Genomic DNA, 144,179 nt, shown 5'->3' on the forward strand with positions numbered 1-144,179 from the left:
GAAATAGGAAGTTAAGTAAAAATCTGGAAAGCTGTAGTTTAACTCCTAGCTAATCAGTGGTGGCTGTGAGGCAGTAAAGCCTACGGTTGCGTTAAAAGGTGTAGGAGGGTAGTCAATGTACTACATTCTCCTCTACTTTGGGATGAAGTGGGGATAATTTTATTCCGTTTTCTGCAAAATTTCCGGGGGCCTCAGTAACGGCTGGTGGATATGATGTTTTACCAGCTCTCAGAAAAGTTCTCCTATCTCTTTTATCCTCGGAGGCCACCCCCCGCCCCACTTCGCCTCCCTACACAGCGCCCCAGCATCACACGGAGCGCATCCCCTGGCTTGAGCAGCGAGGCCGCAGGTGACAGCGGAACGGGGCCCAGGGTTCTGGACTCGCCTGCTCCGCCCCATGCATCACGTGCGCGAGGATAACTCCCCCTCCTCCTGCTCTTGCTTCCCCGCCGCCTCCCAGCCTCCTCCTCCTGCGGGTGCGGGTGTGCGAGGCAGACGACGCGAGGGGGAGCGAGCGGGCGGGCGCTGCCGCAGCCTGCAGCCCTGGCGCCCGTCGCCGCCCGGAGCCCCGCAATATGCCGCGGCGGCCCGCTGGCTCTCGGCCATGGCGAGGCTCTGCCGGCGCGTCCCGTGCACCCTGCTCCTTGGCCTGGCAGCTGTGCTGCTGAAGGCGCGGCTCCTTTCCGCCGCTGCCAGAGCCGAGCTCAGCCGTTCGGATCTCAGCCTCATCCAGCAGCAGCAGCAGCAGCAGCAGCAACGGCAGCGGGAGGAGGCTGAGGAGGAGAGGCCAGAGGTGCCGGGGGCATCCTCCGCCGTCACTGCTCCAGGTGGGTCCTGGCAGGCCGGCCCTGCCTTACCCTCTCGGCGGGCGAGCTCATCTGGCGTCGCTGGCTGTCTCGCCCCTTCCTTACAGGATAGCTTCCCATGGCCTTTCCCTACCCATCCCAATCTCCCTGCCCAGGACTAGGGCTCTGCTTTGGGTTCGGGAATCTGCCCAGTGGCTTTAGAGCTTCTGGGAAGCAAAGAGCTCTGCAGTGGGGTGGGGAAGGGGCGGGTGGGGTGGGGGTGAGTGCCTCCATTGATCTTTTTCTCCTTCCCTTCTTTCTGAATTCTTTCCTCTGCCTGGACTGTACGAACACACACACGGCTCGCAGACCCCTTTAGTAATCTGTTCTTTATCCTTTTCTCTCCTAGAGACCGGGAAATTTTTGTAATAGACACCCACACACCCCTTTTCACCATCTCGCCCCGCCTGCCTGCTATATTTAAATTTAGACGTGGAGAAAGAAATCTTGATTTGTTTTATTTATTTCGATCTCTTCTTATCCCGGAAAGGGCTTAAGGCAGTTTGCAAGAATGCCTTCAGTATTTGTAAAAAACCAAAATGAAATAGCAGTTTGTAATGGGAGAGGGGGACAGATAAGATGAAGTAGTGATGTTAGTACAGCAAAGCCTGCCCCCAGAGAGGGGAATCTCCTTACCTGTTAGTGGAACTTAATGAGGCAGATTCTTGACACTGTTCAGTGAGGGCGAGGACATAGGCTACAGTATACGTGCTTGTAAAGGTCCCTCAGTTCCTGCTTCATCCTACCCCATTAAATCCCCACGCTAAGCAAATAGCTGCATTATCCCTTTTAATAGCCTCTCCCCACCCCCACCCCAGTTCCATTCCCTACTATAGATGTTGCCTGCTATTTGGGAAGCAAAAAAACCATCATTTTGTTGGTAAGGGGACTGAGGTTTTTGCAAAACCAGAGTGAATGATAACATTTGTTTTTATTTTACAATTCTGACTAGTAACATACAAGATGCTGAAAATGAGATTTTAAAGAGTGGAATCAGCATCTTACTTTGTACTGCTTGTTCATCATCAAAGAGCAATATTCAAGCATGCCAGCTGTGATTCATGACACAGCCCGGATGATTTAATTTATCAGCATGCTCTGAGCGAAGAATGAAATCACCAAAGTGTGCAGGAAAGCATGTGTTTCTAACACTCTCTTAAAGCAATTAATGTTCAAGTGTCGTTAAAAGTCCCGAAAGTCTGTAGTGTATGGTGGTTTTCCTACCTAGGTGGTTTTTTAAACATTTATTTTTTTAACTGAATTTATTGGGATGACATAGGTTAATAAAATTGTATATTTTCAGGTGTGCAGTTCTATAATACATCATCAGTATCTTGTGAGTTCACCACCTGAAGTCAAGTCCCCTTCCATCACCATTTATCCTCACTTTACCCTCTTCTACCTCCCTGTACCCCCTTTCCCTCAGGTAATCACCAAATTGTGGTTTGTGTCTATGAGGGTGTTTTTTTTTTTTTAAGCATAATTCCTTCTTTTTTACCCAGCCCCCCCAAACTTCCTTCCTCTGATGGTTCCCAGTCTGTTTGCTGTACTTATGGGTGTACTTCTATTTTGTGTGTTAGTTTATTTTGTTCATTAGATGGCACAGATAAATGAAATAATATGGTACTTGTCTTTTTCTGGCTGGCTTATTTCACTTAGCATAATACTCTCCAGGACCATCCATGCTGTCGTAAAGGGTAAGATTTCCTTCCTTTTTACGGCTGAGAAGTATTCCATTGTGTGTATGTACCGCAGCTTTTTTAATCTACTCATCTACTGATGGGCACTTGGGCTGCTTCCAAATCTTGGCTATTGTAGGTAACTCTGTAATGAACATAGGGATGCATATATTCTTTCAAATCAGTGTTTCAGTTTTCTTTGGATATATTCACAAAAGTGGAATGTCTGGCTCATATGATAGTTTCATTTTTAATTTTTTGAGGAGATTCCATACTGCTTTCCACAGTGGCTGTACCTATCTACCTAGGTTTTTAGAACTGAATGTGCTAACAGCATGGCTGGGGCAAGGCTGCTTTAGTATTTGCTGAACTTAAGGAAATCAGAGGTGGGAGAGTGATTGAAAAGCTGTCTCATTATGATGAATTTCATTAATTAACTGCTAGAAAAGTCAGAGAATGTTGATGGATTTTATGGTTTGCATTATATCTTTATTTTGATTTATCTTTCAGGAATGTTAAATGGTTTTGACTACTACAATATAGATACATGTGATGAGGGTTTTGGTTAGCTGCAGTAATATGAAATCTTCTATAAATAGTGTGCACATTAAAATATTTGTGAGGGAATATTTTTGAAAACAGTGAATGTTTGGGAAACTAGCAGTTTTTGTCTTATTTACCTATTAGATTACATGGAATAAAGGAACCAAAATCCAATAGATCAGTGTAGAGCCTGAAAAGTAACATATGACGGCTCTTGCTTTCCCTCAAAAACTCTAGCTCCAAGTCAGTGGCAAACAAGAGAACAATCAGTTGATTACTGTTTTAGTTTTTGGAGTATCAAGCGGTGTAATGAAACAAGACGTACAAACAAATGAAGTTAAAATATTCCTCTGAGTGCATTGTGATCTCTAGGTTGAACTGGTCTTCCTGCTTTAGCCTTTGTTCATCCACTGTCCGTTCTCCTCGCACAGAATGATCTTTTTAAAACATTAAATAAGATCATTTCTGCTCACAGTCGTACAGTGGCTTCCCATCTTTCTCACACTAACGCTCAGATCCCGCCTGCCCCTCCCCCTCCCTCCTCTCACAGCGCTGACCTGCCCCCCCACCTCTTCCCCATACGGTGGCCACACTGGCTTGCTTCCTTGGTTTGCCAGTGGTCTCTGATATGGGGCCTTTGCATCTGCCATTTTCTCTGCCTTGAATTCTGGTACTTCACAGCTTTCAGGTTTGCTCAAGTGTCGCTATAACAAGGAAGCCTTTCCTGACCAGCTATGTGAAATTAGTCATCTGTGTGCCCTTTCATAATGACTCTCCTCCATTGCACTTAGTGCCCTCTTCAGCCTTTCTGGGAAGCCAGTCTCCCCTTACTAGAATGTAAGCATGAATGTTGCTTTGTTCACTCTTATATTGTTATTATGTGTTTCTAATACCTAGAAGGAGTACCTGGTATGCTTAGGCAAGCAGAGGCCTGTTGAATGAATGAATGAATGAATGAATGAACAAATGAACAAAAATGCTGGCATCAGGATCACTTTCTCTGAATCTTTGATGTAACATCTTGTGAAATTCTTCATTGGAATTTAGCAGGGGATATATACAAAGTAAAAAAATGTTAGGTGGAAATGTGTAAGAAGGGGTTATAAAATACATAAATTTTGGATTTTTAATATTAGCTAACTTGAGTGTTTATCTTATGCTGACCATAGAGAACTGATTGATACCATTACCTGAGTCCTATTGCTAGGTTCCGTCAAGAAGATTTCTTTACCCAAGTGTACTTCTAATCCTCTTATGGCCTAGGAGGGTATTAACATATCTTAAAATAGCAGTGATTGAGCTGGAGTTTATTCTTTGCCTCTGTATGGTGCTTCTGATTTTTTGGACATGTTATGTGAAAAACTAAAGGACTTTTCTCAGGCAAAATCTAGAAAACTAATAAGGTGCATGCAGTTACTGTTCTGTGCTGAGTCTACTATCAGTCTATAGTAGAGAAACTAACCATTGACCATGGTTAGTAGTCTCTGGATTTTATTATTCTGAAAATTCATGTCTCTCTCTACTGCTGAGAAATAAGAACATGAAGTTAAAAAAAATTGAACATGAGATTTCATTTTATTTTTGAATATGAGATTTTAAAAATCTGGATTTAAAAACAGTAAACTCATATTTTCTCATTAACTTTTAAAACACTATTTTTAGAGAGTCGTGAGAATGAAGACTGAAGTGGAGATCTATGAAATCAGTTGTTTTCTCAAGAGTATTGCAGCAACTCTGAGTCCTCCATCTGTAACAGTATTTGTTAGAAATAAATATTTGAGGGGCCAGGGAAGAATTAATTTGGGAGCTGGTGGTCGCTGAGAGGAGCATATCATATGCACTCCGCTGGCCCATTAGATGGGAGGCATGTTGGGGATGGGGAGCAAGGGGAGCGGCAGAAATAATGAGCTTCATTTCAAATTCTCCGTGTGAAGCACGGACACAGGAGGCTTCCATGGATTCCAATAAATGCCCTCTGCATAGAGCGGAGGTTTTAGAGAGGTATATTTTTTTGTGGTGTAAAAATTTTTGCTTGTGCATTTAGCATATATATTTAAAAAATTTTTATTTTGGAAAATGTTAGCTATATAGACAGTAAATAAAATAGTACTTAAAAAGCCATACCCATCACCTAGCTTTAACAAAGATTAAATTCTGCTGTAATTTTTTTTTTTTAATCCACACCTCCACCCATTTCCACTCTGCAGGCTTCTATTTTTTTTTTCTTTGAGGTAAACAATACATTGAAATGTGCACACCTCAACTGTACTATTTTGACAAATGGATATAAACATGTAACCATAACCACAATCAAGATACAGAACTTTTATATCACCCTAGAGAGTTCCCTCATGTCCCCTTCCCAGGCAATTCCTGCCCCTTACCCAGAGACAACTATTTGATTATTTTCATAATAGATTAATTTTGAATTTTCTAATTCATAAAATGCAATCATATAGCATGTACTCTTTTGTGTTTAGCTTCTTTAGCTCAGTCTGATTTCCATAGGTTGGTACATGTGCAGTAATTTAGTCCTTTCTACTGCTGAGTAGTATTTCACTGTGTGAATTACTACTGTTTGGTTTATCACTCCTGTTGATGGCTAGTTGGGTTGCTTCCAGTTTTAGGTACTGTAAATGGGGCTGCTCTATTCCTGAATAGATCTTCTTGTGGCCATGTCTTCCTGAATGCAATTGGAGTTGCTTTTTGAAGTAGGATTGCTGGCCCCAGTGGTAAACCTTTAGAGCTGAAAAATTATTTTTCATATTCTATATAGGTGGAACCTACATCACTTAATGAAATGGAATTTAAAATAATGAAATTTGATATAGATTATTACTGCATACTTTTTATTGAAACCACATAACTTGATTTAAACAAGCCTGATTGAAATGCCTCATCCATGAAAGCATTTATTTGCTTTTATTTTTTTTTTCTTTTTGTGGGGTCAAGGAATTTGAAAATCAACAGGAAAAGCAGGATTAGAAATCAGTTGTTCTATCTAAAGTATTCATGTTTTAAAGGCCATATTCCCAGATGGGGTAATTATGATTTCTTTCCAGGATTTTAATAACCAAAGGGAGCTATTTCTTGATGTTGATTACAGGTTGAAAAACACATGCCATTGTGTTGAATTTCAGTCCTGTTTGTTTCAGTGGTAGTTTTTCCATGTTCTAAATGTGACTGAACAGAAACTACCAAAGATTTCTCTGAAATAAAACTCTTCCTCCAAAGTATATAAATATTGAACTTGATTTTCTTTCAGCGTTCTATCTGACTAGGTTAGCGGTAGTATTGTTGCCATTCATACACTTGGCTTAGTGTAATGTGTTTTAAAACTTCCTCTTGTCCAAATTACTTTAGCTAGGAAATGGATATAATATTTTCCTTCTATTATTGGTAAAAAGTGTGCTTTGGAGTAGTTACCTGGAAAATTCTAAAACTATGAAAGATAACATGTTGTCATGAAATACAACATAAGCTTAATTCTGTTTGCTCTGCCAATTCTGTTTGGGGATGTCTCTTTAATTGGCCTTTTGTGTGAGCACAATCTTTCTGTACAAAACATATCAGATTCTGTACCTAAGTTCTTTTTCTTTCATGGTTGTCTGCTGTCAGGACTAGGCAGTATTCTTAAATATATGGTGATGATGTCTGTGAGTATAGGGGCCAGTACACTGGGCCTGAAATGAGTGAGTAATTCCGAGTGCCATTTCACGGAGTGTTGAGGGTGTCGAGGAAATGGTAATTGCTACTAACATGTCAAACCCGCCTCAGTGACCTAGTGAACCGAGACTGGAAGCCTCAGTGATATATTACAAGTCTCTGGAACCTTGCATTGATAATGCCCGTTAAGCTTTCCAAAAGGTTCTCTGTCTTATGCAGAAATTAAGACTTAAAATTAATTTCATTTATATGTGAGATTTAAGTTTCTATTTAATGTGTTTTTCCTCTAGTATGTTTCTATGTTGTAACAATTTAGGGAATAATTAAAAATGAAACACTTGTCAGTATTTTCAGCTCTTGTACTTTATTTTTGCCTTGGTTCAGTATAGAAATATTATTTATAAACTATGTGGTTTTAATGCACTTGTTAGTTTTGCTGAAATTTAGAACCTTTGGATAACTAAGCCAATAGCAGTTTGTATTTGTGGACATAAATGCTAGCTGGGCTCTAGGTGACTGGGGGAAGCTGGGAGAAACGTCCAGCCTCAATCCTGGGCTTACGCTGTGAGCCCCTGGCTTATCCCTGGTCTAAGTGCTCCAGGGATGTTACAGAATTCCATGTTCTTTGGCCTTCCTAAAATAAAATAAAACCAGTGTCCATGGTTTTATTTTCCTACTTTCTTATTCCTTTGCTTTCTTTTTTATAAGGAATGTGACAAACAGAAGCAGGATGGGTAGATAGATGATTTCTTTTATTCTTACTGGGTTAACTATAAACAGGAGTTAAATAGCAGCTTCAAAAGTTCTGGATTTTGTGACTGTATTTTAATACCGATTCCACTCTTGCCTGTTCCCCCATGTTTTTGGAAAGAATAGAAATTAAGGTGACAGTCCATTTACTGTAAAAATCAGAGGGAGGCTGCACCTTTTGAATAAGGGGAAAAGTGTCACCAAGAATAATCGGTATGGTAGGGTTTGTTTAACTATTTTCCTAAGTAAAATGAACCATGCGTGGATCAATAAAAGTGTCATGAAACATGGATTATGATAATTCAATTACTGTACCTGAAGTTAGAAAGATTATTTATATTTAAATAATTGGTGTTATTCCAGATATTTGCATTTAAAGGCAAATAACTTACCTTCATAAAATAAATACTTCCCAAAGTCTAGTTTATAATATAGTTGTGCCATGAGCTGGACCTTTAGCAGAAAAGCTATTATTTAATACTTCTATAAGATTTCAGAGTTTCTTTATATTAATCCAAGTTTAACTCATTCATAATCATATGTAATAAAGATATTTTATAGTAATGTATTAAACAACTAATCTGATCTTTTAATTCTATTTATAATGACGCAATGACTAATATCTATTAAAATATGTAATGATTAAAAAACAAGTTTTCACACCACAGAATATAATAAGCCTTTTTGGAATCACAGACTCTTGGAACTAGAATGAAGTAGAGGTGACCTTTTCCTAAGTGCTTTGCTCTGGTGCTGTTTGAAGAGTGTATGACATACCCACATCATAAAAGAAATGTGGTACCACCTTGCACTTACAGAGTTTGATAAAACTATTAAGTAAGGATACTTTGATGATTTTCTTCATAGCAAATTTAATGATGAAGAGCGAGCTTTTTTTAATAACTGAAGCTTTCCATACTGATTCAAGTTTGTCTGTCAATCAGAAGAGTGAAAAGAAAGTATATTTTTAAACTGCTTCTGTATCATAGTATTTCTAATAGGGAAAAATCCTTGAGAATCAATGAACTTAGTAATAACTGCAGGTTGTGTAGATTTAGGAGGTGAAGGGTTTGGAGGTTCTTGAGAAAAGAAGAGAGAATTATGATAGTTCACGGACAAGTGTCAGAGTGGGTTAAGTAAGTTCATGGCGAGGGAGGAAAGTACTCACAAATGGTAGGTCTTTTTCTCCTCCTGTATGTGTAAGGGACTCCTCATCCCTTATACCTTATACAGCAGAGATTCTAGGAAGCCAGTGGAAGGGTGTAGGGGAGTTCATGAACACCTGAAATTAGTTATGCAGCTTGCAATTATTTTGTGTTCAGAGCATGTGTAAGAGTCTCAGAAGAATCCCGTAACAGTTAATAAAATCTGCTTGGTTAATTAGGCTTTTGTAAGTGGACTCAATAAGAAAAGACCAAAGGTATTCAAACTCGAATAATGTTTTTGTGTTTTAACATGTGAAGTTTTTCTGTTTTGTGCATGTGTGATGGGTAAAATTAGTAAGCATGGCAGTAATATAACCAGTCTTGCCAAAAGGCAGCCCTTAAAAGAACTGATTGCTTAGTATGCACCTTGGCCAATTCTTTCATCCTTTGGCTTTTTTCATTCTGTTTGTAGAATGGCCACCAGTGCACAACCAGTGTCTTTTGATAAATCGTGTGACTTTGAATTGGTTTATATCCAGCTTTCATTATATAACACACTGGGGGGGATACCTTATACCTGAAAAAACCTTCTGTTCAGAAATTTTGGCAGTCAACCCAGAAACCACATCTTGGCTCCTTGCTATTCCACTGAAGGATAGAGTCACTGAGATTAAGTTAATAACATTAATAAGGGCTCTCATGACTCTGTGAGTCATCTAATCCCCCCAGGTCTGATCATAAACCTCAGGCGATCTTAGCAGATAAGGGCCTACCCTGGTTATTATTAATTTCCAAAGAAGGCATGTATAAAAACCTAAACCATCCCACACCTGCTGAAACAAGTCTTAATCTTGTTTTGGGGTCAAAATAGTAATTTCAGACTGCAGCATCTTAAATCTGCCTTTGAACTTGTTATTTTCATCACCAGTGCTGTTCCAGGCTTTCAGAATTAATAATATCACCTCTGAACTCGGTGAAACCCGTATTTCCCTCACCCTTTTGATCTCTACCTCTCCTGGTTTCATTAATGACTGATTACATTGGAAGAGCAAATAACAGAGTGAAGAATTTCTTTGTTTGGGGAACTAGCTTTATCCTGCAGAATTCTTTCTTTCATTGGAAAGTCCCAATGGAGATATTTGTATTTCAACACACTCTGATGTTCCAAAGATAAATAATAGCATGTGTTGAGACTTGGAAAGCCTTAGCCTCGGAGAACAGCATGGGGCACAAAACTGGAGGTAGGAAACATTTAGGCATCCTTGACAAATCCAAGTCTTACTGTGCCCATTGTCCTGTTTGTAAGGACTGGCTCACAGACGGGAAGTCTATGCAGTGACTGTATGCCGGACCCGTCACGGATCCAGCAACTCAGAGACAGGTACGACAAAGGCAGATGAAAATACGGTGACTAAATTTACGGCCCTTTTTTTCCTGTTAGTATTCCTTATCAATAATACAGTATCAAGCCTATAAGTTTTGAGTAATGTGCTTTATAATAATATTTAAAACTTAATATTACAACCATGAAATGTTTGATAGTATAATTTATAGGTTATTACTATAATATATAGGTTATTAAAATATCTCTATATCCTAAAACTTAAAAGTAAAAAAAAAAGGCGGTTTATTTTTCCCTTTTCTTTAATATTCTCTGACTCCTCTCACTCCCCTCTCACAAGGCAATCCCATTCAGTCTGGTTGCTTTAAATACCGTCTATGTGTTAAGACTCCCCGGAGCTTGCTCCGGAATATATCGACCAGTTATTTTGACATCTTTATGATGGCTTTATCACAGGTATCTCAGTTTAAAACGTCTAAAACTCGAGCCTTGATTTCTCACCACCCTTCCAGTATAAAAAACAAACAAACAAACTTCTTTATTGTTATTACCAACCAAAAAAGTGCCCCACTGGCCAAGAAAGGGAAGTCGAGGGTGCAGTCCTTGCCGCTCCCTCTGGCTTCCTCTCCATCTGTTCAGGCGTCAGACCACAGCAAGCCTTCCTCCTGAGTATTGCTCATCTGTTACTTTTCTCCACCTTCAGTGCCCCTGCTCTAGCTCACATTACTTGTGTGCTTAGTTCAGGCTATCAGTGTTAACTCTAAAATCCAAATCCCCCAGAGCAACGATGTGGATTTTCCACCTCTCCCTAGAGCGATTATTTTATTTTCAGGTACAAACCTGATCAGGCTTCCCATGACACGGAGAACAAAATTGAAGGTCTTAAGAGGACCTGTAATATTTTCCGTGATTTGCCACCCCAGTCTCAGTTCCAGCTACTCCCCTTCATCCCTGTGCACCATTTCTCTTACCTTGAATGTGACAGGCTTTATACCTGAGAGCCTTTACCCAGATTTCTTTGCTTGTAATACTGCCGTGATCCAACACACACACACACACACACACACACACACACACACACACACTCCCCCCCCCCATCACATGGTTAACTGCATTCAAACTTCAGATATTAGCATAAACGCCACCTCTTTTATGCAAGTTGTCTTTGACTTTCCAATCTATGCTACATTTTTCTTTTATATACTCTCATAAGCACCTTTTATTTGCTCAAGGTCTGTAACTGATCTGTAGATAGGCACTTGTTTCATATTTCCGTGTTTATCTTCTCTAGATAAGAAGCTGGATGAGGCCAGGTACAATAATTGATTTGCTTGGGGATGAATTCCTATATAAGTAGTTATTGAATAAATAAATGTACGGCTCTGTATAGATAAATGTTTGTGCAATTGAATATCTTTCATTCCAAACTTGATCTGGCTTCTCTAGAGAGTGCATATTTGAAAAGGATATTATGTAGGGAAAAGGCTGTAAGACTTTTGGAGTAAAGTGGCCAAAGTATACAGGTTTTGGATCAAGAACGATGCCTGTTATAGGCAGGAAAGAGGAACTGTTATTTATTCAAATTCAACACAACATATGTTAGTCTATATATGGAGCTGAAGATAACATACAAGAATCCTACAGTGGCTGATTTCATTAATTTTTGTCTTTTTTTAAACAAAACTTGTTGGGTATTATTTGCCAGGCACTTTATCATCAGTGATTGCAGAGAACAAACACTCAGTGTGGACATAAACAAAGAGACCAAAGATGATAGCAGAGTGGGGTAAGTGCTATATTAGAGGGGTGTATCGGATACTGTGGAAACATGGCTTTGGAGGAAAGTGATTTGGCCTTTTTCCTGGAAGAAAGCATACTGAAAGTGAGGAATATGGAAAAGCAGGATAGAATTTTTCCTATTTTTGATCTAGATCAACTTTTTCCCATTTATTTCTGTGATAACAATATATTCTATTCCCCTTTAACTTAAGTATTCTCTAGAATTCCATACATTTCTTACTTTTATGGTTCATCATTCCATATTGTTAGAAATGAAAAAAATATGTAGTTTCCACATGCTCACATTTCTTGAAGACCCTCCTTTCTTAAATGAAGCAATTGAATTCATTATTCAAACACAAGCCCCAGTTTCTATCAATTTAGAGCAAATAAGTTAGCAATTGTTACTTTTTGTCCTTACATGCAGCAGAAATACTTTCCTGTGCCATTAAACCTATGTGATACCGCCACGGCAACCAAACTGTGCTGTTTTCTTACCAGTCCTCAACATGAAGACGACACAGACCAGTTGTGTCTTGATGTCTCTTGTAACCTCTCTCCCCCACCATCTGTGCCAATCTGCAGGCCATTTCCTCAGAAACAACTTGTCTTCTCTTCCTTCCCCTTCAGCGACCCCAGATTTCACTTCCACACCTCACCACATGGAAGTGAGTGATTTAAAATATATTTTGTTAACGATTGTGGTTGCACCATCTGCATTGAGACTTCCAAAAAATGTAATGGCACATAGCAGTTGCCTGGTTTTCTGCTAAATCAGAAAGTTTATGAAAATGAATAGACAGAAATGTTATGTAGTTATGAGGTTTTTCTCTATTAAGGTTAATCTAGAGATGTACTCAGAGCAAGAGGGCATTTAACTGAAAATGACCAGAACATGAGGAAAGGTGTCACCTTTATTTGAGCTATCTACATTGATGTACTTTTATGGATACAGTCAAAATTTGTTTTTTCCCTTTCAAGCACCCTGCCATGGAGTTTATGTACTTTTTTAAATGTCTGAAATTCTGTACATCTTCCAGGCTAGAGGAACTGAGACACTGGAACAGGTGGCTTCGCAGGGGGACCATATGGGCTGACTGGCTGTTCTCCCTCGGGCTCTAGCCCCAGTGTGTGTCACCTCTCAGGGTACTTGTGTGGTGAGTTGTCTTTTAGGCTTTCAAAGACTGAGGAGGATATTAAACCACATACGCCACCATGCACAATGCGAACCGTATTTACATGGGAGAGGCAGTACCTAAATCTATTTAATGAAAGACAGTGTCTTAACAGATCTGCTCCCACTTTAGACTTTACCTATTTCTATCCTTTCTCTAATCAGCTGCCCTGGAGAACCTGCAGTCATCACTGATTCTGCCTTCTCCCTTTCCCTCACTCACCTGTCACTCACTTGGGCTTTTTAAAATATCCATCACAGTCTTTTTAATGTTCATTCCTTCTGTTTTCTTTTCACAGTTTCTTAATCCTGTCCCCCACTCCATCTGTTTGGACAGGTCTCCCTATTTTTTCCTCCCTCTACCTCAAACCATACCCTTATTGCATTTTCCTTTCTTTTCTTAAGCTTTACATTGCCATTGAAATTTGAAGTCTGTCACTCTCCAACTTTTTATAATGAATACTTATACTAAAAATTGAAGTACTATAAGGAATATTCATATATCTTATACCAAGATGCAATAGTGTTAAAATTTTGTTATATTTGCTTTATCTCTCTCACTCTTTCCTACACACAAACGGTGTTGCAGAACCAATGGAAACACAGTTGTATGCATCTTGACTTTTCATCCCTGCAAGCTTCCACAAGCCTCTCCTAAAATCTGAGTAACTTTCAGTGAGCAAGTAATGTTTTTGAGATGGTAAAACAATTATTTACAACTTTTTAATGAACTACATAAAAATGAGGAAAAGGTATAGAACTTCAAGTCTTGAATGAGCAAATGCATTTTATAGATTTATGTGGCAAATTCTTAAGATTTTACTTTTATTGGCATGTTATGTCTGTGCAAATAACATTTTATTGATGTTTGAGCAAATTAATATGTCTGCCAGGTTGTGGTAAGACTGAATTTTGTATAAAGGTAGCATTTTAGCTACATTGCTCTACATAATGGGAAGTTCTTCCAGGCTTTCTGTTTAGTTTGTTCTTTTGCCCCTTCCTACCAATCTTGGGTCATTGACCATTGGTCATCTGTTTACGTGTAACTTTTAAGGTGGACGTGTATAGAATTATTTATCTGGTACCTCTTTTCCCTTTCCTTTGTTTATGTGACCCTCATCCACCCATTTTTGATAGTGGACATGGTAAGATATAAAACATGAGGGTTGTCATTAGTCTTGTTCTGCAACCCCCTCGTGGAAAAAGCCAGTAGCCTTCGAGCAGTAAGGATGAGCCAGGGCACAGAGATGGAGTTTCTGGCCCCAGCCATTCCCGAGATCCAGTCAGACGGTTGTATTTCATGAGTTGATAAATTTCGGTGTTAGCCTCAGCAAATTCTGGTTGGAGTTCTAGTCAACCAAAAAGCCTTACCTTGCTCAATAGCTTATTTTCTAAACTAAGTCCTAATTCCAAGCAGATTTTAAATGTTCCCGACTGGAACTGTCCTACCTCTGTCTGTCCCTGTCTGTCCCTGTCTCCCCCAGAAACCAGCGCAGCCCTTCTTCTTTCTCCGTGAAGCTTTTCCAGCCCACAGTTATTTTTTTCTTACTAAATCTTACAATCTCTATTTGATGATTCAGTACTTGATAACATGTTGTTTTAAGTTAGTCTGTAATTGTTTCTGGTGTGTTTATTTTGTCTCTTTTAAGTGTCTGAATTCCTTCAGAGCCCAGATGTATTCATTCACTCATTTTACAGTCCACAATGCCTAACACTCAATAAATGCTCAATAAAACCATGTTGGTTCATAACATATTATGATTATATATATTAAAAGAATATCTAAGGAACTAAGTACCTTGTGTTATTTATGTACTTAATCTCCATGTTGATCACAGTGCTGGACACGTAATAGGTACTTCAAAATTCATGTTAATTAAAAAATGTTCTTAGATTTATGAGTTTGGGACAAATGATGATGGTATGACAAATGAATTGGAAGATGCTGCATTGACTAATGCTATATGATGCTTTAAGATGGAAAACTCTCAGTCAGTCATGATACTGATATTAATATACCAAAGTATAATTTTTAAACCTGGAGCACTTTTTAGAGTCATTTTCTTTCCCTTTTCGGCATTTCTGTTTCTTTCCATGCCTACTTTTATTTTTTGTCCCTCATTAGCACTTAGTTTTGTCACCTTTTGGTCGGTGATGATAATCTCATGCCTCTCCCTCCCACTTCCTTCCTTTTCTCACCTTCATCTTTGCTAAGTCACTGTACAGAACTGACTTAGATGCCCTTAGGATTCCACACAGGATTTTTTTTCTCCCCAAAATACTGCCCTAGGGCCTCTGATTTTTAAAAACAAATCTAAAACTACATTCCAAACAAATACATTTAATTAATCAGCCCTCAATAATTATCCAATAAAAGTTCTCTTTGCTGCAAAAAGCATAATAAATGAGGGCAGTCAAACTGTTTTCTTGGCACTTACAAAACTTGGTGACTGGCTGAATGTTAGTTCATGGTTGTGATGTTGGAGAGGAAAGGCCTTGGTGCATTAGAGACACGTACGTGGGCCAGTGTGGGTGCCCCGGAGGCGGTGCGCAGAGAGGGCCATGGGACGGCTTGTGAAGGGAGGCAGGGCCCACGCATGGCTGGCCAGGGCAGAGCCCTGGTTTCGGTTTTGGTGCACCCGCAGGGCCTCTTCTGCGGTCAGTGTCTTCACCAGGGAAGAGTCATTATAGGGCTGTGTGGTTTGGTGGCTAGAGCTTTGGCTTGGGCAACTGGAATTCAAAGTTGCTCTGTCTTTTCTTAGGTGTGCTCTTGGGCATGCTAATTACACTTCCACCGAGACAGAGAAAATGCGACTTACCTTGCAGAAGTGCTAAGTATTAGAGTTGACGTATGGGAAACATTTGGAACTTAACAGATACTTATTAATTATTGTTACTGTTAGAGATAATATTTGTATATTAAATAGTTCAGAAGTGTGAATACTGTCTTCATTTATATTCTGATATTAGGTTAGTTGAGGCTTGTTGCGTAGGCAGACAGAAAAGGTAACACTCCAGTTTTACAACTTCCTAGTAAATGAGGCTGCATTTGTTTTCATTGTTCTACTGTATTTCCTGTAAATTGATTCTAAAAGTACATAAAAGTTTATGTAGCATGACATATTAAAGCATCTTCTGGAATAAAATTACTGTTTTTCTTTTAAAACAACCTAGAAACAACATCATCTAAAGCAAGCAAGCAGGCAAACTATAGTTTAAAGCCAAAAATCAGAATGATGTATTGTGAGCTCCAGGTTTCCACCATTATATTGATTCCTTTTGTTTTGCTGAGAAGACAAATTGGCTCTAAGAAGGGCTGAATTGAAACTATAGTTTTTATTAATCTCTTTTTTTTTTGTCCAAAAAAAATCCTAACATGAGATAGAATATTCTCAGCATACAAATAAGCCAGTGAATACTGGCTCTGGTCCTTTTGGAAAACTTTGTATTGAAAAGATAGCATTTCTTTATGGAATAAACAAGAGTGTTCTGCAGCTCTCCTTCCTCTTTGCTAGGCTTGGCATTGTGCTGGTGAGAATTATTTGTCCATTAAAATGGCATGTCTCGAAACACTCTTTTTAGGAAAGAATTCTGCTGCAAAGCAGATGAAATCTTATTTATTTTTGAAAACATACCTCAAAGGAGTAGTAAATTATTTCTTTCTAGTATTTATTTCTAGTATTTATTTTTGAAAACATACCTCAAAGGAGTAGTAAATTATTTCTTTCTAAAAAAAAAGTAAATTATTTATTTCATTTCTAGTAAATGTCTCCTCTGCCACAGAGAAGGACATTCACAGCTAATGGAGGCAGTTGATTGATTAACATATTGATTAGATCTAGAAGATTGTGTTCTGCAAAATTCCAGCCCATTTGAATTTTCAAATTGGTATGGCTGGTGCATCTAAGCAGTTTAAATTTTCTAATGTTAACAGTATGTACAAGTAAAACAACACTTTAAGGAGTTTTCATTCAAAGATGGGATGAAAGAATGGACTGGAATTATAAACTACACATTAATAGAAAAATGTTCAGATATTATTTGTCATTTTTATTTCACTATATAGGAAGCAGGAGAAAGTCATGAATTATAACGGCCAGATAGAATCTATGAGATGTTAATTAAAAACTTCTCGTCATGATATAGGTTCTGTCCAAAGTAAAGGACAAACAGATGACAGTTTCAAAAGTTGGTAGGACAAAACTAAATCAGAGCAAGTAGTTTAGGAGTTATTTTTAGTCCACTTCGAATGTAACTGAAAGCAAAGGCTTCGGCCACATCAAATAGATCTTTTGCTTTATACTTTTACAGTCTGTCAAATGTCGGGAAGGCTACCTCAACTGAGACTTGTATTGGGATCGCAGTAATAGCTTCCTGAATGCTTGGATCGATGGAGAGATGTTTGCTTCTTGATTGGTTAGGAGGAATTAATTGACATTTGTGACAAAGGCTAATAAGGCAGCTGTGTCTAAATTGATGGCTGAATTAAGATTTGACTTCTATCATGAGTTCTTAACCTAAAGCAGTTTATGCTCTTCTCTCAGGCTTTGTCATAAGAGAGTCAGAAAAACTTACTTTAGAGGTGGTAATTTCTTCATCTATAAAGTTAATAACTAAAACTAAATATGTCATATTTAAATCCTAAGGTGGAAAATTATTCAAACAGTGAAATAGATATGGGCATGTATACACTTAAATTCAGTATAGCAAGTGCAGATGAATGTTTAATATACGGCGTCTCTGAATTTTTGATGGGACTTTGAAGAGCAAGTTTTTTGTTCTCAAGATACCTAATGGTTATAGGCAGAGAGAGCATAAATGTATATAAATATGAGGCAAGATAGCATAATGTGCCCGTTAGAGTTTCAGAGTGCTCTAACGTGAGATAAGGGGAGACAAGCTTTCAATTACTAAGGGGCTGATTTCTCTGCTGTTTATGGCTTAATTATCTGCTTTTTTGATTAGCACAGGTTTAGAACCTCCATAAAAGAGAGTGGCTGGAAGGGAATAAGAATTTCTTTTTTCCTAGTGTCTGTAAATGGAAGGCTAGGTGGTAGAACTGAAGGCAGGAAATAGAAATTAAGATTTTGGTTTATATTTTTATATTTACTCATGTATTTACTGTAGGAATAAAATTTCCCATTTTTATTATGTTTACATTAAACAAATTTTCATCCTAATTATGGAAGAGTCTAAACATATATAAATATAGTCTGTGTAATATACACCAAGTACTCATCAGTGAAATTAATCAAATATTAGCTTTTCTAGTTGCTTCAGATTTCTTCTTTTTTATCAAATAAAAATTAAAGATAGAATCAAACTCCACTTTCATCCCTTTCTTTCATTACCCATAAGTAATTACTATTCTGAGGTTGGTGTCAACCTTTCTGTTATAAAAAAAAAAACTGCACTAGATGTACGTATGTGCTATAATACCCTTTTGGAGTTTGGTTTTTTTCATTAAGCATCATGTCTGGGGGACTTCCTTGCTGATACATTCACATCTCATTAATTTGATTTTGTTGCTGCATAACATTCCATTGTATAAATAAGCCAAACTGATGGACAGTAAGGGGTTTATCCAGTGTTTTGCTGTTATGCAGTGTGCAGTGATCAATCCAGTAGGTGTGTCTCCTTTTTGATGTGTATAAGAATTTATCTAAGATTCATACAGAGAAGTGGAATTTCTGAGTTATATGGTGTTTACATTTTCAGTGTTTGTAGGTCTGTACAAATCACTATCAAAAATGGCTGTAGGATTTACATTTCTCTGGTTACTGATATGTGCTAAGAGGGAGCAGAATTTGCCACCCCAGAGGCCGCTCTAGAAAGTACGCAGCCATGTAATATGAAAAGTAGAGACATTTATTGGAGATGATACAAAATACAAGAAACATTATACATAGGACAAGGACGCCTCAATCCCCTTCAAAGTAGGCACCTTGGGACCTCACACAGTTTGCCCAGTTGCCATCAGCTGCCCGGTTGTACTTCCCTGAATCTTATCAACAATCTGAAATCTCTTCCCTTTCAAAGGTGATTTTAGTTTTGGGAAAAGCCAGAAATTGCAGAATGCTAAATCGGGGCTGTAGGGGGGCTGAGTCACCTGGGCGATTTGACATTTCACCAAAAAACTCTACACAAGACATGATGCATGAGCAGGTGTGTTGTTGTGATAAAGCTGCCAATCACCAGTTGCCCACAGCTGCGGCCTTTGAATAGTTTCCATGGAGGAATGTTCAAGCTTAATGCAAAATTTGATGCAAATTTAGGTGCTCTACTTGCTCAGTCATTTTGAATGTGATGGCCACACAATACACATGCTCATGACTGACTAGTACAGTGAAGTCATCATTGTTCACACACGCATAATCCAGTCCACTCTCCTTGGCTGCCAGGTTACATTGATGTTGCACATACCATTTTCATTATATTAACAATGGCTGGAGGTTTTCTGAAGAGACCTCGTATGCCTTTTGGGGTATGGGTTACTTTAAGCTGGTTACTTTCAAGAAATGTAAGACTCAGGAGAAATCTTTGACCTTTTTCTAACTGCCTAAATGAAATTAGATAGAGGACATGCTCCAGGAAGGGAACTATCATCAGAGACAAATATGGTTTAATATGGGCTAGTGTGCGATAGGGAGGAACTTAGCAAGACCCATTATCATAGGCCTCCCTGTTTCCCATTGTTTCAGGATGGTCCAAAAAATATCTTGTAAATTGCCATACTTCCCTTTGAAGCCCTAGACCCCTATTTCCCCTTCCAGAATGACATACATACCTCATTCTGCCTTACTGTCTTTAGAATTTTCATGCTTATATGAATTCCCTGCATGCACATATTAAAACATGATTTCCTCTTGTTAATCTGGCTTTTGTCATTTTGATTGAGTTGTCATTTTTTATGCATTGTCTGATTTTCCTCTGGGGTAGTTTTTATTTTCCTTATTGATTATTTAGTTCTTTATATTTTCTAAATAGTAGTCTTTGTAGTTTATATGTTTTGTAGATTCCTTTTCCAGTGTCTGGCTTGTGCTTTAAAATTGTTTCTTCAAATTTTTTTTAATATTTTAATGTAGCAAAATTTATTAATAATTACATTTATGTATCTGGTTAAAAAATCCCTCCCCTAATTGGGTGTAATTAAAAAAAGAACCCTCTGCTTTTAATTCTAAAGTGTTGTTTCTGTTCATATTTGTGTTTAATTTATATGGAATTTATTTTTGTGTAAGGTGTGAGTTAGAGGTATGAGATGATATATTTTATTTCAAATTTTTACATTCCGTATTATATTAGTTTCAGGTGTATAGCATATGGTTAAACATTTGTCTAACTTACAAAGTGATTCCCCTGGTAAGTCTAGTATCCCCCGATACCATACATAGCTATTATAATACCATTGAATATATGCTCTATGCTGTACTTTACATCCCTGGAGATAAAATAATTTAAATCTTTTAAAAAATCCTTCAAAGCCTGTGTATATTTATTCTTTTTTTTTGTTCTTAAGAAATGTTAGATACTTTAAAAAGTGCCTATACTTTTTAATCATTATTTATAGTTCTTTGTATTTGGTACATCATGATTTTTATTTAAATAGGTATTTTAATTCTCTTACTTATGAAGTAATGTTGCTTTCAAAGTATTCAAAATGAAAATGATCCACAAAGAAAATGATGTCATGCCCTGGCTGGTGTGGCTCAGTGGATTAAGTGTCTGCCTGTGAACCCAGGAGTCACCAGTTCGATTACCAGTCAGGGCACAGGCCTGGGTTGTGGGTCAGGTCCCCAGTAGGAGGTGCACGAGGGGCAACCCCACATGGATGTTTCTATCCCTCTCTTTCTTCCCCCTTCCCCTCTGTCTAAAAAGAAAGAAAGAAAAGAAAATGATATCATGTCATACCTAGCATTGGTATAAAGAATACAGTACCAGTCTTGGAAGAACATTATCAAAATTATTAATGTAAAGAATAAAGTGTTTAGTATCTGCTAAGACCCGAACCAACATGATTTTTGTCAAAGGATGAGACCGCCATTTACTATCTGAAACAAAAAGCAAAATGCTGAATTTACTGCTTCCTTGATATAGAGGCACAGTTGCCCACCACAGAGAAGCAGACGACCTTACACAGGGTTTTGGAAAAGCGTTGAGTTCCGGCATTGGAGTACTTTCAGAGCTGGTGGTGGGATGACACCGGCAGTAGCAGCTGGCTTCTTAGGGGAGGCTTGCTATTTTGTTGGCACCCAAAGGCACCATTATTGGAGTGTGACTCCATTTCCCATTGGCTGATGCTCGGGAGTGTTTGTCACTGATTGGCTGCCTTACAGAGGTGAGTTTACTGAGGCAGGTTGTCAAGGCTTGATCGACTGAACAAGTGTTAAACCAGTTTTATAGTTCCAGGGCTATAGCACTGTCATACATTGATTAAGCATGTTTAAAGCCTGTTTCTGTGGCTACCTATTCTCATAGTTACAGAACTATCTGTCATACGAGTGTGAGAACTTATTTTGTTCTTCCATGTATGATTTGTTTTCAGAGTTAAGGACTTCAGAAACTGGATCATTGTACAGCTTCTTCAGAGAAACTTGTATTCACATTTGGGGGTAGAAAAAAAGCAGTATATCTGGTTCTGTAACAAATTTGCCTATATATAGCTTTTAGCATTACTTGATACAGGGAAAAGAATTATATACAAGTCCATCCAATGTTCTGAAATCCTCTATAATGGCTAATGTCACATCATGAGATGCTCTCAGTTTTTCTTTTTGAGAAAAGTAATGTTTTCAGTTGAGCGTAATGCTGTCCTCACTACTTTTTAGCACTGAGACTTTGAGCAAGTTACTTTTTGAACCCTATTTCCTCATTTTAGTTGAGGAGAGTGGTACTTAAAATGGGTTTGTGAGACTTGAGATGAGTTAATATATACAAAACATTTTGGACAGTGTTAATTGTGTAGTTAATGTTTAACACTTAAAATTTCTCATTCGACCTAGACTTCCTTTTCTTCTAGTTTGTTCCAGGTCAAATAAAGGTTAAAATATATAATTAATATCTTTGTCTAACAGGAATAATAAAAATAAACCATTTTTTCCTAATTGGTAACTTATAAATATGGATCACTTAATCAAATTCACTCTATGAGTTTTAGTTAACATTAATTAACCTATTCCATTACATATATAATTTGTGTTTCATGCAAAAGTATTTTATTGAGGCTGTTTAGGTTCATAGAAATAAGCAGCCTTCTTATAAACTATGAGAACTTGATGTACTGAAGCAGTCTTGGCTGTCAGCTGAAGTGGTCTATTGATTTGTCTGCGGCCTGCTCTTTTCTATCCAGAGAGTAGTGGCTTTCGCAGTCTTGTTCTGTTTGGCTGACTGTCAGTGCCTGTCACCTTAATCAGCAATGATCAGGTACTCAATAAATAATCGTTAAATGAAAGAATATTAGTTCTGTTCTCCTGGTCGTTGAAGCTCAAAAATCACACATATCAAATTCCCCTCAATGCCCCATCACGCCATTTGCCAGGCCCTAAATGTTTTTGCTTGTGATCTCTGTGACACCGCCTCTGCTCTGATTTTGACTTTCTTTACTTGATCCTAAGCTATTTCTGTAGATACCTGCAGTTTCTCACTTTCCAAGTGCATTTTACAAATTTCTCCCAGAGATGCCTTTTTATACCTCTCTTAAAAAGGCTTCTCACACGTGGCTCACCCTTTCGTGACAGAGAGGATGGCATGAATCCATTCTCTCCCATTGTTCTCCGATTTTTTTCTTTCTTGTTACAACTGTCTATCACTGCCTTTATATGGAATTTATTTCCTCTTTTTATTTTTAACCTCAGTGTCCTTTCTCATATTGTCCTGAGGTGTCCTCGCCTCAACTCTGTATTTTAAAATTCATCTACTCCTGCTAATTCAGCATAATTCCTACATGAAAATATCCCACATTCCTTCATTTAGAATTCATATTTCCCTTTTCCATATACCCATAATAGTTTGTTCATGTCATTTTTGTATGCCTTTTCCACAAGAATTTGAACTACTTCAGACTTGAAACTGGGTAATATTAAATATAATAATAGCATACATAAATGTTTAACATAGCAAAGTTTCTGACACAAAGAAGGTGTTGAATCCACAGAATTTATGATATATGCTCCCACTGCACCTGGCATCTGACCTAATGCCTGGTCAGTATTTAATAAATGTTTGCTCGGGTGAGTTTAATTGATGCCAGAATTTTTGAAAATAATTGCGACATTGCCTATGAAACTTTCTTTCATACAAAATGTGTACAGCATATGCATTGTCATATCTGCTTTTGTCCTTTAAGGTTTTTCAGTTTTATTTTTTTACTAGAAACATAAATTAATGAATGATTCATTTTGCTTACACTTTCCAGGCAATCTGTTGACTAGCTGCTAACACTAGGTGCATCCCTTTCATGCTGTGGTGTATGCACTCTGTGCTAATGCTTTAGACATTCCATGTTCTAGCCCCTATTTACTGGTCAGTATTCCTTTCATATGCCTACTACAGGGAAAAAGGCTGCGTTTTACTAAGGTGTCAGAGAAGCATTGGAGAAAATGCTGAGACTTAGACTCTGCTGAAATGTAACCACTCTGCCAGCAGGGTGGGTCTTAATCTGTTTAAACGAAATGCTGACAGTGGCTTTCAATCCCCTTCTAAAAGACATGCTGAAGCATGTCTGGCAGGTTCTAAATAAGTTCTATTTTCTCTCCATTGATTTGAACGTTCTTTGCATGTAGAAAGAACAAAGAAAGAAAGCCTTCTCTAAAAGGAAAAATGGAGGTTTTATTAAGTCCTTTTAACATTATTGTTCTGTGAATAAAGTCCATGAATTCAACCATGCAATCCCAAAACAACAAAATAGTATGTATTGGGCTTTTTTGTCAGTCTATTGTTTTTGGATTTAGTGTTCTTCATAGGAGGCTCTCTCAACCTAGCATGAGGGCATGATAAAACAAAACAAAACCAAACAAACAATGGTGGGAACGAAAGGTAAAATTAAAGGAAAATAGAATGATTTCAAAATGTTGCTGTATCTATATTTTTTATATGAACTCCCTGGGGAGATAGGAGCAGTCATGTTGATATGTCTACTGTGGTAACATAAATTATGGATACTCTCTTGTTTACAGTATAAATTGGTATCACATTTGGGAAAGCATTTTAATGTAATACATACCAAGAAGCTTTAAGCAGTTTATGCCTCTGACCTATTATTTCTCCTCTCAAGGAAATAGTAACTGAGAGTTCAAATGAAGATATAAGGGTGGGGCAAAATTAGGCTTACAGTTGTGAGTACATGAAACACAGAATTTATTCTTGTATTATTATTAGTTATTGTATTTTCCACATGAACAACTGTAAACCTACTTTTGCCCCACTGGGTATGTACCTGGATTTTAAATAAAGCATTGTTTGCAAATGTGAAAAATTATAAATGACTAAACATACACTGATAGAGTAGTTAAATAGTAACAACGCATAGAATATTTTTAATAATGAAATTTGGTAATTTTGAAAAATATTTTACCATGGATACACATTCACAATATAATCTTACTGTAAAGCACAGCTTATAATATTTTTTACTGGCTTGTTCTCTTTTTTTCCTGCCTACCTACAATGCATGCTCACTGTATACATTGTACCCAGTTTCTTTTACACCTTACTTCATGTTTGTCTAAATATATATATATATATATATATATATATATACACACACACACACACACAGTTATACACATATACACAATATAATCTTAATTTTATAAATCCACTTTTTCAAAAGTACTGGATGAAATCTGCTATTTTTGAGAAACTAGGAAATACTTATTTTCTTCAATTTTTTTGTATTTTCTAAATGTTATATATAGAACATTAAAAGAACTAATGAAAAATATTGAGTGAAACCAAACCCTAAGATAACCAGGTACTTTGTATATGAGAGGGACACAGAAATAAATTACTAGAAAATGGCAGCTAATACTGATTTAAAGTTATTATTATTATTAGTTACCAAGGTCAGCTTTCTTTCCTGTCAGTATCCTCATCTCTGATCCTCTGGGTGCTTTTGCCTCCACGAGTGTGCAACGGAGGGAGCAGGGCAAGCTGTGGATCAATGCGCAGGCCCGTTTCAACCAAAGATGTGTACTTTAAATTTTTTTGTATTAAAAGAAACAGAACAGTTGAACTCCAGAGGATGACTTCAGGTCATATTTCCACTCCCTTGGGACATATTCTTTTTATCATAGGTCAGTGGTTCTCAACCTTGGCTATGCATTAAAATTATATAGGACCTTTTAGAAATGTGTGTCCCTGGACCCCATCTGCAATTGGTTTGGAATTAATTGGGCTGGAGTGAGACCTGGAAATATAACAAAAGTTCCCTCGGTGATTTTAATGTCCTCTGCAGGGTTGAGAACCTATGCCCTAGGCCAAGAGAGCTGAGCATATTGGAAAAAGTAACAGTAGTAACACATTATGCAATTTGATAATCTTGAGGTTGAGGTTTTGTAAATATTTCATTTAATATTTAATTTATTTGTTCATGTAAGTAATCAGTCATGCATTGAGAAAATAGACACTTGTGTTTACAATACTAAATATGTTTTTTTCCCCAAAGAAAAATTGTTTCCTGAAGTATTCTTGCTAAGACAATAAAGAAACCAGGCACTTTTTAGGAAGATGTACACTAAGAGTTTACATGAATCGATTCTTGCTTAACATCGTTAACCAATATAATTTAATCATATAGTTCCCTGATCCTTCAAACAATTTATACGAACTTTTCTTGGTATTATCACTCTTTCCACTTGACTTTTATATATGTGTTTGAAGGCAACTAATTTCTTTGTATTTCTCATAGTGACTAGTACAGATTTTACGTATAATAGGTGTGTAATAAAAGTACCCAAACACAGAAGTTCCCAAACTTTCTTGGTTTACAGCCCCATCAGTATATTAGTAATTTTTTGTTTGTGGCCAAACAACTTCCAGCAACTTAGTAATCATTTAAAAAATACATTTTTGCCAATTACTCAATGGTATGTGTTTGTTAGACACTGCTGAACTTCTAAGATCTTGGAATTTGGAATGAGAACAAACATTACCATGGACATGTCTGTTGGCAGAAGGTGGAGGCTGCTATTGGCCACCTGGTTGGTAGAGTTGACCCTGCCTTAAAGCCCATTCTGGAGAAGTGGGTTAACGGGGACTCCAACAATGAGCTCCCTCTTACCCAGATCCCTTGGTTTGGAGTTGTGCAGCTCAAAATGGTAATCACACTTTATAGTTATTTGCTATTTGGGGATATTACATCCTTTCTAGAAACTTGTTGGAAAATATTTGGGGGGACATTTTCAGTTTGGTACGCTCAATCCTTTTCAAGATATTAATTATATAGAGAGCAATAGCTTGATTCTCCTTTTGTCCTGGATGCCATAGTTCTCTCCAGACTCACCCGTCAATTATGCTAACTTGGGACTACTTAAGGACATCAAGCCATTAAGTGCAAAGGAGGTTAGAGTACATGGAGTCCAATTCAAGTAATACGTACTTAATTCACCTCCAAGGGGGTGTTGTACCCGGGCTAACACCTAACATGATTTCCAGAGTCAAACTCACTTGAGGGAACATTCAGTGATGGTTTTCCAAAGGTGGTCTAGTCACTCCCATGTATTGTGCCATTGCCAATATGTTTGAAGCGCCTACGGGGAAAATACACACTACTCAAAGATTGCTGATGGATTACTCCTTTAAAATGGCAATTAAGGTACCAAATTTTGTGTGCAATAGATTTTTGTAACCACTTTATATTTAAATATTTCTTTAATGTTTTCTCAGATGGGGCTTTTTCCTTTAGAGCAGTCTTTCTGTTATCGCTTATATTACTTTTTTCCATTTTTATTGCAAACTTCAATTTGATTCCTTGGTGATATACTACAGAATATTTTCCCCATTAATTATTTAAAGTTGGGTAATGACTGATAGAACTTAATCTTTATTCGTGTAATTGTGTTTCCAAGGAAAAGCAACAGAAATTGCCCTAATCCTATTTTTTGAAGGTCTTTCTCTACATCATAAGAATGAATGTATCTGTTAAATAAGTAACTGAAAGGAGTGGTAAAGAATTTGTACTTTGCTTAAAGTACATAACTCCCAAATGTTCTCTGCACACAAACGTTGGCTTACACATCTTCCCCTTGTCCCACCTTCCACTTTGGGGCTTATGTACTTCATTTTATGCATTTGCATTACCCCTGATAATTATTAAGTGATTCTGAGCCAGTGGTCTCACTTAATGGTATCAGAATAAGGAATTCATTTATTAATTCAATCAATCAAAACTACTTGTAGAGCTTGACTTTTGAGGATACAGCAGTAAGTGAAAAAGTATGACCTCATATAGCTACCATTTTAGTAAACAGAAAATGGACATAATGAGTAAATTATATAGTGTGTAAAGAATGTAGTATGGAAAAATTAAAATAGGGTGTGAAGGGAATGTTAACACAGCGGGTTTGGTTGTCCAATTGCCTGTCTCCAGCAGAGCCTGGAACTGTGATTGCCCCAGGCCAGCCCTTGGGGACATGGCCCGAGGAGTGTCCTTTATGTTAATCACGAATGACGATATTTTATATGCTCGAGCAATGAGGCATGCCATTCCAGCCTGTCAAGATTATTTAGCAAGTCATGCACTACCCCTGGTGTATCTATTCTTTGGTTGCCATGGGTGGTTACCTAACAGGAATGGGTCTACATGACCAGTGCCCCCATGCCAGCCTTGGACCTTAGACTCTGTTCACTGACCCCTCCACCCTTTTTGCAAAGAGACATTTTGTATGTGTTCCTATACCTAAGAGAGAACTTGTGTCCTGTGTATTTCCAGTGGAGGAAGAACTTGGGACCCCATGTCTGACCTGTCTGGGCCTAACAGAGGCATTTATTTTTCCTGTTTTCACTTTCATTCTTTGCTGTGATAAATCTTAGTTGTGAGTGGCATGAGGCTTTCTGGTGAATCATCAAATTTAAAAGGGATCTTGGGACCCTTGAAACTTTGGATAAGGGAGATTGGGAGGGTAGGAGTTAGGAGAAGTGTAATTTTTACAAAGACTATAAGGAGGTGAGGGAGTAAGCTACTTGAACATCTGGGGGAAGAGAAGTCTAGGCAGAAGAAACAGCCTGTGCAAAGACCCAGAGGTAGAAATCTGTCTGGCATGCTCAAGGAAGTACCAAGGGGCATTGCGGTTCAGAAGGAGTCAGGATGGAGTGAGTGTGAGCTCAGAGATGCAGTGGGCACAGCATCAGACAAGGACATTCTTCAGGGCCGATGGTGATGTCCATTAGCATGTGTTTCCTGGACGAAAAGCTACATTCCCACTTTTCCTCCTCAGAGGAGATCTGTTTCTCATGTTTTGCTAGCTCACTGGTGATTGTTTTTGGCAATCTTCACATATTCTTAACCTCGTCGTTCTTTCTTCAGTCTTCTAAAAATGTTGCTGAGTTCCCTCAAAAAATAAAATCTCACTTCTTTCAGTCTCTGTTTTTTCGTCTGTGATGCCAGGCATAACCCTGAAATGCAGAGTTGAGCTATGATGTATCGTACAAAGGAAGAGGAAAACCAGTTCCTCTTACCCTGCAGTGTACCCCGTGCCCTGGAACTGGGTGTGGTGACCCCAAAAAAGTCTCAGTGTGGAGGTGACGTCAGAGCTGAGTCTTAAGGATGAGTATCAGTGATTGAATTCCAGGTTTTAGGGGGCTGTACTAATCAGTCCTCCCCGATCCCCCTTCTTCAATACTCAGTTCTGGTTTTTACTCCACAAAGGAGCCCTCTCATCCACCTTAGTCTGAGGTAGGTGCCCAGTCCTCCCATGGCAGCCTGGACCAATGCATTTTCAAACACTTAAATTAAAAAAATGCCCCTTAACTGTCCCTCAGTAGGCTGTAGATTCTTCTGTTGCTCCGTATTTTGTGCTTACATATATAGAGTACTTAATAAATGTATGTTGAGTAAATCTGTGAGTGAGTGGAAGAATAATTACAAGGGATTATAAGGCACGATAAAAACTATGAAGAAAAGATAAAAATGAGTATGATGAATGTAGAGTGGGCTTGGACAATATGTTGTAGGAGCTTGAGTGATTTATTTCCATTGCGGAAAAGGGCCCTTTGGGTAGGCAAGAAGGAACTGAGTCCAAATACTAATGGTTTGGCTCTCATTTGTACCCTATCGACTTGCCTGCAATGTGCTCATTCTTAAGTTATAAGGACTCTTTTTATATTATTCATTTCCTTAGTTTTGGTCACTCAAGCTCATTTAGGCTTCTAGTCCTGATGGAGAAAATATATATTTTATTTGCTCTATAACAGTTTTCACCTTTGGAGAGCGTGTCCTTATTTTATCTCTGTCTTCTTAGTTTTGACATTTTCTTTGTAATGAATATTAACGTACTGCAGATAAATTTGTTTTTGTTTCAAATAGGCACAGATTTTTTTTTCCTGATAAACTGGAAAGCTAGGAAGAATTTTGAATTCAATCTGGTGCTTGAACAGTGAAAAGGAGGCTTTTCTACTTTCCTATGTTTTTCCCACTTTGGTTCAGCACCCTTTTGTTTCTTTAAAAGGAGGCTATGTGTCTGTGTTTGAAATGCTGTAGAGTTTAAACTGTTGGAGCCCTTTCCACTCTGCTGTACAGAATGTAGAATAATATGGTCCTTCTTCTCCATAAGCTCCTTTGTTGTCCTCACTCTTTTCTAAATGTTCAGCCTTCCTTCCTATTAAGTAGGAGAATGTGCTGGTACCCTAGGGGAAAGAATTGTAAAAAGACTTTATTGGTATTGTTTGGTAATAGCAAAAGTAAATTTTTAAAATTTAATCTTTGTTGTAATTCAGATGCATTGTATTTACTTTGCAAATTTTGCTACTTATGTATTCTCTAGTCAAAATCTCGCAGTTAAATATTCTTATGAAAAAGGAGGAAAAGTCATATCAACTTCCAAAAGTAAAAGGAATTTTAATGTTTATTTATTGTTGTGATGGATATAATAATTTATTTCTCACTGGCAGTTCTGGGATTAAGCTCAAAATTTCACTGAATACTGCGGCTAGAAAATTGGCTATAACTTCAAGTGGATATCCTACAGTTATCTGACAGGGTGCTTAACCACTTCTGATCTCTGTTTTCCTTTCTCTATTTCTCTCCCTTTCTTTGTTCTCTTTCTCTTCTTCTCTGACTCATCTCTTCTTCCTTCCCTTCTTCCGCTCTGCTTTTCCATTCATCTGCTATCTGCATACTAAACCCTTTACTAAATTGTAAAACACAGGCTAAGTTTGAAACAATACTGGCTATCAAGAAATATGCCTTTATGGAGAGAGGAGACATACACAGAAAAGTAAACACACACTAGCATATATGTGCCATTAGACCAGTCAGAACAGAAAAGAAGACTCCATCTGACTGGGGTAAAAGCAAATTTATTTGAAGAGAGGGCATTTGAGCTAGACTTTGAAGAATGGATTAGTATTTTGACAGGTAAAGATTGGAAAAAAGACTTTTCGGATAAAAGAAAGGAAGAAATATTATAGCAAGAAGTGGGTTGGTCTTAGATGATGACCGGTGACCCATGTATGTGCTGGTATAAAGCAGAGATCAGCAGATTTTTTTCTGTGAAATGTTAGGTAGTAAATAATTTATCTTTGCAGGCCATATGGTCTCTGATGCAAATATCAACTCTGCCATTACAGCCAAAGCAGCCATAGGCAATACATAAATAAATAATGTGGCAGTGTGCCAATAAAACTTTATTTACAAAAATAGGCAGCAGTTAGAATTGGCCGGCAGGCTATGTATCATTTGGCAATCTTGATAACAGAGTACAATTAGATAAGGCTAGAAAGGGAGGTGGTCGCCAGATCTTAGATTTTGAATGGAAAGCTAACTAGTTGGGAATTAATTGGTATTTCTTAGTGAACCCATGATTGTTATGTCTCTACTAAAGGTTTTAAATACACAGATGTTTAAATTTGGAACTAGGTGTTTTCTGTTTACATCTTAAGATATTTTGTATAGCTAGCTCTAAACTAAGATTGCTGTGATTGAATATCTCATATGAAAATGGTGGGTGAAGAGTGAACTAGGCCTCTGAATGCCCCCAGTAAAGCCTGACTTGGGTCATAGCCAGAAATTTGACAGTGTCTTTACCATCAAGTCAGATTGTGGAAAACAGGAGAGAATGAATGGGCAGGACCTTTGGAGATCTGAACTCAAAATGTTGATATTCTCCCTGTTTAAAAAATGATGGTGTGAACTGATTCTAAAGTATATTAGACCCACCGTTTTGATATGTATTTTTATTTAAACCACTTTATTGGCATATGGTTGACATGTAAAAACCTGTACATATTTAATGTACATAACATGATGAATTTGGGTATAAGTACACATGTGTAAAAGTATCATCATCACCATCAAGGTCATAGGCATATCTATCACCTTCCAAAGTTTCTTGCCCCTATTATTATTTATTTTGTGGTAAGAACAATTAAGTAAGATCTGCCCTCTTAGGGAAGTTTAAGTAGATAATACAGTATTGTTAGCAATCTGCACTATGCTCTATAGTAGGTCTTTGGTACTTACACTAAGTCTTGCATAACTGAAATGTCATACCCTTTGATCACCATCTCCCCATTTCCCCCCCTCCTGCAGCCTCTGGCAGTCACCATTCTACTCTCTGCTTGTGTTAGTTTGACTATTTTAGATTCTACATATAAGTCACATCATATGTTATTTGTCTTTTTATATCTGGCTTATGTCAGTATGATGTTCTCCAAGTATGTCCATGTTGTTGCGCATGTCAGCATTTTCTTTTTTTCAGGGCTGAATATTATCCATTGTATGCATATACCATATTTTTTTTATTCATTCACTGATGGACATTTAGGTTGTTTCCATAGCTATTTTGCTGTTGCAAATAATGCTTCAATGAACACAGGAGGGCAGGCATCTCTTTTTTGAGATTGATACTTATTATAGGAATTGTTATACATTTTGATTCTGAATTAATTTGTACTTAATTTCATGGCAGACTGTATTAGGTACTATAGAAAATTCTTGTCTGCATTTCAATATTGCTTTTTAAAAACCTCTTTATGATAGGAGCAGATAATTATATTTTTGTCATATGTTGCTTCCTCAGAATAAACGTTCTCAAGTTTATTGAGGACGTTAATAAGGCTGTGTCTTATTAATGTTTGTGTCCCCGAATACCTAGCTAGTGCAAATCTGGCCAAAAGTAGGCAGTCAGTAAACATTTGTTGGGTAAATTAATGTAGGAGAACATTTCAAATTGTTCCCAACCAGCTATTTCATTTCACTGTATATTTGTGCTCTTCATTTTTTCCCAGTTTTTGTTAGAATGCATAAACCTCAATATGGTTTTTGAATTTATTTATTTTTGAGATATTTTAGATTTTAAAAATTTGATCTGTTATATAAAGCTTTAAATACTATATTTTTGGCATATTTCTAGAGAGGAAAATATTTGTTGTACATACAATGAAACTATTGTAGATGCTTGAAACACAATGGAAAAACAGGTTAGTTTTTGTAGAGAAATCTGAAAATAAGTGGTTTCTCCATGGGCACAGCTGAAACCTATATAATGGTAGCTACATAATAAGATGATGCCAAATTCTCTTGAAAAGAGGTGAAATTGTAATTTCTCAGCTCACCCACTTCAAGCTCTAGATGTCATCCCAATAAAAAGTTAGCAGTATTTTTAAACCTTTTCTGCACTTTGAGTTACCTATCTGGATCCTATGGCAAAACTTTAATATAATGTTGGTTCTGATGCGCTTTCTCAAGAACATTTCTTTACACCTGTTTATTATTACCTTTTGAATTTTAGTCATTCTCATTAACAGCACTTAACAGCACTTGTAATTCTGTGCTAAATACTTAAATCTTTCCCAGCAACTCTAGGACCTTGCTCATTGATGCGTATTTTATTTTTACTTATTTTTCTCAGCATTTAAATTATATATTTTCTAAGGATGCAGTTGAAATCATTTGATATTGAACCATTTTAAAACCAATGGTGACATACTGAAAAGAAGATTATGTGGGCAAGACATAATGGTTATAATTAAGTGACAGAGAAAATAATATGTGCCTCCAAAGCTGAAAATACAATGGAGTAAGTAGATTATGGAGACAAAAGCACCTCTTGTTGAAAATCATGTATTTAATCACAGAATCTGTCCAATCCAATTGCCAATGTACTTTTCCTGGAGGAGAAAACTATTAAGGGGGATTGTTATGGGTGTGTGTGGCTTCTGGCTGCCGGCCTTGTTTGCCTGGTCAAACTCTTGACATCACAGAAGTCGGAAGCATCCTATTTGAAGTCTTAGGCAGGTAATTCTTTGTAACTTTTTCTTTCATTTAGAGGAAAAGAATTGTTTGTGCCCCTTTAACTGTTTTGACCAGGCTTTCAGTTGAGGTTTTGTTTTGTTTTGTTTTGTATTTATGCTGTTTTTCCTGCCGTCTAGAGGGCGGGCGGGGGCGGGGTGGTGGGCCTGTGCCTCACACACCAGGCTGAGGAAGGAGGGTGAGCAACCTGGAGGGTCCCTGAGGCAGCACCTCCTTCTCAGCACTGGCTGGGAGGCTGGAGGAGACGGGTTGGCTAGTAAATAATGATGAAAACCAAATTTCTAAGGTTTTCAATGAGAGATGTGTGGATGAAATATTTTGGACTTGGAGTCAGATGAATCTTCTCTGTTAACCCTGCTGATATCTTTCTTAACTGTGTGATTGTAACCTCAGTTTCCTTGCTCTAAATCAGGGGAAATATCTTGCACGTCTGTATTAAGAGGAACATGGACAGTTTCATGGTTGTATTGTGTAAAGTTTCTAACCCTGGATGTGATGAGTGCATCACACAAATATCAGTAGTTTTTTTCCAGCTCGAGCTAAAAAGGACGTTCCTAGTCAGGCCTTCCTTGTGTGCTAACCCTATAAGGTGCTCTAAGGTAGCGGTCCCCAGTCTTTGTGGCACCAGAGACTGGTCTTTCCGCAGAAGGTGGAGTGGGGCTGGGCAGGAGGCTGAGTCAAGTGCGCTTCCCTCATGGCCTGGTCCCTGACAGGCCGTGGACCCAGAAGGGTTGGGGCCCCGTGCTCTAAGTTGCAGATAAAGGATCTCCTTAGAGATGAAGACTGATTTTGGTAGCCAAGATTTGACCTTTGCAAATCATTTTTCCTGATCTTGAATTCATTTTCTCATCAAATTTATGATATGAATATTATTGCATGTGAAAAAAATGCATTGCAGATTAAGAAACGTTTTAGAAACCGTTTTATAAATCAAGCAGGCTTCAGGACGTCGAGAGGTTTAGTGGGTCTTATTTTGGCAATGGTACTTTTGCAAGGATGAAACAGATGGAATGTGCAGAGTTTTTTAAAAGACAAATTTAGCTTAAGATCTTACTATGCCCTGGAATTTGTCCACAAATCCAAAGGCTCTGAGAATTTTTGAAGTTAACCTATGCAGCAAATGGATTAATAAAAATTCTCTATTGCGTTCCATTCCTGAATATGCTGTTGAAGCAGCTATTTTAAGTACACTTCGTTTAAATAAGACTCATTATCAAATTTTAATAGGGAATCCTGATTCCCTTATCTTTTAGTTATGCGCAGTCTTTATCTCATATGTGCAGTTATGTGCCATTTTCATCTCATACATCATATTTTTTGGTAGATAACATTATCCTTCCTTCCTTTGCCCTCTCTTGTAAGAGAGTAGCCTAGTAAATATCCTCTATTTACAGTTGTACCCTATCATTTATGTTCTTGCTTTGGAAGAGGGCAACAGAATCTGATTCTGGCTACAAGGAGTAAAGGGACTTTTAGGAAGGCTTATGATAGAGCTCGTGGATCAGCAGGTGGGGCTGCACAGCCCAGTTTGTGGAAGGAGAAGGAGCAGGGAAATGCTGGAAGCCTAGTGGATAGGAACCCAGACTTTCTAAAATGGTTAGGCTTCACCAACAATTAGCCTCTGTGCATCTTTTTTTTTCTTTGTTATTTTTTAAATTTTCTATTAGCCTCTGTGTATCTTTAGTCACACTTCGAGCTCCTGACAGTCTACCTGACCCACATTAGTTAGAGGCTTTATACCAGTGGCTCAATAAATTTTGTCTCAGGAGTTAGGAGCAGGTGGCTGGGGCAGCTGTTTTGAATAGACTGGCAGCTACTTGACCTCTACACATATATCGTTTTCTGTAGTAAGTGGACCTACTCAGGTACAGTTGGTCTAGGAGCCCATCATGTCCTATGTGTTACAACCTTCTATTTTTTACCCAAGAGTTATATTTCCCATTGGAGTTTGAAGCCGTGGTTTGGCATCAGCGTGTGTGTACGGGTATACATTTTCCTCGCTTTTTAATTGCTGTTATCATAAAACAATTTAAGTTCTCAATGATGATTACGATCAGGTATTCCTTGAATTAATTTCAGTAGTGTGACCCCAAGACTCACTGTGACGTGGTTGTGAAGGCGGCTTCGGAGTCCCTCACAGGGACTGGCGAAGGCTGATGCCGCCTTTCGGTATCTGTGAGACTGGCAGCTGTTGGCATCACCTGTCAGAATTCTCGTTTCTTCATTGGCAAAACAACTTGATGTTCCGTATTTTAAAAAGGGACATTAGGGTTTTTGTGTGTGTGTGTGTGTGTGTGTGTGTGATAATATACATGATGTTATGTTCCTTGACACCAGGAATATATATTTATTCCCAGTCCTTTTCATATTTTGACTTTAAATGATTGCAAACATGATTTTATTTATTTTAGTGAAGTCATAGTAATGAGCCAGACTGCTGATACGATGAGAAAATAGTTAAATAATGTGAGGAATAGTTGGAATTAAGGCAAGACTTAGGTGACTCACAAATAATTTAACCTCCCTCAAGGCTGACTATTGTTAAAATTCTGAGAAAGCAGAGGTGTGGATAAACTTCAGTTATCTATGTTTTGCCTTGTCATCTATTCTGCCTACTAACATTTGAATATATACAAGATTATTGTCCTGGGAATTAACATTTTTCAGACAGACTAATGGGACCTCATTTTAAGGTACGACTGTCAAGGATATAATCCTCCCCTTTTTTTCTTTTCCCAATTAATTCTTCCCACACTCTAAACTGGGACTAGAGTTGCTTTTAAGACTGTATCAGGCAACTGTAGTACCTTGGTTTACGAGCACAAGCTTTGTGGAGAGACAGTCCCACATTTGTGCCCTGTTTCCTCCATCTACTGTGGGTTGGCCATAGCTGGTTTACACACCTCTCTCTAACCTGCACTTCAATATATAAGATGAAGAAAACGATAGTATCTTTCTGAGGGTTTACTCTTCAAAGAGTAAATGGAATGATGCTCTAAAAAAGTAACCGAATGCCTGGCTCTTTAACCCACGACACATTTCATTTCTTGTAGTTATAATTATTATCATATGTAAGAAGAAATATACTAAAATATGTTTGTGTCTGAATATACAAAGAATCATATTTGGATAACATTTAAACTCATTTTAGGTTCTTGAAAGGAACAGATCTCTTAGAACAAGAGTGTCTAAGTTGCAGGATTGTTTCTTAATAGCACTGGGCAATTGTTACAGTGGTTCTAGTTTTTGTATTTAAAATTCAATTTAAAGTCTAGTTTATTTTAACAAAGTTAAAGTAGATAAGGCATAACAGCAATTCGGTAGTGATGCTATTGTGGCTCAGTCAGTATTGACTGGGATCTTTTTTTAACCTGTTGTGTTGTTCTTACTAAAAATTATTTTGAGTAAAAATGTCTTTTGTGCAAATGTGTAGCACTATAATCAGTCCTTATAAGACAGTCCTACTGATGTACTCTAATGCTTGTGAAGCCGCCTCCAATAGTGAAGTAATAATTTTTATTATTAATAATGATATTAAATGATAACCAAACACTATGCTGAGCGCTTTATTTACATTATTTCATTTTATTTACTTTGTAATGTAGTCACTATGCTCTCAACGTTATGGAGGAGCCAATGGATTTAGAGAGGTAACTTAACAAGGTCACACATCTAGGGGGCGGCAGAGGTGGAGCTTCACTGGCTCCAAAGCCCATTTTTAGTGGAAGAGAAGACATCTTTGTCAAAGATGTTGTGATGGAGGCTTTTGCAAAGGCATTTCTGTGGTGATATAAGTTCTTTGTCAAAGTTAGATATTATCCCTGGAAAACGCATTGTCAAGATTTGTATTTGAAGAGTAAGGCAAGAGGTTTAAGTAGAAAGAGGCGTTAATGTCTCATTTTCTTTAATCTATTATGTTACTGTGTTTTCTCATATATTTGATGGATACTGCTTTTTGATTATCTAGGGAAAGATTCTTATTTTATATTTTGCATGTTTGGACCTGAAAAACACCCCCTGCTTTCCAGACAATAGAATGAAATAAAGGAGCTAGCCATGCAGTAATGAATTTGAATCGATGCCATTTTATTCTAAGAACTTGGACTGAATTCTTATTTAATGTTAAATCTCTATAACTTGATAGGATTAGATTTAGTGAGAAAAAGTAAAAATGTATTTTCCTGAGGAGACAACCTGTCTCTCCATTATTTGCTTCTTTCAATTGGCAAGAAAAAAAAATTGAGTAGTAGTTCCATGCCTTATTAATAATAAATTCAAATTTATTCAGTTTTATGAAGAAAAATGAATTTTTTGGAATATTTTTACCTCCCTCTATTGATTCACCCATACGTATGTATTTCCTATAGTATTAGCAGTTTGGTGCTGTTACTCAGTTGTGTAAAAGGCATTTTAAAGTGTAGTGACATATGTATCCTAGGATCTAACATGCTGCCATTTCTGGCCTTTTTCTCTTCCAGTGTCTGTATTTATGCTGAAAGTCCAGGTGAATGACATCATCAGTCGCCAATACCTGAGTCAAGCAGTTGTAGAAGTATTTGTAAACTACACGAAGACAAATTCCACAGTAACTAAAAACAATGGAGCTGTATTGATAAGAGTACCCTATAAACTAGGACTCAGCTTAACCATTATTGCTTACAAAGATGGCTATGTGTTGACACCTCTGCCTTGGAAGACCGGAAGAATGCCAAGTAAGCACTTAGACGGCGTTTGCCTTCACTGAGTGTACATGATTTTTTTTTCTCTTTGCTTTGGGAATTTCTTATTCTGGTCAACTGAAAATGAGAATATCCATGTGAAGTCAATATAAAGTAGGTTAGAAAGGAGTGTCAGTGTGAAGAAAACATTAGGGCCCTTTTTCCTCCTACAGAGGCTTGAAGGAAGCTCTGGTATAAAGCTTGTGTGCAAGTCTCATGCCCTAAGGATTCCTGAGAAGCAGGGGAGAGCCAGGTAAAGTGGGGACAGATGATGAAAGGATGTTCTTGAAAGGTGAGACAAACAGGTTAGATTTATGTGCTGAATGATAAGGCAGTTATTGTAGATTCATGAGTACAACGAGTGTAAGTTATTTGGAAACTGAATTTAATTAACAGTGTATATAATCAATAGGCCAACAGCAGGGTTAAAATGGATTCAGGGAGCCTGGCTACGAAGCTGTGGTTGTGCTCCTAGTGGAAATAATGGAATTTCAGCAGAGTTACTGAATCTAAAGTTAGCATTGATACAATAAATACATGTTGTTAAGTACCAGCACTAATAACTAGTTAGGACAAATAATGACGAGAAATCCTTCTTAGAACAACAAGAACAAAAAAGTGTATGAGGAAAACTTAAAAAAAAAACAACAGTGAAATAAACTGTGCGGAAAATAGAACTACCAAATGTTATGGATAGACCTAAAAAAACAAAAAAAACAAAACTAAAGACCTAGATAACTGGAAAAACATTATATTTGTTCTTAGAAATACTGAGCATTAAGATTTCAGTTCCTCACAGATTAATTTATAGATTTAATGCATTAAAAAATGTTTTTTATCCTTACCTGAGGACATTTTTTCATTGCTTTTTTTTTTTCTTGAGAGACAGAGAAACATTGATATGAGAGAGAAGCATCCATAGTTGCCTTTCATATGTGCCAGATCAAGGACCAAACCTGCACCCTAGGCATGTGCCCTTAATTGGAAATCAAACCCGCAACCTTTCGGTTACGGGACTTTGCTCCAACTAACTGAGCCACACTGTACAGGATTAGATTTAATGCATTTTAAAAAAACTCAATAAGATAATTTCTGAATGTGAGTCAGCCCAAATTTTTTTAAAAATAATATATTTTGAAGAATAAATGTGTAAAAGTTCCTGGGAAACTTGTTTCACTTTTTCCTTGCTATAATTACTCTTAATTTTTTAAATTTTGATTTTCAATTACAGTTGACATTTAATATTACTTTATATTAGCTTCAGATGTACAGCATAGTGGTAAGTAAATTGTATAATATATAAAATGATCTCTCTGATAATGCTAGTACCCATCTGGCACCATATATAATAATAAATGGGGGTACTTAACACCCCCATGACTATTTTGTAACTACAAGTTTATACTTCTTAATCTCTTCACCTTTTCCACCCAGTCCCCAATCCTTCTTCCTCCCTGATTCTCCCCCCGAATCTGGCAACCATGTTCATTTTTTGTATCTATGAGTCGGCTTCTATTTTTTTCTTCATTTCGTTCTTCAGATTCCACATTTAAGTGAAATCATTGGTAGTTGTCATTCTCTGTCTGACTTATTTCACTTAGCATAATACCCTCTAGGTCCATCCATGTTTGCTATCACAGATGGTAAGATATCATTGTATATATGTACCACATCTTTATCTACTCATGTTGGGCATCTCACTTTAAAAGAAGATTTACTAGAGGCAGTTTGTAATTCCAGATAACTAAACTATTACATAGCTATGAAGTTAAAACTAAAATATATAGCTACAAAATTAAAACTATATGATATTATACTGTGATACAAATCGGATACTTGTATGTATTAAACAAAGTAATCTCTGATAAGGTACTATTATAAATCATTGAGAAAAGGCTGAATATTCAACAAATAATATTGGGATATTTTAGTTAACTATCTGAAGTAAATTAGTTTGGATCCATATTCCAAAATATATTGCTCAGAGTTCAAATGTGGAAAACTGGATCATATTAAATACAAAAATATAGTAAATGATGTGTTTTTTATTAGGATGATATGAGTAAACTTAAAAACAATGCAAAACTTCATAAAAAGTAGATTTGACTAAATTTTTAAAAACAACTGTACATCAAAGATATAAATTAAAGGCAAATGAGAAGGTACGAAAATATAGTAAACAATAAGGGGTGATATCCTTAATATGCAAAAAACTCATATAAATTAGTAAAAAACAAAAACACCAAGACCCTGCATAAATAAGGTAAATGGACAAAATCAGTACCTATCAATTTTCAAAAGGGGAAATTCCAATGATAAGTAAGTCTGACAAAATATTTTGTCTCCTGATAGTCTAAGACTTGTACACCAAAGAAATACACATTTCTAGCCCTGGCTGCTGTGGCTCAGTGGATTCAGCACTGGCCTGTGAATCAAAGGGTTGCTCAGTTGATCCCTAGTCAGGGCACATGCCTGAGTTGAGGGCCAGGTCCCCAGTAGGGGGCCCATGAGAGGCAACCACACATTGATGTTTCTCTCCCTCATTTTCTCTCTCTCTTCTTCGCTCTCTAAAAATAAATAAAATCTTTAAAAAAAAGAAATACACATTCCTTAGATTTTTCATCTTAGAAAAGCTTTTAGAAAGACATACCCAGTACTGATGGAGGTTGGATCAGAATTCTCAAACACTGTTAGTGGGAGTACAAATCAGCAAAATTATCTGGATAGCCGTTTTGACATGTGTATGTTAATGTCTTCAAAATCTTTATAATCTTTGACCCAGTATTCCACTGTTAGTAAACTGTCCTAAAAACAGACAAAAAAAGTTGACAGATACTCATGCACAAGGATGTTGAAATATTAGTTTTATAATAATAGTGAGAATGTAAACAGTCTAAAATAAATTTACAGTATTAGTGTAGTGGTTAAGTAAATCTTTTACTTCAAGAAATGAAATATGTGACCTTGAAAATGTTATGAAAACTTTTGTTGAGGGACAGAAATGCTTATTATATTATCTGTATAGTGAAAACGCAAAAAATATTTGTATACAATATCTTGCTTCTTATTTAAAAAAAAAATCACAGGAAAATCCATAACGAGGGACGCTAATTATGACTGCTGCTTGTCTCGGTGGTGGTACTGTGAGGACCATCATTTCTTTCTTACCCTTTTCTGTATTTCTCCACTTCACACCCCTTTTATAATCAGAAATTTTTTTTTAAGTGAAAAATCTGAAAGTAAATTTTAGTGAGGTTAAGAAAGATTCCCCTCAGGCTCAATAGCCTGAAGCAGCTGTTAGAGCTGCCCCTTTTAGGCTGCCTGTGACCTAGAAAGTATCCAAATAGGAGATGGTGCCCTAATTAGATTCATCTCCAGGTCCAAGCTCCTACCTATCACTTCCTTTCCAATCTAATGAACCCATTAATCAGCCTAAATGTTAATGTATTCTGAACTGAAATTACACTTTATTTGGTAGTTAGTCCTCTTTTCCTAACTCCTCTTTTCTTCCTAAGAAGAAAAATATATTGCGTTTAATGTCCACCATACATCATTCTATACTTTTTTCTGTTTTATCTTGTCTTCCTCATTATAGCTCTTGGAAATATTTTAAAATATTAAAAATATCCCCATTCAATGTGCTTTATCATCTCTTAAGTGATTTAGGGATATTATGTAATTTTTATTAATTTTAAAAACAGGAGAGAGAGATGATGAGAATTTGTGCTTTGTGTAACTCCTCAAAACTTATTTTTCTAGTGTGAGATTGGTAAGCTTATTTGATTTGTTCTTGCTTACAAAATGATGGTCTTTTGTCCCAGCTCCTTGGTCCTGATCTTGAAATATTTACTATCTTCCTGATGATTCGCTCTTACTCATCCCACAAGTCATTTCCGGTGCCTACTCTTATAGTCTGGTTCAGCCCCATCCTGAGGTACTACTACTAGGAATCACTTTTTATGTTAAACTGTTCCCTCCTTTGCCAACTCAGAGTCTGTTTGGCAAATCATACTGTGTGAAGAAGAGCATTTACGTGGGACGTTAAAAAAGAAGTGTGGATATAGTCTCTATTTTAGAGAACCTTGAATCATGGAGCCAAGAAAAATGTTTTTAAAAATTATAAGAGGGAAGTAAGTAACAATTATATAGAGAAAAATAGCAGAAAGTTGTTCAAGTATTTAACTTAACCATAAATCTGGTGTGTGTTAGAGAGCATCATTAGTCACCTTGCTAAACTACTGTGTGAAATAGAAAAGATGAGTAAAATAAAATAGAGATCTCTAATCTTAATTTTTTGTGATCCTTTTTTTCCTTCATCATATTTTATATTCATCATTCCTTTTTTTTTTTGTCACAGTTTGTTTTTCCCCACTGATTATTGGGGCCTGCTGAAACAGAACTATATTTGTCTGTCCCTGCCCCCTACCCTACGTTTAATAAACTCTTTTAATTGTGCTATATTTCACAGTATATTCATCAATTACACTTTCACTGTTTCCGCAAAGCCAAGCAAATATATGGCTATTTGAAGACACTGTTTTAATTACTGGAAAATTAGCTGGTAAGTATAACACTTTTTGCTCAGCTAGTAAGTAAACACTTCAAGTGGTTATTGTGTAAACTGTACTTCCTCACTAATGAATCAATCTTGATTATAATGTGGGAAAAATCTAAATTGATCAGGGATGGTCAGTACTGATTATAGGTTGATCTGAACTAAGTCTTATTTCACTATTCAACTGCAGTATGTTTTTGGTGTGTAGCAGGAATCAGTCTCTCCTTTACTATTTTAGCCCCACCCAGATGACAACATTCACTAGAGTTTTAGAAATATTGGAAAGAGCTTCTGGACTTCTTTCCAAGTCATACCTCTCACTGGGCTTTAGTGGTTGGTTGAATTCGTAAAAGGGCTCAGCCCTTTGGGCTTTCCGATTTGCAGGTCACCCTCACTCCTGTCTCTGGTGTTAATCTTGCTGCTGGTTTGGGAAAGGCCCGAGACCGGGCAGCTAAGTATCTGCCCTACGTATGTGATTTGCCCATTTCCACATCCCAAGGGGAAGGATACAGGAAGCCTTATTTGGGGTCTGAGTTAAGTTGTATCCTCCAGTTTTGCTTTGACAACCATGAAGATGATAGTTTCATCTGTACCTCTTCACCTCCCTTAACTAGTCCTTAAGGGAAAACCCAACATTTTGTAATTCTTACTGCATATTATATAAAACCTCTATAACTGACAATTTTGCATTGGGGAATTCATGTTTAGGACTAAAGCATAATAGGAACAATTGGTAAAGGCAGTAAATCCTCAAAAAAGAGTTTGTAAGAGAGTCATGGTAAAGAATATTCTTTGGAATTTTGGTTCATTTTCAGAAGCTATCTTATTTATTCCTAAAGCACTAAAAAAAACCTAGTACTATTATTTGGGAAAAAATTAAACTAGGACTTGCAGTAGAATCTCTTATTCTTGAAATGCTAAGGCATTTGGCAAAATTTTGATCTCAAGTTTGCTGGTACATGGCAGAGTAGGAGGATGTGGAGTTGTGTGTAGAAAGATGAAGAGTAAGTAAGAACTACATACATGCAGAGAGAAGCTTTTGGGTTGGCCAAAAAGTTGATTTTATCCCACAAGATGGCTCTCGTAGTGTTTAGTAGTCTTTAACTTCGTTCAAAACAGTTTTGTTAGATTGTATTGTGACAGCTGCCATTATCAGTGTGCATTTAAAAATAACATCAAAATTCGTGAATTTGTGTGTAGCCATTTTAATAATGAGGGTGGAAGAAAATAAGCAACAATTTTGGTATATTATGTTTTATTATTTCAAGAAAGGTAAAAATGCAACTGGAATGCAAAAAAAGATTTGTGCGGTGTATGACGAAGGTGCTGTGATTGATTGAATGTGTTAAAAGTGGGTTGCAAAGTTTCAGACTGACGATTTCTCACTGGATGATGCAAATGATGGGGTAGACCAGTTGAAGTTGATAGTGATCAAACTGAGACATTAATTTAGAACATTCAATGTTATACCACATGGGAGATAGCTGACATACTCAAAATATCCAAATCAATAAAGTTGATGAAAATGAAAACTGTGTCTTTTATGTTATGGAAAAAACCATACAGACTTTTTGGCCAACCCAATACATTTTATGCCCCTGGGGCCTTTGTGGAATCAGATTCTCCACAGCCCCTCTTCAATGTTTTATTTGTTTGGACGCATTCCTACTCCTTAATGGCCTTCAAACCCTATTCCAGTTGTAATTTCTGCTGGTATACATGAAGTGGATCAGTTGTGAGCATGTCTGTGTGCCACTCCTTTACTGGGTACTAAGCAACGGGGAGCTCTCATTTGCCTGGATCATACTGCCCATGCCTTGGCATATCTCCATGCGAGCACTGTGAACCCTCTTGAATTCTCAGATTACTTCCTTTTACTGCCTTATTTCCCAGAGAGTTGACATATTGGTAAGGCCAAGCAGGAAAGGATGGATGTTTCTGGTGATGATCACTCATTCCTTAGAAGTTACACATCCTCACTTCCATAAAATATTTGTTTTTTTCCTTCCAAGATTTTATTGGGAAGGTGTGCAGTTTGTATAGTGAAAATGTATCAATATATTTGCAATGAAATGAGTTGGAAATGTCATGAAAGTACAAAACCTGAGAGAAGTTTAACTAGATATTTCCCTTAGTGCATACGTTTTCAGTTGTATGAAGTTCGGATGCTCAACATAATTGAAGTCACACAATGTAAGAGTAAGTCGTAGATAGTATCGGTAAGTGATCAGAAGGTATCAGATTGTACCCTCAAACAACTTAATGAAACAACAATAATATCTCATAAATGCATTGTTTGTCTTTACATCCCTTAACTATTTATTTACCAAGTATTAATATTTTTCTAGCTTCACACAGAAGTAAACTATACATTGATTTTGAGAATTATTTTACATTATTTCATTTATTACTTATTGTCATGTGACACTATAAAAACCAATACTTTTTTATCCTAATAACTTTAAGTGATCCCTTCTATCTTTATCAGAGATCTTTAAAAATTCCAAAGCAAAAGCAGATGTGTAATAATTTTTAGTTTTAATGATTGAGTTGACCCTTCAATTGTTGAGTAAGATATGTCAATTACAGAAATATCAATATTGCCACAATTTTTACTCCATAAATTATATTGGAAGATAGCCAATTCAAGGCTATTAACATGAGATAATACTTATAAAGTGCCTGGCATTTGGAAGACTTCTAATGCATGTGTAGTTATCTGATAGGAAAATCTACCCGCTTAAGTATATAACTGAACCTCAACAAAGCCACTTTCTGTTGCAAATTGCTGAAAATGCAATCCTAAACCAACTTAAACTCAAAGGAAGCACTTATTTATTATTCAAATAATTGATAGGTATAGGAGGCAGACCAGCTTTAGACATGGCTTGATCAGGGCTTCTGTTGAAATAATTGAGAACTCATTTTCTTCATTTCTCAACTGTTCATTTTTTAAATATTTTCTCAGTCTTCAAACCACCTCATTTTTGATCAAAAGATGGCTTTTGCAACTTGTGGACATATATCTTGATCATATAAAGTCCAAGGAGGAAAAAAAAAACAAGCCTTCTCTTCCCCTGAAAATCCAAGCAAAACTCACATTGGATCTCATTAATCGTGGTTGTCACAGTACCCATCACTGAACAAATCAGTGTAACCAAGAGAATAGAGATGCTTTTGATTGGGTTCATCCCCTTCTGGTATGCACCATTAGCTCTATTCCTATTAGGGAAATGAAATCTCATGTATGTGGTTTCCGAGCATGAAACCCAAAAGAGGGTGAAGAATTTCTGGGCAGCAGAATCCAGCAGTCTCTGGGATAAAGGTGCCTTGTGTGATCTAAAGAAAGGGAAATTTCTTATTTGTTCAGCTCCAAATTTAAAATAATAATTATATGAGATGTAATATTTAGAAATAACTATAACTGCTCCCCTTAGAGTAAAAGGTCCTGGCCAGTGATACTATGTTTAATATGAATTTGTTTTATCTATTTGTAATGAGGGTCTTTTTTTTTTCCCCAGATGCCAAATCTCAACCAAGTGTTCAATTTTCAAAAGCATTAATTAAACTACCAGACAACCATCACATTAGCAATGTTACAGGCTATCTTACAGTTCTACAACAATTTTTGAAAGTGGACAATTTTCTGTATACATCTGGAATTACTCTTAATAAATCAGGTATGTCTCATTTTTACATAATGTATGTATAAGAAACAGTACATAGATCTCTCATCAAATACTGTTAAAGTTATTTAGGTTGGATAGTCATTTAAGCTTGGGAGGATACATGTCACCTTTGCAACATAAATCTAATTTGTTAAAATACTTATAAGCAATGAAAGAAAGATTATACAGTAGTCTTCTTTATTCATTATCTCAAATTAATGAAAATTTAATTTACTGGATGCTTTTATCTAAAAGAGTTAAAAAAGGTATAAAATAGTAATTATACAATAGATTGTGTAACTTTGCAAATTAAAAATATTTAAAAATGGAAATTTGATTTAAAGGAATTCACAAATTCACACATAATTTGACCTTCTATTCCCTCTTATCAAATTGATCAGAAGTGCCAATAATTATTAAATATAAAACAGTTTATAGATTGGAGTAAGCAATTGTGTATTTTTTCATATATATTTGCTATGTTCTGTGAGTAAAATATAGCTACTCCATATTTAACAGCACTAGTATATTTATACAAGGCTTTCATGATCTAACAGTTATGATGGAATTTAACATTTTATTTAACAGTACACCTACGCATAACCCCCATGAGAACGCCATCTTCCCTCGGTACATCTATACTTGTTCCACCATTTTTACCATTTGTTTCAACATAACCATAACTCCACTGTTTAGAATCATCTCAGACAGTCTGTAATCTTGATGGTGTCAGGTGTGACAAAATTTTGATTCATTTCATTTGGGAAACAGTTGGAGTAATAAGGACATGTGGATGTTTTTGGTTAGATAGGTTCGTTGGTGTTTGAACCTGCTGCAGCTGACGCTCGCAGCGCCCCTGCCCGGTGACCCTGACTCCTCCGCAACCAGCCTGCGTTTCCTAGTGCACACATCCGTGATGGCCTGGGCCCTCGTGTGTGGCAGGTTCTCAACAAATGACAGAGGAGAGTACATAAATACTCCAATTTCTTTGCCTTGATTTGTTTTTTTAAGTATATTTTACTGATTATGCTATTACAGTTGTCCCATGTTTTTCCCCTTTACCCCCCTCTACCTGGTAGCCTCCTTCGTACAGCAGACCCCCCGTAGTTCATGTCCGTGGGTGGTGCATATAAGTTCTTTGGCTTCTCCATTTCCTATACTATTCTTAACAGTCCCCTGTGTATTTCATACCTACCAATTATTTCACCTTGATTCTGTCCTGAGCCCGGTTCTGACCCGTGAGACTGAGCTGGAGTTGCCACAGAGATAACCTGCTCACTAACGTGTCCTGCGCTGGCTCCCTGCCTTCTTTCTCCGCTGTTACTCCCATGCTCCCTCAGGGGTGCACAGCTCAGGGTCTGCTTCTTGAAGAAGCAAAGTGGAGACACCTGCTGAGATTTTCCAGGTGTAAATTATAGGGTGCTCAAAATGTGTTGACAAGAATGGTACAGATGAAGCTCATTTTGTACTGGATGGGTTTTATGGACAAGACTCATTAGATTCAGTGGAAGGGATCATCATGTGTTCTGCCCTCCAACATTCTGCCACCTGGTTTTGAGATTTTTCATTCAGTGTTTCAATTATCCTGAGAATGCTGACATTTTAAAAGTTCTAGAAGAGTGCTGTCAAACAGGAATGTTCTTCTGTCCAATATGGTGGCCACTGGGCACATGTGGGTATTGATCTCCTGGTATATGATTAGTGCTGAGAAACTGCACTACTAATGTCACTTAAATTTAAATTGTGGCCTGCTGTGGGTGGCTACTGCATTGGATTGCACAGTTCTAGAGTTCTGTGAAGTTTTTTTTTTTTTTTTTTAAGATTTTTATTTATTTATTTTTAGAGACAGATAGGGAGGGAGAAAGAGAGGGAGAGAAACATTAGTCTGTAGTTGCCTCTCATGCACCCCCTACTGGGGACCTGGCCTGCAACCCAGGCATGTGCCCTGACTGGGAATCAAACTAGCAACGCTTTGGTTCGCAGGCTGGTGCTCTATCCACTGAGCCACAACAGCCAGAACATTTTCTTAAATAAAAGTTTTCTCCTTATCATTGTCTTTCAGCCTCTTTTTTGCCCCTTGTGTCATTTTTCTTTCTTTGAGTTGTCCTTATCCCAAGTACTGGGCTATCTATCATCTCAGCAGTTGTAGCTGCATTTGGTAGCCAAAAGTCACTGACTGCATAGAGCAGGGGGTGGAATTAACAGCAGTCATTTCAGAAAGCCAGCCAGCTTTACAAATAATAGTTTGATATAAGAGATTATAATTACTTACCAATTACCTAATACTTCATCTGTGCTCACATTAGATTACTAAGCAGTGTACTAGTCTATAAAATTTGCATGGCGTTACTTTGCTCATCTTATGATTTGTGTTTCAGGCAGTTTGTAAGAACTAATTTTCTTATATTTAAACAGGAAGTTTTCAGTAAGCCCGTTGTTGCCTTGTCTGATATCCGCTCAACACCAGGAGACACAGTAGCAATAATGGGAACTCACGTCCATGGCCCACCTCTCTCTGCGCTCCAGCCCTGTGGCTCCCTCCCTCCCATGCCCCCTCCCTCTCTCTCTCTTCTGATTTGGGGGCTTTGCTTTCTCCCTGGGGAGCTGTTCTGTGAGGTCTTTGTGTGGGTGGCACCTTCTCGTTTGGCCAGAGCTCAAACATCCCTTCCTCAGAGAGGTGGCCTTCCTGACCACCCAATTACCTTGCATCTTCAGATTTTCCATAAAGCACTGAGAGTACCTTCTATCATGCATGAAAAGAAAACTGACAATGAGTAAAGAAAAGGGGGGGGAAGCATTTTCAGTAGTAATAAAAACTGTGGAAAAAAATGTTGCAGACAATTTGGGAGATCATGTGCTTATGGTATTTTTGGGGCCTGGAAGAGTGCATGGTCTCAGTAGGTGAGGTGAGGTAAATATTTGTTAAATGAATGAACAAAGACTCTAGCTTTTAAGCCATGGAGTCAAAAGTTAAGCCACAAAGAGCAAATATATAATAAGTATACTTTATTCAAGTATTTCTGTCTTAGTAAATTACTTGGAAAATCTAAAATTATCAAATTAGTTGTAGAACATTTACAGTTTTAACATTTATAACCACATTACTTCATTGTATTTATTGTACTTCATTGTAAATATTCTGGTGTATATTATAAGTTTGGCATTGCTAATATTTCAGAAGCAAAACAAAGACAGGCATATTTTTATTTTACTTTTCTTCCCCAATAGAAAAAGATAGAGGTAGCTCCTGATATTGAAGAAGGTATACTAAAAGTTGTGTAGTCAAATTTTTAAAACTTCAGGCAAAGCAGCGTAATGGATTCTTGTATTAATCTCCTTTCCACAGTTTTCAAGTCTGAAGTCTAAATAATATTACAATATTATTTTTAAGTCTGTAATTTCTTGAAATACAGTACTAGTAATCAAAAATATATCAAGACCTATTAGTTTTATCAGCTAACAGTATTGCATAGTGATTTTCTTTGTCAAACTTAGGTAATAAAAATTGCATTTTGAATCAATGCTTTTTACATAAGGTAACTTTGAGTACAGGCAAATCTGTTGGTTCCAGTTCTTGAAACAGATCATTTTGGGAAAAGGAGAGACCAGTGTTTACATTGATGATGTGATATGGTAGGATCTTTATTCAGGTGTACTAGTAAGATGTGTTTTTTTGGTTGCTGGTTTTGTAGGTTTTTAAAAACAATGAATTAGATTCCACTGACCTTAAATCAGTTGACTCTGAGAGAATTAGATCTCTAGGCTTATATATTTAGGGTTAGATTTGTCAATGTTAACATAAATATATCTTATATTAGTATGTGATACATTTTAAAATTACATTTTAAAAATCCTTAATGAGGATTTGGCATCTATTTGATATTAAAAAAGATAGCCCTGGGTGAACTACATGAACAAGATATGATAGGACAATATTAATTTGTTATTAATATGTAACTACATGTGTTTTACATAAGATTTTAATAAACTGTCCTTTTTTTAGGTTTTGAAAGCATTGAATTGACTCCTCTTGCTGCAATATGTGTGAAGATATATTCTGGAGGAAAAGAATTAAAGGTGAATGGATCTATTCAAGTTTCTCTCCCCCTTCTACATACAAATGATATGAGTGCAGGGGATCACATACCTGCCTGGACATTTGATATGAACACAGGTATGTGAGCGAGTTATAAATATTCTAAATATTTTTCTTTGAATGTTTGATCTTAGAAATATGTTTCTATTTTTATTTTCTCAGCTTTATTGTGCTGTAACTGACAAATGAAATTTCTTTCTTTTAATATAGAATAATTTAATATGCCTTGTTACTAAAAACATTAAAACATATCACTTATATTTGAATATTTTATTTTCAGTAGAGCATTAAATCAGTAATGTTCTAATTTTAAGTAATTTGTCCCCACTTTGATTACTGAAATACAGCTGTGGGGAAATTTATGCCAGTATAGTGCATTAATAAATAACATTATTTACTGACTGTCCTGTGTGTGTGTGTGTGTGTGTGTGTGTGTGTGTTTAATATCTCCAAATATTTTGAGCAGAAACAAATTTCTAAAATTATTTCTACTCTTATCAGTTTTTGTTTTGATAGGCAATATGAACATATATCTAAAAGCTTGGTTAAAGCAATTGCGATATGTATGCTGATTTCATGAAAATCAATAATTGTGTTATGAAGAGATATAAAGATTGGTTGTGTTTAAAGAAAAAAATTTAGGTACCAATTTTGTTCCCTGAATTTAGCCTCCTAAATGGCTGCTGGAATTACTTTTAACTCCTCTGCTTCCTTTGGTTTTGTTTTTGTATTTCAATGTAAATAAGGTGGGAGTCTTTAAATTAATGCCTCCCCCTCCCCCAAATAAACGGAAGTGATCAGCCTACAGTTTCCCAGGACTTGATTTTCCTTGTCTCATCCGGGAACCAAGAGGGCCTTGTGGTCAGCCGGTGAAATGCATGGATTTATTTAGGCTTAGGTCACAGGTGTGAGGAGGGAATGGAGCCCAAAACTAATAGTGTGGACAAAGAATAGGGAGCAGTTGATCCTCAAAGGAGGTTTGAAATGAGATCCCACTGTAACTGGAAAGGTAGATAGTGTGGGTGCAAGAGAGATTCAATGGAAAGTAACCTTAGAGGGTGATGTGATCCTAAATTCCCAGCTGGGCAGGTCTAGGTGGACAGTTACGCCCCAAGGTGTATAAAACTTCATTAGTAAAAGGCTTACTTTTCCCTTAAGCAAGCCCTGTCCATGGTTTCTGTGCATCTAGGTTACACGTGTTTGAAGTGCCCCCTTTCCTACTCCTCCTTCTAATATGTGACAACCCTTAAGAAAGTACAGAGCCCTGGCTGGATGGTTCTGTTGGGTGGAGCGTGGTTCCATACACCAAAAGGTTGCGGGTTTGATTCCCTGTCAGAGAACAATCCCCAGCTGGGGTGTGAATGGAGGGCAACCAATAGATGTTTCTTTTTCACATCGATGTTTCTCTCTCTCTCCCTTCCTCTCTCTCTAAGGTTAATAAAAAAATATCCCCAGGTGAGAATTAAAAAAAGCAGGTGATCTTATCTATCCTGTAATCCAATTCCCACCTTGCAAAAACTGGGAAAAAAAAGGGGGGTGGTTTGCCAGAGAGCTGGGAAAGAACCAAGTGGCTATCTTGGGTTTCCCATAGCCCTGACTTTTCATTTAATTTACCGGCATTGTTTACTCATACAGTATACCCTAGAAGTTTTTTCATCACTTATTTTACAATGCTTCCCATAAAATCTAACATAAAAGACAAGTCTTGAGATCCATGGGCTCTTCTGGAACAATGCAAAGTTATTCCTACATATTTTGAGATTTTAATCCTTAAAGCCTGTTTCTAATGAAAACTAAGAAGTAAGCAATTAGCGTTCTTTAGCTTGGCAGATTTATGGAGACATTTTAAATCATCTAGAAACACTTCATAGATGTCAAATTCAATGGTTAACATGGACTAACTTTTGTGAAACCCAGGCAAAGTAAAGAAAGGTTAGTTTTACATAAACCAACAAACTCAAACTAGCTTTTATGTACTGGGAATTAATCTTAGATCCCATGAACTTGAAAATCATTTTGAGTTAGTTTGTACATTTCTGAGAATTTTAGAATACCTGGTCTTTACAAGCACTTGCCTTTGAATTAATTTTAGTAATATTATCCAGAGTAGAAAGTTACTTCACATTTACAACATACATACGAGTATATAGACACACATACAAGCAGACAAAAATGGAGACCTTTCAGTCATGAGAGAGCTCACTAGATTTTTATAAAGGAATAGTTGGATCCAAATTTTGTTTTGGAGGCATTTATAGTTTATATCTGTCCTTGACAAGTCAAGTTCCAAAATGACCTTCCCTCTTTTAAAATAAGGACAGGCATTTTTAATATCCAAAAGAATTCGGTTGACATCTCCATGGCAACCCACAAGGCTGATCCACTTGTTTAAACCTTCTTTTTGTAGTGCTGAGACACGCATGAAATGTTTTCCATATGCCCTGCCTAATTTTGTGTCCTGATTTCTCAGTTGTCCTCACGAAAAATTAACTTAGAAGTATAAGGATCCTTGTCTTAGCCACCGTCCTGCATCAATGTTAGCTGGAGGCTGACTGTCGTGGGGCTTGATCGCCTTGGAGGCATGACTTTAAGTGTTCGTTTTAAGATCTGTAGAGTCCGAACAAACTTCTAGGGAAAGTTAGACTTTATATGCACATGTGCTCATCTCTAGATGGGCCAAGTGTGGTGAATGTCCCCTACAGGACTGCTTCGCTCCCTAGAGGAAATTTTTCCTCAGGTAACCTCACAAAGATTCTTAGTCACCTAAGAGTACCTGAGCGAGGGCCAGCAAGAGATCGCCGCATGCTGACAGAACCGCCCTGCTTTTCAAGGCCGGGGCCCCTCTCTCGGGGTGAACGCACTCCAGGGCACCCTGCCCCTCTCCCCGGGGCTCTGGCAGGCCTCTCCGGGATCAGCTGCGGGACCACTCTGGACGTCTCGCAGCGCCCATCTCCGTCACTCTGGATGAGGGGATCTGCAACGACTATCATCACCCCATTGGCAATTTGAATTGGAGAAGCAAACGTCCTTTCTCTTTCAGAGATAGAGTTTATTCTGTCATTTGACCAGCCTTGGTTTTGTTCAGACAGCCCATTTTTCTTCTCCTTTCTTTGGGTTATTTCAACCCTTATCCACCTTGAGGATTTTCTAAGAACAGCTCAACTAAAGTCATGGACCTGCTACTTAAAGCAAGGAGGCTCAGAATTCTCAGAGACTACTCACTCAAGTTCACTGGACTTGAAGTAGGAAGTTGGTGGGCATAATGGGCTCTTGCTTGCACCTAGCACTGGGTCCAGGTCTGCAGGGTGGTCCTGGCTGGTGGGCTCCTTGGGAATCCTGCTATACTGTGCCAGATAAATGACAACATAAGAAGTGTCCAATCCTGTAGAAAATTTTATGAGTTTATTTGAGCCAAAATAAACTATAATTGCCTGGAAGCAATATCTCAAATGCTGCAGGGAATAAGAGTTTGCAGTTTCTTTTATGCATTTGAAGTTAATGAGGGAAAATGAGGAGGAGGATTATGTGAGGGTGGGAGAAAGCATGGCAGGGATTGGATTACACTATTATGAGCTTTCCTGGGGATTTTTGTGCTTTGGAGGGATATTAACTTTTTGCATTTCAAAGTGTGTTAAATTAGAGGAGCAGAAACAACGGACAGGGTTTTCTTTAAAAACTTTCAGTAAAGAAATTATAGGCCTGGGGATGTGACTACCCACCTTACCTGCCCAGTTAGGGATTTATGGTTTATTACAATACCCCTTTTTCGTCCACAGGGAAAACCTTTTCTTTTAGTCTCAACAGTCTATTCTATGCTCAGTACTCACTCCGGGTCATGACATGTGAGGGTGTCTGTTTCTCTCGTACTGGGCAGTTCTGAAAAACCAGCCCGGTGTCTTACAGTTCGGTTCAAATACTATCTCTTTGGAGTTTGCCTCAGATCCCTTAACCTGTGGGACCATCCTTCCTCTTCAGAGCCAATCACAAGTCCAGTTTGTCACCTGTGCTTCTGACCAGCTGGCTCTAAATTGGAGGTTCCTATGACCTTCTCCTTGAGTTCAGGACTTTGCTAGATCAGCTTACAGGAAAACAGTTTACCTACTAGTTTAACCAGTTTATTATAAGAGGATCTAACCAAGGAAGAGCGAGATGGAAAAGATGCACAGGGCCAGGTGTGAGAGAAGAGGCGTGGAGCTTCCATGCCTCTCCTCTGAGTACATGGCCCTTTCAGCAGCTTGATGTGTTCACCAGTTCTGCTCTCGTTACTGTGTAGCTCAGGGATTTTCATGGAGGCTTCACAGGTAGGCCTGACAGGTTAAATTATAGACCAATGGTGACTGAACTCGGTCTCCAGCCCCTGTTCCCTCTCTGAAGGTGTGTGGGGGGCAGGGCTGAAAGGTCCAGCCCCTCTAATCACTTGTTTGTTTTCTTGGCAACCAGACCTCCCAGCCTTAGAGACTTCAAATACTACCTCATAACAAACTAAAGTGTTGTTGAAAGCAGCTTGCTGTGAGTAACAAAAGACACTCTTTTCACCTTTATGGATTTTTATCACTTAGGAAACTCCAAGGGTTGTAAGAGCTCTGTGCCAGGACTGGGGACTAAGACCAAATATATATTTATTATAAATGACAATATCACAGTAGTATACTATTGTAAATCATTGGATTAAAAGCTGTGAGACCTGGATTTCTAGCCTACTTACCAACAGTGTGATTTTTGAACAAACACCTTATTTGGACTTCAATTTCCTAATATGTTGAACAAGAGAGTTGTTTTAAAATACTTTAAAGAAGAGTATCTGCTTTGAGTCCTGATTTCTGATTGTTCCTTCTGGCAAAGGTCTTTGTCTCCAATGTACCTTCCAGTGACAATATTTTTAAGTTGATTTATCACATATGCAACATTTATATACATTTATATACACTGTATACACTGTAACTGTTTAATCAGAAGCCCAGAACAGGTGACAAATAACCACCTGTTGATAAAGTTAGATTTCATTACTCCCATCCTTTAAGATATATTTCAATAGGCACAATTTAAACATTTTTTGGATGGTCATGAGTTCCTTCAAAATGCCTACATTTCTTCTTTATAATGAAGATTATAAATCACATTATTTTATATCTTATAATATGTGCAGTATTACCATGTAATATATGATGTATATATTTTCCTGTGATAATATATTGCCACAGTTTTCATAATCTTTGAAAAAGTCCTGCAAGGTAGTCTATACATGACTATCAGCAAACTCCTATTAGCTCTACAGAGATAAAAATATAACTGCTTGGTATTTTTATTTACCTTTCTTTTTAGGTACCTGGGTAAATCATGGCCAGGGGATGGTCAAAGAATATAATAATCATTTAATTTGGACATATGATGCACCACATTTGGGCTACTGGATAGCAGCTCCACTTCCAGGAACTAGAGGTTTGTAAAAATGAAACAAGAAGTATTTTACAACCACCACAACCCAAGTAGTCATACTGGAATTGATAGCCTCAAATCTCGATGATAAGCATTGCCAGTTGCCTGCTATATGATGCCGGAAAAAGCTTCTAGTCTCTTGATCTCCGCTTTAAAGATTAGGCTCCATGAACTCTAAAGTCTTGTATAGCTACAATATCTGGTAAAGTATGAAGTTGGTTCAAATTAAGCATTTTCTTTTCTTAGTTTACTTTAAAGAAAAAAGTAAATTCTACCCAGATCAGTTAGAGCATTTGGTTGCAAGCAGCAGGAACAGATTTTGGATAATTAAAATAATGTTAGAATGTAAGGAGTTCACAGGATGCTAGGGATGGCTATAGTACCAGATTCTAAAAGGAAGGCAGAAATCCCAGGGGGCCCATTAGGAAGCCTACTGCTGCCTGACACCTGACTCCATACTGTTCCTGGCAGTCCTTTCCTCATACCGTTCCTGACTATTCTAAGGATGAAGAATTTTCTTGGCTTAGACTGGGATTATGAGCACACCCCTTGATGGAGTAAGGGCTGCTAAATAATAGTGTCCCCAGACTGCTCCCAAGATAAGACAAGTGATACCCCAAATGAAGATTGGCCTGATATATGAACAGAGGCAGACAAAACCAAGAATTGTCCACTAGGCATGATCTATTCATATTCTAGGAGAAATGAGTATCTCATTTTTCTAGATTTAACATTTGTACTTAAGGAAATGCTACATTTATCTCTGAGTTGTGTAGCATTCTTAAAATACTCAAACATTGCATGTTTTACCCATTAAATTTTCTATTTAAAAAAATCTTCTATTTTTCTGTGTTATAGACTGGTTGCACCATGGGCCTTTGGTGTGCTTGCTGGTATAAAGTGAGTTGCTTTTTGGCCTTCCAACTTTGCTAAGTCAACTTTTTGGCCTTCAGCATCTTGTTGCTCTTGTCCCTTACCTCATCTTCCTTTAATTTGTGGGTTTATAATCTACAAAACCAAACAAAGCAAAACTTTCCATGCTGGTTCAGCGAACTTTTGGGACAGTATGGAAGCTGAATGCATATGTCATCTCCAATCATATTTCAGAGAATTAATTCTTTCGGTCGAGTGTCTTGGCTCCCCGCTGAGAGGCAGCTGCGACTTGGCTGTTTCCTGCTGGTCAGGAATTGTCCCAGTGCACATACTGATCCAGGATGTGGAGGATGTTTTACAAACATTCCTCTGCAGCATTTTCTCGTCTAACTTGTTATGGCTGTCTATTAATTTGGAGACTCTTACAGTTATTCTGAAAAAAATATTTTAAATGGTTTTTAATTTTCTTTTTTTTTTTGTTCACAGAAAGATTGAATTTTAAACTGCGCATCTAATAAGACTTTTTTTGTTTTTTAAGGAAGCCAAAATTTAGTATTCCAATACAAGAAATACAAGCCATTAACCAAAAGGGATGTTTTCTCTGTGTCTGTTTTGAACTTAGTACTTACGAGATTAATTATTCAGAAACCAGAGGGTGGTTACTTTTATTCTTTATGATGCTAAATGTCATGCGGTCTTGCTAGCTGTCTGGCTTTATCCCATTCTAGATTTCCAACTATAATGAAATATTGATGAAAAAGCACAATTAATATTTAATACTTCAACTCAACTGAATCCAAGTTATTTCATTTCTAATAAAAATAGCCTAAGGAGCACTTGAGTTTTATAGAGAAGCATACCTTCCACTAAACATATTCCTGAAACAACCAATTTATATAGATGACTTTGTGAATTATGAAAGTTGAATAATTTTCTGAAATAGCTTAAAGTTTTGTTTCAGTTTATATATGGCAAAAGATTTGTGTGAACAGAGTAATAAACTAGAATTGTGGAATTCCCATGTAGTTTGAATAAATACCTCCTGGTGTTGTTTTTATTCTGCAAGCACATCACAATCGAACACTATACTAGGAATATGGATAACTTGATTGTAGCTCTGGCTTTGCCAGTAACTAACTGGGTAAGTTTGGATACTTATCCATCTTAGTATTAGTTTTCTTGTTTCTGAATTGTGGGTGTTGGATACAATGATCCCCAATATCCCAAAATATTTTAGGACGTGAATGTTACTGTAAAATCAAAATTGGTTCCATCATGGGCTAGTTACTGTGCTGGAGCTGCTTTAGTAGTAATTTGGTTAATACAGAAATCTCTTTTTAAAATACATCTTAAATAGAATTCTAGAATTCCTTGAGAAAACATTAAATACAAGAAATTAGTTTTTCATAGATTGCTCTAGGTAAGTATGTAGATGAGTATAGAGTTTAACAAACAAGTACTTATTGTTCTTAAATGTTAATTTTCACATGTATTTTGATATCAAAAATATATTGTAATTTTCTGCCTTTTTAATCCCCTCTAGGCATACACACACACATATACACACATGCAGATCCATAATTTTTTGCCCTTGTTGTACATATAGGATTTGGGACAAATCCAATAGTATCAGCTTCCTATTTCCAAAAACGAGTTTCATTGACTCCTGTGGAGTGAAAATTGCTAGCATTGCTTCTTTTGTGGAAACACTCTTATAGTCTTAGGAGCAGAAGTTGAATTTCTTCGCTCAGTTATAATCAAACTTGACTCCTTTGCAGCTCTGGATCCTGACTAAAAATCCACAGATAGAATTGTTATTCTTCTTTTTGTGTGAAGAAATTGCATGTTATGTAATGTTGTAGTTGGTTGCCTTGTAGATATACTTTATTAGTAGTAACCATATATGGAAGTGCGACCAATCTGGAGTGCCTATTCTTACATAACCGTCAAGTTATACAACCCAACTCTTACTGAGTGCTTATCATGTGCTAAGCACTGTTCTCAATATTTTATAAGTATTAATTCATTTAACCCTAAACAACCCACATGGGTTAGATGTAACAGATATGAACTGAAATACAAAGAAATGAAGACTACAGAGAAATAAATAGTGAGGCTGGAATTTCATTTCTGGCACTCTGATTCTAAAGTCTGTGTACATATCTACAATGCTGCTTCTCCAAATCCTTTACTATTACTGTTACTTTACTTTGGTTATATTAGATGATGCAAAATTTAAAGGATAACCCTCTGTCTCCTCCAGTGTCCTTGGTAAAGCTGAGAGTCTTGTTCTGGAGGTTTTCTCTTGGGAGAAATTACCAGAAAATACCTCGTCTCGCCATTCCCATCACCTTTTCATCCTGAATACATATTACAGTCTATTTGATACTGATCAGTAGAGTTATATTTTTTTTAACAAGATGATGAAGCCTTAGTGATACTGAAGAGATTACCTCAAGATTAGTTGCCCAGTCACATCGATTTTCATGCAGAGTCTTAGTAGCCTACACTTGCCATTTTGGTGTATTCGGCAGCTTTTACAGCAGCTAAGCTCGTCATGACAGCAGTATATCTATGTGCGCTCTCACAGATGGTGGGTCAGCCATGCCTCGGCCGGGCTCAGCTTACTGGGATCATGGCATCTTCTTCTACAGCCCAGGCTGAAGGAGTTGCAACTTTTAATCCTTCAAGTCTCAGAATTTTGGGATTCTCTCTAGTCCTTTCATCCCTGCTTACTTTGGCACATTCTGTTTTGACTTTATTTTCAAAATATTTTTTAATCGAATGCAGCAAGTAACAGTCCAGACTCACTACTGATATTTTATTTCAAAACCTCTTTGCACAAAGCTCAAATTAATTGGGAATATTTTCTCCCAGTTTATGCCACCAAATATTTTGCTGCTACTTCATGACTTGGGTTACCATTTTTACTGCCTAGCGAAACAATTTCCTCACTGCTCACTGCCTGGCCTGAAGCCAGTGTCACATATTTAGGGGTTTATTATAGCAGCATTTCAGCATCTTGGTACCAGTGCCTATAACAGCCATTGCAGTAGAAACAAAGAAGTCTGTCTATTTCAATGGTTAACAATGGCAAACATTTTTGTTGTTTGTTGCTCATGTTTCAAGACTGTTGCCTTCGACTTTGTTCCATTCAACATTTTTTCTCATCCCAGAACCTAGGCTGAAGGAATACTAATTCTGGGATACACTGTTCACATATTAGGGGACCTTCTGTGCTCTTCTAGGAGGGCAGGGCCATATCATGCAACCTCATTTAAGTTGCTCACTTACCACCAGGCAGAGCAAGTCAGCTGATTAAGCCCAAAGGGTAGAGAAGGTGTCCCCCACCCACAGGAAGCCTGCCTTTGGAGGGGAGCAAACAGTACACGTTTGCACACATATGCAGTCTGCTTTACCTGGGATAGGGGAGAGTTGGAAATTTGATCTAAAGTAAACATTTTTTCCTTCTTTCTTTTTGTTTGTTTATATTGAATCATTTAGGTTCAGGAATAAATGGAGACTCAAAGGACATAACTGCCTACCACACAGTGTTTCTTACAGCCATACTAGGAGGAACGATAGTCATTGTCATTGGATTTTTTGCTGTACTTCTTTGTTATTGCAGGTAAGAAAATATTAATGTATATAAATCCAATATATCAGTATGTTCTGTGTATTACAAAGTTTATTTGTAGAAATCAATAGGTTACTCTTTAAAATATGTAGATTAAAATAAGAATGGTTATATTCTAACAGCACTGCCTATCTAATATACATATTGTGGGGTGAATATTTAAATGAGCCTTGTAGATTTTAAATTGTAAACATTGTTTGCCTTTTCTTCTACTCTAGGGATAAGTGTGGTACTCCACAGAAACGAGAAAGAAATATCACTAAACTTGAAGTCCTCAAGAGAGACCAGACAACTTCAACAACACACATCAATCACATCAGTTCAGTCAAAGTTGCATTAAAAGCTGAGGACAAGTCACAGTTATTCAATGCCAAAAACTCCTCATACAGCCCACAAAAAAAGGAACCATCAAAGACAGAAGCAGAAGAAAGAGTTTCCATGGTAAAGACTCGGGACAATTTTAAAATCTACAATGAAGATGTTTCATTTCTGTCAGCCCCTCAGGCTAATTTCTCAAGAAACGCAACACAGTCTTTGGAGTCCAGTGTAGGGTCTAAGCAGCCTAAACATATTAACAACAATCTATGTTCCCTAGGTGATGCTCAAGAAGAAAAGAGGTATCTCGCAGGTAGTGAAGAGGTGTACGGGCGTTCCCACATTCCTGAACAGCTTATGCATATCTATAGCCAGCCTATTGCCATCCTTCAAACGTCTGACCTTTTCTCCGCTCCAGAGCAGTTACATACTGCCAAGTCAGCTACTTTGCCCAGAAAGGGTCAGTTAGTCTATGGCCAATTGATGGAACCAGTTAATAGAGAGAACTTTACACAGACTCTGCCCAAGATGCCAGTGCATTCTCATACACAGCCTCCAGATGCCAGGGAGGAGAGCGTCCCGCTTGAAGGTCAACAGAGCTTGCCGTCCCAAACTTCAGACTGGAGCCGGTACTCAAACAGCTTACTAGAATCGGTTTCTGTTCCCGGAACACTAAATGAAGCTGTTGTAATGACTCCCTTTTCATCAGAGCTTCAAGGAATTTCAGAACAGACCCTCCTGGAGCTGTCCAAAGGAAAGCCCTCCCCTCACCCCAGAGCCTGGTTTGTGTCTCTTGATGGAAAGCCAGTTGCACAAGTGAGGCATTCCTTTATAGACCTTAAAAAGGGCAAGAGAACCCAGAGCAATGACACAAGTCTGGACTCTGGCGTGGACATGAATGAGCTTCACTCAAGTAGAAAACTCGAGAGGGAGAAAACTTTCATCAAAAGCATGCATCAGCCTAAGATTCTTTACTTAGAAGATTTAGACCTGAGCAGTAGTGAGAGCGGAACCACTGTCTGCTCCCCTGAGGACCCAGCATTAAGGCACATCCTAGATGGAGGGAGTGGAGCTATCATGGAGCACCCTAGGGAAGAGTCCCCAGGAAGGAAAAGCACCGGTGAAGATTTTGAAGCCAATACATCCCCCACTAAGAAAAGGGGCCGACCGCCACTAGCCAAAAGAGATAGCAAAACTAATATCTGGAAGAAGCGAGAGGAACGGCCGCTGATCCCCATAAATTAACACCAAGGATGGTTGTGTCTCTGCTCTCTTGTGCTGTTTATTCTTGCTTCTTGTTGTAAATTGCAGTATGAACTTCTTAAGAACGTGAGACTGAGAGATCCAATGGTCCCTGGACATGTTTCAAGCAGAGTAAATAGTAAAATGGTAATTCAGTAATGAGAGAGAAAGATACTAAGGAATGCTTTTTCTGACCTATTCTTCTCATTTGTTTTTGGGTGCTGAATTTGAAGTATCCAGGAGTTCCAAATGTCAAATAGCTTCAAGATGTTAGTTATCTGAAAATGTTGCTCAGTCAGCCATCTCGGCACTGACTCTCTTAAGAATGACGTTGTTCAATGTGTACTCTTAACATTTCTTGCATTTAAAAGTGTAGCCTCTGCTTCGATGACTACTACCCCTGTGAAACATTTAGAAATGAAACTGTATTCTTCAGGCATCACATTCTTGTGATAGTACTATTATGTTCTCCACTGCCTATACTTGAAAATAACATGATAAATATTCTGGATTGATGTAATTCTAGAGTTTAAAGGCCAAACATTTTTTACTTTTTTGCTATAAACAGCATGTATAGGGTACCAACCCTAAAGTAAATCCCATATTCATATAAGATGGGCAAGAAGCTACTTGGTTGTTAGAGAGGGAAATTCCAGAAGTTTTGTTGTTTTTGGATATAACTTCACAGAATAAAGAGTAAGGTGATAATTTGTTATTTAGAAAACTGAGAATGCTCTGATATTAAATTTTTACTTAAAATTTTCTTTTCCCTTTCTTCAAAAGTGAAGTGAGCTTAGCTGTCAAGGAAAACTTTACACCACTCTGGGCCTTGACTGGTGTGGCTCAGTGGGTTGGTTGCGCATTGTCCCACAAACTAAAAGGTCACCATTTTGATTCCTGGTCAGGCACGTGCCTGGGTTGCAGGCCAGGGCCCTGACTGGGGGCGTGTGAGAGGCAACCAATCGGTGTTTCTCTCCCTCTCTTTCTCCATTTCTTCTCTAACAATAAATAAATCTAAAAAAAAAATCAAAAAACTTTACACCAATCTGGAAAAATAAAACAAAAACCCTTGTCTTTAGTTTAATATTCACTGATACATATAAACTAAAATCAGTTTTAAAATATGTCTTTTATTTAAAGAAAAATTTTGGCACCAAAATACTATTAAACTTGATTTAAAAAAATTCAATAAATTGGAAGTTGTTTATGAACCTTAAAAAATGAACAATATCTGGAGCTAAAGGAAGTAAACATTTCAATTTTTTCTTAAATATTGAGCTAAAAAAGAAATGCCATTTCCCTAAGACTCAAATATACCTTTAGGATATTAGGTACCTCTATAGATTTTTTTTTTCTGTTAACATTCATAAAAGATGTTTGAGAAAAACAGTTTCAACTTTATGGGAAAAGTGAAAGTTTTTCCTTAAATTACTTACAGCCTTTGCAACATCCCCCCCTCCCCCCAGTTCTGGGAGTCATATGTCCGTATCCTTTTCATCATAGCAAATAATTCAGTGTGAACACATTCGACAGCTGTTTTCAATAAGTGTCTTCCACTCTGGATTATTATTCATATGTCCTAAAAATAAATCTCTTCGTTAATTAAAATAAATTCATCTCATTTTTCTTAAAACTTCCATAAAGGCAAATGTCTGAAGCAGATTCCCCTTTCTCTTGGGGAGAAAAAAATGGGACAAAATTGCTTTCTTTCTCATCCCTACTAATCATCGTGAGAGCTACATAAAGACCCTAAGGCACATAAGTTGAAAGAACCAAAATTAGCCACATTAGCTTTAGTCAAGTTATAAATTGATGTACAATGAAAGACTACGATTCTTTTCTCCAGATAGTAGACTTCAGCCAATGTTTTCCTGTAACCACTTCTGAAGCATCTAATCTGTCAGATGATACTGCTACCTTTCTGTATTAACCCAAAGAACTTAAAGACCAAGGCAAACGTTTGCTATATTTTACCCCAGTCCATAGAAGAGATAGATAGATGTTTTGATAATACCTAGGTTTACATTAATTTTTGTGGGGGGTAGTGATAAGGCTCAAAATCAGAGAGAGCTTCTTGTTGGTCTTCTACAGAAAGATGCATTAAAAGCGGCATAAATGAAATGTCTTGGAAAAGGTTAAGGAGTTAGTGCTCTGCTGAAGTGCCTTTGATATAGACTTGCTTTATTAGAAGGATATGATAAGATCTTTCTTAAATGTGCATTTTCTTTTTGTTAGCCAAATTAAGCAGATGTGCAGTTTTCATTAAAAAATAGAGGCCTGGCGTTTCACGTTGGAACAAAGAATTTTGCATGCAAGTAGCATTTATCTCTTTCTTTTGTGTATTTAATTCCTTTTTGAATCCAGTTTATGTTGACATAGAGTGAAATGTTGTACTTCTTCAATACTTTAAATCTATATTTCTCCCACGTTTAAGTAAAAATATTTCATCTCTCGGCTTAGTAATGGAATGCACATGTTGACATGAGGGTGTGCCATTGAGGTATGCCACTTACTCATTCTTGTGTAAAAGAAATGAGAAGATGTATCCCCAAGGGCTTTTCTAGAAATACATTTTTCAGTTTCAGAATAAAACCTTATTTTTTTAGACACTGCACATTCTGTTCTCAATTGGGAAGTATAGGCAATTTATCTTTTCTAATGATTAAAAATGTGGAACTTCTCATTTCTGAGTAGTTCACAAATTTCCTGTTAAAAAGCTGAAGCCATCTACTTTTTCTTAACCCAAGTGATAAGAAACCTACAATATTTACAACTTTCTTAAATTTTTAAATTGAAAACCAACCCAGTTTTTTGCAAATGTAAACCTAGAAAATTTTGGTCACAAATTGTTAACATTTGTGGATCCTTTGTATATATTTTGCATATATCTTAAAAGCAAAATTATCCCTCAATTAACTGATGGATTCGTTTACTAAAGCACAGCTATATGTATTTTTGAATACATATTAAGACCTTGAGACTTTATAAAATCAATTTTTATGACATTTAGGCAGTTGTATAGGGATTACCCTGTTTTATAACACAGTACACCAAGAAGGTCACACGTGTTGAGGAAGAGAAGCGCTCCTTTGCTTTGGCAGTCATTTTCAGATCACTTCCTCTGTATTTGAATCCTCTGGTATCAACACATACTACAGAGTTTTAGGGAACGGTGGGTCAAATAATCTCTCTCAACACTTCCCAGAAAGGTGAAGCTCAAACTTACATATTCGTTTATGGGAATGAGTTACTTCCTATGTACTGGTTTTGTAAAGGATTTGACTGTTAATTTCTATCTCAGACATAGAGTTGACATTTTGCCCTCTGTTTCCAAGTGTTTCTATCTTTTGTATTCTTTCCTCAGAGGAATCTCACATTTCTGTGTATATTTATTGCCATTACTACTATATTTACTGCTGAAAACTGTAACAATTCAAAGATTTGTAAAATGTTAAACATAGTTCATTAAAGATAACAAAATAAATGTTAAAATGTACTGATGCATTTTTTTACTTTGGGTAAATTACAAACTAGTCCCCTCTAAATTGTCATTTAATCTAATAAATATTCAATCATTACTTTTTAATTTATTATACTCCCTATAGTAAAATAATTATTATATATTTGAATACCTTTTATTTATGTAATTGAACTTGATTTCTCTTTGCATGTCACATTCTCCAAAGTTGACATTTTTACTATTAAAGCTAAGCATAGACATATTTTCCTTCCAGAAGATGACTTCTTAACAAAGTGTGATAGAATGTAAAATAAATTGCAATTCCCAAAATACCTAAGTGAGAATAGGATACAATATCTCCTTTCCACCTTTAAAAATATTCTTTGGACTTTACACCTAAGACTAAAGGATAACAAGGCTATTTCCACATAGAACATGAGCTCTCCTTCAAGCGCCCTTCTGTTTAATTTCAGACAGTTTGTATTTGGGGCTTCAGAATATCTCTGGAATGAGTATCCTGGGAGCCATGTTTTTAGACATTTTGCATAACTTATATAAATTAATATGGTACTAGAAATACCATATTTGGTCAGTTCTAATGGGATCTGTGCTCTGACTCCACTCACAAATACAATGGCGATTATGACCACCCCGCCGCCCCACAGTGGCATCGAAGTAGGCACTTTCACGTGGATCCCTGCCAAGCGCAGGCCAGGTTGTGGCTGCCTTTGTGGCGGGGGCTGTTCTCCATCGAGGGGAGTCGGGAGTCTTCACAGGAGTGATGCAGCCTGTGGGAAAGTCATGCAGGACCCAAGCGCACATGGAACTGGGTATAATGAAAATATTTCGTAAGGCATAATCAGAAACTGAGCTGCCAAACATGAATTCACAAGCTGGTCATTACATTCTCAGAAGAAACACATGAGATGACTAATGTGTAAGAACTATAGCAAAGGTAGTTGGATGGCGTTAGATATTTTAATGATTTTATCAAAAGTGATTTACCTCTCAGTACTTTGATTATTATGATAGCTAATCAAGGACCTGTCCTTTGAACTACATGCTGGAAAAATGTTAATGCCACAGAGCTGCTTTACCTAGGCTTCATGAAATCACCTTTTGGCCTTTTTTTTTTTTTTTAAATAGGCATACTATAAATAGATACACAGTGAGGCAGCTTAATTTCATCTGTAAATTCTAAATCAATTATGGAGTTAATTTCTTTTGAGAAATCTGCCCTGTTATCTTAGATTTGGATTTGTTTGCTCCATCAAAATAAGCATTTCCTTGACTTCTTATCTTTTTCCCTTATTCTCTTTATTTTGGGACTATGGACTCTGTCCCTTGGGTTAAATGTTTTTTTCCTTTATAAAAAAATCTTCAGAGTTTCACTAAAGAAAAATCATCTAGAAGTCAATCACAATTTGTACTGTTAAATACCAAAAGTTAATAAACTCAACTATAATGGAAAACCATTTTCATTAAATATATTAAATGAACATAGGGATACATATATCTTTGCAAATAAATGTTTTCAAGTTTTTTGGGGGGGAGGGGTTGACACCCAGAAGAGGGTGCTGGATCATATGGTAACTCTATTCTTAGTTTTTTAAGGAACCACTATACTGTTTTTCATAGTGGCTGTACCAGCTTACATTCCCATTAGCAGTGAGTACCTGTTCCTTTTTCTCCACAACCTCTCCAACACTCGTTATTACTTCTCTTGTCGACAATAAACATTCTAACAGGTGTGAGGTGGTATCTCATTATAGTTTTCACAGAGGGAAGGGGGTATGGGGTGGCAGAGAGTAAAGGGGGCCAAATATATGAAGGTGGAAAATGATTTGATTATGGGCGGTGGGCACATAATGCAGTATGCAGACCATGTATCATAGAAAGGTGCACCTGAAACCTATATGACCCTATTAACCAATGTCATCCCAATAAATTTAAAGTATATATATAGCACATTTCTTAGGGAAAAAAAATTGTGATAATTATTTTCTTTCTAAAATAGCTAAGCTTAAAGATCATACACCTTTGGTGTTTCTCAAAATGCTGCAGTAATACTTTTCTCTCCTTTTTTTGCTATAGTAGGTGATATCTTCTTATTTCTGTTGGAAAGCTCATATGTTGAAAAGTACATGTTGTTTTCCATTTGTTGACAAAACCATTCCTGTTTGAACCCTGCATTTCCTGGTTTTCAAACCAATATTTTCCATGGTTGTAAATAATGTTCCACAGTCCTATAGGGATACCCCAATTTCCCAAATGATTTAGTCTTTTTATTCTTCAGGTTTACTAGGAGTTTCATAATTCATGTGTTGGCTGGTTCCAATCCTTGTAGACCTTATTAAAACACTAGACTAACAGCAGACAGTTTGATTCAAAACAAACCAGGTAATTACATTCCCAGGGGTCTTTGGGTTTATTACACTTGAATGGCTTAGTTAAAAACCTTTCCTAAATATTATATTGAAAAACATAATTGTGGCTATCAAGAAATGTGGAGTAGATATCTCAAAACAAATTTTGTTTTCTATATCCCCATATTTCGGCCTAGAAAATATATTTTTGTTTACATAGAAAGTACTTTTAAATTTTTTCAGCTTAGTAAATTTATCTCTAATATCCAGTATTCTGTAGTAGATATTTTGGAACCTTGATTTCTAGTTTAGATACCTTCTGAAAAATTTGTGTCCATTAAATACCCAAATGTTTATTAACACGTATTTTTACAGATATTTTATTCTTATTACTATTATTTTTTTTATTTTGAGAGTACATGTATTAAAGCTGGGGACGCAAAAAAGGCCTTATGTTAGATGGAGCTACAGAAGGGAGCCTATGCGGTGCTGCTTTGGCTCCCTAGAAACATTAAAGGAAAGAGGCGAGACTAGGTGGTGCTCCTTTGGCTCACTGGAAAGTCAGGGAAAAAGGGGACCTTGGAGACAGCTCTAGGGTTTAGCCCAGGACAAGTTGCTGCTGCCCATTGCTCCCCTGGTTACAAGTCTCTTGGGGACCCTTCGAGTTTAGAAGATGCATACATGAGAGGGAAGAAAGACGTGGGCATGCTCCCAGGAGAGAGAGAGTGCCTCATTACTAATTTTTCATTTAGTGTTTATTACCGATTATTGGAGTAACTAGGCAGTTGGGGGACTGGGGGAAGGCTTGAGAGACCTGTCATTTTCTTCTGGATAGTCCCAGTTATAAAGATCTGCAGGGCACCAATTGGATCAATCTTGGGATGGCGGTTAGGGTAATATCAGATGATAGATCTGATGCAGGCAGTAGAAATTTGGGGATTTCTAGATGGTTGTTTGAAGCTATGGTGGATGAGATGACCCAGAAAATATGTAGGGTGAGAAAAGATCTCTATTGATGTCATTAAATTGTTGTGTAATAAAAAATAAAAGTAAAATATCTATTCTATTTGAGTATCCAGATTTACAAATAAGCTAATATATATGTATTAAAGTTGGAAAAAAAGACTAACTTCAGTGTGTCCTTTTAAATTTCAGAAACATGACTTTCTCTTTACATTGAGTATAAATTTAATTTTTGTCAGTAGAACCTTATTTTAAAATAAGTGATGAATAATTATTTTCTGTAAATTTCCTTCCTCATTACTAATTATTTTTTCCTATAATGTATTTTCACAAAATAGATCTTTAATGAATATTTTATAAACTAGGGAACAAAAGCCACGTGACCTGGATTCAGGTCATGACACTTCACATTTCTAGTAAACTTAGTTTCCTTATATTATATGAGTCTGACAATTGTCATAGTAATACTTCTCTTACATGGCCAATGTAAGACTTAAGGTGGTATAGAGGCAAAGCACAGGCTAGGCAAATATTCTCATTCTATGACACTACATTTGATAAACTTAATTAATTTACAAGGGGTATTTTTGTAACCTTATTAACCATCGGGATTATCTCCCGTTAAAAGCTGATCATCATCACTGCAAAGGAATACCAATATCTTTGAGAGTCCATGATCAAAGTGTAGCCTCCAGATGCGAGTTCTCCTTACAGCCACTATTGTGCTTTCTCATCAGGACCATTCACTACAATTATTTAGGGGATTTAAAAAGTTGGGGTAGTACTGCTCAGCTGCTCTCATGAATAGTTCACCTCTCATATTTTATATTCAGTCTAATATAAGTCAATGACTGCTCAGCTCCCTGAAATGATTTAGCAACAATTGTTGGACAGGCATACAGAAGAGGGTTCCTATGGGCCTGCTATCCAGTGACTCGTGAATCAAAGGAAACTGGGTTATTTTATTAAACATCACCCCAATAGTTATTTTCCTAAATTTCTATTAACCTAAAGTGTAAATTATACAATTTCAAAGTAATTGTATATTTTCCTTCAGAAAAATCATTTTTAGAAAACTTATTTTCTTCTAGATCTCTTCACTGATGTTTTGAAGGTATTCTAAAACATGTAAGAGAATGGACTGAGTTTTAAGTAGGGGTTTTCCTGTTAGCCTGAAGACCTAAGTCCATAAAGAAAACAAAAACGAGAAACACAAAAGCATGTGCTTTTAGTCCAGACAACCCACGGTTATTAGGCCAAGCATCTTTCTGAAGTGTCTGCTGAGAGCCACCCTTTCAGCAGAACTGGTGCTAAACTCCACGCAACCTCCCTCCATCTCGTTGTGAGAGGAGGACTGGGAAGCAGAGAAGTGCCATACCTGTGGTGGGGGTGGTATATTTATGAAGAGAGCTATCCCATCACCTACCTCCTGGGATGGTACTGGTACTCCTCCCAGAAGCTTGGGTTGGGGGACAGGAGGGTTGCTGGTGAAGTTTTGGGGTGTCTGCAATCAGGGGACACAAATATCTCTTTGCGTGATCGGGTTGCTGCCCTGTCCTAGTGCACACGAGGAAAAAAGCCTTGCGGGGCATGGCGTAGTGATGCCAACAGATAAGGAGGGGTAAGAATTAATCCATTAGCAGAGAAGCCTCGAGTTTAAGGACTGAAAGAGAATTGAGAGCTCCTCTGATTTATGAGGAAATACAGGTTAGAGAGTGTCAGTGGCTCATCCCAAGCCACAAAGTCGGCGAGAAGCCAAAATCTGACAGGAATCCAATTTCCTTAGTTTCAGCCCACTTTATTCTTTCTTTCCCTCAGTAATTTGAACTCTTTCTATCTTGCCCTTTTACTTCAGAGATTATGTTATTCCATTTTAAAGTAGTCTTGATTATACCTGGAGGATGTTTTATGTAGTCTGTAGCAGAAAAGCAGTTTTCTCAACAAGGTAGCGGAGTTAACTTGTGTTTACAGATTTATGTTTACAGATGATATCTTCATAAATATCATCTGTAAAGAGTTGGCAAGTGAAGCCATTTTAAATGAAGTCATGGCAGCCATTCCAGAGGAACTGCATTTAATGTCATACTCCTTGAATCTTTGGAATATTTGAACTGGGCAAAATAACCTTTGGACTTGGCCAGAGCAGTGTTGTCTTCGAAATAACAGTTTGTAGAACCAACAGGGAAGCAGACATTCTATCTACAGGACTGAAATTAAGGACATTCTTTAGAATTAGCATAAGTGTGTATGGCTAAAAAAGAACTTATTTGTACCTACAGAAATGCCTTCCTTAGTTTATTAGCACCTGTAGAAATTCTTTCCTTCTAGTCATGTAGTTATTTTTCTTCCCTTTCTCATAATAACCCCTTGCCTTTACCCCAAAATCAGAACATTATTTGGGTTGTTGCCTTAATCAGTATTTTCCAAATAGCTATACTTTGATCTCAAGTAAATGCTTGTTGCCTCACTTTGGCTTTTTATTTTTAAGGTTAATACATTATATTCCATTTCCCCAGCCTTTATGGTTTTGTCAGTCCTCTTCAAACTTGGTAGCTGCTCCATGTAAGGAATTTTTAAAAATGGTTTTCAGTCTTGCTTCCAAATATTGCGAGGCGGTGGGCCCATGAATGTGTTTATTAGAAGCTACCGGCGATTTGGATGAAGAGCTAGTTTTGGAACTCTGATTATCTTTCTACTGTAAGTGGGTTCCCACTTTACATTACAGTATATCCTCGGCGCACTTTAAAATGAAGCCCCTTCAAACTTTCCAGCTGTTTCCAGCCTTGGGACGTCGCGCTTGCCCTCCCTCTTTGGGGTGCCCCTCCTGTTTCTGATCATTGTTTCCAGGTTGCTGCTGGATTCCTGGGACCTTCTTCACTCCATCTAAGTTGCTTCTGACCTCTGATCCCTTGGCACTTCCTATCTTATTATCCTGCCCTTATTTTTTCTATTTATTCTCATTATCTGAAATGATCGAGGTTGCCTACCTAACTTTCCTCCCTAGTAGATAAGCCTCTTGAGGATGAGGGCCCTCTCTGTTGCTTGGAACAGAGATTCAAAAGTATGATGAGTAAGTTAATTGGTTTTCTGAACAGTTGCCTCAAATTTAAATTGTTTCTGTAGCTTTTTATTTACTTCTTGAAACTAACGCTTTCTTGAAAGCCTAGAGTAAAGGCATCATATATACATATCTGGGAGTGATGGCAGCATCATGGCACAGTGAGAAAATCCCTTGTATCTCCCCATTCATCTACAACTAGTCAGATATCTATAACCTAGCAAAGATTCCCCTGCTGAACACACTAGGATGCCTGAGACATTCATACATGGGTACATCTGAAGGTGGGTGTGTTAGAATGTGTGGGGAGGCAGGACAGGACAAAGAACAAGGACAGCGCATGCAGATGCTGTTCCCTGGCTGCCACGGCTAAGCCCGTGGCTCCAGCACATGCAGCAGCGATGCCGGAGTCAGGGGGCAGCTGCACACATTACACCTCTCTACTGTGACATCAGAGGAGCAAATGGCACAGGTTAATGAAAACAAAATATTGGGCTATGACACCATCCCCAGGAAGAAATAATGCTAATTATTAAATTGCTGAATTGTTAAAATCAAAATGTTACCTAAAAGAAAGGTGTTCACTACCGCAAATGTGCCAGCAGTGGTATGTTAAGCACCATGAGCAAGGAAGGTAACATGGTAACACCGAAAGAAAGTGTCAGTTCTCCAGAAACCAGCCTCAAAGTCAAGGAGGATTGGGATCTAAATAATGGAGGCTTAAAAATAGCAACCATGAAAAAACTCAACGAGCTACAAGATGACACAGAAAGGCAAATGAAGATATGATACTATTGAAATGAAAAAAGACTATTTTACCTACGAGACATTTTACACAAATCTAATGTTACAATCACAAAACAGAAACTTACAGCTAGGAAATGAAATATTAAAAAAATAAAGAGAGAAAAATATAATAGAAAACCACCAAACTAAAAGACAGAAGCACAGGGGTAAAGAATCTATGGCAATACACAGCAAGCAGAAAACATAAGATAAAATGACAGTATTAAATCATCATATATCAACAATGACCCTAAATATAAATGGACTGAATTTAACAATCAAAAGGCACAGAGCAGCTGGATGGATTAATAAAGAAGACACAACTAACTGCTGTTGCCTTCCTGAGACCCATCTCAGCTCCAAAGACAAACATAGGCTCAAGTGAAGGGGTATAAGATGATACTTCAAACAAATGGTATCCAGCGAAAAGCAGGAATAGGCATACTTTGATAAAGTATCCTTCAAGTCAAGAAAAGGTAACAAGAGAAAAAGATTTGTTATGATAAAATGAACATTTTATCATAATAAATAGGACTTTCTATCAAGAAGACATTAAAAAAACAAACAAAAGAAGAAAGGAAATAAAGATAAGGGCAGAAATAAAACAGAGTCTAAAAAACAATATGAAAGATCAATGAAACCAAGAGCTGTTTATTTGAAGAGATAAACAAGCTTGATAAACATTTAACCAGATTCATCAAGAAAAAGAAAGGACCAAAATAAATACAATCAGAAATAAAAAAGAAGCAACCACTGCCACCAAAGAAAAACAAAGGACTGTAAGAAATTATTATGAACAACTACATGGGACAATCTGGACAAAATGGATAAATGGCTAGAAACATACAATTTTCCACAACTAAATCAGGAAGAATCAGAGAATCTGAATAGACAGATTACAATGAGTGAAATTGAAACAGTAATAAAAAAAACTCCCCACAAATAAAAGTCCTGGACCAGATGGCTTTACAAGCGATTCTCTTAAGACTGGGAAGAGGACAAGGATGTCCACTTTCAACACTCTTAATCAATGTTGTACTCAAAGTACTAGCCACATCAATCAGACAAGAAGAAATAAAAGGCATCCAAATTGGAAAGAATGAAGTTAAAACTGCCATTATTTGCCAATTATATGGTACTGTCTATAGAGAACCCTAAATATTCCACTAAAAACCACTAGAACTGATGAATAAATTCAGTAACGTAGCAGGACCCACAAATAAATATTCAGAAGTCAGTTGTGTTTTTATACACCAGTAATGAACTATCTGAAAGGGAAACTAAGAAAGCAATCCAATTTACAGTTGTATCAAAAAGTACAAAATACCGAGGAATAAATTTAACCAAGGATGCGAAAGACCTGTACTTGGAAAGTTGTAAGACACTGGAGAAAGAAAATGAAGATACCAATAAGTGGAAGCATATACTGTGTTCATGGCTAAGAATAATTAACATCATTAAAATGTCTATATTACCCAAAGCAATGTATAGAGTCAACTCAATTCCTATCAAGATATCAAAGGTGTATTTTACAGAATGAGAACAAATATTCCAAAAATTTATATGGAACCACAAAAGATCCTGAATAGCAACTGTGGTTGTAAGAAAGAAGGACAAAGTTGGAGAATTCACGTTACCTGATAACAAACTATGCTACAAAGTCACAGTAATCAAAACAGCATGGTACTTGCATAACAACAGTCTTACAGATCAATGGAGCAGAATAGAGAACCCAGACAAAGCCCCATGCCGTTATGGTCAATTCATATGAGACAAAGGAGGCAAGAATATACAATGGTGTAATGATAGTCTACTCAATAAATGGTGTTGAAAAATGAGACAGGTACGTGCAAAAGATGTAACTAGACTATCTTCTTAAATCACACTCAAGAATAAACTCAAAATGGATTAAAGACTTAAATTTTACACTGAAAACCACAAAAATCCTAGAAGAAAATATAGGCAGTAAAATCTCAGACATATCTCTTAGTAATATATTTTTTTAATATATCTCCTTGAGCAAGGGAAACAGAAGGAAAACAAAATAAACAGATGGGACTACATCACACTAAAAAGTTTTTTCACAGCAAAGAAAACCATCCGCAAAATTAAAAGACAATCCACTGAGTGGGAGAACATATTCACTAATGATATGTCTGGCAAGGCGTTAATATCCAAAATTTATAAAGAACTTTTAAGAGTCAATACCCAAAAAACAAGAAATCCAATTTAAAAAATGGGCAAAGGACCTGAATAGGCACTTCTCCAAAGAGAACATACAAAGGGCCCAGAGACATATGACAAGATACTCAACATCACTAATAATCAGAGAGATGTAAAGGAAAACCACAGTAAGATTTATAAAAGAAAAAAGATAATATGTGAAGCACCAAAATATATGTAACAATTATTAACAGTCCTAGAAGTTAAAAAAGGCAGCAACAGAAAAATAGTAGTAGCCTTTATAAGTAACCCCACTTATACCAATGGATAGATCATTTGAACAGGAAGTCAACAAGAAAACTTCAGTGCCTTAAGTGGCATATTAAAGCAGATGATCTTGATAGATATTTCCAGAACTTTCCACCCCAAAGTGACAAAATAAACATTCTTCTCAAGGGCACGTGAAACATTCTCAAAGATAGACCAAAACAAGTCTCAATAATTTTAACAAGACAGAAATCATGTGAAACCTCATTTTTTACCACAACCATATGAAAGTAGAAATCAGCTACAAGAACTAAAAACAAACAAACAAAACCCAACAAACAAAACCCACCCCCCCCCGCCCGGCCGACAAATAAGCAAAGATTAAACAACATGCTGATAAACAATTGACAATTGAGGAAATAAAAGAAGAAATCAAAAGATCCACAGAGACAAATGAAAATAAAATTTTAACCTCAAAGATGTTTGAGATATAGCAAAAGCATTACTAAGAAGGGAGTTTATGCAATACAGGTATACCTCAAGAAACAATAAAAATCTCAAGTAAACAACCTAACATTACACCTGTAGGAAGTATGAAAAATAAGAACAAATGAAGCCAAAACTCAGTAAAGGACGAGAATAATAAAACTTTAGAGCAGAAATAAATGAAATAGAGAATAAAAGGACAGTAGAAAAGGTTAATAAAATGAAAAGCTGGTTCTTTGAAAAGAAAATCAACAAATTTTAGCTATTAAATTGGACAACCTAGAAGTAGACAAAATTATGCAACCTTCTAAACTGAGTCACGAAGAATTAGAAAACCTGAAAAGAACGATCACTACCGAGGAAACTGAAGCAGTAATCAAAAACCTCCCCTCAAATACAGGTTCAGGGCCAGGAAGCTTCTCTGGAGAATTCTACCAAATATTCAAAGAAGATTTAGTACCCATCCTTTTGAACTCTTTCAAAATATTGAAGAGGAGGAAATACTTCCTAACCCATTTTATAAGGCCACCATTACTACTGACACCAAAACTAGGCAAGGAAAACATGATAAAAGTAAATTATAGGCCAATATTCCTGATGAACATAGATGCAAAACCCTATAGAACAAACAAACAAAAACCACAAAAAAACAAACTGTGCTCTTTCTCATCATTGGTATATCTGAATACTATTCCTTCAGTCTGCTGCTTCTTTTCTGGTCCCCTTTCATTTTACAAAATCTTACTAAACAAAGGGACAATTTTAGAAGGCACAATTTAAAAACTATTTGCTGATTTTTTAAATTGATTCTTAAAAGCTATTTTTCTAGTTGTTTTTTTAAACTGCAAAAACAATTATGACAATTAAAAGTGTTACACACATTGGCCAAAACTGTGAAAAGGCTTTCGACTCTAAATTCAGTATAAAAATTATTACTTGCAAGCATTAATAGGCAAATGGTTTTTTGTTTTACCTTTGAATACCTAGTGCAGTGCACTGTTTATGTTAGACCGATAAATATTGACAATATTTCAGCACCTCATTTATTTTATAATTGGAAAATATTAAACGTCAAAAATATTTTATAATATTTTCAGCCAGGTCAAAAACATATCATCATTTGACCCTATATTAACAGAGTATTTTGACACTAAATTTTAGAACTAATTTCATCAAATCTCTGTTAACAATAGAAAAATAAATGTAATTGTGTGTGTTCTTTAATGCAGTTTTTTAATTGACTTAGAGTTTCAATTATTACTTTAGAAAGTATAATATTTTAAAATGTTCAGTATGAATAATTGCTACTTCTGTAATACCTGCTAATTTGTGTTTTTAATATAAAATTTTCTTATTTTTATCATAAAAATTCCAATGGCAGTTTTCATAGAAATAGAACAATACTATAATTTGTATAAAACCATGAAAGATCCTGAAGCCAAAGTGATCATGAGAAAGGAAAATAAAGCTGGCAGCATCATACTTTCTTTCTTCAAACTATAACAAAGCTATACTAGTAGTTATCAAAACAGTATGGCATTGGCATAAAAGCAGACACAGATATCAATAGAACAGAATAGAGAGCCCAGAAATAAACTAAAGCAAATTCATGACAAAAGAGCCAAGAATATACCATAAGGAAAAGAATAGTTTCTTAAATAATGGTGTTGGAAAAACTAGACAGTACATCAAAAGAATGAAAGTGAATCCGTATCGTACATTATATACACAAATCAACTCAAAATATTTTAAAGACTTAAATGTTAAACTTGAAATTATAAAACTATTTTTTAAAAGATTTTATTTATTTTTAGAGAGTGAGAGGGAGAAAGAGAGGGAGAGAAACATCAATCAGTTGCCTCTCAAATGCCCCCAACTGGGGACCTGGATGTAACTCAGCCTGTAACCCAGGCATGTGCCCTGACTGGAAATTGAACTGACGACCCTTTTGGTTTTCAGGCCGGTACTTAGTCCACTGAGCCACACCAGCCAGGGCTAAAACTTCTAGAAAAAAAAACATAGGTGGTAAGCTCTTTGGTGTTAGTTTTGGCAATTATTCTTTTTGGATCTGACACCAAAAGCAAAGGAAACAGAAGCAGAAACAAGCAGGACTATGTCAAACTAAAAAGCTTTTTAACAACAAAGGAAACGATCAACAAAATTAAAAGGCGACCAAGAAGATGGGGGAAAATATTTGTAAATCATAAATCTGTAAGGGGTTAAAATCCAAAAATATAAAGAACTCACATAACTCAGTTAAAAAAAAACAAAAACAACAACCCAAACAATCCAATAAAATAATGGGCATTTTCCAAAGGAGACATAGAGATGGCCAGCAGGTACCTGAGAAGGTGCTTATCTTCACCTACCATTAGGGAAATGCAAATCAGAACCACAATGGGAGATCACTTTACACATGTTACAATAGGTAATCATCAAAAACACAAGAAGTATGGGCGAGCTATGGAGGAAAGGGAACCCTTGTGCACTTCTGGTGGGATTGTGAATTGGTGCCGTTACGGAAACCAGTAAAGAATAACATGTTATGGTGACTGCAGTTGTTAACATTATTAGTAATTAGAATTTACTAAGAAAGTAGAACTTAAGCATGTATAATATATAAAATAAATATTATTTTATAATAATATTCCACTAGATGGGCAAAATATTTCACAATGTATTTGTATATCTAATCATCAAAATGTAAATATGCATTAACTATTTTACAATTTTATTTGTCAATTATACCTCAATAAAGCCAAAAAAATAAGAAAGTTAATCTTTAGTGCATTGTGTGGAGAACTACTAGAAATTATATAGCTAAATTTTCATACAGAACATTAAAGACATTTTAAAATATTCTTTCAGTAATTTTTTTCTCAAGACAAAATTCTTTTCCATTAAATTATGTAATAATTTCTCACTGAAGTGTAGGACTCTGGCTTCTAGGAAATCAGTATTGTTATTTTTATATTATCCTTTGATATAATAAAGGCATTTGGAAAGATAAAGAATGCATGTACTTATAATATGTTTCAAATTTAATTTTAGAACAACTCTGTACATCAGATAAAATACATATTATTCAGGAAATTGGGGTGAATTTTACTTACTTTACAGTATAAAGAATATACAGGGGTGGGCAAAAGCAGGTTTACAGCTGTGAGTACATGAAACAGAGCTTATTCATGTTATTACTTATTGTACTATAACTATAAACTTACATTTGCCAACCCTGGATTTTAAAACTGCCTATTGTTAAAATAATCCATTGAAGGTTAAGAATATTACTTTTGAGAATAATCGGTTTCATATTCTTTTTTCGTGTATGCACAACTCCTATAGTGCTACAGTCTATTGTAAAATTGAGAACTGGGATTTTTTAAAATTATATTTTTTTCAAAGTGGTTTTCTTATAAACAGAAGAATACAAATCAGTTCTTATACCATATTAATTTTTAAAATCTATGCCCCATTTATAATGGCTTCATTATTTTATTTTGAAGAAACTATATAATTTGTATTACAAAAAATTTGAAATAATCAGGATCAAGGCATTTTAATCATTTTTACTTTTCTTCAGAATAACTAATTTTATGAAAATTTGCATTGAAAGCATGACCATTACTGTCTTACTCTATTTTTCTTCTGTAATAAACATTTAGGATTTTAGCATTTTCAAATCATTATCCATAATAATGAGAAAGACAGGTAAGAAGCAAATTGTTGTTTTTATTTTAAATTATCAGTAACATGGGTATGTGAAACTTAAAAAAAAATTATATTTTGGTGGGTTTATAGAGAGTAAAAAAAGAACCCTATATTATTACTTCTATCTTGAACATATTACCCCTAAAGTTATAACTCATATGGTGGTATATATTTCAGAAAAGAGGAATTTTTATCAGTACACGTTGATTGTGTTATTCAGGTACTATTGAAATATCACTGAAACATACCTTTATTCTATTACTGACACCTTTCAAATAAAAACAACTACTTAAAATATTTAATTTTCTTTGCTACCTTGCTCCTTTGTACTATCAAGATGATATTCTAGTTGGCATATAACTATTATATTAAAGAGGTATCTAGACACAATTTGATTTCTACTGTTACATCTTCCAGTTCTTATTCTCAGGATTTCCAATATTTGGACAAGCATACATCTTGGAAATGTATTTCAATTATGAAACATACGGCCACAAAACAGTACAATTTATTTACAAACTGAAATCCAACTTTCAAATTCCAAAGTCTCTCCAGTGATTTAAACCTTTGCCATGTGCCAAATTTTGTTCTCCATGAATCAATGTTTCTTAGTCAAGCTTGAAAAATGCTCACTCTGCCCCAGAGAGATCAGTCACTTTCCCAATAATAATGACATTTTAACTTAAAAAAAAAAAAGGTCATCCTCTTCAAAGTCCACATAAAACTGAAGCAGAACTTGTTTCATGGCAGGCATAACTTAGAAAAAAGCAGTTCCTTCCGCTTTTAATCTTTTGATTGCTTTTGGAAATGTTCCTGCCAACATCTACCTCTGAGTATTTCATTATAATGGCTTCTTTGAATAAAATATTTATTTCCATATGTACAAGGCAACACACATTATATAGGTACAAATTAATCATGATACTACTCATAAAGGCATTTGCTTAGTATAATCCTTACTTTATAAAAATAAGTTAATGTACTCATATAATGCTACTGTTTAAGAACAATATTCTGCCTTTGTAAGCTCCATATTCTTTAGCCATGATAAAAAGGATTAGTTTAAAATGCGATAACAGTATTGGGGTGGCCAGAAAGTTCGTTCAGTTTTTCCTGAATAATGGCTCTAGTAGTGTTATGGAGGGGAGACCCAAGTCAGGAGGTCCCCCTCCCACACCTTGGTTCTTGTCTGGCTCACAAGACACGAATTCAAGGGAGAAACAGACACATGTAGTGGAAATGAGATATCAAGTTTATTTATGAAACACACACGACCACAAAGGTGCAAGAAGGCATCTAGATAGTCTAAATGCCCCACATATAGAGGAAAGAAAGTTGTTAGTAAGTTTGTTAAGTTTTTTTCTATACCCTTGAGCCAAGGCTACAACTGGGTACTTAGCTAATCTAAATACACTGACTATTGGGGTTCAGGGGTTATATACCTTAGCTAACTTCTAGGGATACCTCTCCTCCTTCTAAATCTTGGGAATAATGTACAGCTGCAAAGGCTTTCTTTTTCAGTTAGTAAAGGCTCTTTGTTTTAGTTACTGAAATTGTTGCAGAGGCCCCCTTTTCCAGCACAGGCCCCTGTTCCTCTGGTGCAATGTCCGTTTGCGACGTTCAGAACACCCGGCAGTCCTAGCGAGGTTCTTACAGAGCTCCTTTTCTCAGCAGAGTCTCAAGGACCCTGCTCTCCTCCTACGCTGTTTTGCTTGCGATGCTCTGGACACTTGGCAGTCTTATCAAACCGAGCTCAGGACGGCTGAGTTAATTGGTGAGACATGTTTTTCTTTTGTTTCTAGCCTCCTGTATTAAGTTCTCTGTTAGACTGTAATTACTAGGGCCCTGCCTTTATTTCCCTTTTGGCCTCTCCTTTCTAGCTGCTACCCATCAGTAGTGCTTAGCTATCTTTAACTTCCTTTGAAACAATTTTGTTAGATTATATTGTGACAGCTGTCATATCAGCGTGCATTAAAGAATATCAAAATTGGTGAATTTTTGTGTAGCCACTTTAATATTGCAGGTGGAAGAAGATATGTAACACTTTTGGTGTATTATGCTTTATCATTTCAAGAAAGGTAAAAATGCAACTGAAATGCAAAAGATTTGTGCAGTGTATTGAGAAGGTGGACAGACTGAACATGTCAAAAGTAGTTTGTGTAGTTTTTTGGTACTATTGACATTTTGACCAAATAATTCTTTGCTCTGGGGCTTGTCTTATGCATTGGAAGGTGTTTTAGCAGCACCCTGGCCTCTACCCACTACAAGCCAATAGCAGAAAATAGCTGACATACTCTAAATATCCAAATCAATAAAGTTATCAGTGAAAATGAAAAAAGTCTTTTACAGAAAAATATGACAGACTTTTTGACCAACCTAATACCACCCCGTCGAGAGAGAGAGAGAGAGACAGAGAGAGAGACAGAGAGAGAGAGAGAGAGAGGGAGAGAGAGAGAGAGAATGTGTGCATCAGACTAGGAGCAAGAAAATGTGTAATTTTTTCCCTCTAATTTTGCCTCCCCATTTTGGGTGAGACATTAAAACCCTTTAAACTTCATTCTTCTACTAAAGATAAAGAAAGCAGAGTCTCCAAAAATTGTTTCAGCTCTTATGAAGAGCTAAGGGAAATTAAGAGAACGCAGAACTTTATGTAACACAGCTGAGCCTCATAAACTTGCCACTGATAAACTGAGGGTAAGGAGTATGAAGTGCTGAACTCCCATCCACCCGTGGGTCTCTCCACCAGGCCGCAACCGAGCAATGACTAAAGTTCTTAACACGCTGCCTCAAACTCCCATTCCTTGCTCACTTCTCAAGTTAAGGCCCATCTGGTTCCCTCTCATTCTTATCTCTATACTACTTTGTATTTTCTTCCTTCTCCCCTAACAACTTGCTTTTCTGTCCAGACCAGACTCCTACGTTTTTTCTCTGGACTTCTGATTCCACTGCCATGAGCTCCCCACTCCTGTGAGCTGTTTATAAAATATTTCATCGCCTGCCTCCCCGCTTGCCTTAACCTGTGTTTCTCCTTTTCAGGACTCCACTTCCCTGCACCCTATCAGCAAAACATTTCTTTTCTCATATGGTCCTTGTGACAGGATTGAGGGTTGAGATCAGTTTACTTCCTACTCCTTGTTGCCATTTTCAGGTCACAGCTGCCGCTATTCTTATAAAATGCCAGTTGCCTTGAGGGGTTTACCATTTCTGTATGCCTCGCCTTTTACACTGCCTCCTCTGTAGACCTTGTAGGTGCTCCCTTCCTAAGGACTTTTGGGAACAGTTTTACCACCTTTCTTTCCTCCCTAACTCCTGTTATCAATAAGGGCATTAACGTCTACGAGGCTGACCCAACTCTGAAATCTCTTCTTCAGCCATTACTTTCTCTGATCTAAACTTCTTGTTTTGCAGTTTGCCTGCTTAAGCACCCTTGTTTGACTAATCTTTGTCCTCTGATTTGTTTACTCAGTTATTTCATCCTGCGTCAGCCTTCTGTGTTCTCTTCTAACCTAGTGTAGATTGAGTCTATCTTTATAAGAGTCCCCCCTGTCGAGGCCCCAAACTTTCTTGTTCATTTTCCTTCCATTGAAACTGCCTATCAAAATTCCAACCATAAATGAATTCAACTCTCTAATTTCTCTATGGTTGCATACAGATTGCTTTTTTGCAGCTAAAAGTCCTCCACATAAGTCAGATTGGTAACATTATATACATTCAGAGCCAACAAACTTAAATGAACCTTAAAAACTGCCTGAGCTTCCATCATGTTTCACTACTGGGTTCATTTTCCACTTCTCTGAAGAAAATAAGTTTCTTTAATCCTTTTCCAAAGACTTCTATTCTCTATTCACTCTCTGCTAACACAGACTGCAACTTCACCACCTCCTCCCAGCAGAGATTCAAGCCTTCCTACGTCTGCATGCTCCCCCTTTCTTCCTTTTGTTATAGTGGACACATCCCTGCATCCTATAATAGGCTATCCCCCCATGTGTGCTGTAGAGCCTTTTGTTATTGTCAATTATCACATGCACACAAGCTTTCAATGACATTTAAGCATGTTCAAGTTACAGTTTTAAGAAAATCCCTGAAACAAGTATCCCCTTCCAACTACTTCTCTCTCTCCTCTCATGTGTAATCTCCCTTCTAGGGTTATATATGCTCCATTTCCATAACCTCACCTTCATTCTCTCCTCAATCCAATACAATCTGGAGTTTGCTCCCAACCCACTCACTCTCCTGGTGAAGGTCATGGATGCATTCATTCTTCAGACCTGACCTTACTTGACCAATTTCTGCAAGCTGAGTGCATTTTCTTTATTTATTGTCCTAATACCACATTAAAAAAAAATTTTCCCCTTCCTCTATTCTCGCTTGTCTTTGTAATTCAACACTTCAACATATATTGTAGAACATCCACATATGTCAAGAAGTGTATGCTGAGCATATAACAAACAACAAAGTCCTTGCCCCCAAGTGTCTTATATTCTAAGGAATTAAATAATTTTAGGCTTCAGAAGAGTTATAGAGAGGGAAGAACAGTTAAATAGTGTTAAATCTCAATATTGACCTCCTTTCCTAGCATCTTCTCCTGCATCTTAAGTGTTAACACTCTTCATGTCTCTGTCCAGTGCCCCCTTTTACTCTGTAGTCACTCCTTGGCTGATATTATCTATTCACATAGCTTCCGTCACCATACTCATGGCCCTAAACTTGTATTTTCACCCCAAACCTCTTCTGAGCTCACAACTTACATTTACTTACTTATCTCAAGCTGCTGGAGGCTCCACTCCTTTGCTGCCGCGCTATGTAGCTCCCCGCGTCCTGTGGCTGGGAGAGACTGAGCGGTGCCGGAGCGTCTCACTGTGTAAGGTTGCGAGTGAAAACTTTCACTTTTCCTCACATTTCATTCACCTGAGCTAGTCACAGAGCTCTACCTGACTACAGCGGGGCTGGGAAGTGTAGTTTCCCAAATGCCCAGAAAAAGCCCCCAGATATTGGTTCATTTATCCAAGTAATATCTACCGCAAAAAAGAATCATTTTAGACTTTTTCTCTTCCTTTCTCTTACCAATTACCTCCTCAATGTTTCTTTAATTCAATAACATTCTCCATCTATACCTCCATCTTAATCGGGAGGTGTGTTGTCCCAATGGGCCAAGGAAGAACTTGTGGCTACAGCTGCTGGTGGCTGTGTGATCAACAGAGGGACTACAGCTGTCAGCGTCTTCAGGCCGCCTCTGCCGCGGAGCACTGCCCAGGCCAAAAGCACACCCTCCTGGGATGGCCGAGATCCTGTTCTGCTTCTCCTTCAGCCAATTTTGTTTTTTTTCCCCAGGGAAGGGACCAGGGTGAGGAAGGCTGATGAGCAAAACATCAAAATTTAAGTAAAGACTGGCTCAGGCTCCTCCTTTGCGTAGGTATTAATGCTTAATAAATAGCTTGCACACCAAATTCTATTTAAGCATCTGCCTTTGGAACAAATAACCTATACCTGTTGGGTCTGAGAAAGTAAATGATAAATTGGGGTTTGGAAGATGGATCACTTTCAGCCCAGGTGGCAATGAGAACCCTGTCATCGGTAAGGGAAACACAGACATTCCCAGGCATGGGTTTATGTCTAATTATTAAAACTCTCCTCATTGGTGAGTTATGCTGGTATAGCACTGGGGAAAAGGGGTATGCATTAGCTGGTGTAAAGTATCAGACCTTTGAGAAGTACTGGGGAAGCTCTAAGGACAATGGGGACCATGCTACCCTAGAAAAAAGTAATGAAAAAGCATGGGCAATTGAACACCAGATGAGAAAGCCAATAGTCCTTTATGCTATCTTACAAAAACACTCTCCTATTGCTGTACAGCAGACTGTTACAACCACAAACTCAATGAAGTGGTAATCTCAGTTGCAGTGGCTGTGTCAGATGTGATGATTTTTCTAGAAGAGATCAACATGTTCTCAGGTACATGATATAAAGCCACTGAAATGGTGAGTGCACCCTTTCTATTTCAGTGAAAAAAGAGGATCAGAAAGAGTTCTCATTCTATGGGTAAGGCAACAATACACACTTATATTTTTTCTGTAAGGATATGTTAACTCTCTTGCCCTCTGGACCATTGGAGCATTCTACAGAAAGTTACCTGAATTCACAATATTAATGCTCTTATGTTACCTGGGTCAGATGAGTACAAAATTACTACCATGTTCCTTGGTAAGACATGTGTGCTCCACAGGATGGGAGATAAACCCACAAAGATTCAGGGACTTTCAATTAGTAAAATTTCTAGGTTCCCTGTGGACAGAGGCATACCAGGGTATAACTCTAAAATAAAAGACAAATGATCACATCCCTTGCCCTTTCCACATTAAAAAGGGAAGCTTACCACCTGGTTAGTATCCTTGATTTATGGAGCCAGCATGTCCCACCATTCCACACCTGGAAATACTGCTGTGGCCTATATGCTGGGTGACATTAATGGCTGCCAGCTTTGGCAGGACTCAGAGTAGGAAAGAGCTCTGCTGGAGGTATAGACTGTGGTGTAAGGAGCTCTGCAGGACCCTATGGTATTAGAGGTGCTTGGTGATGGGGAAAGATGGCCTGCAGAGCTCGTGGCAAGCCCAAGTAGGGGCATCACATGTGCATTCCTAAGGTGGTGGAGCATGGGATTTGTCTTTTGGAAAACAACTCATGCCCTGGTGGAAATGGAGGCCCTAACCATGGCTCACCAATTGATTATATACCCACAAAAGCCCATCGAAAGCCCACAAAAGCCCATCAAGGGATCTGTCAGATTCATCACTTCAAAAAGCTGGTTGAACCCAGCAGCAATTCGTCATAATACGGAAATGGTACATCCAGAGAGCATGAGGAGTATCAGAAAGCAAGATGCGTGAGCAGAGCCCCCATACTTCTATGTTATATACTGAAGTTGGATAATGTTGAGCCGTTGCCCCTCCTTTGGCTGATGCCTATGACCAGTTGGCAGAGAAAAAACCTGAGCTTGGTTTCTGGCTGGGTCAGCTGAGTGTGTGGGTTCGAACTGAAAATGGATGGTCAACTATCCTGCGACCTCACTAGGACTGGCCTTAAAAGACAGTGGTGAGAGAAACTCTCTCAATGGGTGGAGATTTTGGTACTGTCTTCACTCACATATCCATCCACACCTAACCTGCATGGCTGCAATTTTTGTTTACCTTTTCTAGGCCCTTGACCAGCCTGCCAGGTCCTTCCCCACTGCCCTTGAGTCTGTATTATGTTGACCCTGGGCCATTTCTTCTTCCTCATAAATAGGATGGTCTTTATTTTTAGGAATCAAGCATCTTTTGTGAAATTTCCTCTAATTAAAAACAAGCCAAGTAACTAACTTCCCCACATCAAATCGCCTAATTCATATCCTCAACTCTTTCTGGGCAAGCTTGTACAGAACTTGTTACTCTATTAGTTGATATCTACTATCCTTTTGTAATCATGGGTAGAATATTATGTGTATAGTATACTACTGGAATAATAAAACTCAAATAATAATTGCAGAATTATCATTAATTTGACTAGCATATGAATAGTGTCTATATTTCTTTTAAACATTTTTTAAATCCTCACCCAAAGATATGCTTCTTGATTTTAGAGTGTGTGGGTTGAGGGGGAAGAGAGAGAAGCATTGATGTGAGAAACAACAACTGGTTGACTCCTGTACACACCCTGACCAGAGATTGAACTTCCAACCTATGTATGTGCCCTGACCAGGAATGCAACCTGGAATTTTTGGTGTACAGGACGACACTCTGAGCAACTCAGTCACCCAGCCAGGGCTATTACAACTTTCTTTTAACTGAAAAATGAATTTTATAGCATTATTGGGTTACGTATGTTTTTGCTTCACAAAGCATTTTCTAAGAAGAAGAGCACAATATCTATTAGAAGATAAATAATATGTGATTAATTGGGAAATTATTTTGCAGTTTCCTTCACTCCACCTAACAAAAAAATACAGGCTGATAAAAATCCTAGATTACTGACAAATATGTTTGGCTTTTCATTTACATATCAGAAACAAGCCTGATTTTTCCATTTGTTTTTAAAATGGAGCTCATGTTCTAATTACCTCTCAGTTACTATTTCTAAACTACATTTTAGTAATTATATTCTATTTGTGGTGAACCTTAATTTAATTAATCTTTTAATTAAGTTCAAATACTATTTTCAAAGGACTTTCTCTGCTTGCTATCTTCCTGATTTGATTCATAGAACTATGTATTCCATTACCACCATGTGAGTTTTTCCTTGTTATAGATAATAAAAATCAATAAAATGATGTTTTAAAAAAATTGGAAAAGCTACTGAGCGATAGAATTTAAAAACAAAATAATAATGTAAGGGACATAATTTTCAAGTGAACATTTTGAAATAATGGTTATTTTGGAAATAGAGTTGGTTTTAAAACATAGATCCTTTAATATTGATTGTATTAAGAAATTTGCTAGCACTTAAAAATCATTATAAATGTGCATACCTTAAGGTATTATAGGCATATTTTATTTTAACTTCACGTATAAGAAAACTACTTTAAGGAAATAAAAAATAAAACTACCATCTGCATTTACTTATATGTTTGTGGTGATTATTACTATAAGAAAATGCAAAAAATACACAAGTACATGGAAAGAATCCCATTATATATTATCATGTGGAATGTTTGAACACAATGATTCACTGCAAGGAAAATATATTTCCTTAAGTACTAATAATTATGGTAGTGTAAAATCAGATGTAAAAGTTCTAAAAAGTTATTCATAATTAGTAACATCCTAAACATACTCATCAAGACACCTAATGCTTTAAGTCTTAAAAGGAGTGGGCTAATTTCCTTTAAGTGTAGTTAGCTATTCATAGACAAGTAGGCAAAATGACCACAGAGAATTTTATACACATTTGTCAGGAGTACACTGTACTTTATGTTCTACAAATAAAATATTTTATGTTCAATATCCAAATATTAAAATATTCTGATGTTAGACTAAGGTATATTTTCATAACTGAACCCCTTCCAATGTTAAATACAATGCAGGACTTTTAAAAAAAATTTAAATGGTGATATAAAAATGTTCTTGATAGATGACATTTTTGTTTTTTTCCCATGCAATTATCATACCTTTTAGTCAAAATTAGTTGTACCCCAATTGACAAGACTTAAATCTTCTGGAAGTATTTGATCTATTTTACTCTTTTATTTTAGTACCAGGAATCTTCTTTAAATTGTGGTTAACATGTTTATAGTCTTTGGTCATCTTCTGGCTTTGACCTGTGTGGTATTTTTTGTTGATACATGCACTTTTTTTTCCAGTGGCATACGTTCTTGGGAGCAATAGAAGGAAAAAATGTTTGAGATAATATTTTCCCAGCATTTCTAGTGGGTAAATCTTGAAGATACCTGGGGAAATGTTGGCTTATTTTATATTCATAAATTAATTTTCTTAAATTTGAATCATCTAATTTGATAGAGTAGGGATCATCTGTTGTATTCTGATAGGTATCTGTGGAACTTTGAAGTGTATTCAATTTTTCAGAATTACGTTGAAGGATGCTAGGTAAAATTCCAAGTCTGTTTTGTTTTAAGACTAATCCAGAACCAGGAATAAAAAGTCCTGATTGTTCCTGTTTTGACAGATGACTGATGGTTGTGTTTGAAACAGATTGACGTACGCATCCATTCACCGCTGCATCTTTCCAGATTAAAGGATTATATATAACTTGTCCATCAACAGGGCATGAATTGCACTTGTGAAATAACCAACTGTCAATACATTTTCTATGAAACTTAAAAGAAAAGGTTATAGGTTAATCAGGATTATAATTATCTTCTTAATAATGTATATTATCTATGTACATTTTCCTGTTACATTATTGTGCTACTATTAAAACTAGCAAAGATGGAACGTAATTGTAATTTATCTAGTTTTCTAAAAATATTTTGAAGAGGTTCTTTTAAATATGTAATTTGTTATGGGTCATAAGTTTCTTGACAATAAAATGGTAAAACCATTATAAATGTGGCACAGCTTATAGCCACATATATATGAAGATATAAATGAAAATATATGAATATACATTCATATATATGAAAATAAAATATAATACCCCTATATTATGATGTCCATTTTCACTATTAAAATGGGAAGCCTTTTACGTATATGATTTTTTTAATTTCATTTAAAACTACTTATTCAAGCCATTAATAGTACTGTCTCTAATAAACAAAAATTATTAAATAATAAAAAAGCCATAACCAACTCGAGTTGAAAATTGATCTGATGATGGTAAGATACAAGAGCAATCACACTCTTGGGAAGAAAGACATTTCAACTAAGGGTGGCGCTATAGCTCTAAGTGTTTATGTACTGAAACAATTTCATGTCTCCCATCTGGACCTCTTACTCCCTTCACCTTTTTCACCCAGTCCCACAACCGTGCCCCTTCCTTCTGCCGTCAGTCTGTTCTCTGTGTCTAAGGGTGTGTTTCTTTCTATATTGGTAGTTACAAAATAGTCAGGGGGATATAAAACACAGTATAGGGAATATAGTCAACAATATTTTATTAACTATGTATGATGCCAGGTGGGTACGGAAAATGCTGAGGGAGGAGACACTTTGTAAAAGTATATGATTGTTTAACCACTACTGTATACTTGAAACTAATACAAAAATAATATTGAATGTAAACTGTAATTGAAAAATAAGATTGAAAGAAACAAGTTTATTTCAGAGAAAATCTGGTTGCCAACTGCACAGTAATCAAGCAGTGTTAGGCTTTGATTCCAGTGAGTTTGTTTAAAATAATCAATGATGTTAAATTAAGCATGTTTCATCCAAGGAATCACAAAAATACATTAAAAATTTAGTATTCTAGAAGCTTTTCCTTTTTTTACAGATAGCTAAAGTAGATAAAAGAATTTAACTTAAAGGGCATTTTATCTTTCCTAGACAGTGCATACAGAAATGAGTGCTCATCAACAGGAATCCGCTGTTAGTGGGGCAAAACTGCCTTTTCAATAGTCTCTGCTGTAACTCCTCTACATATACTGTTTAGTTTGAACATCTGCACATAGTACAACTAAAAAGTGAGAGGCTTTGTCACTTTATTTGTGAAAACTGGCCCTACAGGGAAAGTCAAAGTAAAATGTGACTTCTACCTTGTGAGTACATGGGAGCAATCTCACGTATTGACCAAGACAAAATGCCTTCAAACAAAGTCGACACTGGTAGCCTGGAGCAAGCAGCATACTACTTTTTGTGATCACTAAGAGAGGCAGTGACTTTACCACGTGTTTTGGTGTGTAAACCTGGCTGAATGAGAGTAAGCAGAGACATGAATGTTCATATGTGATTACAGATCAGGAAGTAATCAAGCACAGGTAATACCCTCCATATAAATAATGCAGATAAACCCAATGTTTTCTTGAACTGAAGATAATAAATCTCACACACATAAAGTTTAAAAAGATCTATTGTTATTGATCCTGAACAAGATGGATCCAACATTAACATCTTTAACTTCTTAAAGAACATAATTTAGTCATTTCAAATAAAAATACTAACTTGAAATTTTTTGATTTGTGCTTTTTAATTTCAGTGAAACCACAACAGAATTATGATGAGAACCATATACTCAAATTACTTCAGCCTGAGCCAACACTTAAGCTTTGAAAAAAAATTTTTTTTTAAGAAAAATACAACCCAATTTACTCTGTCATCTGGTAGGAAGGTGCACAGTAAGCCACGTTAAATATTCCAGGCCACTATGATAAATTTGTAGATCATAATCTATAAGGAAATTCATTTTACCTTGGGATATATGCTTACTACATCAGTATTGTAAGCATAAGTTGTTTATGTGGCTCTAAAAGTACCAAGCCCATTTTTATACCCAAAGTCATGACCAATATAAATAAGATCATACAATGTAAATTAAGTGCTATTTGATGCCATTAGCAACTGATAAAACAGACAATACAAATATTTAAAAACAAAAGCTCAGTTAAAAGGTAAGATGCATTCCCATTATTCAGTCATTCAGAACAAACTTCAAATATAATTCTTCAGGAAAGCTTATACTTCTTATTACTCTACAGATACGCTTTTACCATGCTATGGAAACTGCTTTACCAGTCATCTAATTGTTGACTAAAAAAAATAAACTTGTATATTTTTATTGTTTTAGATTGTTAACCACTCTTTTTAATCTTGAAACTTTCTCCTTTTATTACACATCCTCTGTCCAGAATGTCCTTCTACCTCTAATGTTCTCTGGCCTCCCCATCAAATCTCCTAAACACTTAGTTATACAGTTTATCATTCTAATAGCTTTAAGTGTGATACCTACCCAGTGCCAAGGGGAAAAGGAGACAGAGAGCTTTCGTATAGGCTCATTTTATAGCTGCATTTTATAGTTCCACAAGAGCTGTGGTCTCCAGTGTGTGTGGAGTACCCACAGAGCATGGGCTAAATATCTACTGGGTTGGATAGAAATATATATGTATATATACGAACAAGCACATTATTTGTCTGGTTAATTCACTGAAATTATTTTAAAAAATTATTTCAATTATATCCTATCCTTTTAAAATGATCTGTGTATATATTATGTACCTTTTGTGTACCTAATATGTTAATAAAAACAGCAACTTTATTTTTTTGTAATTATTAAGTAGTGTGACAAAAGGCCTGGAGGCCTTCCACTAGCAAATAGTCCAATCTGTGTTCTGAAATACAGTCAGCCTGCTTCGCACTCTTCCTCCAAGTGGGCAGGGGAGCGGAGGAATGAGGCAGGAGAGACTTCCTTCTCCTAGAGGCCAGTTACTTCAAAGCAAATCTCAAGTCCCCATGTATTTTTTCTTTATATAATTTGTCAGTTTTAATTTTACATTTATTAAGATGATCATTTAATTACTGAGGAAACCGCTATTTCCCCAACACCAAGTACAACTTCTGGTAGAATTAATAACAGGCAGCATTATTTGAATATTTACTGTGTGTGTTAACTCATCTCACACTCACAAAATTCCTGTGATGCTGGTTTTAGGGTTATCCCCGTTATAAAGATTAAGAAAATGAGGCAGAGAGAAGTGACGTTAGCTAGCCCCAGAGACAAGTAGCCAGCTTGTGGTTGTACTGGGCTTGGATTTAAGCAGCCTGACTCCAGAGCTTTGCTCTTCACTTGCATGCAATAATGTCATCTAATATAAAATAAGTGCTCAATTCATATTTATTGAATAAGGAAATTAATGAAATTATATAAATATCCAAAGTCCTACAATAAATGTAAATTTCACTGAGAATCTCACCGTTGCTTTTCTTGAAAGTGTGGCATCTTTTCTTCCGTGTCATTTTTAATATCTATATGTTTTACAATTTGATTTGACCTTTTTTCTAGTAATTTCCATCTTTGATTTCTCTTCTGTAATAGGTAAAAAGTAAATGTTACTTTGCAAGTCATGAAAACTTTTACTTTGTGGATTAAAATTAATAGGCTGCATATCAATAACATAATGTGGTAAGTCAAATGGTAATGTTGAGGTCTTTTAAAAGAGGAAACTTCAAGTTTGGTGACATGATTTAGGTATAATGTTATCATATCACATTCGTTATTGTGTTGGATTTTATAAATTACAGATAAAAGAACTGGTTGCTTTGTATATCCTTACGAAAAAGAGTTTCTCAAACATAATGGTCTTTGGTTTTTATTAAAACTCATTTAACTCTATTTGAGTGTTATCTATTCTTATTATTCTCAGACTTATTTTACAATAGGACAAACACTATATGAAATTCAAGATGCATACTGTACCTCACGAAATGTAAATGAGTGAGAAAGATGGCAGCAGCTATCAAAACATTTCTGGCATAAATGATATTCTATACATTTGGTACACCTAAAAATTCAAAACATACAAGAAAAAATCCAATTATTTGGATGGTTTTTCCTGAAAAATTCTGGCCAAAACTTCCTGGGAACTATTCAGGTATGACAAGACCCATCTTAAATGTCTCACCCTGTAATAGTTTTCTGTTGCTACTGGAACAAGTTAAAACAGATTTGGCATCTTAAAGAATACCTATTTATTATTTTATGGTGTTGTGAGATAGAAGTCTGACACGGGCCTCAATGGGCTAAAATCAAGGGGTTTGCAAGGTCGCATTTTTTGGATGCTCTAGATAGATCTTGTTCCTTGTCTTTTGCATCTTCTAGAGGCTGCCCACCTTCTTAGCTTACTTTCCTTCATCTTCAAAGCAAGCAATGCAGCATCTCTCTGTGCCTTTCTTTTATAGTTACATTTCCCTCTGACTCTTCTTTATTTCCCTCTTCTACTTTTAAGAACCCTTGGGATTCTACTAGGCCCAGGTAATCCAGGATAATCTATTTCAAGGTCAAGTGATTAACAATCATAATTCCATTTAAAATCTTAATTGCCCTACAGCATGTAAGCTAACATACAGGTTCTAGGCATAAGGATGTAGACATACTTGGGAGGGCATTATTTTGCCTAACATACACCTCTTCCATGATGTCTTCCTGGGGTACCTTAGCTTTCATTTATCTCTTTCTCTAAATTCCCATGGAATCGACAGCCTCTTAGGTATTTTATATCATTTGATTATCTAGTCTTTTACAATTGTTTCATGAATGCTAGAGTTATACTTAGCAGGATATTTCTTGAAGACAGGAATTGTATTATATTCTCTCTCCTCACAAAATGGAGAGATGTATATATAAAAAGTTTTCAATAAAAACTATTGATATATTTAAAACAGACTTCAATTTCCACAAATGTTCACTCTCAGATTTATATCATTTATAAAAATTTTGCCACAGTGGAGAATTCTAATTTACTCACAGCAATATCAGCAATAAAGTAATATTCTGAGCAAATAAACTTATTTTCTTACTCAAGTTACCTAAGCTTTATAAGTCTATTTCCATGAGAAATCTGGGAAACTATGTCCTTCAGTCATCTTTTAAGTAGCAAATGCTCATTTATTCTTTATCACTGTTTATACATACAGGGAAGATTCTTAATAATTAACATTAATCATCACAGCAATGGTGCAGTTAAGTCAATACCACAAATTATGCTGGGCTAGCAAAAGTTAAGCATTTCTATATTTTCACATATCTATGGTTTTTTGGAATTAACTTCTTAAAAGATAAGTAGCTATAGTGTAAAACTGTAAGAAGGACCTGAAAAGCTTTCCAGTTCATCTTGTCTCCTACTCAACCCATTCCAAAAACTACTGGAAATAGTTTTTTTAGGCCAATGACTAATATTTTAGTATTTGAGGAAATGGAAGTTAGTGAAGTCAAAGATGTTAGAAATTCATTTTTTAATTTCTAACAGAGGTTTGATATAGAGGTGAATGACCGTGAGCCAAACCCAAGAGAAGTTCTCATAGGAGAGTGTGGAGCACCCGACAGGGAGCAGAACAGTAGGGAAAGCCTGCATTGTGCGGTCGTGAGAAGAATCATCTGTGAGAACAGAAAGAGCAGTCAGAAAGCTCAGAGTGGCAGAGGAGTACACACACAGCCATTAACAAAATACTCAAAAGTAAGATTTAAAATCATGTACCAAAACCACACATTAACTGTCTGAGGAACACGTTATTAGAACAACTGAGAGGTTTACACTGTGGCTTTCGGATGTCCTCGTCCCCCACAGCTGTTCCTCTGGACATTTTTTTTCCACCTGTAAGCTTAGCTTCTTCTTCTCCTCCACTCTTCTTGAAAAAAATTAAATCACTCAAACAGTGGCTGCTAATGCCAAATCTAAGTCTTCCCTTTTTCTAGAACCCTTTTAATCAACATTCCTAAAACTAGCTGCACACCTCCTGCTAAACCTTTATAAACATTCTGCTCTTCTTCCTCAAGTGAAAATATTCCTTCGTAGCCTTCTCAGGACAGCTGCTTTCCTAAAGACTTTTGCTAATGGTGCTCTTGTTAATTTTCTTCTAGGTGACACACAGAGAAAACAAAGGACTAAAAGAGTTCAAAGGAGAAAGGTTGGGGGGATAAAAAGTTTCAGGGTTTTATGTGTGGGTTTAAAATATATATGTATGTGTGTGTGTGTGTGTGTGTTTATACTTATTTATTTATTGGATTCATAATGAAATTCCAGGAAGACTGAAAAGTAAACTGATGTATTTTAGCAAAATAAGCTTGAAAGAAAATATTTTCTTCTTAACATACAGTTAACTTAAAATTTTAATTAAGAAAGCACAATTTCCCAAGCAGAGGAATTAACTGATGTTTTACGCGGCAACTGTGGGAAAGTTTGGGGATTACTCGCAAAAGTAATAGAAGTTGTTTTCTCTAGTATCTTGCTGTTGAGGTTTAAGACATAAAAGAAAACAAAATAATGCACTTGCTGCTATTTGGAATAGGAAAATTTGATTAAATATTCAGTCAATCTAGTCAATATCCCTCTGGCTCAATCCTAGGAGTTTTTGGCAATGATATCATTGGTAGTTCAAAGGAAGTTACCGAGGGTGAGAAGTCTATTTAGCAAAGCTCTGACAGTGGAAATTCATCCAGGACAAATCAATAAAGGCTGCATCTGGAACTTCTAAGACAGGATACTACTTCACACTCTCAATCACCAATATCCTTGTGTAAGTGAAGAAAATTAAACAATTCATGTTCTGAGGTACTGGGATGACATAAATCACTAGACTGGAAATCCTAAATAAATGCCCACCAATTAAGGAAAACACACTATATAAAGGAGGAAAGGAAGAAGGCAGGCTAGATGACTGGTACTCTAATGCTCAAAGTTTCCTAAAGTTAAAAAAAATAGTTGTTCATAATTTTACTGATGACACTTACTTATAACACTTTCCCTCAATTGGAAATTGTTTACAGTTGTTACAGGGAATTCCAAGTTGTTTGTCCAGTTGCTCTTTCTCAGCTGCAGTCACAAGTTTGTTAGAGTTTTTGAATTCCTCCAAAATAAGTTTTAATGGTGCAAACTCTTTCCTACACAGAGGACATTTCAACATAGAAGTGTTTGATATTGTATCCTGATAATTAGCTAAGATCTTCATGCATTTTATATGCACATTATTGCCACAGCCAAACCTGTTAAAATTAGATTACCATTTGTAAATGCAAAATTATATATATTTATATAAATAAAATGTACTCTGCTACCATCTTTATTTCCCATAAAAACAAATTCTGATTTTCTAGATATAGTTTGATTACATAAACACATACCCTATCTTCCCTTGTCTACCTAACCTATCATCATTAACTTAATTTAGTACATCAGAATTCCAAACAAATTCTTCCCGTTCCAATAAAATGGTGGTAAAAATTTTTCAGCATTAAAATACTTTCCATTTGTAAAGTGAGAATGCATATAATCTTAACAAAAAAGAACATTATAACAGTACGTATTGCTTTTTAAATAAAAAGCATCACTGAGAGCAGGGGCATCACTTTATTTTTCTAGAAATCACAAAATATGTGGTGGCACTCTATTGAGTGAAATATTTTGGGAATATTAAAAATATAAAAATAAAAACATATAAATATAAAAAATAGTTAATAGATTTTAAATATACAATAAAAATACAATATACAGTCATATGAAACTACAATGTGGATGAAAATTTTGGCAAATGATCAGGAGAAAAAAGAAGAATGAAAAAGTTCAGTAGCAGTTGCCCAAATTTTCCAAATCCAAGTGCATTGAAGAATAGCTGACTATGACACTCTCAGTAAACATTTCTGTGAAATTTTGAATTATTTAGGTTTAAAAATAGAGTTTAGAAAAACTGAAAAGAATTTTTTTTCATTTAAAGTAAAACAATCTTTACTTTCAAAAACTCTTTGTAACTACTCCATATCATAGCATTTATTCATGTGTTAAAACAGAAATGTAAAAATTATTCCACTTTAACAAACTTAAAGTGAAAAAGGGAATAAAGTGGAATTATGTGTTAATTTTCACCCTTTAAAATGTAGCCCAGAAATATTTAGAGTAAGAGCAGGACCTCTCACAACCTATATTAGGAAGCAAAAGGAGGCCAATTAAACATAATTGTTTAAATATACATTGTTGATCTATCAACATGTCTCACAATGGAATAAATTACAAAGATTAAATTAGAATTTCTTCATAAGTTTTAGATTTAAAAAATCACCTGCAAAAGGTGACAGGAAGTCTTTTCTCTAAAAATACTTCTTGACAAATAGAGCAGATATCATCTGAACCAATTTCCTTCTGTTTAATGTACCCGTCTTCTTCAATATGTGAGTTTTCATCACTTGCTGCTTTTTGAAGAGCTTGAACTCGATGTATTCCCTGAAGCAAGTCATTGATTTCTCCTTCCACGAGACCTAACTTCAGTGCATCTAATGAAAAATCCCCAAGTATTAAAGTTCAATTGCAAAATTAAAGATACGAAAATGTAACAACTTAGGCTGACAGTTAGCATTTTCTTTCAAATATCAGAAAGACAGTTTTGGTTGAATTATTACACTCACCTTTACCAATTTTTTTGCAGTCCTTTCAGAGCCAATGGTCAGAAAGGTATTTTATAAAAAGAATGGAAGTTACCTTGTTTTTCTCACTAAAAAGAGTCAGTGCAACTAGTACATTATATGGGTTTGGGATTACTTTTATGATAGCATTCATCCTTGGATTGGTGTTATAATTATGTCTTACATTTTGATCTGTTCACTTTTCCATAAACAAGTGTTTTATCAACATTCAGAAATATCAAAAGACATTGGGCACACGTACATACAGGGGAAATAGGGATATTTGAGTAATACTAATATAATTAGTATTTATTAGATTAATAAATAATAGGAGAGCAAGACTCAAGTAATTGTGTTTGTTTTCTTGTCTCATTTTTATGTCCCTAAAAGAGTGTGTTGTCAGCCACATTCTTCACAGTTTTAGTAAATATTCCTCAGGACAGTCTATTAGAAACTACATTGCCTGTACCCTTTGGATGCATATTCTTTGAATTCTGAATTTTCTCCATCCTGCTGTGTCTATAAAAATTGTATTCTAAGTGCATATAGTTTTGATTAGGGCATCCAAGATTCCTCTATTCTCTTGCTTATTCCTATGCTATCCTTCTCCTAAACATGTCATAATTTATATGCCAGCTATTATTGGTCCCCTTGAGTTCTGATACTCATTTTATACATTCTTTAATACATATAGATTAAAATTGTTTGTAAGATAATGAAAAAGCTCCATTTCCCAGAAACTCTCAGACACTGAAAACAGCAGGTACATTTCAATACAGAAATCTCTGTTCCCTGTCTGAGGAGGGGTGGCAGGCGGGATGTAGGAGGCTATCAGACCTTAATTAACCATTACATTGGGGGATGAAGGTTATTTGTCACAGACACAAAGCAACATCTGCTCCCTAAAAAAATGGGGAGGAAAATGAAGAACAAAAGATTGTGCTTTTGGGAACAAAGATTCCATAAGTCAGAAGAAATACCGAAACACAGAAGCGCATTGGAGAAGCTGGTCATAAACTCTTCTACATGGTATAACATGAATTGGAGAATAAAAGGGAGAAACAAACTCTTTTCAAATTAATTTGACTAGTGTGACTGAAAAACTGAACTTTTAATTTTGTTCTGTTAAACATAAGTGGATAACTGATCATCTATAGTTACCAGAAAATTTATGTGTAAGAATTTGGGTATTATGTGAATCTATTTTTTAACTGAATATTTTATGAAGTCTAAATGCAGATCTCACGTATTTTTAATGAAAACAGAGTGTCTGAATTGACAAGTTCTATGCGTAAAGCACACATTACATTTTGAAGATAGTGTAAAAAAACATTAAATATCTTAGTGTTTATATTGATTACATGTTGTCATGATGGTATTTTGATGTACTGCATTAAAATATACTTTAAAATTAATTTCCTTAGTTTCTTTTTATTTTTAAATGATAAATATGGCTACTAGAAAATTACATATGTGGCTCACGTTATATTTCTCCTGCATGGCCCTAGCATAGAAGGCTTGTCAAAATGATACGGAAAATAACATAGAGAAACTAACACTTTGGAGAGGACATCAACTTCAGAAGGATAGAACGGAATAACAGACAATAAAACAAATACCTATGGAATCATGTAAACTAATCGTTGTGTATGAAGTGATTGGGAGAGAGAATGAAGGAGAGAGTAATTGATGTTTCAGAAATGACTTTTTTTAAAAAAAGATTTTATTTATTTACTTTTGGAGAGAGGGAAGGGGAAGAAAGAGAGGAAGAGAAACCAATTTGTGGGACTGAGCCCAATCCACTGAGACACACCAGTGAGGGCCAGAAAAATACTTTCTGCCTATAGTGTGAAGGAGGAAGAAGCAACAAAGTGAAGGTGCTCGAAACAGGGAAGCCACAAAGAAGGGCTGATGAAGGTTGAATGATGGTGAGATTGAGGATGGAGAGATGAGAACAACACTGGGAAGTACAATAGGTAGGATGTGAACATAAACAGGATTTGTTTATGACAGAGGTACTAACTATATGAGAAAATAGGAGATGAAAAATTAAGACGAATCCCAAGGCTTCTGGCTTTGGAGACTAAAGAAAAAGGAAAGCCAACATTTGAGGTAGAGAATACAAGAGGAGAGCATGTCTGAGAGAAATCTAGTGTTTAAAATACTATTGGGACCTCCAAAATTGAGCTGCCCAGGAGGCAGGTGGAAATACGGGTGTGTTGATCTCACTGGTTATAATGGCAACAGCTGGAGACATAAAAAAACAGGAGACATTCCTAAGAGAATATGTAGAGCAAAAGAAGAGTACAAAAGAAATTGAAGAAGATACAAATAAATAAATGTATGTACTATATTCATGGAAAGAAAGAATTAACATCATTAAAATGTTCAAAGCAATCTATAGCTTCAACACAATTCCTATTATGATACCAGTAGCATATTTCACAGAACTACAAAAAAAATTCCAAAAATTTATATGGAACCACAAAAGACCCAGAATAGCCTCAGCAATCTTGAGAAGGAAGAACAAAGATTCAGGAATTATGCTACCTGATATCAAACTATATAACAAGGTCATATTAATCAAGACAGCATAGTACTGGCATAAAAACTGACATAGAGATCCATGGAACAGAATGGAAAGCCCTGAAATAAACCCACACTTTTACAGTCAATTAATATTTGACAGAGGAGGCAAAAACATACAATGGGCTAAAGACAGTATATTCAGTAAAGGGTGATGGGAAAATTGGACATTTGATACACGCAGGAAAACAAAACTGGACTACCTTCTTATGCCACACAAAAGAATAAATTCAAAATGGATTAAGGACTTAAATGTTAGACTCAAAACCATAAGAATCCTAGAAGGAAACATAGGCAGGAAAACCCTGGACATTTATTGTAGCAATATTTTTTTCCTGATATATATCCTCAGGCAAGGGAATCAAAGAATAAACAAATAATCAAAATAAACAAATAGGACTATATCAAACTAAAAAGTTTTTGCACAGCAAAGGAAACCATCAACAAAATGAAAAGACAGCCCACTGAATGGGAGAACATATTCATGATACATCTGATAAGGGATTAATATCCAAAATTTATTAAGAATTTAGAAAACTCAACAGCAAAAAAAAAAAAAAATCCAATTTAAAAATGGGCAAAGGACCTGAATAGACACTTCTCCAAAGAGGACACACAGATGGCCTCTTTGGAGAAGACACACATATGAAAAGAGGACACACATATGAAAAGATGCTCAATGTCACTAATCATCAGAGAAATGCAAATTAAAACCACAATGAGATATTACCTCACAGTGGTCAGAATAGCTATCACCAATAAATCAACAAACAACAAGCGCTGGTGAGGATGTGGAGAAAGGGGAACTCTTGTACACTGTTGGTGGGAATGCAGACTGGTGCAGCCACTGTGGAAAGTTTGGAGTTACCTCAAAAATTAAAAATGAAACTGCCTTTTGACCCAGTGATCCTACTTCTGGGAATATAATATCCTAAGAATCCCAAAACACCAATCAGAAAGAATATATATACCCTTATGTTCATTATAGCATTATTTACAAAAGCCAGGATTTGGAAGCAGCTCAGGTGCTCATCGGTAGATAAATGGATTAAAAAGCTGTGTTACATATACAATGGAATACTACTCAGCTGTGAAAAAGAAGGAAATCTTAGCCTTTTGTGACAGCAAGAATGAACCTGGAAAGTATTGTACTAAGTGAAATAAGCCAGGGGGTGAAAGACAAATCCCGTATGATCTCACCTGTAAGTGGAAGCTAACCAACAAAACAAACAAGCAAGGAAAATATAACCAGCAACATTGAAAGAAAAAAGAAACCAACAGAATCAAGAGGGAAGAGGGAAGGGGGACGAGGAAAGGGAAGGAAATGGTCAAGTCAAGGAACATATATGAAGGATCCATGGACAAAGCCAAAATGCGGAAGGATTGAGAGAGGGAAGTGGGGGTGGGTGGGGCAGGGGAATGTGGTGGTGGGAAATGGAGACAAATGATTTGAATAAAAAATAATAATAAAAATAATTTAAAAAATGTGTATATTTTTGCTTAAAAACTTTAGTCAGTGAACATTTTTGAATGAAATTATGTGTCATGTCAACTATTTCTGGGATCAAAAATTATGTTATTTTTTCTTATAATTAAAATAATTTAATACAGAAAACTGAATTTTTGTTTAGAATCCCTGAAATTTTTTCTACTGAATAACTGGCCATTGTTTCACTTCTTTTTCTTATTAAGTGCTTTTGAATTTGAAGATGAAGTTACTTTTGTTTTATTAAATAGGAAGAAAAATGTTCCAACTGTCTTAAGTGTAACAAATTGGGTTATAGATAGTTGTTAGATTGTCTAGAAAAGTGACTGTCTAAATTTAGAATATCTCTAAATACAAATTATTAAATTTGTTAACTTCAAATTAGTAAAATAAAAGCACATACAACTTACACTCATGATTCCTTGGAAGCTTGAATTTTTTCAACAAGACCCTAATATTCACAGGTAGAAAAACAAAAGAAAAAACAGAAAAAAAAAACCCATTTATTTCTGGTATAACCTCAAAAGGTATTTTTTCATTTTAATTTTAGAATAGAAATGGCATTATAGAATTTTTACTGCTGAATACATAGGGATAAACTTAAAACTCTCATTAGTTTTCTATTATAGCAGTAGTTAAATTTATGTTTTAAAATAAGCATATGTAAAAAAAGGTATGATAAATGGAAACAAAAGACTTGCATCAGAGATATTTGCCAGAGAGAGCCCATGTATTTCTTCATGTATTTCGACATAAAGTCCTTCACAAAGAGAGGCTAGTGAGGGAATTTAGGTATTCACAGTACTTCCTTGAACTTTCCTAGAAGTCTCCTACTCCTAGAAATGGAATGACTTTCTGCATAGAGTAGCAAATGATGTTTTCCTACATACACTGTTATGTATGAGAGAAATATTTTCAAATATCACAGATTAAAATAGAATATGGCTATTTTTTAAAAGTGGGAAATATATTGGGTTGGCCAAAAAGTTTTAATTTTGTAAGACGGCTCTAGTAGCGCTTAGCTGTCTTCAACTTCATTAGAAACAATTTTGTTAGACTGTATTGTGATAGCTGTGATATTAGCATGAATTTAAAAAAACATCAAAATTGGTGAATTTTTCTGTAGCCACTTTAATATTGAAGATGGAAGAAAGTAAGCGACATTTTCAGCATATTATGCTTTATTATTTCAAGAAAGGCAAATATGCAACTGAAAACACACACACACACACACACACACACACAAGACTTGTGCAATGTATGGAGAAGTTGCTGAGACTGATCAAACGTGTCAAAAGTGGTTTGAGAACTTTTGTCTTAGAGATTTCTCATTGGACAATGCTCCACAGTCATGTAGAGCAGTTGAAGTTGATAATGATCAAATCGAGACATTGATTGAGAAGAATCATCATTACACCATGCAGGAGATAGCCAACATACTCAAAATATCCAAATCAATAAAGTTATTGGTGAAAGTGAAAAATGTGTCTTTTAGTTTACAGAAAAAACTAAATGGACTTTTTGTGCAACCCAATATATTAAATTCTTACTGATTATATTAAGTATATTTTACTATATCAAATACTTGGATTGTATTTGCAGCTAGTTTATAGTTAATATACAGAAAAAAATGATTTACATTACATAAATATCAGCACAGAATGCCCTTGCCCTTCTGAAATAAAAATGGGAAAAACCTATTTTAAGTATAATAATAAAACCAAATTGCACGTTTTGAAAGGACCATATTTTATATCTTTACACCAACTCAAGTAAATAACTTGTGTTAGTAGGTGCTTAGTAGAAACTGATCAAAACAAATAATTTGGTAAATAAAAGCATTAGAAATAATAGATATTACACTTTTTTAAACCTGTAAACAAAAGCATTAGAAATATGAGATACATACTATTTCTTAATTTCTTGTTTTTTTCTCTCTAATATCAATCACAAATATTCTATAATAGTATAATTAATGATTTGTTGGTATAAGTATATTATGTAAACAAAATGAATTGAGTTAAACTAAATGCAAATATATATTTTTTTAATTTTCTGGATTCCCTTACAAATAGATTCTGACACTAGAAGAAAAATTTCCGATTTGACAGACTAACCCTCAGTCAAGTCTCACTTCTATCTTGAAAGACTCATTGTCCAATCCTTATTGAAAAGGAAAACAATAAATTAAAATATATACATAATGAACCACACAGTTATCAATGATGCAAGTCAGGAATTTTTTTCCCCTTTTTTATAAGTTAGATTTCACATTTGTACATAATAAGAACATAAAATTGATTTTTTCTTATTAAAAAAATTAATATTCAAAACATGTAGAGGTGACAGTATCTTTTTCAACTTAAACCTTACTTAAAGTGTATTACTTTAAGTAAGCTGTGACCATGTTACCTTTATATTTTCCCAGCATCAAATTTCTTTAATCTTGCAGTACTCAAACCGTGCAACAGGCAAAACATGTAATATACTAAGATGTTCCTTTGTGGAAGATCTTCATTACAAAATCACTTACCAGCATATATGCTTACAAAGTTCCTTTTTTTTCTGAAAAGTGGAACAGTTACAAACATGAGGATTTCCTAGAAAAACCTTTAAAAGAAAAATGCATACTTTTAAAAATTCCAGTTAATTTTTAGAGTTAGAGTAAAACTAAATTAATAGATAATTAGATTAAAAGAGATTTCAAGAAGTAATTTAGTTTAGGTAATTCTGAAACGTTGAATATCTACAGGGACATCTTATTTCTCTATGCCAGTCTGATTTTGAACTTAACATATTCTTTGCGTTGGTTAACAACTTGCATTATCAGTTAAGATTGATTTTAAAAGATGTACACTTAGGCAAATGAAAAGAAATATAATTTTAAAAGCTTTACAAAAATCTATAATTTTTTTCTTACTAAGAGGAAATTTTACCTTGCAGTGAAGCTAAAGACCTGTTTTAGATTTTGGATTTTTGTTTTGTGCACTTGAATTGGTGTTCATTTTATTAAATTTTATGAAAGGAGAATAATTTTGTTCACCCAGTCTATACTGGCTAAAAATATGTATTAAATGCAGTGTTGTAAGCAACAAAGTGATAAAAGGATATGTAAATATGCACAGGCTAGTGACCTGTATTCAGTACTTAAAACGGTTAACACTGAGTTCCAAATTTCCAAGTCAACTCCTGCGAGGTAGTGCGGCGGCAGATTTTTGAGTTGTGAGAGTAGGATATGCGAATATTTGAAATACCTGTGGTCTTTCAGCAAAATTAAAAAGAATTTTTATTCATTAAGATCAGCAATATTAAAAAGAATTTTTATTCATGAAGATCTTTCCAAGACCATTTATATACTTTTAAAAAAAGGGTCCTATAGCTTCAGAGTGACTAAAGAAAAACCGATTTTCAGGATTTAGCAAATATATACAGTATGCAGATCATAGAACTTTCATTTAGTTTCAGTTACAGGGCTAGTGACTGCCAACAATGAATCCCAGGACAGACGTAAAGCAAACCGTACATTCCTAGGAAAAGTCTCATTTTTTTCAAGCCCAAAGATCAAAGAGCCATCATTTTACAAGAGTTGGATGCAATTTGGAGCCCTAGGCTCCAATAATGAACCTCGTCTTCTAAAAAATACTATTTCCCTGTGCATTATGCACATCTTTAGAGTCTGGAGCACTCGCGGGTGGGGTGTGGCAGAGAGGAGCTGCTGGCACGGCGAGGGCGGCTGGATTCAGGGTGAACCTGGGGGGCACGGGCGGGAGGGTAGTCGGCTGGGCGGGAGGGGAGGCAGTTGGGCGCGGTAGTTACTCGAAAATCCCTGTTTTCCGGCTCCTCCTCTCTCAGCAGGAAGCCGGTAGGGCCAGTCTCTCGTAGGAGGTAGATACTGCTGTTCAGCGCCAGGCGTTGTTGCACCCTGAGGCGGTGGTTGAAATGTCTTCGCCTTTTAGAAGCCTTAGAGCCTCCGCGGAGCATCCCGGCTGAGTGCGGGCGTTGGCTGCCCCGGGAGAGACCCTCGGAGCCGCCCGCCGCTCTCCTTGACAGCCGGTTGCTCGCCGGTTGCCTCGGTGACGGAGGTTGAGCTCCGCGGTGTCCCGGCGTGCACTGCGCCGGGCTTTGGCTGGCGACAAAGGCGTGGGTGGGTGTCGATTCCTCAGTTCGCAACCGCCTCCAGTCTTTGCTGAAACAGCGCTCCTGACTGAGGAGTCTCTGCACCAATCGGCTGGCTGGTGTAAAAGCTGGCGACGGAAGGCAAGCTGTCAGATCTCTTCCATCCCTTCCGCCGGTTCCTCGCAGGCATTGCTCTTGAATTGTGTTAGGACAGTCGCCCAACCCGGTTGCAGTTTGGGCGCTGGATGTAAAAATTATCCTGTTTATTCATTATCTTTATCAGAAAGCCCAGACCAGTAGTTAACGTTCAACAAAATTCCACAAACATTTCCCGATTGCTCACTGTGTGCATAGTCTGAGCTGTCGCTGGGCAAGATAAAAGATGAGGAAGAGAAGAATCTAACCTATTAAGTGAGATCCTTAAATCCGGACGTGTGTGTGTGTGTGTGTGTGTGTGTGTGTGTGTGTGTGTGTGGTCTCTAAACGTGCAAGTTTGAGTAAGAATGGGTTTATGGGAACGGAGGTGCGGAATTCATTGACCGTATGCCTTTTAAACATACAAATCCCTTAAGATTTTAAAGGTATACAACTTTGTCCCAATACTTCAAATTGTCTTTGGGCTTTGTTACCACGTTCTAGAGAGGGAGCTGTAGCAAAGTAGGAGTAAAGAAACTATATTACCCGAATCTCTGTAAGAAATTGAAATCAGGAAATAGCCTTGTCCCATTTTATCAGGGGAGGAAACCACGACTAGATTATGTCAAGAGCAGGCCATGAAATGAAAGGAGATGATGGAAATGTCAGCTTTCAGATGAGATATCCAAATAAACACCATCCAATCCTAGGTCTATGGTTTTAATTGATTACATTTTATTTCTACTCTCCTATTCTGACTAATAACAGCTCACATACCTATTACCATACTCCTAACTTTACCATCAATTGGATGGTGCTAGATGTTTGTTAAAGTAAAACATTATGTATTAGGGGAAAAAACTCACATTGAAACCAAAAGAATATAAATTGTATTCACTTAGTTTCTTTATTAATAGATGTAATTCAAAAACTTCAAAATAAATTAGTGGCAATCTACACTTTTTATAACAAGATGAAAAAGGTTTCAGAGTGAAGGCACTTTATTTAACCATCCTTTCCTCCCTCCTCTTTCTCCATATATCTGGTCTGTCCAGAAAAAGTTCATCCATTATTAAAAGTTCATCCTGTTATCCCGTATAACAGGAACGGTTTGTACAACAATGATGTAACAAGGCAGCCAAGGAGAGTGGACTGGAATGTGAATGTGTGAATAATGACAATTTCACTGTACAAGTCAGTAAGGGCATTAGGTGCCATTGAGTGAACATGTGTACTGTGTGGCTGTCGCATTCAAAATGTCAGCGAGCAGGACAATGAATCTGCATCAGATTTTGCGTTAAGCTTGGACATTCCTCTGTGGAAACTATTCGGATGATTCTAAAGGCTGCAGCTATGGGCAACTGGTGATTGGCGGCTTCATTACGACAACGTGTCCACTCATGCATCACATTTTGTGCAGAGTGTTTTTGGTGAAACATCAAATTACCCAGGTGACTCAGCCCCCTACAGCTCAGATTTGGCTCCCTGAGACTTCTGGCTTTTCCCAAAACTAAAATCACCTTTGAAAGAGAAGAGATTTCCGACCATCGATGAAATTCAGGAAAATATGACAGAGTGACAGATGGAGATTGGGAGAACCCTGTGAGATCCCATGGTGCCTACTTTGAAAGGGACTGAGGCATCATTGCCTTATAACAATTTTTCTTGTTTCTTGTATCTTCTTCAATAACTATTTCTTTTTTTCATATTATATGGCTGGACAGATACCTTCTGTACACACCTTGTATGTTGTGTGTGTGTGTGTGTGTGTGTACATACACACATATAAAACTCATATCTCCATATATGTTCTTTATCTCCATGTCCATTATGTATAATATATAGTTAATTAAGAATTACCTTGAAGGTAGCTTTAAAAAAACAAATAGTAAATAACTAGTAAAACTGTTGTGTTTTATTTATTATAATTAGGCAATGAATCTTCATGTGTAAAATGATAAACATTTTCAGAAAGTTTACATGTTTAAGACACAATAGTCATGTAAACAATATAGGTTTATAAATTCCATTTTGGGTGATGATAAAAGCAGCAATATTCATGCTTTCATGAAAATTAAAAAGAGAAAGCACAGATTGCTAGACAGAACTTCAGTCTAGCTGTAAGACATTTGTTTTTGTGTCTGTCAGTTAAGACTTTAAAAACATTTTAAAAGCCAGGTGACTATCCCATATGTTTGCTTCATTTCTTAAGAATGTGTGACAGGGGTAATATTTTGCAAATATTAAATTAGGGAATTAAATTCTCTTTTAAATTAGCAGCATTCCCCTCCAAGTTACATTTTGAAGCATATTGCCTCAGAAAAGAGGAAAGTGGTTAGTGCTAGAAACAAGTATTGATAAATTTTGAAATTCACTAATGGTGCTTCATATGTTTTAGCTCCTTTAGCTATACAATTTGGTCATGAAAGAGTGGAATTAATGTTACTTTTGCTCCAGATTAAGGTATAAAAAGATGGACCTAGAGTATTAGACATTGGAATTGTGTGGAAGAGAATGTCTTATGCAGGTGGAAAGAAGAGTAATAAGTCAGATGGAGAAGTCAGCTACCAATCTCAACATGGGTGTGTGTGGGTTGGGGTGAGGGTGGAAGTATGTGGAGGGATAGGCCGAAATATTGAAATGGGTTTCAGAAGTTTGAGAACACCTGGGACAGGTGTGTGGGGAGAGTATGCTTGCTTCTGGAATAGTGTTAGGGAGGTGCAGCTACTAGGAAACTTCAGTTTTTGACTTAGTGCTCTAAGACATGGTAAGCAATACGCAGTGGTGCCAATAGGAAGAAAGATAGATAAATGAACTGACTGTGATGCTCTCCTGTTCAAGGATTAAATGCATTCAGATGAACATAGGAGTTTGTGTTTACTCTATAGAATGGGCACAAAGAGATAATGAGGAGGCTGAACTTAATGATTTCAAGACTAGAAGCAAATAGAACCAAATCCTTAATAGCTACCAAGTAAACCTTAACATTCATCTCAGCTTGACTAAACTTTAGACAGGTTTCTTCCTGACTTTATGTTCCTGATCTCCTTTTTCTTAGAGGATTTACTTTAGAGAACTGTCAGTTGTAAATTCTTTCTCTGCTTCTCTGAGATATAAATCTTCTTCCAATCTCTTGCCAGTTTTACAACCTAATGTCTTTTGCAAAAAAAACTGGAAGCCATCTTTTTCAAATGAAATCATCCAAAAAGATACTGCTTTTGTCTCCCAGTCTTTGTGGCAATGTGGGGCCTAACTCTGTGGAGTCTAACTTTGATAATCACCAACTAGCAAACACAAAAATCACATTCTCTTCCAGTACTTTTCCACTAGCTCTCTGCAGGCTTCAAAACTCACACCTTTTGTTTTAGTATAGTTGAGGCCAATCTCTCTTCCCTATTGCAGTCATCTTGAATAAAGTATTTTTTTGCCCGTTTAACTCTGCCCAGTGAAATTTTTCTTTGGCCCTAGATACCATTTATCTAAACATATTTTAATTATTAAATTAGACTAAATTTAGAATTTACTGAGTATTTTTCTTTTTCTTGTAATCAAGGGAGGTTGGTTAGGGAAGGTGATTGGATCGAACATACTTCAAATTTTTGCACATTCAAGTGTAATATAAATTTGCAAATCACTATGATTATGATTAGAACTTTTGGTTTAAGATGCCAGACTGAGTAGATAATGTTGGTTCCTCTTTCATTTGGAGCCTATGGGAATGAAAAATTGTAAAAGTTTGAACCTCTGACATTAAAGAGAACTAGAGAGAGCTGAGATAGGCAAAATTCTAAGAGTGACCCCATGGCCTTTGTCCATGTGTAATTTCCTCCCCTATAAATTTCATGTTACATGAAAAAATAGATTTTGCAGATGTACTTAAGATTATTAATCAGCTGATTAGGTTAATTAAAAGGGAGCTAATTTGGGTCATCTTAATCACACAAATCCTTTAAAAGCAGAGAATTTTCTTTGGTTGGTAGCAGAAGGAAAGATCAGAATTGAAGCATGATTCTCTTGTTGGCCTTGAAGATGGAGGGGACCAGGTGACAAGGAATGCTAGGGAGCCTCAGGAAGAGGAGAGCAGGTTCTGGCTAACAGCCAGAAAGGAAATTAGAACCTTACACCTATAGCAATAAGGTGCTGGATTTTGCCAGCAACCTGAATAAGGTTGAAGTTAGATTCTTCTCTAAAGCTCCAAACAAGAGTACAGCTTGGTTAATACTTTGATTATATCCTTATTCCCTGAGTAGATTGAAAAGGGCTCATTAAGTGTAACACATCTGATGAGGTGGGTGTATATGTTGGTCAGGGACCAACTCCAAAAGACATCCTATATGCATGAGGAGCTGTGCAATACATTCCTGCATGCTGCATGTGGTGGCCCTGAGTGCCCAGTAACTAAGACCCACGACAGTAAAATGTCCTCAGGAAACTATGGGAGTATATGCTCCACTAAAACACAGAAGTAAACCAATAAAGAGAAAGACATAGGCCACAGGCCACAGGAAATCTAACGGAAGCTATGGATGGCGGGATTCCCTGGATAATAATTGTGTTCAAGGAGTACAGAAAAATGCTCTAGACTGGAACAGTTTAGAAAACTCCAGATTTGTTTTTTCAAGAATATGAACTTGATAGAATATGTGATGTGTCTGAAAGTTTTGAGAGGACATTTTTTTTTTGCTATGATTTCAAGAGTTTCTGGTTGAATCAGTGATAAAGACAGAAAATTAAGAAATAAACTGTATCAGACCTCTTATGCCACCTCAGGATACCTTGGTCACAGCTCTTGGTTTTTAGGTCCTTGTTTCCTTGTGTGGGTCCATCCTGACAGTGCCTCAGTCTTGGCCTCCATTCCTCACACTGACCTGCGGTTGTTAGATGTGTGATGTCTTTCTGGTGACCAACCGTCCTGATTTTCTGGAGTCTGAGGGGGTTGCCCGGGAAGTGGGACTTTTAGTATCAAACCTCATGAGACCATGGGCAAACCGGTATGACTGTGGCTCAAAAATGCTGGGAATTTAACATCCGTGGAGAGATTAATAATGGAGATGGGAACTGATGGATAAGTTGTTTTCTTGCTTCCACTTCAGACTGTCCTGAAGCAGGCTCTGAAGACGGTCCTACAAGATGGAGCAATCAGCTGAGCTTGATGCCAAGTAGAGATCAGTTTAATAATTTACTCCCTCATATTTGCTTACACTGTTTTCCTGTCCCTTTCTACTTTCCTTTATTCCTACACCCCTGGGCTTTCACTCCCAAGTAGAATAACTTTGGTTCTGTTTTCTGTGGAACCCAGGCTTAGAGGCAAACAAATAAACACACATTTCCTTGACAATTATTAGTTCTAGTAGTAAAAATATCGTACAGAGATGCAAAACATAATCATAGTTTACTACATGGCTTTCCTGTGGTTGACATTTACATATTTGTGATTTTTTTAACATATTCAATAGTGACCTACCTAGAAGTTTGATGGAACTCTTTTGTGAGAATGAGCAGATGGGAAGGGTGAATATGTATGGTGGGATAGGGGTGAGAAAAAGTCAAACCCTTCACTTCCATAGTGGGAAGTAAATAGAAAAATAGGATCTTGTTTGAAGATACAGACATAAAAATGAAATAATTGGCTAGAATAAAATAGCCTCTGGGGAAGGAGAAATGTGTAGAGGGAGCAGGGACTGTTTTTTGTCTTAATAAACAGTGATTACATTTATTTAAAAGTTCATTAAATAATTTAATTTTTATAGAGTTTGGTGAATAGCACCTGCTTTCAAGTAATTTCTTACTAAATAGGCCATGATGCCTTATTATCTTTTGGCACATATTTATGATATGTGTATCACGTGCACGCTTGTGTGTGTATTATTTAGTCTACTGGTTAATTTAAATGTGAAAAGTTTAAAAATGTAAATTCCTTGGCAGCACTGTATCTCTTTTATTCCACTAGGTGTCAGCATAGCACTGTGAATAATTGTGTGAACAATGACTAAATCATTGCTTGTTCATAAACATGTTTTTGTTTATCTTTCCAAAGATGAGGGGAAGTTTAGACTTAATAATGTAATCAACTCATGTATTATAGTAATCATTGTCTACCCAAATGTTCATTTTTGTTTTACCTATTCAAATTAATGTCAGCTGCTTACATTAGTTAAGCTAATCTACAGCAAGGCACTGGAAAAAGAAAACAGTTACATACAGGAATGACAGTAATGAGGACATTTCCTGCATCTGTATTTTGGGTTTTCAGTCAGTGGCTTTTTTCTTCAATAGGTTATGAAAGAAATTTGGCCATTAGAGAAGATCAAAGGCATAACATTTCCCCTTTCTGCTATCTACTTTATAAATATGCTTTAAAGGATATGAGCAGTAATCGAGTAGCTTAGTGTCATGCAAAGTGACAAGTTTTTCTTGGTAAGAAGATATGTTCGGTAATTTATAAGTTAGATATTTTTAACTTTTTGCCCTCTAACTACTCAATGCAAAACCATTGGCTTTGCCTTTGTGCTGACCCTGATTCACTGGAACATCGTCTTACATTAAACAGTGAAAACATGCTGCAGGACATATCTTCATAGAAATAGCTAAATATTTGTGAGTTATTTTATATAGAGTTCTGTTTTCCTTAGCACATGAAATTTTAGTCATTTTGCTTAATATAACTGTTTACATTTTAAAGGGAAAAAATGACATGAGTATTTTTATATAAAGATACATAAAAATGCATTAAAGTGTGCTGTTTTGGACACTTTGAAAAAAATGTGCTTAAAATTTTAATGTTTTCTGCCATGAGGAGTAAGAGGATACTCAGTGGTAATGTAGTCTCATTTTAATGAAGTATCATAAATCTTTCATTAATTAGTTAATTAATGGTTATAATTTTGGATATTTTTTTTGAAAAATTTCCTCAGAATTCACAGGAAATTCCACTTTTTCATGTTATTTTTCATAGAAAAAGGCTTATTTTCAGAGTTTATTTACTTATAATATCAATCAGTTACATAATAAAAAGCCAATATCAAACACTATAAACTATAGAAATTTTGGGACATTAAATTATTCCATGCTGTAAGAAAAGAATATAGAGAATGTTAGGTAAACTGATATCTCTACAGAGCCTTTTCTTTTTTTGCAAAACAACATTTTAAAATTTTAGATTGAAGAAATTTTATATGGCACAACTCTAATATGAGAATATGTATACACACATACATGTATATATACCTACATATGTTCATTTCTCTGTAAATATACATGCGCATCTAAAAATACAAGAAAACGCCTAACTCTGTCTTCTGTTCATTATTATTAGCACAGTATCTGGAACATAATAGGTGCGCAATACATGTTTGTTAAAAGAATAAATAAATAGAGAAGATAAATATGTAAGAGAATTGATCAATAAGATTTGGTCACTTTTGGAAGCAAAAATATGAGAAATTGAGAAGGACTCTTGGCGTTTTCTAATTTAGAAGGCTTGGTGGTGTCACTCCCGAACACTTGATATTCCAGGAAGAGTCACAAGTAGTACAGGAAAGATGAGTTCAGATTTTGCCATTTTGAAGCAGTGTAAGCAGAGAGCAAAGTGAAGCTGTCTACCAGGAGCTGGTTATAAAAGTACATGTGTTAAATGGACATGTTTTAGCTGGAGATACAACAGTTATTATAATGTTGGAGAGGCCAGAGAATTGTATTATATCATCCAGCAGAGATGTTCAGTGGGGACAGAAAAAGGCCAATGGCAGAAAACTTGCAGAACAACATTTTAGGATTGACATTAAAAAAGGTCTTGAAAAGCAGGCTGAGAAGCAAGGAATAAAGTGGTAGACATAAAGAGTAATGAATGTCATGAAAAACGGTGTGGTCTTCAGGGTCAAATGATATCAGAAGTCTAGCCATTTGAGCAATAAAAGAAATTCATGGATTTGTAAATTAAGAAATTGTCAGTGACTCTCAGATGAGCTGGGTTAGCGGAGTTATGAGAATGAATTACTGTTTACAGTATCATTGAGGAGTAAGTAGGAGGTGAGAAACTGAAGACTGAATATAGACCATAGACTTAATTTTGATGGAATATGGGTAGTTAAAGAAAGGTAGCAGGAGAAACTAGCATTCAACCTTTGTTAAAGCCAGCTGACCTAACAGTGAGATTTTATGGGGTAGTGGATCAGCTGTCTTCAAACTGAGGTATGTGCACCTATTAAGTCCACAAAGACTTTACAAACTACATGGGCTTGGAACAATTTTAAGGGTCAATGTCCAGATCCCCAACTCTAATATTCATTCTTTTCTAATGTGAATCAGCCTGAGAATTTTGGTTAAAATGTCATGCTTGTCTTCTTTTCCCACTTTTCTTTTGCAACCATACTCCTCTCACTTTAGAAAACAAAATCATTGTTTTCTGGATGTTCATCACAGAATATGAAATTGACCATGAAACCAAGCAAAGGGAAATTTTGTCTTTAATGGCTCACTAAAAAATAATTTTAAAGGCATTTTAGACACAGAAACATTTGAGAATTATAAATTTCTTATGTTTCTAATTCTTTGCTTTCCAGTGATTAAAGGAGTTGATAGATAATTAAATATACTTTGTGATGATAGATCAATATGTGACTTTTGGCATGTAAGTTCAAATAATTGAGTTACATTGTAAATATCAAAACTTCCTTTCCCATCTGTCCCATCCCACATTTTTAAAAATTTTTAAAATTTTTTTAAAACTTAAAAAAATTGTTATTTTTAAATCATGGTTATTCTAGTACAATTGTCTCAGTTTTTCCCCCTTTGCCATCCTCCACCCATCCCACCTGTCTCCCTGCTCCCACAAGCCAGTTCCCACTCTGTTGTCCATGTCCACGGGTCATTTGTATATGTCCTTTGTTTAGTCTCTTCCTTCATCGTTGTTCTTCTTCCTCATCCCCTCTGGTCACTTTCATTCTGCTCCATGTTTCTGTGCCTGTGGCTTATTTTGTTCATTAGTTTATTTTGTTAAATAGATTCCACTTACAGGTGAGATCACATGGTATTTGTCTTTCACCACCTGGCTTATTTCACTTAGCATAATATTCTCCAGTTCTATCCATGTTGTTGCAAAAGGTAGGAGTTCTTTCCTTCTTTTTTTTTTTAAATGCAGATTTATTTATTTTATTTATTTTTTTAAATGTTAAAATACATTATAAAATATTAAGAAATGTAAATTTATTATAAAGTCTCAGCAATTAAAACAGCATGACACCAGCACAGAAATAATCAAGTAGATCAATGAAATAAAATGAGCATTCTAGAAACAAATGAATATATCATTCTAACAATGTAACATGATTAAGTTGATATTTCAAATAAATGGGTAAAATAGGGCTTATTCAACAAATAAGGTTCATGGGCCACTATTACTTGAAATAAAACAAATATAGGGCCCTATTTCACACATTCTATAAAAAATATTCAGATGAGTTAAAAATCAATATGTAAAATCTAAGGAGTTTTAGGAGAAATACAAAATAATATTTTTCTTACCCTGAAGTAAAATATTCAAACCCAGAAGTTATAAAGTAAAATATTGAAAATATGACTATATTAAACTTTTAAGACTATATAGTAATATACATATGAAAAAGTTAAAGGACAAATAATAGAATAGAACACATCAAAAAAGGGTTAATAATTTTTTTGTTTTTTTGTTTTCTTTTTGTTTTTTTTTTAGGGAAAAAATTCTACAAACATTTGATCAAAAAATAGATAAAGAATATCAATAAGTCATTTAAATACTTTTAAAAATAATATAAATAAGCAAGAAATATACAAAGACAGGTTTAGTTTCAACAAATAATAAAGGAACAACTACAAGAACACATCATTGTCACAATCAGATTAATAAGCATTAAAAATATTGGTAATATCAAGTATTGGTGACTGTGAAAGGAATTGGGTATTCATAGGCTCTTTTTCTTTATCTTCTTAAGGCAGTCCCTTTAGCATATCTTGCAATACTGATTTGGTGGAGGTGTATTCTTTTAGCCTTCTTTTGTCTGGGAAACTTCTTATTTTGCCTTCTATTTGAATTGAGAACCTTGCTGGGTAGAGCAGTCTTGGTTGCAGGCCTTTGCTTTTCATGACTTGGAATACATCTTGTCATTCCCTTCTGGCTTGTAGTGTTTCTGTGGTGAAGTCAGCTGTTAGCCGTAGCAGGGCTCCCTTATATGTTACTACCTCTCTCTCTCTTGCTTCCTTTAGGATTCTTTGTTTGTCTCTGATATTTGCCATTTTAATGATGATGTTTCTTGGAGTGGGCCTTATTGGGTTCCTCTTGAATGGGTCCCTCTGTGCTTCCTGGACTTGTGTGACTTTTTCTCTCCTCAAATTATGGAAGTTTTCCATCATTGCTTTCTCAAACAGGTTCTCTATCCCTTGCTCCTCTTCTTCTCCTTCTGGTATCCCTATTATATGGATATTATATGGATATTACATTTCAGGTTGTCCTGCATTTCCCTAAATGCCTCTTCATTCTTTCTGAGTCTTTTTTCATTTTCTTACTCTTTCTGGGAGCTTTTTTCTACCGTGTCCTCCAGCTCGATGATTCATTCCTCTGCCCTATCTAGCCTGCTTTGATTCATTCTACTGTGTTCTTCAATTCAGAAATTGTATTCTTCATTTCCTCGTCTCTTATTGATAGTTTCTATGTCCTTTTTCATGCTGATATAATTTGCAGTAAGTTTCTTTTAGTTTCCCTACAGTCTTTTTATAATTATCTCTGAGTTCACTGAGCTCATTGAGCTTCCTTAGAACTGTTGTTTAGAACTCAATATTTGATAGTTTACTTGCCTCTATTTCATTTAGTTCTCCATGTGGGGATTCCTCCTTTCCCTTCACCTGGAGGGTGTTTCTTTGTCTTCCCATTATTTGTGAGACTCTTCTTTTTTGCTTTTTCTTCTTAAATTGATCTGTCTTGATTTCCTGACTTTGTGGTGTGAACTTCCATGGTAGGAGACCACTGTTTTTGCTTTCTGGATCTGCCTCTGATGATGTCACATGCTGACCCTGTCTGATCTTAGGCAGTTTGTTTGAGACTTCCAGGAATCTACTGTCTGTAGCTATCCCCATCAGCTGTTAATCTAGTCACTCTGCACTCAGCAGGCCGGCTTAGATAGGGCCAGGCAGCACCCCTCCTGGGGGAGTGGCTATTGGGTCCTGTCACGCTGTTGCTGCCCAGGGGAGTGGTCTGCCTGAGCAAGATGGCTGTTGCTGCATGGGGGATGAGTCAGCACCAGGATTCCACCTGCTACTCTCTCTGTTCTCTCCTCAAAGCCTCCTTCTCCAATCTTTCCTCAGGTGTCTCCAGTCCACTCTGCCCCCGCCTTTGTCAGAGGCTAGGGTAAATGGCAGTTAGGTTGTGCTAAAGCTGATTGCTCTGTCTGTCCGAAGTTATAAGGCTCCTCTCTCGTTATTGTTCAGTTGTTTGTTCCAGGTGATTTCTCCACAATTTAGTTATAATTCCAGATTGGCCCTCGGAGGTCAGTATGACTTCCACTCACTCCTTTGCCATCTTGATTCCTCCCATCTCACATTGTTATGTGGATGATTTTCTCAGTATTCATAAAAACGACAATAAAGAAGGAGTTAAATTCATGTTTACTACTGTCTTCTACCATAAATAATATTTATTTTTACATAAACTAATTTAAAAACAAAACAATAATGAAAAAGAATCCCATCTGGTACAAAGGAAAGTGTTGGGAAAGAGAAGAGCATTGGTTAGCTAGAGGTGAAGAAGTGTTGAATGGTATGGGAATAAGAGCATAGGAAAGGAAGGGTAACCAAGAAGCTTGAACTTTTTGCTGAACTGGATAAACAGCAACAGAATGGGATTACTGCCTCCAGGTTTGAATGTCCTTTGTAGATGCAAACAGAGGCCTCAGGTGATGTTAGCTACTCAATTGAGCCAACTTTTGTTACTCTAGTTTTTCCTCAGCATTCCCAACTTTGAGAAAGGCATTTGAAATGACAACTGATTAGATGAATCCTGAAATGATCCTTCCCATCACATGGTGTGAAGACATCAACACATCTAAGAAAAGTCACCTCTTAGGGAATAAGAGCTTGACTATTTTCTTCAATGCAGTATTTTCAGGGTTTAGAACCCTGCCTGATGTAGGGTGCTCAAATATTTTCCCTTGAATAATTGGCAGTGATTAGCAGTAGCCAAGACCCCCAAGTCCTCAATCAGTACAACAAATTGGAGTTGCAAAATTAAATAAAGTCTATTTAAATTTATATATTATTTGGTCACTCCATTATATAGAGTGGAAGAATAATAAGTTACAGTTATATATTTATATAATTGAGTTTAAAGTTCTTTTCTAAATAAATTTAACTTTTTTATTAGCTAAAATAAGAGAGTAAGGTGTTACATATGACAAAAACGTATAATTCAAATGACATTATTAAATTACATTCTAAAAACAATAATAATTATTTGTTTATGACAAGACGTGTGAAGAGTAAAGAGTATTTGTGTGTTTGGATGATAGCAGAATAATAGGCTGACACAGTTACTCAGACTTGGTGTCATGGGGTTGAAAATGTCACAACTTTAGCTTGTGACAGAATGACCATGTGAAATAAGACTAGTAATAATCTTCAACTGACATTCCTGGGAACATAATGATGACTTTGAAGTTAAGAACTATTTTTAGGTGAAAAGTCTTGGTGATATTTCTGTCGATTAAAATGACTATCATTAATAGTTGTTTTAGTTGAGTTATTATTGCAAATTATAAAAATACAACTTTAATTAGTTTTAATCAAAAGTGGGAATTTATTGGCCCACAAAAGTGAGAGGCCTCAGGTACATGTAGCTTTAGCACAGCTGGATGCTGGAACTTAAATAATATCATCAAGAACCCCTCTTTCCTCTCTTCTTGGGTATGTTTTCTTTTGTGTTACATGTACTTTGAGGCAGATTTTCCCCACTTGATAACCAAGGGAGCTTCAAGAATTCAAGTTTGATTGGTATGTATTACCTTTAAGCTCTGAAGTAGAAAATGGGTCTATTGCTGATAGTTTTAAGAAAACAGTTGGGGTGTTTTCATGGTTCTGGCATGGCTTGTATTTCCAGCGATGAAAAATTCATGATGGTCAGCACAGTGCAATACTCTGAGTGATCAGACTCATTCTTTTTTCTTTTTTCTTTTTGTACCTCTGTAGAAATGTCATCTTTACCTGAACCACATGGATTGGAAATTCCCCTAAGTAGATAGCAGACAAAATAGTATTATCCTTAAAACATTTTCACATTATAGTTGTACTGATTAACCACATTACAAAAATGAATGCACCAAATAGGCTAAACAAAAGTAAGTATACAGTGGCTCAAACAAGACTCTCTGAAAGCATTCCAGGGGTGGGTAAGCAGTTCAGGGAATGTAGGTGGCTCTTCTTTTTAAACTTAAGCAGAAATTGAGGTTCCTTCTGCTTTGTTGTTTATTGTTTCCTAGTGATGCAGCTAGCTCCTTGGAAGCAGTCCACAGTTCAGAGGAAAGAGAACAGAGAGGAAGAAGGAGAAAGAGGAAGCTATTTCTGTTGAAGGAGGTGATCAGAACTGACACACATTACTCCTGTTTATATCCCATTGGCTAGAACATAGTTATATGACTATTCCTGGTAGCAAAGGAGGCTAGGAAATAGGACAGTCAGTTGGGAAAACATGCTAAAATTCAAGAGGACTCAGTTTTTAAAAGGAAGAAGGTGAGATTGTATAATAGAACATTTGTGTCTACTGCAACAGTTCTTTTAACTTTTAGATGTATTAACTTTGGAGTAAATTTTAAAAATTAGTTTCATTACGAAAAACATTGTTAAAATGTGTCTTTATTAACATGGGAAAATGGGGGAAAGAGGATTTATGCTGCTATATTAAAAGAAAAAGTTGCAGTATATGTGTTTAGTTCATTTTAAAATCCTTCACAAATGGTACTGTTGAGGGTAGGTTTAATTTTTGACATTACTATGCACATTTTAGAAATATTAGCATGTTTTTGTTTTTAAAAGAATGGATATTGATGTTCTCAAAAGGATTATAAATATTTTGATTCTGAACTCTGTCATTGGCCAGTATATCTACATTTTTAGAAAACATGGGATTTCCTATGTTGTTCTTTAGAGAATTAAATTGTTGTATCCACTGTAAAAGAGTAGATTAAAAATTCAAGTCAAATGGAATTGTAAGATTGTCTCTATTTCTAATGCTAAAAACTTACTGAACTGGAAAAAGTATAATTTAACACATCATGCTCATGCCAAAAAAAAAAAAAAGAAAGAAAGATGCCTGATTTGGATTTCATCCAGGAAGACATCTGTTTGCCTTGAACTAATAATAGTACAACCCTAGTGATGTGCCAAACAAGTTATTTTAATAGAAGTGCTTTGTTTGAGAGGTTAAGTTTGGTTACTCAGCAGAACTTCTGTGTTTATAAGGGTTATAATATTTGAAGCTTCAACTAGGAAACACTTATCCCACTGAAGGCAATCCTGGGAAACGTGGTGGGAGTTGGTGCACATTTAAAGCTCAACTAAGGTAGTATTCATGACCGCTAACTGTCCTCTCAAGGTTAACTGTCCTCAGAGAATAGATGCAAATTACTATATAAATTTTCAAATAGATACTGGAAATTCTTCATTGCTCAAAAAAGCACAAATATTCATTCAAATGCCTGTCACCTGTTTCTCAAAATTTACTCAAAAGAAAAATTCTATTTGGTTCATTTTGGTCCCATTATTTCTCACTCTTATTTTTTTTCTAAAATATTATAATATTTAGATATAATGAAGAAATATCAAATATTTGAATATTTGGTCTAAGTGATTTTAAACATCTGGATTTTTAAAATCATAGAAATGAGGGAACTTACCAAATTTTATTCAAACTGTCTATTGTGTATACTTAACGTGTTAGTAAAAACACTACCATGTACACTAAACCAAAAGGAATAATGTAGGGAAAGTCATTGATAAGCCTTTTAGGCCTGTTGCTTGGTTTTAGTGCTTTCTCGGTTCAATTTTTATTGTGCCAACACTGTTTTTGATTTAAGCATTACACCAATGGCTAATACTTATTTAGAAATATATCTAGAATTTTATCCAGTATGACTTTGGTTGTTAATCCAGAGGAACCATCTACACCAAAAACGACATGCTAATGTGTCTTTTTTTAAACAAGATTAAGTTCTGGGGCTTCTAAATAAATATATTCTGAGAAAATATTTAGTATTTTGTATTTTACTTTCTTGAACTGAGAATTAATGATATAATTCAAGAAGTATAAAGAAACTAACACCTTACAATTAAAATAAAGTTTTCTATGGAAGAAATTTCTATATCAATGTGACTGCTATTATGTGTAGTTGATCATCACACTTTTGTATAAATTAGCCATCTTTGATTCTGAATGCTGGGCACAGAGGGTGCAGCCAAATGAATATTTTCTGGCCTAGTCTAACTCCACATGTCACTAACTATGGGAAATACAATAGGTTTTGGCTAAAATAATGCTAAGAATAGTCCAGGTACTTTCTGGTACACCTGGCTCTCCCCTTCCCCCCTTAATTTACTAGTCTTTACTGAAGTGATCTTCCAGGCCTAAGCTACTTTGGGGTAGGGTCTTAAAAATTTTTGATTTAATTCTAGATGTCCATGTGGAGTCTCAGAATATGCTAAAGATCTCAGGGAAATAGTTATAGAGGGAGTTAAAATATACACTGTTAATTGCCTTTATAAGAGAAATCATTTTTGTTTGTTTATTCAAGTATAATTTACATATTGTAATAGTAATTATTTAGATTTACAATTCTATGAATTTTGAAAAATTTAGGTAGTAGTTTAACTATCACCACAATTAAGATAGAGAACATTTCCATTATTTGAAAAATCTCTTTCATGCCTCTTTGTAGTCAATCCCATTCCCCTAACTACAGTCCCTGAAACCGCAGATCTGATTTCTGTCCCTATACTTTTACCTTCTTATAAGTTTCATAAATTGAATCATACCATATGTGGCCTTTTGAGTCCAGATACTTTCACTTAGCATGTTTTTGAGGTTCATCCATGTTATTGCATGTATCAGTAGTCTATTCCTTTTTTAAAATTTTTGCTGAGACTCGCTCACCTTTAATGCTAACAGAATCCTAAATTTATTTGTGCAGACTCAAAAGAGTCTGAGCCAATCATGGCAATCACATTTTCCTTAGCCAAGTAGATTCTTTTCCATAATCCTTAGCTTCTAGGAATGGCCACATGACTCTGTTGAGAAATGAGAAGTAAGGAAAAATCTGTTGGAGAACATAACAGGAAAGATTTTCCCCTCTTTTATGAAGAGGAAGGAGGAACACAAATTTATCATATTCTAGTGTCACTGGTTACTCCGTCCTTTGTCCAGATTTCTGCTTTTAGACAAATGATGTCTCGAGCCATGGTGGCCATCTTGTAAGCATGAAGGAGAGGCCTCCAAGAGAGCTGTAGAGATCAAGTGCCAGAATCTTATCAGCTTGTCAGCAAAGCTTCAATTTGCCCACCTGCTGGTTACTTATTATGTGAGAGGATTTAATGTGTTTGTTATTTAAGAAATTTTATTATGTTATCTGCAGTTGATGGCATTCCTTGCGGAGAAAGCATCATCCAGTCTAAAGGCCAGTTCAAGTTGGAATTTGGGACTTACAGTTTTAGAATTCTGATGACTAATTAGAAAGTTTCCACTACTTTCTACAATACTGTCATGTTGTATGTGAAATGGATTGGCATCTAAATATTTTCCTGTGGAATTCCAACCTATCAGTTCACTTAAATAATTACAATTTTACACTTGCATGATTTGCCTTGGGATCCACTTACTAGGCTTGCTCCAGTGCTTTCTGGACTAGTCTCAGAACTGTAAAATCTATATTGTTTACTGTTTAGAATATTGTAATTCTCTTCTAGAGTCAAATTGAAATGACTTTCAGGTTATTCTCTAACAAAGGAGAGAATTAACCAGGATATTTTGAGTCTCAATAGAAATGTATTGCCCATGCTGCCATTACTGAGGTCTCATAATGGTTAGTATAGAGTTGTTTAACTGATACATTTTATTATTTTAGGCATATATAATCTTAAAGTAAAAATAGAATATATCATTTGCTTTGGAAAATTGAAGATAATGTCTTTAAAACAAAATAGAAAATGAATGAAAATTATTTTTAGCTAAGCCCATATTTTTATCTAGGATCTATTAAATATATACTATTATTGATTACTGTTAGTTACTTGGGTCAAAGTTATTGCAAACCAAGATCATTGTACTTTTGCAGCCACTGAACAGGAAATCCTGTGTCTAAAGAATTTGTTCTCTCTGCCATTAATGTTGAGATGTGCCTGCTGGGAATAGTCTCATAAGGAAATGGGCCCTGCAGATATATTGGAATAAGATAATATAAAATTAGGGAATATTTTTGTTAATAAAACATTTATATCCTAGTAACTTGGAAGATAATTTTAGATTTGAGTTATATCTAACTCTTGTAAAGGAGGCCAAAGTTTTTAACTCAAGGACGTGCCCATATAGAACTACAACTCAAAAACTTGAAAGATGTTGGAAATGAATTATTCTTTTATATATAAGATATTCCATGAATTATAAAAATTAAATTAGTGCTAATAATAAGAAAGTAGGCTGGGTTTGGGATTGAATAATAAACTTTATATGTCTGTCAATGTTTTATAAAATAAATCCGCAAATGTTAATAGATAAGAAACAATTTTGTGATTTTATTAGGCCTTCAACAAGTCTGAGGGACAACCACTTTGTTTTTTTTCCCAGTGCATATAAAACACTCACTCTTGAGAATATGTACCCAAATCTTCTTTTCATTGAATGTAATAAGGTCACTGGAGAAATGTAGAAAATTTATGTTATTTAGATTGCCTATAGGATCTTTTCTAAATTTGCATTGAGTCTTTGTGGAGTTGTAACTCTTGGAACAAAAAAGGTTTTAGAGATCATTTATTTGTTGTTTCAAGTGCCCTGACTTACCTACTGATATGTTTGTATATATGTGCGTGTTTTAATTTAAGGAAAAGGGGTGAAGTGACAGAGAAAGTACCAAGAATTACTCATAACCCATTGTCCACCTTATCTGCAGCATAGTCCGCAGGAGAGTGCTGTGCCTGTGAGCCACAATATACTATGTCTGCATGAGAGTTTGAGAAACACAAATCTACATAAACTACATTATACAGTTGAGAAAACCAATGTCCAGAAAGGTGAAATAACAGTATTAAATAGTTATTTAAAAGCATAGGATAGAGGAAAAAGTTCTCAAATAGAGATCAGTACATTTTGAATATAGCCCATATGTACCACCAATTTGTTGGAAACGGCAGAGGAAAAATGATTGTAAATTTGACCAGAGACTTAACAAAAACATGTAGTTCAAGAGTGTCTGGGATATTTCCACTGCACATGTGAATTTGGCATGCACGCTCACAGCTGCTAGATAGGGCTGCCCTTCATGTCTCAAAATCCTGCTGTGGGCAACAATGACAGCTGACTCACTTTAGTCATATCATTGTGTTGCATAGGATGATGAATCAATAGGGGAGAAGGACCAGGTTGCGGTGATTGTAGAGTTTGGGCTGCAGCTATATTGAGTCCAATTGATTCAGTGTAGACAAAGAAAGAAGCAGAGATAAAAATATGATAGCTTATACATATGAAACACTTCAACACATATAAACAAGAGGCAAAGTTAAAAATATAATAGCTTATACACATGGAGCACATAATTATATGCATACTACAAATACTATTCTAAGAAATTCACATCTCTAATGTTACCTTATCTTGGTTAGAAAACTACTTTTTTTGTTTCTACTTTTTCGATGGGGAACATAAGAATTTAGATATTCTAAGTATTTTATCCAAAGTCATATAGCCAGCAAGCGGTAAAACAAGGGCACACATTCTTAAGCAGTAAGAGAAGCAGAGATATGGAAAGTAACCTGATATTAATAACTTTTCAGTTTCTAGATGTGGTTTTCCATAATGCGTGTTCCTCAGGCTTTGGGGTTCTGTGTGATTCACAGTGTACCTTTGTTTTCACCCTCTAAAAAAAGTGTTATTCTTGTCCCTTACACACAAAAAAAGCTTTTACTAAATGTTAGAAAACCATAAACTGAGAGTAGAGACTGCAGATTTACACAGCATGCAAAATACCAGACAGGGTAGCGTTTTAACAAAGATTACAGCATGCAAAATACCAGATATGGTAGCGTTTTAACACAGATTATAGAAACAATGCAAATATGGAGAGAATAAGATTGATAAGTAACCTGATCATGTTGAAAATCTAGAAATTCTGGGTATGGATTGATATTAGATTTGGCTTAGAATTTTAAGCTGTTGTGGAATCCAAGAGCTGGGAGTGGAGTGATGTGTCAGTCGTAGGGTGTTTCCAATAAAAAAAGGTTGCACTATTATTTGACACTAGAAAATGGTTAAAATATGTTCAGTATTATATATCATATGACAGAGAGAGAATTATATGTTAGAGGAGTAATTCTTTTTAAGAAAAAAAGTGGACAAGTTGATAACAAATGCTAATCTAATGATTATTCTCTGAATTATATCTGGATTGCAACCATATCACCAAGCAAAGTGATTTATGGGCTACTCATTTTTTTAACTTTCTTAACAAATTTTTTAAGTGTATTGTACAGTATTGATGACAATAAGCACAATGTTGCACATAAGGTCTTTAGAACTTTTCCATCTTGCATGACTGAAACATTGTACCCATTGAGGAGCAACTTCACATTCCTTCAGCCCCTCAGCTCCATGCAACCACCACTCTACTTTCTGTGTTAGCCATCTCAAATAACTATAATTGCACAATATTTGTTCTTGATTGCCTTATTTCATTTAGAATAATGTCTCAGCATTCATCTTTGTTGTAGCATATGACAAGGTTTGCTTCCTTTTATGGCTGAGTAATATTCCATTGTATGTACATAACATATTCTCAATATCCATTCATCTGTTGATGAACATTTAGGTTGTTTCTCTCACTTAGCTTTTGGGAACAATGCTGTAATGAACACAGAAGTACAGATACCTCTTTACAAGCTTCATTTTAATTACTTTGCATAAAGCCCCAGAAGTAGAATTCCTGGATTATATGGTACTTCCATATTTTTAACTTTTGAGGAACTTCCATGTTATCTTCCAAGTGACTACATCATTTTAAAATCCCACCAACAGTGCACAAGGTTTTCAGTCTCTACACATCCTTATCAACACATTTCCTTCTTTCCCTCCCTCCCTCCCTCCCTTCCTTTCCTTCCATCTTTTCTTCCTTCCTTCCTCTGTCCCTTCCTCTCTCCCTCCTCCCTTCTTTCTCTTTCTCTCTTTGTTTTGATGATAGCCATTCAAATATAAGGTGATATCTCATTGTGGTTTTTATTTGCACTTCTCTGATGATAAGTGATAGTGAGCACCTTTTTATATATCTGTTGGCCATTTATGTCTTCTTTGGAGGAATATCTGTTCAAATCTTTTGCACATTTAAAAAATTGAGTTACTTAATTGTTTTCCTATTGAGTTGTAGGAGTTCCTTATATGGTTTGGTGATGAACCCCTTATCAGGTAGATAGTTTGCAAATATTTTCTTTGATTCATAGGTTGCCTCTTCACTTTGTTGATTGTTTCCTTTCCTGGGCAGAAGCATTTTAGAATGACATAGTCTCACTTGTCTGTTTTTGCTTTTGTTACCTGTGATTTTGGTATCATATTCAAGAAATCATTGCCAATACCAATGTCATGAGGATGTACCCTGATGTTTTCTTCTAGGATTTTTAGAGTTTCAGGCCTTATGTTTAAGTCTTTAATTTATTTGGAGTTGATATTTATGTATGATGTAAGATAAGGGACCAATTTCATTCTTTTGTATATAAATATCCAATTTTCCTAACCTTTATTGAAGATTCTCTTTTCATCTTTGTGTATTCTTGGAACCCTTGTTGATGATCAGTTTACTCTAAGTGCATGGATTTATTTCTAGGCTTTGTATTCTGTTCCAATTGCCTGTCTTTATGCCAGTACCATGCCGTTTTGGTTACTTTAGCTTTGTAATTTATTTTGAAATCAGTGGGTGTTAGATCTCCAGATTTATACTTCTTTCTCAAGATTATTTTGGTTATTTGGAGTCCTTTCTGGTTCCACATGACTTTTAGGATTTTTTTTCTACATCAGTAAAAATGCCATTGGCATTTTGGCAGGGATTGCATTGATTCTCTAGATTGCTTTAAGTAGTATCGATGTTTTAACAATATTATGTTTTCCAATCCATGAACATTGGATGTCTTCCTATTTATTTGTGTCTTCTTTAATTTCATTTAGCAATGATCTGTAGTTTTCATCTTTGGAGTCTTTTGCCTTACTGTATAAGCTTGTTTCTAAGTATTTATCCTCTTGATATTATGGTAAATAGAATTATTTTGTTAATTTTCTTTCAGATTGCTTGCTATTAGTGTATAGAAACAAGTAATTTTTACATGTTAATTTTGTATACTGCAACGTTACTAACTATGTTAGATTTAACAGTTTTCTTATGCATATGAAGGTGGAGATGAGCTGGAAGCAAGGTGATTTGAATGCATGACCATCAGTATTCTGCCTAATGGGATCCCCTGAGAGGCTGAATAAACCTAGTTAGGAATAAATGCATTGCAACTTAAATGTAAGTAAAACATGTTTGTGTTATATAAACAAGTTTATAAAAATGTGCATTAATTACTTCCTTACCCTTTAAACACTTACTGGACTTTAGTCTCAATTTCCAATAATTATGGGGGATAAATTTTTTTTGGCAAAGAACATTTGCCATAGTGATTGCAAGAGGATAATTTATTGCTTGTTATGCTTTTCTTGTTACTTTCTTCAGTTTATCTTGGTATGGTTTCATTGTCTGAAAGAACTGAAATTCACAGAAGTGATTTTCTAGTGCCATGACAAAAAAGATTAGCAATGACAGTTTTCTAAAATATATGTTTCCTACCAAAGGCAGCCTTCTCAGCCCATTTCCTTTAATGATATCTGGGGAGGATCTGATAAGCTTTATTCTACTTTACACAGGTTAAAGGGCATTGCCTTCCCTTTCACTACAGCAGCCAACAACAAAGCCAGGCATATGTTATAACCATCACACGGGAAGCTGTGGGCTTGCTTGTGTTAAACAGAGCACAAATACAGGAAAAGTGTCATGCAGGTTAAAAGCTGGTAGAGCTGTGCTAAGAGAATATTATACTAATAATATTACAGACAGATTTAGAGATATGTGATTAGATTTTAGCATAAAGTACTTAGAATCATTAAACATCTAAAAAAAACTGTACAGAAAGCAGTCATTTTCTTTTTCTTTCTTTGGAATGATGACCCCATTTTTAAAAAATAGGAAAATAACAGTTAAATTAAAAGAGTTATGTTGGGGAATAACATCATATCTCAAAGCATACAACATTTTCTTAATAACTTACAAATTGTTCCCATTTGTCTCGTATGATAAATCAATTCCAATTGTATTCTCTTATTTCAAAAGAAAAGAAAATTTATATTTTGTGGCTGAAGTTTGGTCATAAATAAAGGATTTGTGTTGTTTGGAAACTAAATAACTCATTTAATTCAGGGATTTTATTTTGTATATTTTAATTGGCATATGCATCTGGTTTAAAGAGTTATCCGAGTCATGGTGGATATATTCTAGAGATATCTACTGATGTAGTTTTTTGTGTCATGGTGGATTTAAAAACAATGATTTGAGGAGTTTTGCACAATAATTTCTAAATCCTTTTTTTAAAAAAAGGTTACAAATAAAATCAATTATAAAAACATCTGAATAGAAGAGGAACAAAAATCATAGTGTATAGTCTCCCACTTCAACATAGCCACTGTGAACATTCTGAATTCATTTGCTCTCCATGTATATGTTTTCAAGATTGCAGAGAAATGTGTATATGTGTTTATACATATACAAATGCATGTGTATTTATCATGTTAAGTGTCACTTTTTAAAAAGTTAATATATCATACATATTTTTATGGTCTTGTATTATTCATAACCTTCTCTTTTAATGGACGTATACAGTTTCATTGATTGAACAAGCCATAATTTATTCAGTGAACAATTGTATGGGATATACAAACATATTTCTTTATTGGGTTATTTCAAATCTTCTGGTTACCTAAGAGATGGTGCCTCCATATACCTTGTATCTTTTTATGGCCATGATCAGGAACACATATGTCATGTGGCTCAACTCTTGGATTTAGTAGACCTATTGTACTGCATATGCCCTCAGTATAGAGTAACTAAGTATGAATATTAAGTTAACTGTTTCCAGGGAATAGTTAATAGGGTTGAATAGGAAGTGTTGTGGTTTTGTACAAATACAAGAGCCATTTCCAGTTTTGATTTCAGCAGGAATCAGGAAGATTCCTGAAAGGAAGAGGTTGTAATGTTGAAGAGGCTTAAAATATCTATCATTCAGGCATCAGCTGGAGCAGAATTATACTGGCTGGTCCTCAGCCAAAGTACAGACAGAGAAAACAAATGTTTGAGATACTAAGCAAATAAGTAGTAAGTAAATAATAGTACTGAATAAGTTAATAAGTGAATAAGTTAATAGGTAAAAATAGTACAGAAAAAAACAGAGTAGTAAAATTCATTTTTGTGTCTTGATGTGTTACAAACCACATCAGAGCCATATGTGATATCTATATATTTATTTGTGTTGGAAAGGCTATGCTAGTTGTACATTTTTCCTCTTAGGACTCCAGAACAATTCTAATAGTAACATATTGATTAAGTGTCTTCTTTGACAATTGTCAATGAAGAACCAAACACAAAGTCCTAGTGCGTACCACGGCTTATAAGAGTGCTTGTCATCATCCCCAAGAGCATTACCATATGCCTTCTGACACTAACGAAAGGAAATTTTATTATTGCTTTACATTTCCCCTTTCATTTTTCTTCCTTTTTTTTTTGTTTCTCTCTCTCCTCCCCCAGATCTTTCTGTTTAAAAGAGAGGACTTCACAGTCAGGTTTTTAAAAAAATCAAATATATTGAAGCTATTGAATATCTTTTTCCATAGGATATAATATGGAATAAAGGGTCATTTCTTATCTTCTTGAGAATATTAATGTTTTAAAAAATCTTACTTATATTTCTAACTTTCTGTTTACCTTATCAGGTTTTTATTATTGAGGAATTCCAATTTTCTTATTTATGGACAAGTTTTCAAGTAGCTTACCATTGAATAAATACATCTAGTACATTTTTCATTAGTTTTTTTCCTTGAAAAACCACAAAATAAAGAAAAGAAAAGCCTACTATGATAGCTTGATTAAAAACAAATGTTGTCTTATTTTTATTTAGAAAAAAATCATATGGAAGTATCAGAAGAAAAAATATTGTTTAGCTAGTTTAGTTTTGTTTTGGCCTGATGCTGGACACAACAACAAAGAGAAGAAAAGTCTCTGCTGAAGTCCAGATGTTACAAGGCTGTTGAACTTGGGTCAGCTGATCCAGGAAAATCAAGTGGCTGCTAGAAGGACCCTGCTTCTGGCTTTGTGCAGTTCAAGGAAAGCCCTTTCAGCATGTCTAAGAGCCAGACCCAGGGTGTCTCAGACAAGCTGGGGAGCACTGGAAAAACCTCCTGAGTTATTATGCAATCTCCGACTCTGTTTTTTTCCAAATGTTTCCTCTCAAGATCACATGCTTAAATTGGGTCATGCAGCTGTATGTGGGTGGAGTGCTTATACTCACAGTTCTTAGATCTGATGGGTGTGGGTCAATGCTACACTATTTTTTCCTCTACTCCCACCCTGAGAAACTTTAGAAATAATCCCTTGAAGTTAGTTGGTAACCTGATCTGTTCACCCTAAATATTAAAATAGAGCTTATTTTTTTGGGGGGGGGGTGGTGGTGGTGGTATTTTCTTGGTAAATGACATTTAAATGACAGTTGTCAAATAGTTTGAAATATGTTTTACTTTCTCTTAGAAATGAAATGGCAGATGTTATATCAATAGATTTAGATAAGGAATCTTAAACTTAGTTATCAGTTTAAAGAACTCTACATTTCTACAATATTAATTTTTAAATTTAAAGTTTTACAGATACTTTACCAGAACATTTATTATTATAATTGTAAAACCCCTACTAATACTATATTGTTTTTTTTAAACCATTTCAAGGTGTGAAATGAAGTGGCATTTAGTACATTTACAATGTGGTATAACCATCACCTCTATGTAGTTCAAAAACATCTTCATTACCCCTAAAAGAAACCCTGTACACACTAGGCAGTTGCTCCCTATTCCCTCCTACCCCCTGGCTGGGGGTTCACCAATCTGGTTTTGCCTTTTCTGGATATTTTACATAGTGTACTTGGAATCATATAATACATGATCTGTGTCTGGCTTCATTCACCGAGCATAGTGTTGTCCAGAATCATTCACCTTGTAGCATGTGCTGGTACTCCATTCGTTATTGAGGCTAAGTAATATTCCATTGTGTGGGTAGGCTATATTCTTTGTTTAAAAATATATTATGAAACATTCCTAATTATACCTGCCATTGACTATCCTTGAATTACGCAGGCCATGTTTCAGCATACTTCAAGAAGGACTTGGGCCTTAGGCCAAAGTTAATCTTGCAAATTCAAAGAATAGTTTTCTAGAGAGCAGTATTATGTTCCTCAGGAACACTATTCTATGGTCGCTTGGATCCAAACACATTATATTTTCTTATTGCTGAGTCTACTGGCCTCCTTGTCCTTTTCCTTTTCATTATGTTCCCTGTATTCCTCCCATCTCTCCCCCTGCCCTGTTCCCCCATCTTCTACTAAGTAAGGGAAGAGAATTGTCAATCAGATTAAAAATTTCATATGCAATGATGCTACTGAGTTTCCAAGGTCTTGCACAGAAAGACTAGAGTGTAGCAATAAGAATAAAAAACTCAACAGGAACATCAGTGACATTTGTAAAACTATTGTAATTAATATGATTTAATCTAACTGGATTCTAATTTTATAACTGTAAGCCAAGCTTTATCTATTCTAGAAATTCATGTTTTATTAATATATTCTTGTCACTGGTAAATGGGAAAAATCATTGCTTCAATTGTGTTTTCAATGTGGTACTTAAAATTTTACTTCATTAGTGATACTATCTTCTCATTTGAAACTAGGTATACAATTTAAAATAACTTTTCATTTTTTATGAATTAATTCAAGTCAAACCATAATGGAGACAGATGAGGGGAAAAGGTGTATTCAAACTGATTTATTTCTTAACTTTTAAAAAAATATAATGGATCTCTGTGCCTATGTATTTGTGTAATACAATTTACCAAGCACATCAATTCTTATTTTTTTCATTAAGTTTTTAATGAGCTTTCATTAAACAAATATTTATTGACCACTTAGAAAATTCCAGGCACAAAGATGCTTTAAAGAACTAATAGTATTTTGGAGATACTCTCCTCATTTTCACAGCCCTTTTGAGATATATAATTTCTCTCTACAATAAAGACTGATAATAAAGTGCTAAGTGAATGAAAATTGATGGAATATTAACAAAAATTGTGCCTTTAACTTGATTTGGGTTTTTCTTAAATTGACCATCTTCTTCATATTTGAAAAGTAGCTGTAAAATAAGTAAGTTATTACCCTTACTGCAAAGAAGGAAAAAAAGGAAGTAAGTTACCTAGCATTTGTTGAATATCTATTTTAAACTAGGCTCTTTACAGATGTATCATTCAATTCACTTCACAGCTGTGAGAGCTATATATCATTTGCATTTCAAAGATGAGCAATTGAAATCGAGTATTATTTAACTTGCTGAAAGTCACAAAGTTGAAATTTATTGGAACCAGAAAGTGAATCTTCCATTTTCTGATTATGAATCCTGTGACCATTTCCCCCCACCATACAGATTTTCCCTTTTCTTTTGGAATCTCTCTGTATACAAATACAAATGTTAGAGAAATGACAATAACAAAAGATAGAGAGAAAGTGACATCAGCATCATGGAGACATGAAGTCCTTTGTTCTGTTTCCTCTTTTTAACAACAAATCAGAGATCCATATACAAACAGAAGCACCTTTGTGGGAGATGTGGGACCCAGCACCTTATGCCAAGGTAGCTGGATGAAGTCTTGCCCACCTGTGCATCTCTCTACCTCAGGCTGACCTCCATACAGGCTGCTGCTGAACCAATGGAGGAAGCAAACCTACCCCAATCTCTCTTGCCAGAGTTGGGGAAAAAGACTGGGGAGTGCTAACCTGGGCAGCTATCACCATATAAGAGAGAATTTGCAGAAGTCCAGCATTCCTGAAGGGAGATCCTGGCACACAACTGGAGAAGAAAAAAAAAAAGAGTTTGGCCACATGTAGATAATAAGAAGAATTTTCCCGACACTGCCCCTCCCCATCCCCAGGGCAACACTGCATGGAGCTGAACCATTTACTGAGTAATGACTTCTCCCTCAGGGGGGAGGGGGAAGAGAGGAAAATAGAGAGTGGGAATTAAGTGCCCATTTATATCACTTGTGTGGGACAAAGTTGGAAAAGCTTATTTTACTCCAGGGGCATTTAGTACTGAGGCAGAATCTCCATGACTGGGAAGAGGGAGGAGATCAGAACAAAGCAGATAAGAATATCAAAGAGCAACAAATGGACATGCTTCCTGTTGAATCAGGACTTTAGCAAGAAGTTCACCCATGAGCCTCTTGGATTACCTCATTTGAGAATCTCCCCACTGAGCACAAAGACATCCCTAACATCCTGGATGTTAAACCCACTCTTTCCTTCACCCTGTGTGTGTTCCTGAGTGCAGCAGCAAAAGCAAGTCTGATAAATGTAGTGCTATCAGAAAAAAAGCACAGGATCAGTGGGTAAGGGAGAAACCACAAACATTAGTTAAAGTGTTACCTCCTGGGAAATTCAGAAGGCAGAGGAATCCCTATATAACTGCATCAATAAACAATGTACCTAATCTGAAGGCAATTAGTAAAGATTTAAAGGAGTGTCTAATAACTCAAATACAACAATGCAATACTACAATGAAAATGAAACCACAGAAATAAAAAGATCGCAAAAAGATAATAATTCTCCAATAATTGAGTTTGAAAGCATGGAATTTTGAGCTGATAAAGAATTTGAAATAGCTGTTTTGAAGAAAGTCATTTAGCTACAAGACAATTCAGAAGAACAAATCAATAAAATCAGGAAAATAATACATAAACAAAATGCAAAGTGAGATATTTACCCAAGAAACAGAAACTATAAAGAACCAACAGAAAATCTGGAGCTTAAGAATTCAATGAGTAAAATAAATATTCAATAGAGAACATCTGCTCCAGAGAAGAACAAATGGAGAGTGGAATAGTGAACCAGAGAATAGGAATTTTGACATAACTCAGAGCAGAACAACAACAAGAAAGGATGAAAGAAAGATAAAGAAATACCAAGGAAAGCCTACACGATGTATTGGACCCTATTTAAAATAATATTATAATAATTTGGTTTCCAGAAGGAGAATGGAGGGAGAAAGGGGCAGATAATTTATTTAAAGAAATAATAGCTAAGAACATCCCAATTTGGGGGAAAGATTTGGATATCCAATTTCATGGAACTAACAGATTACCCTGTTTTATCAATGTAAAAAAGCCTTCTTCAAGACACATAATGCAACTGTCAAGAACTAAAGATAAATAGGGAATCCTAAAAGCAGTCAGAGAAAAAAATGTTAGAACCTACAATGGATCCCCCAAGAGGCTATCTGCGCATTTCTCAGCAGAAACACACAGGCCAGGAGAGAATGGAATGACATATTCAAAGTATCGAAAGAAAAAATTGCCATACAAGAATACTGTATACAACAAAGTTAGTTTCAGGTATAAAGGAGAAATATATTTTTGCAAACAAACAAACAAAAAACTGAGGAAGTTCATCACCATTAAGCCTGCCATGCAAAAAAACGCTGAAAATAGTTTTTTAAGTTGAAATGAAAAGACACTAATCAGTGACATGAAAACAAAGATTTACCACACAATAGCAAAGGTAAATATATAGTCAGATGATAGAAAACTCTTATTCTCGAGCAGAATGGATAACTACTAACTATAATATAAAGGTTAAAGGGCAGGAGTATTAAAAGTAATTATAATTACTATAATTTGTTAACAAATACACTATTGAAAGAGGTAAATAATAATGTAAAAATTATAAAAAGGGGAGGAAAAGCATGAAACTTTTGTAGGAAATCAGTTAAGATATTGTCACCTTAAATGCACTGTTTTGTAAGCCACAAGGTAACCACAAAGCAAAAATCTAGACTAGATTTATAAAAGATACAGAAAGGGAGAATAGCATACCACTACGGAAAATTACCAATTTACAAAGATAGGGTGAAAGAGAGAGAAAAAGAAGTAAAATACAAAACCACCAGAAAGTAATTAATAAGATGGCATAAGTGATTATTTACATATTAATAATAGCTCTAAGTGAAAATGTATTGCATTCACAATCAAAAAGAACAGTGACTGGATAGATTAAAAAAATAAGAAACAACTCTCTGCTTCCTACAAGCGACTAACTTCAGTTTTAAGGACACATATAGGCTCAAAGTAAAAGGAGGGAAAAAGATATTCTATGCAAGTGGAAACCAAGAAAATAAGAAAGTAAGGGTAACTATTCTAATATAATTCAAAATAGACTAAGCCAAAAACAGTAGCAAGAGGCAAAGCTCATTATATCATAATAAAGGCTCAATACATCAAGAAGATATAACAATCATAAATATGTACACATGCAACATCATATGACCAAAGGAAATACTAAGAGATCTGATGGGTGAAATAGACAACAATACAATTATAGTAGTGGACTTTAATACCTGACTTTCAGGAATGGATAGAGGATCCAGACAGAAAATCAATAAGGAAACATTGGACTTGAACCATCCATTAGATCAAATAGACTTAACAGACATTTCTAGAACATTTCATCCAACAACAGCAGACTAAACATTCTCAAGTGAACATGGAACATTCTTAAGATCATAGAATAGCACTTCAAATATGTCTTAGCAAATTTAAGAAGATTGAAATCATATCAAGTACCTTTTCCAACCTCAATGATGTGAAACAAAAAATCATCAGCAAAAGAAAAGCTGAAAAATGTACAAATATGTAGAAATTAAACAAAATGCTATTGAACAACCAGTAAGTCAAAGAAGAAACCAAAAGAAAAATAAAAAATACATTAAAACCAAACAAAAACCTATAGTATGCTGCAAAAGCAATTCTGAGATGAAAGTTTGTTATGATAAATGAATATATTAAGAAACAGATTTCAAATAAACACATTAACTTTACAATTCAAGAAACTAGAAAAAGAAGAACAAACAAAGGCTGAGGTTAACAGAAGTAAGGAAATAACAAAGATCAGAGCAGAAACAAAAATGATAAAGATTAAAAAAACAATAGGAAAAAAACAACAAACTAAGACCTGGTGTTTCAAAAAGATCAACAAAACTTTAGCTAGAATAACAAAGAAAAAAGGAGAGAGGACTCAAGATAAGAAATGAAATAGAAGACATTACTACTGATAGTACAGAAATACATAGGATTATAAGAGACTGCTATAAATAACTACATGCTAATGAATTGGAAAACCTAAAAGAAATGAATGAATTCCTAGATACATACAACATATGAAGTACATCAGCAAGAAAGAGAATATCTGGTAGACAAATAAATAAGGTGATTAAAGCAATAATAAAAAACAGAAGGCCCCAGGACCCAATGGCTTCAAGTTGAATTCTATCAAATATTTAAAGAATTAATGACAATACTTCTGAAACTCTTCCAAATAACAGAGAGGGGAATACTTCCCAACTCAATTTTTGATAAAAACAATATAAGACAAGAAAATTATAGACCAATATCCCTGAATGATTTAGATGCAAAAATTCTTAACTAAATATTAGAAAACTGGATTCAACAACATACTATAAGGATTATAGATCTTGATTCCTGGCTGGTATGGTTCAGTGGACTGAGTGCCAGCCTGTGAATCAAAAGGTCATCAGTTTGATTTCTGGTCAGGGCGCATACCTGGGTTGTGTGCTAGTTAGGGGTGTGTGAGAGGCAGCTGATTGATGTTTCACACATTGATGTTCCTCTCCCTCTCTTTCTCCCTCCCTTATCCTCTGTCTAAAAATAAATAAATAAAATCTTAAAAAAAGAATAGTATACATTGACTAATTGAGACTTATCCCTGGGATGCAAGAATGATTCAACATAGACTAATAGATGTGATATACCACATTAATAGAATAAGATATATATTTCATATGATCTTGTCAATGAATGCAGAAAAAGCATTTGACAAAAATACAACATTCTTTCAGGACTAAAAACACAAAAAATTAAGTATGAAAGAAATACATATACCTCAACATAATGAAAGTCATACAGGAAAAACCAATAGCCAACATTATACTCAAGGGTGAAAAATTGAAAGCTTCTTCTCTAAGTTCAGGAAAAGACAAAGGTGCTCTCTCTTACCACTTTTGTTCAATGTACAGTAACATGCAAAGTCTTAGTGAGAGCAATTAGGCAAGACAAAAAATAACGAAGATCCTCATTGTAAAGGAAAAGGTAAAACTGTCATTATTTTCAGATTATATAATCTTATATACAAAAATTCCTAAAGACTGAACCAAAAAAACTATTAGAAATAATAAATGAATTCATTTATTCCTTCGAGTTATAGGATATAAAATCAATGTACACAAACCAGTTGCATTTCTATACACAAGCAATGAAGCATCTGGAAAAAAATAAAACTGTTCCATTCTTAATAGCATAAGAAACCATAGGTCCCAATCAAGATTGCAACATAAAAATGTTCCTGAACTCACCTCCTCACATGTATACACACTGAATCTGCAGTTATATATGAAAAAATTCCCTCTGAAGGAAATCCAGAAACTGAGCAACAACACATCAGGTGAACCAGAAAAAAACAACATCAAAACAGGTAAAAGAGGTTGAGAAAAATCTTGTCATAATCCTGTCTGTGGCATGGTGACACACAACTGGGAGGGAATTCACAACTTCCAGCCTCTCCCCGAGAGTGAATGGTATGCACCACACACCTGGTACTGTAATGTTTAAGACTTCCAACAGAGAGGTTGGTTCTCAAAATGTTCAGCTTTGAGATCTAATGGGCTTGTATCCATGAGATCCACAAGGCTATAGTAATCTGAGAAACAGCTCTTAAAGGGTCCATGGATTCACCTACCTCAGGGCTCACCACAAAGAGAACAGACTGAAATGTACCTGCTCTTTTCATGAAGGAGATTTATTTGCTTATCTTACAAGCTTTGACCTGAGGGGCCGGCTTCTAACATAACATATGTCTATGGACTGCAATACTCTCCAGAGACTGTATGCACTGTCAGGCACCATCTTAATTTTTTCCCTCTGCCTCACCCCAGGTTGCTATCTGCCAGAAAGGAACATGTACACATGTCTGGTGTCTCAGTCAAGCGCCTAGGAGACACTTCTTGATCACTAGCTGCCACCCAGGGGATGCCCCATATTCACCTGGCTTTGGTGGCCAGCAGGGCCTATGCTCATGGGTTTCATAGGATTGCAACACACAGAGAAACAGTCCTGAACAGGCTATCTCCCTAGGGCACAGCACAAAGGCAGCAGAGAGAGACACACCCCTACTCTTTCTGTGAAAGAGGTCTATTAGATTATATTCATGGTTGTGTCCCAGTGGCAGGTTTCTAGTTAAGTATATATCTAGGTGCTAACTGCAATCCTCTCCAGATACCAGAGAGGCCAGCAGATGCCATCTTTGCACTTTCCCTTTTCCATGCCACAGGTTTCCAGTGTCTCCAAGAAAGGAGATTGTATACACGTCTGGCATCCTGGCTTTTGTGTCTACTGCCCAGAGGAAACATTTTTTGATAGACAATAAGGCTCTTGCTCATGGTTCAATAATATGGTATCAAAAAAAACCAAAAAACAATTCTTATTGGCTACCACTCCACGACTCAGTAGAAGGAGCAAACAGAAAATGCTCATTTCCCAGCATTCTCTGAGAGAGATATATTTGGACTTTTTAAAAGCTGACTGAAGATCTGCCTTCCAAAAAACCTAAATCTAGGTACTGACCAATATTCCCCTTTGGAACACTGATAGGTCTTGGCCCCTCTCCCACCCCACTGCTGAGAATCACTAAGAAAAAAGTGGGCTTCCTGGATGGTCAAGAAGATTGAAAAACAACAACTGCACAACCATGAGTTGAGTGATAAAGTTGTGTTTTCCTACAGAAGGCCACTTCCACAAGACTGGGAGAGAAGTGATTGTTTTATCTCATGCATCAACACAAAATCAACACAAAAACAATCAAGGAAAATAAAGATATGGAGGAATATGTTCCAAATGAAAGAATAAGATAAAACCTCATAAAAAGACCAAAATAAATGGAGATAAGTGATTAATCTGGTAAAATCTTTGAAATAATGGTCATAAAAATGCTCATCAATTTCCAGAGGACAATATAAATACAAAGTGAGAATTTCAACAAAGACAGAAAATGTAATACAGTGCCAAACAGAAGTCACAGAGCTGAAAAATACAATAACTAAACTAAAAAACATACCAGAGTAGTTCAGTAGCAGACTAGATTGTGCAGAATAAAGGATCAGGGCACTTAACAACAAGGCACTGGAACCCACTCAATCAGAGTATTAAAAAAAAAGAAAGGGTGAATGTAGCTTAATGGATAGATGGGACAATATTGAGTGGGCCAATGTTTGCATTATAGGTGTCCCAGAAGGAGAAGAGAAAGTGGAAGAAGAAAACTTATTTGAAGAAATAAGGACTGAAAACATGCCTAACCTGGGAACAGGACCAGACATCCAGATCCAGGAAATCCAGGAGACCCAAATAAGATGAACTCAAAGAGATTCATCCCAAGACATATTATAATTAAACTGTCAAAAGTTAAAGACAAGGGTAGATTCTTAAAAGTGGTGAGGGGAAAAAACCTATTACCATACAAGCGAACCCTCATAAGATCGACAGCAGAATTTTCAGCAGAAACATTGGAACCTAGAAGGGAGTGGTATGATATAGTCAAAGTCTAAAAGAAAATAAACCTGGCCACTGAGAATAGTATACGTGGAGAAGTTGTCCTTTAGAATTAAAAAAAAAAAATAGAGTTTTCCAGATAATCAGAAGCTGAAGGACTGACCTTACAAAAAATGTTGAACTTTTTAAAGCTGAAATAAAAGAGTGCTAGTTTGTAACAGGAGAACATATGAAAGCGTAAGGTCTCACCAGTAAAGTTAAATATAGAAATTCTAAATGTTGTAATGGTGGTGGTTTAGTTACTTATATATCTAGTATAAACTTTAAAATACAAAAGAAGTAAAAATAATTATAACTATAATAATTTGTTAATAGATGCACCAGATAAGATGTAAATTGTGACATCAAAAATGTAATGGTAAGAGTAAAAATTTAGAGCTTTAAAATATATTTAAACTGAATTTATCTACCTAATATAGAGGGTTATAGTTATAAGATGTTTTATGTAAGCCTCATAATAACCAAAAAGCAAAAACCAATAGAAGATACAAAAAGATAAAGGGCAAGTAATCAAAGCACACCATTTCAGAAAAATCGAATGGCAAAGGAGTACATGAAGAGAAGAAGAAATGAACAAAGATATTAAACTATGACCAGAAAACAGTTAACGAAATGTGAATAAGTCCATTCTATCAATAATTATTTTAAATGTAAATGGACTAAATTCTTTAAACAAAAGACATGGACTGGTTGAATGGATTTTTAAAAGACATTCAACTAGATACTGCCTATTAGAAACCCACTTCAGCTTTAAGAACCCCATAGTTGGAAAGTAAAGAGGTAGAAAAAGATATTTCACCCAAATAGAAACTAAAAGGGAGCCAGGGTAGCCATACTAATGTCAGACAACATAGACTATAGGACAAAAAAAAGTAATAAAAGACACAATATGTCATTATATAACAATAAAATGGATCAATACAACAAAAGGACATACAAAACATTTGGAAATACTTATACACTCAATATAAAAGCATATATATAAAGCAAATATTAACAAATGTAAATGGAGAAATAGAAATATGATAAGAGTAGGGGAACTTATTATTCCACTTTCATCAATAGATAACTCATCCAGACAGAAAATCATTAAATATTGAGTGTAACTGACATTTTAGACTAATAGACTTAATAGAATGTTCAACTCAAAAGCAACAAGAGAATACACATTCTCCAGGATAGATCATACATTAGGTTCAAAAACAAGTCTTAAGTATAATAGGATTAAGATAAAACCAAACAACTCTTTTTTGAACAAAATGGAATATTATTATACAGCCATAAAAATGAAGAAAATCCTGCTGTTTGCAATATGGATGAAACTTGAGGGCATTATGGTAAGTGAAATAAGTCAGAGAGAGCATGATAAATACTGTGTGATATCACTTATATGCGGAATGAAAAAAGACCCTGAACTTAGAGAGAACAGATGGGTGGTTTTCAGATGCATGGCAAGGGGGATGGGAAAAATGAGTGAAGGTGGTCAAAAGTTACACACTCCTAGTTGTAAGATAAATAAGTTCTGAAATATAAAGTACAATATGGTAACTATAGTTAACAATACTGTATTATATATTTGAAAGTTACTAAGAGAGTTGATTTTAAAAGTTAGCACAAGAAAACAACTTGTAACTATGTGTGGTGATGTATAACTAAACTTATTGTGGTAATTATTCTACAATATATACATAAATCATTGTTATGTAACTAAAACTAATATAATGTTATATGTCAATTATATCTCATTTAAGCTAAAGCAAAGAAAAATAGAAATAAATTTAACCAAAGAAGTGAAAGATTTGTAAAATGACACCTATGAGACCTCGATGAAAGAAATTGAAGACACAAATGGTAATATATTCCATGTTCACAGATTGGAAGAATTAATATTGTGAAAAAATTTATTTTACCCAAAGCCATCTAGAGATTTAATGTAAACTCTATCAAAATTCCAATTTTTCACAGAACTAGAAAAACAATCCTAAAATTTGTATGGAACCACAAAATACTCTAAATAAGCAAAAGAATCACAAGAAGGAATAACAAATCCAGAAGCATAACACTTATTGATTTTAAACTCACTACCAAACTATAATAATTAAAACAGTGCTGGCTTAAAAAGAGACAAATAGAACAATGGCACTGAATTAAAGCCCAGAAATAAATCCTTGCATATGTAGTCAACTAATATTTGACAAGGGAGCCAAGAACACTCCATGGGGAAAGGATACTTTTTAAAGCAAATAGCACAGGAAAAACTGGATGACTGAATGCAGAAAAATGAAATTGAACCCCTCTCTTACACCACTTACAAACATTAATTTGAAATTAAACAAAGACTTAAAAATAAGACCTGGTACCACAAAACTCCTAGAAGGAGACATGGAAGAAACTCCTCGACATTGAAATGGACAAAGACTTTTTTTTGTATATGACACCAAACGCACAAACAACAAAAGCAAAAATCAACAAGTGGTGCTACATCAAACTAAAAAGCAAAAGAAACAACAAAATAAAAAGGTAACCTACAGAAAGAGAGAAAAAAAAAGGCAATCTACAGAAGGGGAGAAAATATTTGCAAACCATATGTGGAATAAGGGGTTAGTATCTAACATATATAAAGAACTTACACAACTCTTCCAAATGACTAACAGTATATGAAAAGATGTTCAACATAAATCATAAGGGAAAGGCAAATCAAAACCACAATGAGATATCACTTTATACCTGCAATAATGGCTATCATGACAAAGACAAGAGTTAAGTGTTGGTGAGGATGTGGAAAAAAGGCAACACTTGCACACTATTGTTAGAAATGTAAATTTGTGCAGACACTATAAAAAAGACAGTATGGAGGTTCTCACAAAATTATAAATAGAACTACCATATTATCCAGCATTTCTACTTTTGGGTATATATCCAAAGGAAATGAAAACAGGACATTGAAGCCATATCTGCACTCCTACATTTATTGCTGCATTTTCACAATTGCCAAGGTATAAAAACAACCTAAGTGTCTGTCAACATGTGAATGAATAAAGATGTGATAGATGCATGATATATATATGCACAGATATATATACACACATATGTGTGTATATATATCTGTGCATATATATTTTTCATGAAAAAGAAGGATATCCTGCCATTTGCAACAACATGGATGGATCTAGAGGGCTTTATGATAAGGGAAATAAGTCAGACAAGAAAGGCAAATATCATATGATATCATTAATATATGGAATCTAAAAGAGTCAAACTCATAAAAACGGAGAGTAGAATGGGGGTTACCAGAGGCTGGAGGTGGGGAAATTGGGGAGTGTTGTTTAAGGGTGTACACTTAAACTAATAGATAAATAAGTCCTGGAGATCTAATACACAACCTAATGATTATTGACAACAATACTGTATTATAACTTCAAAGTTACTATGAGATTAGGTCTTATTTCCACCACAAAACAGAAACTGTATTTTTAACTAATGCTGTGGTGGTAATCATATTGCAATATATAAATGTATCAAGTCAATATGTTGTACACCTTAAACTTAAAGTGCAATATTTTTGGGAATTATACCCCAGTAAAAATAAATTTAAATAAAGAAGACTGAAAGGTAATATTTAACTGTAAATTAAGTTTCACTCAAGTTTAATCACATACTGAATTCCTATACTATTGTCTTAAAAACAAGCTACTAAGAACATATATTAGTAAGAACTTACTGAATTTCGCCATTTAATGTCTACCAAGAACTTTGGAAGAACAAATTTTCATTTCACAATTTCATGATGAAATAATCTGATGCTATGCAACCTTTGGCATGACTAAATCCTAAGGGATGACCGTGTTGAATAAAATTAATTTTTAGAAAATGAAAAAGGCT

At 35.9% G+C, this 144,179-nt stretch overlaps 2 protein-coding genes across 2 annotated transcripts; one reads left to right on the top strand and one right to left on the bottom strand.

Moving 5' to 3' along the window:
• The first annotated feature begins 604 nt into the window (after positions 1–604).
• Positions 605–65,340, top strand: FAM171B (family with sequence similarity 171 member B). The gene is made up of 8 exons (XM_054562393.1): positions 605–827; positions 37,866–38,099; positions 42,574–42,666; positions 46,182–46,340; positions 50,332–50,502; positions 55,747–55,863; positions 60,238–60,361; positions 60,589–65,340. Exons 1-8 carry the CDS (start codon positions 605–607, stop codon positions 61,928–61,930), a joined length of 2,463 nt encoding a protein of 820 aa, XP_054418368.1. The 3' UTR covers positions 61,931–65,340.
• A 22,864-nt stretch (positions 65,341–88,204) lies between these two features.
• ZSWIM2 (zinc finger SWIM-type containing 2) lies at positions 88,205–105,762 on the bottom strand. The gene is given in 13 exon segments (XM_054562362.1): positions 88,205–88,252; positions 88,254–88,344; positions 88,346–88,387; positions 88,389–88,520; positions 88,522–88,991; positions 90,364–90,517; positions 92,515–92,627; positions 93,018–93,102; positions 96,048–96,299; positions 97,370–97,580; positions 102,192–102,232; positions 104,315–104,391; positions 105,598–105,762. Coding segments are annotated over 13 exon segments (1,881 nt in total).
• Positions 105,763–144,179: the final 38,417 nt, after the last annotated feature.

The sequence above is a fragment of the Pteronotus mesoamericanus genome, unplaced genomic scaffold, assembly GCF_021234165.1.
Source record: "Pteronotus mesoamericanus isolate MK-2021 breed Mesoamerican mustached bat unplaced genomic scaffold, CSHL_Meso_final scaffold_651, whole genome shotgun sequence".
NCBI classification, from domain to species: Eukaryota; Metazoa; Chordata; class Mammalia; order Chiroptera; family Mormoopidae; genus Pteronotus; species Pteronotus mesoamericanus.

Bases quoted from the DNA above. Each gene is read 5' to 3' on its own strand.
- FAM171B (XM_054562393.1), top strand. From the start codon at position 605: ATGGCGAGGCTCTGCCGGCGCGTCCCGTGCACCCTGCTCCTTGGCCTG. The intron at 50,503-55,746 runs GTATGTGAGCGA...CTTTCTTTTTAG, and splicing joins GACATTTGATATGAACACAG to GTACCTGGGTAAATCATGGC. The intron at 55,864-60,237 runs GTTTGTAAAAAT...TGAATCATTTAG, and splicing joins TCCACTTCCAGGAACTAGAG to GTTCAGGAATAAATGGAGAC.